The sequence below is a fragment of the Sphaeramia orbicularis genome, chromosome 17, assembly GCF_902148855.1.
Source record: "Sphaeramia orbicularis chromosome 17, fSphaOr1.1, whole genome shotgun sequence".
NCBI classification, from domain to species: domain Eukaryota; kingdom Metazoa; phylum Chordata; class Actinopteri; order Kurtiformes; family Apogonidae; genus Sphaeramia; species Sphaeramia orbicularis.
Genome location: NC_043973.1, coordinates 28,033,261 through 28,167,367, shown reverse-complemented (window position 1 = coordinate 28,167,367; position 134,107 = coordinate 28,033,261). Strand labels below are relative to the sequence as shown.

At 35.6% G+C, this 134,107-nt stretch overlaps 4 protein-coding genes across 4 annotated transcripts in view; 1 reads left to right on the top strand and 3 right to left on the bottom strand.

Moving 5' to 3' along the window:
- Positions 1–8,277: 8,277 nt before the first annotated feature.
- myl13 (myosin, light chain 13) lies at positions 8,278–10,955 on the bottom strand. Its single transcript, XM_030160682.1, has 5 exons — positions 10,781–10,955; positions 9,380–9,407; positions 9,022–9,171; positions 8,753–8,926; positions 8,278–8,669 (listed from the first exon to the last, which is right to left on the bottom strand). Exons 1-5 carry the CDS (start codon positions 10,883–10,885, stop codon positions 8,563–8,565), a joined length of 564 nt encoding a protein of 187 aa, XP_030016542.1. The 5' UTR covers positions 10,886–10,955; the 3' UTR covers positions 8,278–8,562.
- Positions 10,956–36,874: 25,919 nt separating this feature from the next.
- On the top strand, positions 36,875–97,735 carry pth1r (parathyroid hormone 1 receptor). The gene is made up of 13 exons (XM_030161072.1): positions 36,875–38,057; positions 59,855–59,957; positions 70,060–70,170; positions 72,693–72,817; positions 82,930–83,024; positions 87,288–87,474; positions 91,247–91,400; positions 92,794–92,854; positions 95,437–95,503; positions 95,658–95,752; positions 96,765–96,906; positions 97,164–97,205; positions 97,301–97,735. The coding sequence occupies exons 1-13, from the start codon at positions 37,992–37,994 to the stop codon at positions 97,661–97,663; spliced, it is 1,611 nt and encodes a 536-aa protein (XP_030016932.1). The 5' UTR covers positions 36,875–37,991; the 3' UTR covers positions 97,664–97,735.
- A 4,612-nt stretch (positions 97,736–102,347) lies between these two features.
- Positions 102,348–118,555, bottom strand: tmie (transmembrane inner ear). The gene is made up of 4 exons (XM_030160606.1): positions 118,409–118,555; positions 114,423–114,540; positions 112,451–112,600; positions 102,348–102,667 (listed from the first exon to the last, which is right to left on the bottom strand). The coding sequence occupies exons 1-4, from the start codon at positions 118,517–118,519 to the stop codon at positions 102,348–102,350; spliced, it is 699 nt and encodes a 232-aa protein (XP_030016466.1). The 5' UTR covers positions 118,520–118,555.
- A 15,462-nt stretch (positions 118,556–134,017) lies between these two features.
- The window catches only part of ccdc13 (coiled-coil domain containing 13), an 11,713-nt gene continuing 11,623 nt past the window's right edge, over positions 134,018–134,107 (bottom strand). The window contains exon 14 of the mRNA XM_030161000.1: positions 134,018–134,107. This exon is cut by the window's right edge and continues 110 nt beyond it. The gene's annotated coding sequence lies outside the window, so the exon portion shown is untranslated.

Genomic DNA, 134,107 nt, shown 5'->3' with positions numbered 1-134,107 from the left:
TTGACAGGAGTCAGGCATCAAACTACCACCCTTCCAGCTTGAGTATGACCAGTGGTGTAGTGTTCCTCGGAGAAGTGGGTATACTCTCAATTTTTGCCCTTTTTTTGCTTTTGTTTTGTTTTTAAAATAGTCCAGCAGTCATATGGTCAGTAGTTTAAAACAGTGACTCATTTGGAAACCGTTTAAAACTTATGTCAGAATTATGGACTCCATGAAAGTAGGTTCTCTCGATATGTGTCACTCATTTGAAAGACATTTATGTTAGAACTCCTTGACATATGAAATGGAGGACTCAAATGCACGACTCGCAAAAACTTAAGATTTCAACAAATGTATTTTCATTATAAAAAAGTGATTAACAAAAAGTGCTCACAAGGAGGATATAAATAACTGCAAACAAATCTCTATGAAAAACTATTTACAGAAAAACTTGAAACATAAGTCTTGACAAACATGGAAAAACCTGGTAGGCAGCTTGACGTGAAACACCATGACAGAATCAGACAAACTGGCACAAGACAAAGGGAGACAGGACTATTTATACATGAGGTAGGGGGAACACAGGTGACAACAATCAGGGGTGGGGCTAACAATCACACTGGCGGGAAAACACAGAAAGGGAGGAAGCCAGGGTCTGAAACGAGAGGGAAAAGATGTGCACAAACAGGAAGTGCAAGACAGGACCAAATGTGAAAGACTCTAACCTAAAGTGATAAACAAAGACAAAACACTGAAGACCAAAGACAAGACATGAAACACTAAACATTAACATAATTAACAAATCTGACTAGACATGACAATATATTCTGCCTTTCTTGTTCACATTTCCAATAATCGTGCATCTTTCAACGAGACTTGCAGTGACCTGTAAATCACCTGGGGTGGCATTGGTACCTGAGGTGGCCAGTCAGGTTCCAGAGGTGGCAATATTTCCAGAGGTATCAATATTTTCCTCGGCATGACCGGCCCTACTCTGCCTCTGATTGGCTCATTAGTCCACATGCCTAAAGTTAACCAATCTAATCAGTGATGGCACCGGGTTCTGGCCAATTAGAGGCAGAGTAGGGCGGGTCATGGCATCACCATCCTGGGGGAAAACATGAGCAATGTGGCTCAGATACTAGTGAATGGTGCGCATTAGGGGGATTCAGAAGTGGGTATACCCAATGCTGACTGAAAAATAAGTAGGTATTCTCCATACACTGCCATATACCCTTGACTACACCACTGAGTATGACCTGCTCAACCTACTAATGTGAGGTCTCATGGGGCACAGCAGAGGGGCCTGGGCTTCAACTCTGTTTCTATATTTCTAACTTTGCATCCATGGGAGTCTTTCTAAAATGATCTCTGACTTTTTCTTCTTTGAGTCAGCTATACTGTATGCTGATGACTTTATAGTCTGAAAATTAATCTAAGAAAAGCCTCAAAAACCTCCTCAGAGAAGGAGCGTACATGACCATGAAGATGTTTTTTTCATTATGTATATGAGCTCCTTGAAGCAGATAGATCAGTGCTAAATCAAAGCTATTGAATCAGTGTCGATAAGACTCAAATGCATTTTCTTATAGAGTTGGGAAACTCATTTTAAGACATATACATCTGTGTTTCCAAACTTGTTGTCGGGACCAAATTGGGTTATGGAGGTTTTGCCAGTTGTTAGAGCAATATGCATAACGTCTGTATCAAATGCAGGGACTAGCCTGGAAAATTAGCTTTTAAATGCTCCATACTGTTCCCTATACAAATACACACTAAATGAATCAATTAATTTTCTTAATTAGAACAGAATGATGAAGGAGAGAATATTGTAACGGCTCCAACAAAATGAGATGTAAAACAGATAGATCTGACAGCAGAGGTATCAGTCATGTGTTTTGTTAGTGTGTATTATTGGATCCAATGAGGATTCAAACTGATGATTTGGGAAAAAGTTTGGGAACCATCGACACACATAAAGTTTAAGTATGATGTTATAGATGAACCAACATGGATTCATTACACAGGCAGAGCTGAGGAAGATTAAAATCATTGTGCGTTGTGTAATCAGTACCCAAGCTAAGCTGCCGGTTCAGAGGAGATGAATCAAACACTTGTCCAGGTCAGGTCAACACGCTGGCTGCTTCTGACACCGAGGGGTACATCTGCTCCGATTGCTCACACAGTCACCATCTGCAACTGCAAATCACAGCTGCAATCTGCAGAACCATCCATATTGAACAGAAAAGGCTATTTTTAGAAAAGATTATTGTAAAAAGCAGGTTTACATTACTGTGCAAGATTCCAAAGTTGAATCTGTCAGGCTGGACGATTAAGAATGTTCAACAGTTAATCTTATTTTTTATTTTATTTTTTTGTATTTATATATTTATTTTCTAATCTGTAAAAAAATATTTTCACGAAGTTCCTTGATTTAAGACATAAACAGTATATAAATTCTAATAAGATGTATTTGTATAAATCTATAAAGGGACATTGATATATATACACAGAAAATATAGTGAAAAAAATATTGTTGTTAAAGTTGTCTTGACTGACAAACGGGCTTCAGATCCTGCTGGTGTGTAATACATGTTTAGATTCTGTTTGTAAATGCAAAAAAAGGGCGACTGCAAGTAAAGTGCGACCAAATTATTGAATTTTTGTATTCCCCAGAATCTAAATTGTGCAATTTAGCTGTTAGTTTAAAAAAGGAACAAAAATTATACAGATTTTTTTTTTTTTTCAAAGAAGATTGTAAATGTTCAATGGCTATTGTATAGAACATGATAATATTCCCCAACTGTTTGCTGTAAAGTGTTTTTTTTTTTTTTTTTTTTTTTAATTTGTGCTGCTTTGCTACTTGTTAACATTACATCAAATGTAAATCATCAGATATTTTCTATATTATTGAGCCCCAGAAGCTGTAAAACAACTGTAAAGCTGCTTCCAAGACCTCATCATGTGGAACACAAAATATATTAACAATTAATTATGAAAAATGTTGAGTATTTTCATACATATGTAAATTATTGTCAAAATTATTAATTTATTTTAATCCACCAAAGAGACAAAATGTTTACCAACATAAGGATTTGTATCGTCTACATACTTTTGTTGCCATACTTCATTTTGTAGAACATACATTGTTGACTTTGTTTTGTACATCAGTAACATGAGGAAATGTATTCAATGCAGTGCGTTGTCAGACTTGGTGACTTTTAACTGTACTTAGATTTATTTGACCAACTGCTTTTATGGAAAACTCTATGTTGAATCACCCATGTTGCCTTACAAATGGACGGGAATACTTTTTTTGTGGAAAAATGAAGCTCTCTGTAAATTGTATCTCAGTGTGTTATTGATATACATTTGTACATGCATTTGTGAAAGAAAAATGATTTAATTAAAACACAAATCTTATCTTTGCTCTTGTCTCTTCATATGTAACCCATAAAGACCCAAACATCCACTGGGGACCAAAATCATCTATTGATTTAAAATGTTTAATACCTGTTGATCCACTAGTCCTATCAATACATGTAAATAATTGGTGTAAAATGCAGTTTGTCATCTTTTTGTGGTCATCAGATATGACCCATTTGGACGTTCAATGGCTCCGTAGTGAACATGGAAACACCGTCATCTTCTACAATATTCATTCACCACTAAAACCCTTGGAGTTGGATCAATGACAGTGGATGGACACACTTGATTTATGTTCAGTTAATTATTGATTTGATTGAAAAAGTGACTTTTTCTTCAGTTTTCTCTCTTTCTGATATAATAACAATTAACTGTAATCTGAGCTTTTATGAACATCTACATGATCAGTAAATGAAATTTAAGAAAATACCTGATTTACTCCGAAAAAAACGCAAAATACAGAGGATAAGATTATAATGAATGGTGATAAATCACTTAGGAAAGGTTAAATAGAGAGCAACATTCATTGGAGAACTGCCACAAAAGTAGTACTGGATCTTTATGGGTTATGGGCAGACTTTAGATTTAACATGATCACATTACAGCGTGTCAGTTCGGTCCAGTGTGACATTAGCTGCAGATTGCACTAACACCATCAGTTTATTTCAATCATTTGTTATTAAAACCTTCTTTTTCCAAGCATGATATGAAGGTGGTAGCCTGGTAATAACTCAATCAAATCATTATTGTCAAATTTGATGGAGCCGAGTATTCCAAGTCTATGTGGACTATGTAATTATCTTACTTGTAAGTGTAGTTTTCACTGATGAAAACATGCCCTGAGAGCGTGGCTTCTCAGTTACGTAATGCAAATGTAGATGCAGCCTTGTATGTTTCAGACTGGGCTGGGGTGAAGTGGAGCAGAAATTACTCCCTGTGCCTAAAACCCCCAGGACTCAATGAGTTATACATCCTCAAACAATTAGCTACAACTCCGATGCAGTCCAATAAAGGCTTGTTGTGACAATTAATGCTTTTGATGGTTGACAGCGGGATGAAAGACGAGCTGTGGATGGTATCTCCTGCTGACCACTAATGCCAGAGGACAGCATCACATCTGCATTCTTACCGCTGTGAATTGTTTGCCCTGAGCTCCCCTGTGTCTATATTAAACTGCTTTTTACCAGTCATTACCTTGGCTAAAAATAAATGTTTGCCCCGACCGCCTGAGGCTGCCACTATACAGTCAGGTCATTTATAATCCAGCATTTTGCAGAGAGGTGTTTACAAAAACACAATGTATGAGGATCTTTTCAACATCCAAAGTGGCATCCGACAATAATAACACCCCTGCTGATTTTGCACAAAGGTCAGTTTTTTTGTCACTGGCAGTCAGCCTGTGGAAAAAGTTGTATAATAGTTGTTGTGTGTCCTTGAGGAGCTTTGGTTTAATAGTCAACAAACCAATAAAATGCATACAAACCATGTATAATCTTATCCTGAGGTTGTTTGTACTGTAACCACCACTTCAACCCGTAGATAATGTTCAGATATGTCTAATAATAAATAAATAAATACCGTCAAATTCAACTACTAATAGGTTTAACAAGTGATAGCTTAAAGTTTTGCCTCTTTAAATCTATCTTCATTTGTGTAGTAGCCATTAAAGTCTCCTTATAAAAATATAGGAATCAGTGTTAGTAATTGCCAGTAACCCTAAAGGGCTCATACTTTGCTAAACCCACTTTTATTAGTCTTTGGTACATTTATTTGTGTATTTGGACCCTAATAGTTCAAAAAGTTTGAATTTTGAACCCTCCAGATCCTGCAAAACTATCTTTATATAAATTTTGGCAAAAATCAAGTGGATTTCTACAACCTGTTTTAATTCCTTCTTAATTTGTTACGTCTATAACTAGCTACATCACGACATTTGCACATATAAGGTCAAGACTTCCGATGAACATTTCTCCAAGTACGCCGTAATTGTTTGCCAGCAGCATCGGTTGTAGTAAAAACTGAAAATATGTCCAAACTTTGAGCCAATTACCTAAAATGTTCAGTTGTTAGTTGAACCGGACAGAGCAGCACAGCCAACAACCTGGAGTGGATGGGGCATTTAGTGGCTCATTTACATTTAAAGGGCCAGCGCTCAAAACAACCTTTCTGGTGTCATTACTCTGAAATAGGGTTGAAGATGGACCTGTGGAGTTGAATTAATGAAGAATTCAGACCCAAACATAGCATTTACAGTTTATGTAGACCACAGGGAAATGTATTAAAATGCATAATTCCATTTAAAAACAGCAAAATAACACTCCTTTAAATTTTCAGTAGAGATATACATAGTAACTGTGGTGTAGTAATAACACAAAAGGTAGGCCGTCACATTTAGCTATTATTGGTAGGATTACTACAGATTTAGTAAAAAAAAAAAAAAAAAATTCAGCAGCAGATAAAAGACACATGCATATTTCCAGTTGCTAGATTAAATCCTGCCTGCTTCATATTGTTGCCCAAATTGTGAACTCAGTATAACTTTACTTTCTTAACACTGCTGCGTCATTTGATGCAGATATCCCAATTTGGCCCAAAATATGACTTAGGCAATTATGCTTTGAGGCTAATTTGTTTTCATCAAGCCATGTGTTAACAAAAATCATAGTTTTCTTCAAAGGAGTACAGTGGACTGTGTTTGTACAAATATGAGTCTATGTACATGTTAATAAATATGTATATAATCACTGTAGCTCAAACATTCAGCCTGTAAACATGCACAGTGGATACCCAACGTAGATGTCTCATTAATCACACTGACAAAGCCAACGTAAAGAAAATAGAATAATTCATGCCACTGTTTCTTTCCCCTGAAGATGAGCCCATGGGACTGGTGGTTTTCTGATTAAAGTGGACTTTGACAGAAACAACATTGCTCAGGTTTCACATTAAGAAAATTACTCCATAATGATACTGCTGCCTCACTGTATTACTGAAGCTGTGCAGTCGAGTCGAAATATCCCCGCAACCACAAACTGGTACTTCCTGGAGGTCCAGTGGAAAATTGGCTGTGCACAAATAATTACTAAATATATAGTCTGACGCGCAGGCTGGAAGTGGAGAGCTGACTGACAAAGATTAGGCAGAGTGATGAAGGTCAGCGAGCCAGGAAAGGAGAGTTACTTCAAATAAGTATTTGTGGTGCAAGGTTGAAGGCTGTAGTGATGTTAAAATCAAAATAGCTTGAGTGGATTTGTTTCCAAAGCAGTTAATCTTTTAACAAGCCCGTGGGTTATCCATTAAAAACTCATGCACGGATGCCAAACATACCATAGCTCAAACCCACAGAATGTACTTTAATTCAAATGTCAACCCTGTGAGTTTTCACAAATACCCTGCACATCAGGGACGTGTTAGAGTAAACACGCATGACATTAATTTTACAGGAGTGATATTTAGCTTTTTTAAAAAATGGAATTATACATTTAAAACATTTCTCTGAGGCCTACATAAACTGTAAATGCTATGCTTGGGTCTGAATTCTTCATTAATTAAACTCCACAGGTCCATCTTCAATAATATTTCTGAGTAATGACACCAGAAAGATTGTTTTGAGTGCTGGCCCTTTAAATGTAAATGAGCCACTTCACACCCCACCCCCTCCAGGTTGTTGACCATGCTTTCTGTCATTAATACAACCAACAACTGAACATTTTACGTAATCGGCTCGAAGTTTGGACAAACAATTATGGCGTACTTGGAGAAATGTTCGTCAGAAGTCTTTACCTTACATGTGCAAATGTCATGACGTAACTAGTTATAGACGTAACAAATTAAGCAGGAATTAAAACAGGTTGTAGAAATCCACTCGATTTTTGCCTAAATGAATATAAAGATAGCTTTGCAGTACCTGGAGGGTTCAAATTCAAACTTTATGAACTATTAAGGTCCAAATAGACAAATAAATGAACCAAAGACTAATAAAAGTTGGGGTGGCAAAATATGACCCCTTTAAGATTTTGCTTAGGCAGTGGAACACCATAGATCTACATGTGTGTGTTGGTGTTACAGCACCAGAGTTACAGTAATGAAAGTGATATTTCATTGTGAAAATCAAACAGGTGTTAATAACAGCAGCACCGTGAACTGAAAGAGCACTCAACACTAATTAAAGAGGGATTGAAAGAGAGAACCCAATTCAGAGGCCAGATGTTAATTTCAGTTTGTTTTTAAAGGTTTGAGGAATAAAAGCTTGCAGCTGGTATAATTTGCCTGATTACAAGTCTTTTTTTTTTTTAACTAAAAGATGCTCCTTCATCAAGATTTTCAGAGTAATTCAGCCAGTTACTGCATTAAACAGAAATATGAGGTTAAATGTCTTTCAGTTTGAGGTCCAGACTTTGCAGAAGGTATAAAAGACACAGGATTCAGAGTATTCATTTAGAAAAGGAATGAGATGTTTTTTCCCTCATGTGTTTTCTGTAGATGAAGAATGAGGGGTAAATTCTAAGAGCAACACCACCATCTGCTGGTCAAAGAAGGAACATCCAGGAGACAAAGAGACCATTGACTGATCTGTGTGTAGTTTTATGAGTCTAATCCTCTACATATATATTTTTGAAACACATTAATTCAGTTTAGGTGTTTCACTTTAGCTCAATTTCCATATTTTAATCTATTAAAGGGTCAAATTATGTCTATTTTATGTAGATATTAGATTTATAGTATTTATAGTATTGTAGTCTTTCTTTGACTTTTTCCAGTAAATTAAAGAAAACTATTATATGACATGTCTGTATATACATAGAAACACAAACTTTTCATTGAATCACATTTTTTTTTTTTTTTTGGAGCATATACACCAGGAAAGAGAACGCCATCAAAATATATTTATTTACCGTGATCTAAGCTATGAACAGGTACAATGTACAGTGTGTGCACAGCATTAGTAACATGGAATCTCAGAACAAAACATGGTGCATTATTGATCCATCTGAGTCTTAACGGTAATGAGAAATTTACACAGTGGGAGGCACAGAAGAAAGATTCAGGCTTTCAATTGTCTAGAGAAGGAGCAGCACACTCATTATCCACTCACATTGATTTCATATATTTCAGAGTAATGAAGCACCAGAATAAGAATGACTGAAATGTAACCTTTCAAGACGCCATAATATATTTTACAAATGCTTCATAATTTATGCATCCATTTGCATCCTCTTGGTTTTGCATAAGCTGCTCCACCTCATCCTCCTTCATCTTCTCACCTGAAAGAAAAGGAGTCTGTCAGTTAAATGCTTAGCAAGACAGATTGTGTAAATAATTCTACCACTGAGACTATTGAACTCACCCAGTGTTGCCAGAACATGCCTGAGCTCAGCCCCCATAACTGTGCCGTTCCCCTCCTTATCAAAAACCCTCAGACCCTCCACGAAGTCCTCAAATGTCCCACGGTCCTTGGCCTTGCATATGTGTTGGTGCATGGGCAGAAACTGGTCAAAATCCAGCATTTTGGATTGCATATCTGCGGAAAAGAATAAAAAATACTGCTTAATCCACCTTTTTCTGCATTTCTGTTTCTTCACTGTACTAAAAGAATCAGAATTTGCTAGATGGTACCTTCAGCTGTTGGTTTTCCAAGCACGTGCATAATCTCAGCATTGGTAGGATTCTGACCCAAAGCCCTTATCAGATCACCACACTGAGCATAAGTGATTTTCATCTCATTTGTCGGTGTCCTGTCAAACAGCTGGAAAGCATCTTTGAAATCTGTGAAAGAAAAGCACCAGGGATTCTCTTTGAGTCCTGCTCCATTTGTTCTAATTGAAGATGACTGCTGGACACTGCTTCTAATGAGACCCTACACCGTCATGATGTGTGGTGACAAACACCACAGATAAAAGGCAGATTCACTAAAGACGAAGACAGGATGCATCACACATAAGGGACTGAATACAAAACTCAAAACCAGTCTTACCCTCAATTTGGTCTGGGGTGAATTCCAGCTGAAATGAGACCAAGCAAAAAACAAAAAGGTTACACACTGCTGATTATTGTAGAATTTTGTCTCAAACTAAGTGTTGCTTTCAGTTAAACACAGGGAATCAGAAACCCTGCTCTTGAGCATCACTCCTGACCTTGACTCCACCTTCATCGTGACATAAAACTAGTGGTGTAAACATGTCGTCAGATTAAGTTACACAGCTTTGTGCATCTGTTCCAATATTAGTGCTGCATTTATCAGTGACCTTGTTATGCTGTCAACTACTGTCAGCTGCAAGATTTGGCAAAGAATCTTTGCTATGACAAACATTACTAGAATTTAAAAACCAATTAAAAACTGGTCTTCAAATATAAAAAGAGCCTTCTTCAAAATTCTTTTTACTTTTTTTTTTCTATTTTTACAAGTATCACTGTGTGAGAAAACTATATATAAAAAGGGTGGATATGAAAATGCAGTTGTGATTTTTTATAATGTAGCCGATATAAGAGATGAAGAATGGAAATAACTGTAACTGTGCACAGTATCATAGATTTCTTTCTGGTGTTGAATGAAAAATAATTTTTCAATATATCTAAAAATACTTTCTTTTTTTTTTCTGGATACCCATTACATATGGGTAGGACTAGGACTATTTATACTTCTTGTATATTTTGGACTCCTGTCAAACAAAGGCCCCAGCTTCTGTCTGATGTCTGGATATCAACAAATCCAGCCCCGCCACAAAGCTTTGTAAAAATATTATCCAAACACTTATCTAAGCATGTTTAAAGATGGATGGTGATGGATATAATTATCTATATTTTTCTTCCTTCTGGTTTTTCCATCCTTTTAGCCTCAGAGGAATGGCGCGGGTGGTCTGCTATTCACAGACATAATGAAAATCATATTTTGTGGCTTTAACCATGCTCCATTGTAACATGGCGGCTCACCCAAACCAGGAAAACATTCATCCATTGAGAAGGAGCCAAGTCAGCAGAAGATAATCTTTCCATGATGTCTGCTATCGGTTAGTTTGCCCCCAACTTTACCTTAACAAGTAGCAGCACCCTTTAGATGTAGTCTAGTACACAGCATTTGAAGAGATAGAAATGTTGCATGTTTTGCTTGCACTGCCAAATTAGGTCACATGGGGTCTCTGATGCACTTTAAACAACAACTATCCTTATTGTTCATAAAAATTAGTTTGTAGAATGACAACAAATTTTACATTCAGAATTTTTATTGATTCTCCCAATTTATAATGTATGAAAATGGCATTTAAATAGATTGCACTGACATTTTTACAATTCTGAAGTAAAAAAAAAAATAAGACCAAATTAATACATTTTAATTTAGATTTTTCTTAATCTTTCAGTTTGTGTTTTTTTTTATTACCGTAACTGATGCAGGGTCAAACTCCGGGGTCTTAGGGCGCTCAGGCTCTGGAGGTTTGGGTGCTGCTGGAGCAGGTTTAGGCTCTTCCTTCTTCTTCGGTGCCATCGTAAGAAGAGTTCTAGAGATGAAGAGGAGGACCGACGCTGCAAAAGGGTCCAAGCACACTGATCCATTAGAGTATGGTCCCTTTATTCACTGTCCACAGGTGTCATCTCCACCCCCCCTTTATCCCATCACGCTGCCAACAATAGGGGGAGGACTATAAAAGGATATGCCTTTGTGCTTCTATTTAAGACAATGGCTGTTGTGTGTGTACTTAATCAGAAGATGAATGATGGAAAACTATATTAGTTGACATCTCAGACTGAGAACTTTTTTTTATTATTCCATTAGCACAGGTGAGACTTAACTTTCGACTGGTTAAAAGTGTGGAAATTAGCACTAAGGAGGGAATGAACAAAATATGAATAATTACTGGACAAAAACTCTTCCAATTGTTTCATTCACAGAGTGACAATGTTCTCTGTTGGCTTGTTTTTAGCAGCAATTATCCTTAATTATAGTGTTCAAAAGTCCAATCATGGCAAAAAGCTCTGCATTATTTGATGTGTTGACAAGAACAAGCCCTTATGAAGATGGTGTTATTATTGTTATCATTGGGATTTGAAAAGCATTGAAGTTCAATCCATCCAAAAATAGGCTTCACAGAATGTTGCTTTTGTCTGATCACTAACATTAGAGTGCAGTCATATGTGATAACACCTCACATAAACCTTAAAACAAGTGTCAAGAAGGTTTCAGTACAAAATGTAATGTAAGATTACACTCAATGCCATGTTAAGTATCTGCTAGTCAGTCTTAATTGAAGACAGACGCTGTAGACGTGTATATGTTCATGGTTGTTGTTGGAAAAAGATCACTAAAGCCAAAAGCTGATCAATTTGCTCCGAGTTTTGGCTACTTTTAAAAGTCTGTTTGGCTCTCACAATATGTTTTTTATGGCTTTCTGACAAAGACTGTAAATATACTTTATGGCTGATTTTTTAAATTTGATTTATAGTGATGTTGTTTCCTTATTAGAGATCATAAAACAGTCTGTCTGTGGGTTTTTAATGTTTGATCACTCTGTAAAGTTGTGCTAACTAAATAACATCAATTTTGCTACAAAGAAGAAGCATTGTAACAGGTTTTACAAAAATATGTACTTATCTACCTATTGACTTACTATTGTTACAAGTTTGATTATAAAATAATTGAAAAGTTTCTCCCTTGAGTGTTGTTTTAGCTCATCTGAATGTTGTTGACATTACATAACTCCAGTTTTAAGCCAGTGACTCTCTTGTCGCCAAAATCTGATAAAAGCAACAATACTCTGATTTATATGTAATTAACTCCAATTGTTTATTCCTGCAGAAATTCAACACTTGCAGTTTTTTATCAGTTCTCTTGTGCAAAAGCACGCAACAGTAGCTGTAATTAGTTTAAAATGCAATGGGCTAAAATCAAAGTATACACAAATCTTACATGTTGAACTTTTTTTTTTTTTTTTTTAGTGAAATTCATTCTCAGTTCAATTTTTTTTTTTTTTTTTTTTTTTTTTTTTTTTTATATTTTACATTATTACAGAGGGATATTAATACAGAGGATATTTCCAACAAACATGAAAGGAAAACACCTTCAAAGGGGATCTGGGTGGGTGGTCATCTGTTTGGCCTCGAACAGTTTGACTGAGTGAGAGAGCAGAAGTTCTAAGTAATAATTTAACTTATAATAACTGTAATGACAGCGGGGCTTTTGTTTGACTCCCTACAGCGGTATGACTAAAATAGCTGAATTACTATAATACTGCTTACTGTAGGATTGTCCTCAAATTTTGGGTGGGTGGGGAACTATATGGGTTAAAAAAAAAGGTCTCTACAGCCAACTTAAAGACATTTTGACAAAAGAGAGGCTCAAAAGCAAGAAGAAAACTAAAAAAAAAAATACCAGATTGTTATTTGTTTAAGCTAAATTGTGAGCTTATCTTTTATAGAATTGTGCCTGATAAATGATCATTTCTTCATCTCCCCACATATTGATTATCTATAATTACACAGATTTTATTATATCCCTTTGCTCTGCTCTGAAGGCTCTTACCCTCCAGCTGCTGTGGGCATGCACTCAAACAATGAGCTCCCACCCATCTCATGTGACAAATGTGGCAGCCGATCAAGTCAATAGTGGTGAGTTTTGGCAAATCCATTGAAATACTCTGGCATCCAGTCGCAGCGGTCGGAGGGATGGCCTTTGTCATCAGTGGCAATGCAGCGTATATTATTCTTATGTCTGTCCTTTTCACCTTAATCCTTTAACCCTGAGAGGTGAATGAGTTTTGATATATATTATTTTTTTCTCCTGGCAAAAAGCAAAGACTGTTAATACGTATTTAATAATGAATAGACTGAGGGATCTCCTTTCATTGACTGAGAGTATCGGAACACCAGTAATAATAATAATCAATATGTCACAGCCTCATGTCAAGAGCAAACCTGATTATTACAGACAAACAGAAAATAGGGGCTTTAGTCTAACACGATAGCTCATTTTAGCATGAACTCACATAAAATTATAAAAATAAATAAATAAATGAATAAATAAAAAACTAATGCACTCTAATGTAATGTAGTCCAAAGGTTTTTTTTTTTTGATTCAGTTGTTTTATTTGGTATTGCTATATAGTTCTTATTTGTTGTTGTTTTTAATTGTATAGCTTTTTATGTTTTAACCTCCTAAGACCCAGGAAATGTCAGCAAAGTACAAGCTTTTTTTGTTTTTTTATTAAATAAGTGCCTGTATTGGAAACATCATGATGCAACAGTTTTTTCAGATGCAGTTTTTAAAATTGTTATGGAATGTCCTTTGAGGTGGACAGTTTTCTTTTCTTTTTTTTTGTGTAAAGTTGTGAAACTCTTGTACACAAATGTGGACAGAAAACCCATAGCTGGGTCATAGGAGGTTAATCTATTCTTGTATTTATTCTTTTATGTAGGCTTTATCTATTCTTCTGTATTTATTTTTTTATTTTTATTTTTACAGTTGTTCTATGTCTTTTAATCTAATCTTGTATTCTACTCTGTTATTTTGGTTTGTATTTATTTTTCTGTACAGCACTTTGGTCCACTGTTGTTATTTTAAAGTGCCTTACAAATAAAATTGGATTGGATTGGAAAGGTTTGGTGTTTATTATAGTTAATTAATAGTGTTTTTGTTTTTTTGTAGTAAGAGGAGCTCATCCTTTAACTGCCCTGAAGTGAAGAGCAGTCTTTTTTTCTTTGTTGAAGGATGTTTATTCTCTGAGTTTCCTGGTCTACTGTGTAAGAGCATAACACAATGTCCAGATATTCCATTATTTTCAAACAACCCTTGACACGAGCTACTAATGTCTGCCTAGAGCTGACCTACTCTGAGACGGACAGAAACAGTGTATGTCAGCCTGAGTATAAATGGATCTGTGTATAGCTCCTTGCCAACCCCTCTTCAGATCCTGCTAGGTGATTGCCATTGACGGGCTGAAGCAAACAATCCAGAACATGACCCACCGCATATAGTCAAGCTTTTAAACCATCCAAAACCTGCGCACTTTGCTATTTTGGAGTAAGTCTGTTGTCTAGCTGGTATGTACTTTGGAAGGGCTCCAATCTGTACACAATGCCAATTGTTGCTTGGACCCCCTCAGATGACCTTCAGTGCAGCTGTATGGTGGATACAAGGCTGTTATATAAGTACATCAGAAAGTGAGAGCGTGCATCTCACATCACTAAAACAAAACACTGTTATTTATCAAAAGGGAAGCTGCTTCTGTAAAATATCACACAAATTAATTATTCTAATTATGTTCTTATCTTGCATTTGTATCTGTATGGTGCATGTGTGAAAAACAGTATGAACATTAAACAGGAAGATATCCAGAGCCCTATGTTTGCCCAACAGGAAACATTACAGTAAAAAAGAAAAATCATAATAATATAATAAAAACAAAAATAAAAAGTTATAATATTATTTATCTTGTTGTTGTTGTTTTTTTGTTGTTGTTGTTGTTTTCTTCTCTTTTTTTGTATTTAATAGGTTTGTAGGTTTGTTGTATATATATACATATATATATATATATATATATATATATATATATATATATATATATATATATATTTTTTTTTTTTTTTTTTTTTTTTTTTTTTTCTTTTTTTTCTTTTTTTTCTGTATTGTGTCTGTGTGGTTCCTTATGTCTAAGTACATGTTTATGTAAATGTATAATTTAAACAATGAACAATTTAGCTTATACTGGCTTTTGTTATCCCATTCAAACTAATGCAAATATTTAGCAAAACTGATACTGTATGTTTCTCCATGTTTGGGCCTCTCACGAACACATCAATAGCATGTTAGGTCGTAAAAAGTAAAATAAAGAAATAAATAAAAAGTTTGTGTGTATCCGTGTAGACAGAAAAAAAAAAGAAAAATGTTTCATGCAATAGTTTTGAAAACATTAATGTAGAATATGAACTTTGATTCAACTTTAAGTGTTATATTATTCATTTGAAATATGCGCTTTTACGTTAGCAGATAATTACTTTTATGTTTGTTGGAACAACATGTTTGTCGTAAGCTGCTCATCAATGTTTAATCTAGGATACTTTACATTATGTTATTAACATTTTACAAGAAACATGTGTTTTACTAAAGGATAAGCTATATTTCAGCAGTGTTTACAAACTATCACTCCAGTTGGAGGCTTTTGACCTCAGTTTATTCAGTTCAACGCATCTGATTCTTATGTGAAAACAAATGAAAATATGATGTAATGAGCACATGGTGAACTTTAGAACTCATGCATGAAGTCAGTCCACATTTTAGGACACATTTAATAAATTATGTAGTTCATGTTGAGGTGGGTTTTACATCAAAAATACATAAAAGATTCTATTCTATTCTATTCTATTCTATTCTATTCTATTCTATTCTATTCTGTGTCTGTTTCTCCACTGTTCACTGATGTAAAAGGCAGTAAAACTATCAGTAATCATCTTCTTTGTCCTTAATTGTAGGCTGTCAAAGGTTGCTGTACTCTATCGAATGTCCTGTCAATCTGTCAGTGTGATGTGTGATTTCCTTTTCAGTTGTCTTAAACTGGAGCACAACATGGAGGAGGTGCTTACAGAGTGGCTCTGTGTGGTGCTGCTCCACTGCGATCATTTATCAGCGCATGATACATAAAGTATGCGTGTGCCAAAGATAATACTAACAGGGCAGCTAAAGCACCAGCTGGTTTCCTGGTACATGTGATGTGTTCATTATCAAATCCACGAGGCGGCCAGCACAGTGTCTGACTGTGTAATTAAACTGTCCCCTATCCAACCAGGGCCCAGGGTGGTATCCAGTTTAATGTGCAAAAGCGATGACAGTCCGTCTGTACAGACCTCACTCCCAAACCAAGTCAGTTGCCATGTTTTTTGGCAGTTTTAGTAAGTAAAGAGCTAAACTAGTGATGTTCGATACCACAGATTTTCTTTCCAATCCGATACTGAGTGAAATTCAGGCTGGTATCGGTGATACCAATCTGATACTGATACGTTGTACAAATACACGTGGGCTATGTTCAGACAACAGGCAAATAGGGCCCAAATGTGATTTTTTTTGCCCATATGTGACCTGTATCTGATCTGTTAAAGACAGTTTGAACAGCACAAATCCGATTTTTTTCAAATCCAACCCTGGCCACTTCTGTATGTGGTCCTAAATCTGATACGTATCTGATATTTTGCAATGCGACTTCAGTCTTAACGGCCAGGTCACATTTATCCCACCTTTTATCTCATTGAAATACAACAAATGTCACAATTCTGTGTCCCAGGAGTGTCACTTCTATAAACACAGTGTGTACCTGTGTGGTCATGTATCACATCTTTTGCGCATGCGGGTCACTTCAGGGTCACATTCAGTTCATACACAAAACTGATTGAAGTCACATTTAATGTGGAAGATGAACAAGTACACAAAAAATCGGATTTCACCAAAAAATCCCAATTGTGCATTAAGACCTGCTGTCTGAACGTAGCCTTAGTGTCTGGAAAATCTAAAAAAAAATAAATAAATAAATAGTGTATTTCAAATCATAACTTCACAAAGAATACAAGACATGAGAGTAATGATTGTTTAATCATTAAGAACTATTATAAAAAATTAAAACTTGCATATTAATTCATGTTACATGAATGTGTTAACATGAAACATGGAAATACTGAACATGTAACACTTCAACAAAAGCATCCAACATCAACACTCATTCATAGGTTTTTGTTAAGGAACAACAGCATATTTACTGTTTTCCCCTTTAGTCTGTTCTGTTTTTTGCTCAGAACCTTTCCTGCCTTTGAAAAAACTCTCTCTGCAGTTATTTCCAGGTATCTCAGTGCTAGTTTACTTAGGGCTGGGAAGGACTGACTGAGAAGTATGACGCAGTACACATTTACCCAGGCAGAAGAAGAAGTAGTTCCCACCAATCGCATGTCATTTGGACAAGATCCCAGTTGTATTGTTACTTTACACTGTGTTCCTGATGTACATTATCTCAAATGACTGAAGTATCAAAATTATAGATATTTTGATTTGTGAATCGATTCTAGAGTGTAAAGATCTAATATCAGTGATATCAATATTTCAGTATCGATCTGCACATCACTAATGTAAACATTTTAGATCATCTTAGTTATATCCATCATCCATCCATAACTGTGATTCTCTCCCTACATTCAAACCCAGACTCAAAACTCACCTTTTTAGAGTAGCCTACCCACCGTAAGTTCTACTCTCCAGTCTACATCTTAATTTCTATATACAGTAATTATTCTTTTATCGTTTTTTTCTTTTCTTTGTATTTTATGGACTGTTTGTTTTATCTTGTTGTACAGTGTCCTTGGGTGTCTTGAAAGGTGCTTACAAAAAAAATATTTATTATTATTATTATTATTATTATTATTATTATTATTATTATTATTATAGGGACCATAACACCAGGGATTCCTTTCACACATCTTTAATCCATTTGGACTCGGTATGAAATATTCCTGACTCTGCTGTTTCTGTTTCTGAGCCTCGTGCCTTTAGCAGAGAAACACAATTTAATAAACCTAAATTATTAAACTTCTCTTCATTGGATGCTTTCACAATCACTTAAACATCTCTAGCATCTAAAAGTTTAGAGGAAGCTGAAAGTTCACGCATCAGCTATTACACCCTGAAAATTAATAAGGAGGAAGTATTATTTATTCAGGTGCAGGATGTCAGTTTGCAGACTTTAGTTTGGAGCTGTCAAACACCAATAGTTGAGCTCCAGTCTGAGCAACAGCGCCCTCCTGTGGTCATAGGATCACAAGCAGTAGTGGAAGTGAAAACACAAATACAATGACCCATAAAAACTCCATTACAAGTACAAATCTTACATTATATTTCTGTTTTAAATGTATTTTAAATGCACATGAATGTAGTTGAAGTGTTGAAGAAATGGTGTCTCCTTAGACTGACATATTAATAAAAATGATATGTTTAATTATTCATCGTGAAGCATCAGTTCTTGCAGTGTGTTACTGAAACGGCTGCTGTATATATATGCTGCTATATACATTATATCATTAAAGTTCTGATATACAAATCTGTGTGGGTTTTTGAGCTTTTTCTCTAATCACTGATTTTTGGTGAAATATTGTATGGTTTTAACATTTATTGAAATTAAACATTTCAGACTCTATGTGAAGGTTTTAACAACTAAAGACATCTGAAATGTGACTATGACCTCAGAAGCCACAAAAACTGAAAATACTTAGAAGTTGTATGCAACAATCTTTTTCTACAAAAATATTCATCTGAAATGCAGCTAAAACTGTCCAAATAAAATAAAAAAAAAAAAAGTATAATATTTGTCCCTGAGCTGTGGTTACTGGACGTGCAGTTATAAAGCACCTTTCTACTTTCATGGTGCTCAAAGTTCTTTACATTGTGTCACATTCACTGGGGTTCAATGCTTTGCTCAAGGACACCATGGATCGAACTACCACTCTTTCAGTTTGGGAACAACCTGCTCTACCTAATGAGCCACAGGCAAGTACATGAAAAAAGTCGCATGAAATGAATGTAAAGCAAATGTACCTCAAAATAATGTAAGTGTAGGACTTAATTTAGAAAATTTATCCAAACAGCCACTGGCGACCAAAAGCATTTACTGATCTAAACTGTTTAATACCTGTTGATCCACTAATCCTATCAATACATGTAAATAATTGATTATAAAATACAGTTTGTCATCTTTTCATGGTCATCAGATCTCACCCATTTTGGACATTCAGAGGCTCCGTAGTTACCGTGGAAACACTATCATCTTCTACAACAGGGGTGTCAAACTCATTTTAGTTAATTTCATTTCATTTATTAAGATCCCCATTAGCAACTGATGATTCAGTTACTATTCTTCCTGGGGTCTCCTGTACATTACATTACAATTTTAAATTTTTACATTAATCTTACACCATTCACACCCACAACCACACACACACACACACACACACACACACACACACACACACACACACACACACACACACACACACACACACAAACAGGACATATACAACAGCCAAATGCAATTAAAATAAATAAACAAACAAAATAACTACTATACATTTGTACTCCTTCACCAAATAATAGCTTTCTGATACTAATCATGAAACATCTTTCAATATTAGCAATACTCATTCCATTTCATGCCTGTTGTGTAAACAAAAAAAAGTTTTAATTTCTTTTGAAAACATTTTCTATTATTTTCCAACAACAAAAACCCTGGCAATCCATTTCATGCAACCATGGCCCAATAAAAAACAGTTCTCAGTAACTGATGTGTTCTGCCTAAAGGCAGAGCACACCATGTTTCACTGGTTTGTCTTGTACGATAATTATGTTGATCAGCAAAAAATGACAGTTTTCTGTGAATAATTTCTGGAGTTTGTGTTGCGATAATGTTACGAATAAATGATAATAAAAAATATTTCAATCTAGATTTTACAGTTAACCATGTCAAATTGTTGTGTATTGTGGTTCTATTAGTTCTGTAAGGGCAACCCAAAACAATTTCTGCCGCTTTACAGGGGCCACATTCAGCTAAATTTGATCTGAAGTGGGCCAAAGCAGTAAAATAACATAATATATAAATAATGTCAACTCCAAAATTTTCTCTATGTTTTAGAATAAGCAAAATTAAACAATGAAAATATTTACATCCACAAACTATCCTTTCAAACAATGTGAATAACATGAACAAACTCAAAAAATAAGTTTAATTTTAACAACATTGTGCCTCAGTTTATCATTTTCATGGGTTCATTATAACTTATAGATCACAGTGGGTCTACAAATTCACGAAACATTTAATATCAGGCAGAATATTGTTAAAATTATACTCAACTCTCTTAAAACATTTCAGGTTGTTCATAATTGTTCAGGTTATTCACATTTTTTGTGAAATTATACTTTATTTTAGTGTAAATACATGAAAATATTCACATTTACAAAGAGAGAAATTTGGAGTTGTGAGTATTTATACATTATTATGATAGTATTTTACTGATCCGACCCACTTGAGATTGAATTGGTCTGAATGTGGAACCTGAACTAAAATGATTATTAATATCTTCAGTGTAATTTTTACATTTCACAACTTCATCCCAAGGGCCGGACTGGACCCACTGGCAGGTCGGATTTGATCCCCGGGCCGCGTGTTTGACACCTGTGTTCTACAACATTGATTCACCAGTAAAACCCATGGAGTTTGATAAGTGACAGTGGATGCACACACTTAGTTTTATGCTTGGTTGATGAAATATTTTGCTCAAAAAGTTCAGTCTTCGCTGTTTCTGATATAACAATCAACTGTAGTCTGAGCTTTAATGAACATCTACATGATCAGTAAATTAAACATAGGAAAATACTTGATTGTCACTGAAAAATGCAAAATAAAGAGGATAATAGCAGAATTAATGGTAACTTTAGACAGGTTGAATAGAGAGAAAAGTTTATCTGGGAACTGCCATAAGAGCAACACTGAGTCTTTATGTGTTAAGATACTATCCATCACTTGTGTAAATGTTAAAAAATTAGAATTCCCCTAATTTCTTCACTTTCTATTCTCAGCCTTTCACTTTCCATTTACTGTGACATATATAATAAGAGTAAACACACAAATGTAATGTAGATGTCTGGTTGCTCCACCCTGATGTGCAGCATCACTCGATCACTCTGACATGTTTACCCAGATAACCTTGACTAAATTCGCGATCACATTGAATAGGTGACACATTGATTTACACTGCACTCGCTCCATCCACACTCTTGTTCAGCTCTATCACTTTCATGATTTATTAAGATATATTATGGTTGTGGACTCTCATGTGGCCATCCAGTCTCAAGTGAATCTGTCTCAGCAGAGAAGAACACCTTTCTAATAGAAATGAAAGGGTTATCTGCCAAATCACAGCCACAAGTGGTTGGTTATTTTCTGGGGTATAATCTCTAAACGGAGCAGAGAGAAACAGGCCTCTTGTCCATAGCTGTTCTTTTCTGATCGCTGATAATGACATTTATTGATCAGTTTAATGACCTACTCTTTTTTTGTTCTCGTAATATCTGTTCACAGAATATCTGTCCAGGGCACTGAAAAAAAAAAATGGAGGGTCACTAAGATTTATGCTCTACCATGCTTTGTTTTTCATCAGAAATATAGTATGTTTTATATTTACTCTGATGAGTTAAGCTATATTTGTCTATTTATCAGCGTTTGTATTGAAATGACTTAATTTTGACATACAAGAGACAAATTTTTTAAAAAATTTAGTAAAATTCTATTACACTATTTACAACTAGAAGCACTCGGAGAGCGCAGACCTCCGCCAAGGCTGATCAGTGGCCCCCCCCGTGGGCCCCCCCACCTGCGATCACCACCAAAATTTAATCATTTCTTCCTTATCCCATTTCCAACAAACCCTGAAAATTTCATCCAAATCTGTCCATAACTTTTTGAGTTATGTTGCACACTAACGGACAGACAAACAAACAGACAAACAAACAAACAAACCCTGGCAAAAACATAACCTCCTTGGCGGAGGTAATAAAGAGCTTTGAAGTTATGGCAAAAACTCCAATGTAACGGATAGTAGACATACAATCGTGGAAAAAAAAATATTAGGCCACCCTTGTTTTCTTCAGTTTCTTGTTCATTTTAAAGCCTGATACAACTAAAGGTACATTTGTTTGGACAAATATAATGATAACAACAAAAGTAGCTCAGAAGAGTTTAATTTCAGAGCTGATATCTATCCATTTTCCATGATTTTCTTGATAAAAAGCAAAATCACTTATGTTCTTACATCAATAGCTATGGCATTGTACTGACAAAAACAGTGCTTTTAGGCATTCCTTGTTTTCTTTTCTGTCTGTTTTAGTCACATGATACACACAGGAGATAGTACTTGATTACATAACCATTGTTTTCGATGACTTTTGACGGTCTAATAATTTTTTCCGCAACTGTATGAACTGAATATATTTACAGTGATGGTCTGATGGAGGGAGTAGTGAATTACTCTGTCAGTTTTGAGGAAAACTGGACAGAACACCACTGGATCATTGACCAAAGCATCAGAAGGGACCACATGGGATTAGAACTGCTAAGAAACAACTCTAAGAGTCAAAGAAAGCTATTGTTTTCACCACTGGTCACAGCTCTAAGGCTACGTTCAGACAGCAGGTCTCAATGCACAATTCAGATTTTTTTTGGTGAAGTCCAATTTTTTTGTGTGCTCGTTCATATTATACATTAAATACGATTTCTATCAGTTCTGAGTATGAACTGAATGCGATCCTGAAGTGACCCGCATGCGCAAAAGAGGTCCTGATGTAATACATGACCACGCAGGCAGGCACTGTGTTTACGGAAGTAAATATATTTTTCCCACCGCTCCTCCTCCTGGGACACAGAATTGTGACATTTATCTCATTTCAGCAGCTTTTCTATTGGACATCTGTGCAAAACTTTATCGATATTTACTAAATGTCAAAAAAACAGAAATCCATAATGTTGGTTTTTCCATTAAATCACAAATGCAATGATTTGTTTATTTATTAGATGACACGAGAAGTCATTCCATAAACATGGTGATGAATATAAATATCACGTTGATTTACAGATATATTCATTATTATTATAAATTACCCCTCTATCTCATACTAAATTAAAAAACGAATCGGTTTCCTGGTGTGTCCACACATAGCACGCCATGCTTCTTATAAAACTCTTCTTGTTTGCTTGCTGTAACGGCCGTCAACATCAGGTTTTTTTTTATTCATGTGACTGTAGTTGCGGAAAAAGGTCTTTCCATTGCAGTTTTGCGCAATATAACAATTTCGCTATGCCCAAAAAATGACCTCTTGCCAGTGCGAAATCTTTTCATCGAAAAACAGGAATTTTGGTAAAATTGTTTGTCCATAAGGTAAATTCTTATGCGCAAGTTATATTTGTGCAATTTGAGGGTCAATGGAAAAGCCACTGGTGTAAAAGTCAAATAAATGTGACCTGGCCGTTCAGATTGAAGTCACATTGTAAAATATTGGATACATAACGAATTTAGGACCACATATGAAAGTGGCCTGGGTTGGATTTGATGAAATCAGATTGCTGCTGTTCAAACTGTCTTTATCAGATCGGATACAGGTCACATATGGGCAAAAAAATCGGATATGGCCCACATTTGCCTGCAGTCTGAACGTAGCCAAAGTGAAAAGAATGGATGTTTGATGAGGAAATCACAGCATTTCCTCTACACAGGTGAGTTTGATTATGAGGCTTATGACTGTTCTGTGTGATGTTATTATCTTTGCTGACTTTCCTGCTTATTGGTCCACAGTACAAGTGACAGTTCTGTTCATATTTGGACGATTCCAAACAGATCTTTAATGTAGCAACTGACAACACAAACTATAGAATATTAAGGTGATTTGTGGTTTTACGGTGTCTGTTTTCAGTCTAAAAAGCAAAGCTAAGCTAACAGAGCTATAATGTAAACTATCAGCTGATGCAGCAAGACACAGTGTTACTTTGACCAATTGTTGAAGTAACCAGCAAAGAGTTAGCATCTGAAGAAGAAAACTGGATGATTCCATTATACAGATGTGCGTAAACACTGAGCTTTATTTTTTATCCAGTGAGTGATACAGTCTGTGGATATATAGCATTGATTTGTTTGTGGTTTTGGATAGTCCTTGGTGTGCTCTGGTATGTGACTTCCCCCTGGTGTTGAGGGATTGGAAGATTACTTCTACATATAACCGCTTTAATACAATGTTTCTTTTGAATGTATTGCATTTGAGGGTGTCTCTGTCTCTCTACCCATAACTCATAAATTAAGGCAATTTGGACTTTTTCAGATTCAGATTCTGACAACTTTATTTATCTTCTAGGGGAAAATCCGTTCGCAGGCATGGGTCGCAGCAGGACAGGACATTAGAGACACATTCCACAATATAATACACTCAGATCTGTCAATGAAGAGGACAGCTGAAGGCTCCAGCCATAAAGTGTAACAGTGTCAAAGTGCAACAGTAGCAATAAATAGATCAAATACATTTAAAACCTGAAAAACAGCACATGTAAATGCACAGTGTACCCTACACTACGCATTAAACTCTGTCAATAGAATTTAAAAGCCTGTTGGCAGAAGGAATAAAAGAAGTGGTATAACAGTTAGTTTTCCTGCTGGGAGCAAGACAGCACCTCCCAGAGGGCATCAAGGCAAACCTGTTTCTAAGCACATGGTCAGGGTGAGCAATAATGCTCTTTGCTTTCTGGAGCACCTGCCTGTTCCATAGAGAGTGTAAGTCTGTAGTCTGACCACCCATGACCCTAGCACAAGTTTTAATGATTCTAGACATGCTGTTTTTGTTTTTCACTGACAACCCATGAAACCAAGATATAAAAGAAAAGGTTATAAGACTCTCAATAAAAGAATGATAAAAGACACATAAAATGGGTTTAGATACACTAAAAGAGTTCAATTTCCGCAGCAGGTAGATACGTTGTTGACCTGTTTTTAAAATAGCCTCCGTGTTTATGTCAAACTTGAGGTCGGAGTCAAACATTGTGCCCAAGTATTTGTACGCATCTACAATTTCCACCTTTTCTCTGTTGTCTTTTTTCCCCACAGGATAGTGTAGGTTTGCCCTGTATCTTGGTACTCCTGGAAGATGGTCCTGATATCTATGCGGATTCTATCAGTTTTTGAAAATCAATTTGTCACCTGTTGGAAATAGGGCACTTGAAGTCATTTATGTGATTGTCTGAATTGACTGGAACACACACATTTGACATAACACAACCTATCAACAGGATCAATATCTTGCCGACACAGATGACGATCCAGAACTGAAAGCATATTTTCATTTCACCTCTACATGCTGACATTACACTGACTTCTGACTTACTACTCAGACTTTTCCCTTTTCACCTCATTAATGTTTTATTTCACAGAATGCATATTTACTAGTGCATATTTATCCTCCGCATCATGATTATTGCATAATGTATGGGTGACTTAGGAATTTGTTGATGCTGTTGGGCAGTGTCAACTGTCAAACACTGCAAAACATTCAGTGCTTCTCATTATCAGTGTTATATGTTTGTGCTTGTATGTAAATGGGCATACAGCTGCAACATATTTTTGCATCTATGGGATTTATGTGTCTTTGTTATGTGCATGTGGCCATGAAATTCCATTGTGGTAGCTGAGTATTTGTGTATATATTGAAGGTTACCCATTCAAAGAAGTAATTGGCCCATTGTGTCAACTGTAGGTCATGGTACAATGTGCCAGTGTCATATGTCAGCAGTTCATTAGTTGTGTATATGGTCAGATGTGGCCTTTACCAACACCCCCTTATCTCTGCGTCACCTCACTATAGACTTTGGGGAAGCCTGAAAATGTAGGTTTTTAATCATACAGACTTCCAGGTCAGGTGTGTGTGTGTGTGTGTATGTGTGTGTGTGTGCATGCGTGCGTGCGTGCGTGTGTGTGTGTGTGTGTGTGTAAAACCCATGTCCAGGGTGTCAGGGATAAACTTTCTTAAGCTCGATTTGTTCTGTTACTCTATTTCTGGGTTATACCTTTGGGAGACCTGAGTGGGTGAGCTGTCAAGACAACACAGATGGCTGCAGAGATGAAGAGCTGACCTTGGTTGAAATTGCTTCCTCTTGGGAATCTCATCAACTGTTTTTAGGGGGAAAAGAGTAATATTGGTTGTATTGACCATGAAGTTTGTTGTCTTACAGATGAAAAATTGACTGAAGTCTTTTTTTAGAAAGATGTCATTTCAGTTGAAGTCAGTTGTGTTTGGGCAAAAGTTTTAGTTTCCCACGAAATAAGATGTTTCCCCCATTTAATTGTACTTTTGCATGTGAAAGCTTCACTTGTAAAGTCAAACATGGAATTGTACTTTTATTTATTTATTTATTTATTTATTTATTTATTTATTTATTTAAAACACGCAAAGAAACAAAATAAAACAAAACAAGGCAAATTAACACAAAAACAAAATAACATTTAAATGAACAGAATCTATCTTCAAGTACATGCAAGTCTGAATTTTGCATGGTCAAAAAGGAGTAGAAAGACGTATAAACTTATCTAATCCTACCCCTCAAGTGCTTTTACACTTTAATCACTAACTTAACCCTTTCATGCACAGTGGTCACTACAGTGGACAGCTGTTCAAAGGTGTTCTCTTGTATAATCATTGATTTTGTTGTTTTAGTTCCATATCATCCAACACAGTGGACGCTCATGCATCATCCCATTCACTGTAATTCATACCATTACTGTAACTTTGCGGTTCTAGATAATCCTGATCTACAATAATATGTTAGAGTGTAAAAAAAAAATGCTAATTGTTATTAAACTGTAATTAACAGGGTTTTTTTTTTTTTTTTGCTTTTTTTTTTTGCTTTTTTAGACAAAAGGCTTTTTTTTGTTTTTTTGCATATTATTTCAGTGAAGTGAGTAATAACTAGTATTAGAGTATGTTAAAATGTGAGAAAACATCAAATTAGCAGCATTAAAATGGTTTTATTTAATAGTTTTCACACAGTATATCAGTAAATGCATGTTTCTTTGCCTTTAAAATTAAGCACATGGTGTTCAGCTGAGTGGACATTTTTGTAACTCCATGAAAAATAGGTTGATAAAAAAAATCAATCACATTGTTGTTATTGTTGTTTTCATGCCTAAAGCGGAATAAAAACACTCAGTAAAACTGTTTTTATCAAGGTTCTCATAATTCATGCATGAAAGGGTTAATACAACAATCAAACAATACATTTTTCCTAATTTTAGCATTTAATCACAACAAATACATAATGCAGTAATTGAATTAAACACAACAATATGTTCATGGCAGTACAGTCATACAAACAGACTCAACAATTCAGCAATTTTCTTCAGTAATTACAGCATATTTTATTTAAGAGTAAGTGAAAAGCAGGAAATGTGCAGATGGAAAAGACAACACTGAAAGTATAAATAGAAATATTCGCATGTGAAGTCAAAACCTGCAACTTGACACCAGAAATTTCACACATGAAAACCATCATGTGTCTTAAACATACATGTGCTTTGAATTTACATGTGGGTTTTTACATGACTGTGGAGTACTGCGTCACACAGATATAGGGTTTCACTATCCTTACTCTCATGTTGTTGCAGATATTGAGGGTCTTTTTCTTTTTTTTTTCCCATTTAATGGGTCTTTTTCTTTATTGCTGTCAGGTAAAATGGCAGGCCAAAATGAAAAAGTAGAGTAAAGTAATCTAATTGGCCTGTATGGATCACAGCAATCAATAAACATTTGGTAATTGATTCAGGATCAATATGTTTAATCTATACATACACTCAGTTCAATAGGTGTATGTGGAGAGACACTCGCTTTGTAGGTTTGCCGACACCATCACAATGGGTTTGGAATGAAACAATCAAGATGTGGTTGAAGTGTGAATTTTCAAAAATATTACACTAACCATTGAGGAATGACAAGCATTTTAAAGGTAGTCCACTTTCTCAGGCCCTAAATTGATTGACTGGACAACTGACAGGCTGTTTCATGTCCAGATGTGGCCTATTCCCTGGTTATTCTGTGACAAACAAGAACGAATCCGCTGGTGAGCTCAGCAACAACAAGAAGCCCAGAAGACCACACAGACAACTGAAGTAGCTGACAGCAGAATCCATTTATTGGGTAAGAAAAACCCTTTCACAACATCCATTAGAGTAAAAAAAAAACACGTTTGAGGTGGTGGATGAGTATTTGTCGAACTCTACAACCAAGAGACACCTTCGTGAATGTAAACACAGAAGGTTAACAACAAGGGGCAAACCACTGAAGAACAGGAAGGACAGATTAGAAATTCACAGAAAACATGAAGAAAATCCGTCCAATTCTAGACTAACATTCGGTGGACAAATGAAACCAAGAAGAACCTGATGGAAACACTGTGGAAGGAATGGAATGGCATGTATGGCTGCCAACCAGGTCATTAGTGTTTATGTTGCTCCGCCCGGACGTTCGAGGGAGATGGCTGTGTTGTGTGAGTTTTTGAAAAGACCACAAACTAACTACATGTCCTCACTCGTCGGCAGTTTATTCAACAACAGCCATTACAGTAATGGCCCCAACGATGCACATGCGTACAACGACTTCCTCTGACACTGTATTAATCGATCAGACATGAAACATAGAACAAAGCAGTGCATCGCTTGTTTAAAATGAAACCTTTGTGAATGCATTAGCTTTTTAAACAAAATACGTAATGATTTTAATAACGATCATTTTAAATGTAATATCAAATCTGTATAACCCTGTATTTTCCCTCATTAACTAAATATAAATGTAATGATATTGTACCTGTGTACTTCAGTATTAATATATATATAATAATACCTGAGAACAAAAAGACTTCTTAATGACCCATGAAGAACATTTCCAAAAAAATAATGCACTTTTTATGCTGCATTCCAGGCCATTTTTTGAGCCTGTAAGTCACGACTTCAAACCACGACTCACGACTTTGTAACGTTCCAGGCAAGTCACGCCAAACTGTCTGAGCGCAAGGAGTTGTGGGAGCTAGATGTAAACAAACCAGCATGATGGACCGTACATTATGCTCATTTACAATCATTTCTATCGCCAAAGGTGTTTACTTGTTGCTTATTTGAGGGAAACAGGTGGAAAAACGGCACATAAGGCAAGAGAAGCTGTTAAACCTTTTATGTTTTGTTATTTGGATATTTGGATATGTATTTGGTATTAATTTATTGGTGCACTCAATGGACTGAAAACAGCTAATGCTAGAGTAGCTGCTGATTATACAGAACATCTGCAGATAAATAATGTCAGAGCAACACCTTGATTTAATAAACAATTTGCATAAACACTGCATCCATGAGGGCTGCCATTGCTACATGACGTCAGGGCTCGGAACTGGGAGTACATCGATCTAGTACAAGTTCAGGGGTGGGAAGTCACAGGTTTGCCTGCCATTCCAGTGCCTTTTCACCGGTAGAAGGTTGGAAAAACACGAGCCTGGAACGCAGCATTAACATACAAAAAATAAGGCATTTAAACCTGTTACATTTACAGCTGATGTGACTGATGATAGGAATAACATGGTGAAGTCTGAGCTACACGGGGCTATATCCCCTCTGTTCAGACTCAGACAAATACTGCAAAAGTGAAAGGATGACGTCTTACGTAATGACCCAAAACATACTGCAAAAGCAGCTCAAGAGCTTTTGAAGGTCAAAAAATGTCAGTCACCTGATCTCAACCCAACAGAGCAGCTTCTCAGTTACTGAAGACTAAACTGAGGGCAAAGGACTCACTAATCCAGGTTCCAGACTTCAGGCATTTATTGACTGCAAAGGATTTTCATTTAAGTCTTAAAACCAATCCTCATATTTATGTTAATCTTAAGTTGTGCTACCTATGAGCCTCTGAAAATGGAGGAACTGTTTTTAAAATGTGCGTAATTCCTAAACAGTTTGTGCAACATTTTTGCCATAACCCTTGAATTAAAGCTGAGTGTCCATATTTTAATCACATCCGGATTGTTTTATTTTAGATCCACTGTGGTGGTGTACAGAGGAAGATAAAACTGCCTGAAAGTAAGAGAAAATGCAAACGGAGACGACACTTTCTGTCTTCATGAACCAGAGTCATGGATGATTGAAGTATTGTCATCGCGCAGCTGACTCTTCGAACACAAGTGATATAAAAGCAAGAAAAGAAGCATCTACAAATTGACTTTCTACTGAATGACATTCAGGCTACAATGGCAGACTACAAAGGATCCTTCTATGCACTTGAACGCCACAAATGGCTGAATAAGTGAATGAACACCTTTCACAAAACTCCAAACAGATGTCGTATTTGTTCCATGTTAATAAGTGCCCATCTTTTATCTCAACAGCACTGGATGATATTTTCCAACCACTTGGGATCCATAGGAGAGATGGATATTAATTATTCCAGATGGATGCCAATGATAATAGGGACAGATATGAGGACCACGTTACAGCGTGAAAACTACAGCAATTTCTACAGCCAGACATCAATACCAGATACTAATAATGTGCCATTTTAATCAGGATGTTTCAGAGGAAAAAGTGACAGGGAAAAAAAGAAAGACTCAAACCGACTGAATGAAAATGAAGTGGAGATTATAGTATATATGTGAACACAGCCTCTGCTGTTAATCTTCTCTGGCTTCACAGTATTTTGGCTTTCCCTTGGAGACACAGTAGGGTGCAGTCGCCCTCATGGAAGATGAGTCAATGTGTGGTCACATGTCATGCTGCTGACTGTTTATTTATGACAGGTTTCATATTGTTCATTATCTCTCACCCTAGGTATAACCCATTTACAGTGGGAAGAAACCTAAGGCTGATTAAGACTCAGAGTGCTGTTATGATAATGATAATAATAATAATAATAATAATAATAATAATAATAATAATGCTATGACCCCGGAAAGATGGATACATACAGTTAAAGAAAGAAGCAGAGAAAAGGAAGTGGAAAAATGCTATACAGGTCATGTGTTTCATGACATATAGTCTAGGCTGTTAGTGTACAACTCAATAAAGCAGGTTGTGTGATCATATTATTAATAAATGTTTCTTCCCTTCTTCCTATTTTTGCTTCTGTCTTTGATTTCCACAACAAAAAGAGACACAGGGACAAATCACCAAGTTCAGAACAAGCATCTTTTTATCTTTTATGTACAGCAAGCCACAGAGGACATGTTTAGTGAGTCAACTTTTGTTCTTCTAGTCAGTCAGCCAGTCAGTCTGTAGCATAAAAATTACTTTGACTTGCAAATGATTTGCTGTAGCATCTGCTGTCTCCTACTTTGTGTCATCATGGAGTGAAACTTATCTACACTGACAAAATCAAGTCACAGTTCTTTGTATTTCGCTGAATCACTACCAAACAAATCCAGTAAAAAGTTATATTAAATCAAAAACACTACTGCTGTTGTGTGGTTCACTAACTCATTATGGTAACTCAGTTTCATTATGTAAATACCAAGAATTGCAGACATACTGTAGCGAAGTCTGGGTATCATTATTCATATGGATATTGCTTTTGAGCATTCTGAGCATGTGCAGTATGGCCCCTGAGATGTGCAGCTTCCAGTATAACAGTGCATGTAAAAAATTGAAGAAAATTTAAGATTGATGTATTGTCATATCATGTGATGGTAATTGCATGCAGCAAAAGCTTTCGCAGGAGAGTAAGCATCTCTTTGGTTGTAGCTTTTGAGCCACATTTCTACTCCCTGTGCAACAGTAACATATGGTTAGTGGCGTACACTGACACTTTACCGTTATGGATAATGGATAGGATGTGTCAGTCTGTACCAGCAGTCCATATCTGGATGTCAGCAGGGAAAGCTTTTCCAACAAAACTATTTTTGGTGAATCTTTCTCTAAACAAAGGAGTCAGATAAGTGATTTATGAATTACACAATGTGCGGAAGCCCAAGCAGAGTGATGAAGTATGAGGCCAAAAAAAAGGAAAAAAGAAAAAGAATCCAGAATAAAACACTTTTATTAACAAAAAAATGACACACGATCATGCAAAGTGATGTATGGGACAAAAAACACAATAAACAATTGACTTCCTGGAAGCTCAGCTCCTACTACAGTAAGTTAAATGAACATCATGTGCACTCGGCCACACACAGGGATCTCTGTCCTCAAAGTACAAATCATCTGCTTATATAGACTCAGAAGGAATCTCTCTGAAGTAAAATAAACCATGCCTTCAGGTTCATCTGCTGCCTCTCCTGACAGCAGACACTCTATCTTCATCTCTTCCAATTACAAAACAATCACTCACATAAGGTTTACAACACAACAAATTCTGAAGTGATACCAAAACAGACTGCAATAAAAATAAACTGATTAATATCAATTTAAACCCCAATACATGGTCTAACTGAAAGACACTGATGATGTGAACCAGTGTGTGAAGGCAGGGAGGGGTTAGGTGAGAAGTGTTTATTTAGCAGGTTTGTGGAGAACTACAGAAGAAGAAGAAGGAGGAGGAGGAGGAGGAGGAGAAGAAGAAGAAGAAGAAGATGGAGGAGAAGACGACGAAGAAGAAGAAGATGGAGGAGGAGGAGAAGAAGAAGAAGAAAGGGATGGAGGAGGAGGAGGAGATGGAGGAGAAGAAGTAGAAGGAGGAGGAGAAGGCGAAGAAGAAGACGGAGGAGAAGGAGGAGAAGAAGAAGATGGAGGAGAAGAAGAAGAAGTAGAAAGAGGAGGAGCAGAAGGAGGAAGAGGAGGTGGAGAAGAAGAAGAAGGAGGAGGAGAAGAAAGAGAAGGAGGACAAGAAGGAGGAGGAGAAGGAGAAGGAGAAGAAGGAGGAGGAGGAGGAGAAGGAGAAGAAGAAGAAGGAGGAGGAGGAGGTGGAGAAGAAGAAAAAGTAGGAGGAGGAGGAGAAAAAGAAGAAGAAGAAGGAGGAGGTGAAAGGAGGAGGAGAAAAAGCAGTAGAAGGAGGAGGAGGAGAAAAAGAAGAAGAAGGAGGAGGCGAAGGAGAAGAAGATGAAGAAGAAGAAGAAGAAGAAGAAGGAGGAGGAGGAGAAAAAGAAGAAGAAGGAGGAGGAGGAGAAGAAGGAGGAGGAGAAGGAGACGAAGAAGAAGAAGAAGAAGAAGAAGAAGAAGAAGAAGTGGAAGGAGGAGGAGAGACCTTATTTATCTCTGTGACTCATGGTTAATATGTTAAGCATCAGGAAAAGCTAATTTAACCATTAAACAATAACTAAACTTCTTGTCAAACTCATCTTTGATAATGTTTTCTGTGTAAACTTTTGACATGCACATGTGTTTTGGTGAAACTCATGTTGAATCAGGGTCGGTTGATACACAGTACACATCAAATTAATTAGATTATAAAGTTTCACTGTCTGAAAACTGTGCAAAATGTCTATATTTCTATATATCGCTCTTAGTTTCCTTAGTGCCTTTCTTGTGCTCCTCTACTGCAACAGTGTGCAGCCGTTGACTTGGAAAGGATGACATCCAGCTCCCAGAACAACAGACTCCAGCACAACCCTGACATGAGCATACAGACATACATGGAAAACCTTTTACCAGAATTTACCAAATGTGGGTTTGAACCAAACCACAGCCAAACCTGGGACATATTTGCAAATTACAGAATCAAGACAAATCTGTGGCTAAACAAACAAATACCAAATACTGTTACAACATGAGGATGAAACATGTGTTCTCATCCAGTCTGATGCACAATCATTGTGTTGTTGTAGGTCTATACTTCACAGTTTAACAGTGGAACATCTTACCAGTACAGCCACAGTTAAGTACTTGAATACTAACCCACATGCAAAAACAGTGTTGTTCGCTTTGTTGTCACTACATAATAGAACTGGGTTTGGGAACCGGCAGCTGAGTGCTACATGATGTATGCGCTGTAATTGTTGTGATAATTTATCCATATTTTCCTCCACATGGTTGTGTTTAGAATTTGAAAAAAGAGGAGTCATTCTCTTTTATAACACACTCAACTAAATTATATACACATCATACTGACCTCACAACCAGACAGCGAACGGAATAAAAAGCTTTGGGATCAAAATAGCTATGATCAGTTATTATTATTTGCTTCATTGAATGAACAAACCAACCATTTACTCTTGAATCTCTGCACATGATAATAGGACTCGCTTATTTTTTGTCATGAGATTGTAAGGTCCAATCACAGAATTTTCCATTTTCAAACACGTAGCTGTAAGTTTTTACTCATTTTATAGACTTTATTTAAATAAAACCTCTTAATGTTTCTTAGAAATTAGCCCACAGTAAAGCAGCAAAAGGTTCCTGAGATAAAAACGGACATCTTCTGCATAATATCTTGGTAATCCAACCCTACTAGATACAAGTTTTGTGAGACTGCAGGGGAAAATTTGCAGAAAAGGAGTCAGGGTCTTTTATAACACACTCAACTAAATTATATACACATCATATTGACCTCACAATCAGACAGCAAACTGAATAAAATGCATTGGGGTCAAAATTGCTATGATCAACTATTAATAATTGCTTTACTGAATAAACAAACCAACCATTTACTTTTGAATCTCTGCACATGATAATAGGATTTGCTTATTTATCATGAGACTGTAAGGTCCAATCACAGAATTTTCCATTTTCAAACACAGCTGTGAGTTTTTACATATTTTGTAGACTTTATTTGAATAAAATCTCCTACTGTTTCTTAGAAATTAGCCCACAGTAAAGCAGCAGACTGCAGGGGACAATTTGTAAAAAAAAAAAAAAAAAAAAAAATGAGTCATTCTCTTTTATAACACACTCAACTAAATTATATACACATCATACTGACCTCACAACCATAGAGCGAACTGAACCTCCAAATGTTTCTTAGAAATTAGCCCACAGTAAAGCAGCAAAAGGTTCCTGAGATAAAAACGGACATCTTCTGTATAATATCTCTGTAATCCAACTCTACTAGATGCAAGTTTTGAGAGACTGCAGGGGAAAATTTGTAAAAAATGAGTCATTATCTTTTATAACACACTCAACTAAAATATATACACATCATACTGACCTCACAATCAGACAGCAAACAGAATAAAATGCTTTGGAATCAAAATAGCTATGATCAGTTATTAATATTTGTTTTATTGAATAAACAAACCAACTATTTACTCTTGAATCTCTGCACATGATAATAGGACTTGCTTATTTTAAGGTCCAATTACAGAATTTTCCATTTTCAAACACATAGCTGTAAGTTTTTACAGATTTTATAGACTTTATTTGAATAAAACCTTGTAATGTTTCTCAGAAATTAGCCCACAGTAAAGCAGCAAAAGGTTCCTGAGATAAAAACGGACATCTTCTGCATAATATCTTGGTAATCCAACTCTACTAGATGCAAGTTTTGAGAGACTGCAGGGGAAAATTTGTACAAAAAAAAAAATAAAAAAAATGAGTCATTATCTTTTATAACACACTCAACTAAAATATATACACGTCATACTGACCTCACAATCAGACAGCGAACAGAATAAAATGCTTTGGAATCAAAATAGCTATGATCAGTTATTAATATTTGTTTTATTGATTAAACAAACCAACTATTTAATCTTGAATCTCTGCACACGATAATAGAACTTGCTTATTTTAAGGTCTAATCACAGAATTTTCCATCTTCAAACACGTAGCTGTAAGTTTTTACAGATTTTATAGACTTTATTTGAATAAAACCTCCTAATGTTTCTCAAAAATTAGCCCACAGTAAAGCAGCAAAAGGTTCCTGAGATAAAAACGGACATCTTCTGCATAATATCTTGGTAATCCAACTTTACTAGATGCAAGTTTTGAGAGACTGCAGGGGAAAATTTGTAAAAAATGAGTCATTATCTTTTATAACATACTCAACTAAAATATATACACATCATACTGAGCTCAAAACAAGAGAGCAAGCTGAATAAAATGCTTTGGAATAAAAATAGCTATGATCAGTTATTAATATTTGTTTTATTGAATAAACAAACCAACTATTTACTCTTGAATCTCTGCACATGATAATAGGACTTGCTTATTGTAAGGTCCAATCAGAATTTTCCATTTTCAAACACATAGCTGTAAGTTTTTACAGATTTTATAGACTTTATTTGAATAAAACCTCCTAATCTTTTTCAGAAATTAGCCCACAGTAAAGCAGCAAAAGGTTCCTGAGATAAAAACGGACATCTTCTGCATAATATCTTGGTAATCCAACTCTACTAGATGCAAGTTTTGAGAGACTGCAGGGGAAAATTTGCAGAAAAGGAGTCAGGCTCTTTTATAACACACTCAACTAAATTATATACATATCATACTGACCACAGCAAACAGAATAAAATGCTTTGGAATCAAAATAGCTATGATTAGTTATTAATATTTGTTTTATTGATTAAACAAACCAACCATTTACTCTTGAATCTCTGCACATGATAATAGGACTTACTTATTGTAAGGTCCAATTACAGAATTTTCCATTTTCAAACACATAGCTGTAAGTTGTTACAGATTTTATAGACTTTATTTGAATAAAACCTCCTAATGTTTCTTAGAAATTAGCCCACAGTAAAGCAGCAAAAGGTTCCTGAGATAAAAACGGACATCTTCTGCATAATATCTTGGTAATCCAACTCTACTAGATGCAAGTTTTGAGAGACTGCAGGGGAAAAAAGTGGTTTGGCAAAGGCCCTGCGATCTGTTGAATGTAGAGTTTGTTTGAGGGGTGAGAAAATATGTCATTTCGGAGTCGTGGTTTATTCCAACGTAAGAGAGTGCGCACCAATGAGAAGCTTTTACGCTCCACCCTACCTGCCTCCTTACCGCCCCCCCTTTTCCATCCACATACTCACACTAGTGAACACGACCTGCTGCCTGCCACATCTGGACACGCTTCCCAACACGAGAAACTTCAACTTTTTGCGTTTCCTCCGCGCAGAAAAGACTCAGACGTTTGCGAATAATCTATCCGTCCCGGTGAATTTGGCTTTCTGTCGATAGTAAGTAGAGATTCTTGAAGCCAAGTTGGCGTTTCTCTTTTCTCTCTGTGCGCTTTTACATCACCATTGGTAAACAGAGATCCTTTTGGGAGTTTCATACATTCAGTTGCGATGGAACTGCCACGTTAGATTTAGGTAAAAAATCAATAAATTCAATAGCGCACAAACGCGTAATGGATAACTACATATCCACGTTGTGATTTCTGTGCGTAAAGAAGTGTTAAGAAGGAAAAGACGGACAGAAGTGCAGAGTGGTTCCACGCAAATCAAATAGACAAATCTAACAGAAGTTTATAAATTCACATTTCCCTGTCACAGGTTAGTGGATTGTTTTGGATTTTTACGCAAATCCTGTTTTATAGACGCAGCTGGTTTTCAAGAGAGTATAATCCTGCGTGGATGGTGACATGAGTCAGAAGGAATCACATAGTGAAATTAAACAGCGACTAGTGATGGAGTGATACATTTCAGACTTTTTCTTTTCTTTTTTTATATATATACCCGGCACTGATCTAACATTTGGAAAGAAAAGGCTGGAATAAGACATAAGGCGCACAGCTCCATACTGAAGTGTTTAAGTTAGTCTGAGGGGAAATTTAAAAGACCTAAAAATACAGCGTTGGTTTCTTCCCTACAAAGAATCATTTGAACTTCCCACCGCAGAGCGAGAGCGACATAAATAGTTCTGACATGTGGATGTAATTTCAGAAGAGGAAAAAAGACAGATGCAGAGAAATAAAGAGAGCGGGCTGAGGCTGAGCATATAGTAGATTATAGGAAATTAAATCTCGGGCAGAGCGAGGCGATTACAGAGTTATGATTTCACAGGCTGCCGTAAGCTTCGACAGGCCAGATGGAGTGAAAAAATACAACTGGCCGCTTTCTGAAGAGAGTTAAGTAGATTAAATCATTTCATCTGAACATCATCAGCATCTGTTTGAGCCCTGCGAGGATCCTTGGATTTAGAGTTGCCTCAGGTCAGGGATGGGATCCACTCTGCTCCACAACCTGGACTTTCTTCTCATCTCACTCCTCAGCAGTTTGTGCTTGGTAAGTCTTTTACTCTGTAGGTAAAACCCACCTCAAAACATACATATTAGACTCATGCACTTCAGCGGTGTTATCTGTGAGCATCAAGTACTGACAGTACATCCATCAGAGGAGCAGAGAGAAGCAGATACTGATGGAATATTAAAGGAATGTCTGTTTACTTATTAAACAACCAGTGCAATGCAGTATTGGGCATATCTGCAAAATGTTCCCTCTGGAGTTGATATTTCCTTCGTATTTATGTCAGGAGATTCATTTTGGGGCCATATTTTGTCTAAATAGAGCAGAGTTTAGTCTAAAATAAACAAAATGATTAAATATTTAATATACTTGAGAAATCTGACTTTGAAAATAAATACTTACCAATGTTTTTAGCCAAAAGTAACAACCTCCATCTTCATCTTGTGCTGTGATGCTGTTCAATACTTTGACTGACTGATGAGTTGCATCTGAGCTTAATTTGCAAAGGCTAAGGTTTTTCATTGACCCCCGTATTGGCATATTGATGTTTTGATACTCCACAAAAGACTTTGACAGGGCTCCTTACAACAGGCTGCTGTGATTAGAGATTACCTTCTTGTTCCATTAAATGCATCTTCCCACAGTAACAACACAATAACACAGTGTTTGTGTAAAACAGCGCCTGGTAACCTAGTTCCTGTAATTGGCAGGGCATTGTGTTTACTACACATTTTTTAATAGGTCCACAGAGCTCTCACCTGCCTGAACTCAAACAACTCTTGTCGTCAGAGTGGGCGTAAATATTCCATCCTTGTTCCCTGAAAACATCCGTGGCACCTGAACACGTCTCAGCTGTAACAATTTACTTGTGCCGACAATGTGACTTCTAATTGCGCCCTCAAATATTGCTGTAAACTGTATCCAGAAGGCCTGCTGTACACATACGAGCTGTGCAGGGCAGAGCAGAGCAGCGAGAAAGTTTTGTGTGTTTTGGCTGAGGCTGTTGTGCATTCAACAGGCAGTTCGCCCAGGCTCTGAGGTACAGTACGTTTCCCAGTGATGTGGTCCATCACTGTACCGCAGTGGACCTCTAGGCTCATTGGTTTAGATGGCAGAGGAAAACAATTATAACATAGCTGTGTATTTATAGCTGATTCAACATTCAGTCGTTAAAAGGCTCTGTCTGTGAATGGTGTTTACCCATTTTTAAAGTCTGGTGTTTGCTTAGTCTTCCCCTCCACAAAAAAGTGTTTTTCCCCCCGACTGTGACCAGAAAGGACGTAAATTTCACTAAACACCAAACCTAAGAGTGGAAAGTTTGTGTCTGTGTTTACACAAAGAATACAAAGCTATTTCAGACATGCAGTTGTCAACTAAATGGCAGTGCTGCTTCCTAGAGCTTCAACACACAGATGTGTAGAGATTATTGAGTGATAAAGTCCAAATACATTTAGTGCCATATTGTGAATGGTCCTAACAGGTTATCATATGAAGGAAATTGGCTGAAGAACCGATAAGGGTTTTCTCCATTGTGTTTTACACCTCAGCAGACATGCTGCAGTGACAGCTCAGACAAAGCGCTACCTCATTGAGTCTTTCCTCACTATGGCCACTTCGCATACTCGGTTATTACATTTATTAGGCGGAAGCATGGCTTTCAGGAACCTCAGTGAACATTTAATTTCTACCTCATGACTGTGTTTTCCTCCGTGATGACTTGCATGTGTCTGGATCCTCACTGGAGGGACCCGCACTGTATCTGTTGTTGCCATCGCCAAACATTATGTCAACTCCAGACAAAAATATGGATTCAAGGACTGTCATGTTTTGTATTGCACAAGGCAGGTTTGACTAGCGTGAAATGTGGAAAATATCTGTTGTTGCCTACTGTGTCCCAGAGCTTTTCTTTTATAACAGAAATGTAATTTTTTTTTTCTCTCCAGAAGTCTAGTGAAGTATTAGAAATCAATATATATCAAAGGACAGGATATGAGCATTCACACAGGTAAAATAGTTCAAGTCACTATAAAATATACTTAGAAGCATGTTTTTCTTTTACATTAAGATTTTTATTTCAATGCATTTGCTAAATGGTCATATAAAGACCCAGAAAAGTGACCTTTTAGAGAACCTTTGTCATCTATCTCTGGTACATTATACCAGAAAGCCATCACACAGATTAGAGTAAAGGATAATCTCATCTCAACCTGTCTCTGGTAATTAGGGGCAGCAGATAACTTCTCACTAATATGAACCGCTGGTGCATTTGTGAAATAGGCTTTAATATTAATTTTCACTTTTACATGCCCATTTATTTGACAGTCACTGAGATACATGGTAATTTTTCTTATTCCTAGTCTGTGTGTCTGTGTTTGCATCTAAAGGAAATGTCAATTCTTCTTAAACATATTCGACAAGTTTGCTTTTGCTGAGTAATTTAAACAAAAATAGAGACCACAATCAGTTTGATTCCTTATTATTATTCAGGCAAAGACTTATTTAGCATCTTATCTAACTTCCCCTTCTCACGTAGCAAAAAACACAGTACTGCACAAACAATTCACTGCAAAAGGATAATGACACCTCTTCACAGTATCATGAATGACATAACATAATAGACAAATAATAGGCTCTAATCTCAGCCTGTGTCTCGCCCTTAAGCAGTGTAATGAAAAATCTGTTTCACATATATAATATACGACCAAAATACATCTTTGATGTTACCGTTTATTACTTTATTTGATAAGACAAGAGAGTACCACCTAGAGCACACATAGCTAGTTATAATGTTCTATTTACTCAGGGAGTTCAAACAGTGGGGATGTAACCTTGATCTTTATTCCTCCCTGTTATCGCACAACAAAGCTCTGTCAGGACCAATTTTCTCAATTCAGGCTGCATTTCATTCAACTGCTTTTTATTCATTAGCCTTTCAATTATAAAAAAGAAGAAAAAAACAACAAAGAAATCCAGCCCTCTCTGGTATTTCTACTAAACAGGTTCATCAATTTGTGATATTTCTGCATCATGTGGGTTATATGATTATGGTAATTCTGTATTAGTGTTGTAGGTTGTTTTTATATATATATATATATATATATATATAGTATGATAAAAAGCGAGGCTACTTCTTGACCTTTACTTCTCCCAAGAGAGAGGGGAGAGAAGCAGTAGGAGTTGTGTCAGCAATGATTAAGTAGGAAAGTGTGCGCTCCGTGTAAAAAATAACCAGATTTATTGTCAACTGCTGATTTTGTAGCTCTAAGTCACTGTGAAGGGATTTTGCTTGTATTAAAGCATTTTAACATGTAGTAGTTTTATGCACAATTTAATCAGTTAGATCTTTGAGATTCAGTCTTGATTTTTTTAATGATCACTCCCCTTTGCAGTGAGTTTCCTGCACCACCCACGAAAGCAATGAAACCCCTGTAAGGTTTAATTTTAACACTTTAATCTGTCTTGATGTCTTATTCCATCCAGTTGGTTCAGTTTTAGCAGGAGGCTATCTAGTACTGGATTGTTATTATAGCTTAGCTTAAGTTTTGGTAGAGAAGGAAACGGGCGATGCAGGCAAAAGGAGGACTGTTGGTAAAAGTAAACATATTCTATACAGACGGGTTTGTGTTTTGAGTGAAAAATGTGATCACAGTTGTTTAGTAGATGTGCAGTCACAGAAAAAATTATTAGACCAAAAAATCAAAAGTCATCCAAAATAATGGTTATGCAATCATGTACTAACTCCTGTGCGTACCATGTGACTAAAACAGACAGAAAAGAAAACATGAAATGCCTAAAAGTACTGTTTTTGTCAGTACAGTGCCATAGATATTGATGTAAGAACTGAAGTGATTTTGGTTATTATCAAGAAAACAATGGAAAATGGCTAGATATCAGCTCTGAAATTAAACTCTTATGAGCTATTTTTGTTGTTATCATTATATTTGTCCAAACAGATGTACCTTTAGTTGTACCAGGCACTAAAATGAAGAAGAAAATGAAGAAAACAACAGTGGTCTAATAATTTTTTCCGTGTCTGTAGATTCCCGGTTGCTCACAACAGGTTGCGAATGATTCATATTTGTTTGATGCGCTATCATAATTTGTTTGGGAAAATTGTCCCGAAACCTAAAGATTGTTTTTTTGTTGCCACATGCCAGATGTAAATTACAGTGATATGGGCTGACAATAGGTCAGGGAAGCTTTTACTGTCATATGTGAGGCTTGGCTATGCATACAGGGACCATGCAGCTTTGTGGCAACTGTCCACTGATGTCTGCTGTGTACATAATTTGACATTTCACTCCAGATATCTAGTAAGTGACACACACCAAAAATAACATGTATACACTCTCAGCTTTGAGTGTATCGTGAAATTGTGTGAGGTGGACTGTGAAGAACTCAGCAGTAGTTTTACTGAGTGAAACTCAAGGTTATGAGAGGGTATATCTTAGCACACAGATGTCATTTATACCCACCCTGGTTAAGAAGTAATTTCTACATCCAAATGAGATTTTGTGGTTTTTCAGATTTGAGAGAAACCTGTTCTGTAATTTAGTTTTACAGCGCGTAATGTGGATTTAAGCAGCACAGAGGTGTAAACACTGTACCAGCGGCTCTACGTGGCTTGTCACTGCAGATTGTGAGTCACTTGCTGTCGTCACCAGTCAGTTAACATGTTTGCGTGAATTTTCCTGGGATCAACTTGGGATTTAGGCCACAGAGGCAACCTGTATTAGAAAAATACTCTTTACACAGCAAATCATTATGTTCAGTGTTCCGTTGCATGAGCTTTACAGTATCTGAGAAGATTCCTGAGATACCTGCAGAGTAATCTAATTTCTCAAACCTTCTCGGAGACGTCCACACATCGCCATGGTTATCTTCACGCTTTGACTGACACTTTGCCCTGTTTTGCGTGGGTTTGTGAGTCAGACTCATAACGTGTGTGTTAATAGGAGAGTCTTCAGTTTCACCAGCATAGTAAGGTTATACCATGGCTGTGTTTGACTCAGGAAAGGGGTTTGTTTTCTTGACTTCCAGTGACCTCTACTTTTTTTTTTTTTTTTCAGACTTTTCCACTTGAAGAATGCTAGAGTATGTGTAACTCTACGCTACTTTTACACCTCACTGAAAAACTTGCGCTTCTAACAGATATTTTAATGATATAACCCTGCCCTTGGAACGTTAGAATTTATAACAATAAGCGGTTTCGCTGTTTAGTGTAGTGTACAAGTTTGAGCTCTTTCCCTGCTGATTTTGGTAACCTTGACAACTTAATGATGCCTTCAAATGGACTCATTTGTGTTCAGTCATCCTTTACATGTTGCATGCTCAAAAGCTAATGGGCAGCAGTCTGACAATGATGAGTGAGTGTGAAAGGGCATAGTATATAATGACACAGATGCTTTATCAAGCTCGACAAGCGTCATTCACAAACCTTGGTTGTTGCTGTTTCTTTATCAGTGTGTTCACAATGACAAGATGAAATGACTTTTCTGCGAACAGCCGGTTTCCATGTTCCAGCTGAATGCCTACGACATGCCTTATGCAGTGATGACTATCAGAGAAGTTAAAGTCTCCAAGGTGTGTGAGGCATATTTGACAGGTTTCTTCCATTCCCGTCTTCCATTTCTGACCATGTTTGATAAGATGCTCAGATTTGTGTCGACCACTTGTTCAGCGTTGACAGAATCAATAATGTTTGCACTTGTATTAAACAAAAAAATGACCCAGCAGAGGTATAGACCATAGTTTAGCTTAATTAAAGAATTCAGCAACTTAGTGATAATGTGGTTTTTCATCAGGTTCCTGCTGTATCAATATTGTTGTATAGGCCGGCTTCTGGGCAATATGCTTGGAATCCTAAAGCACCTCAGTAGAGTCGACATGTGAAAATTCTCAGCTATGTAGATGCCTTTGCAATGGACCAAAGGTTGAGCTGAGCCCTACCCCCACCATAGCTGTAGGGATTGAGTTTCAAATCTAGAGAAGCCCCCAGACACCTTGTTACTCTTCTAAATCTAACAAGAATAAAGCGTACAAACAGTTCAGAGTCAACTCCCTGAATTATCATGACCAGAGCTTCACACATATGATCCAACTGTTTACGTGATTTGGATGCTGCTCAAATCTGAGGCAGGAATACTCCCCTGGCATGTGGCTTATGGCTGAGAGGAGGCTGGATTTCTTGAAAGGACCTTTATTGGTTTCATTGCAAAACTCTGGGGCTTAAGTATGCCGTTCACAGTTTCAGATTTTCCAGCAATAAGTAAAAATCCTCTAAGTACAGTGGTAGTGAAGGGGAAATCTTAAGCCAACTCCAGTTCAGATAACAGTGCAAAGTTTGGCTGTACTTTCCTCTGTTAGCTCCATGACATTGAAAACATTGGCCAATGAGACCAGTCTCTGCATTTGTTTGCAAAGTTATGTTTCAAGGAAGTGTGGACGATACGGTCAAATACTTAATATCAAGGTATATTTGTTTTAGCTCCGGACCAGCTCTGGAGGAAGGTCTGCCTGAATATATTATCATGCTGGAACATGGCAAATTCTACCAGTTACAATTGTCCTGGGTGTTGTATTTGTGAAAAGTGTTCAAAGGTTAATTGTTTCCAGCAATAACAAAACACAAACCAAATCTTTTTTTTTTTTTTTTTTTTTTCTCGAAACTTGACATTTTCAGTGTGTTGCTAATAACTTGAACTGAAACCTGCAAGTTGTTTTGTGCAGTGAGGGGGACATCGGAAGGAACATGCCTGCTGAAATGTCAAGCGTATTTCAATAGAATACTTCCTATCAGTATGACTGTAGCATATGTACTGTATGCATCTATAAAGTAAATATAATTGGGTTCTAAATCCAAACCATGTGTCCACATTACGGTGATCATGCTGCTTTTAGTTCTTCTCCCTCGTGAAGTGAAACTGTACAGGCTGCATGTCACATGAGTGATATGGTTCGAAATGTTAGCGTAAAAATTGCTTAAATCATTTGACCATAGGCTTTTTAGGGTAAGAACATTTCTGAAATCTAGAGATAGAAGTTTCACAACAATGTACATAAAAAAAAACATGCACAAATAAAAGTAAAGAAGAAATTAAGAATAAAAATTGATTTGACAATTTCAACATAAAGAAAAACAACATGATGCTTATTGTGATAATCATTGATAATTAGAGTCTGATCTCTGTGGAAAATGATCACAATATGATTACATACAATTACATATTTCACAATAAGGACTGTTCATCATTTTATCATCTAGCTCTAGTTTCTCTCATCTCCTCTCATCTTTTTCTTTAGTGCTTTGCAGACCAGGTAAGAGGTGCATGACTGCAACTGAACATCACTATTTTATCACATGAGAACGTGTTCAGCGGTCCTGCTCCCCAAATCATGTTAACTTATGAGACAGCTGGATTTGCAAGGTCGCATGAGAATCACAAGATCACACAAGAATGCAGCTGTGATTTGCTGCTTACCCTGACCCAAACATATAGTAGATACACTAAGGAACAGCTGATAACTCACCTCTGTACTGGTGCACATGTTCCTGCTGCTGCCATTCAACTCTGAACAACGTCAAGTCATGGTTGATCTGTTATTAATGATCCATTTGAATGCATTTAACAGCCTGAGGATTTCATTTAAAGTGTAATGTGTGTAAAGTCAGTTTAATTTCAAATATCGGTGTGGAGTCACAGTTTAGTGTATCTTTAAACAAGGGCCATTTGTGTTGAGGCTCCAGCCAACAGTACAGCAACAAAAATATTCATCTGGGGGTGTTCTTTAGTTACTGTCCACATAGTCTGGTAAAGGTTCATACTGTCTTACATATATAATTATTGGAGGTAATTCCTTCATTAGACAGGGGTCTGATAAAGGAATTACCTATAATAACTTTCCACATAGGTTTACTTCCCTCACTTCCTTTGACAGGTGGAGAAGCCCTGTTGGTGGAATATTTGTATATATGATCACATGGCACATTTAAATGTTGTTTGTCCCCTTGATGAAGGCCAGCAGGATGAAACATGTTGGGGCTCAGTGAGGTCCATTGAGACATGTCATAATGAATAAAGTCTTTTGAAAATTATAAGAGGGTGCCTTGGGTTTGTATTTTTTGTGCAAGTTATCAAAGAGCACCTCTTTTATTATTTTTTAGTACTATTTTTCATTACTGCCAGGAGGTCCATGAAGTGTTCCTTTTTACTGTTTCTCCAAACACATTCATATGAATGAATTAATTTTGTGTGTGTTTGTGTGTGTGTGTGTGTGTTCATTCCCATGTGGGTTGTACTTCTTCTGCTTAATTGTTTGCTTCTATTTGTCACAAACTGCTGCATGATTTTTATGAAACTTAGAGGAAGGGTAGATCATGGGCCAAGGATGAACCTTAGGAATTTTACAGCAGATCTCTAAAATGTGTGGAGCCTAAAATAGTTTTTCACTTTTTTGTGTGAAATAGGGCCTTTGATTTAATTACTGGGCTTCAGGGCTTTCGTGAATGTGTGCCCTTCTAATTTATGTAGTAAAGGAATATTTTGCTATGTTTTTATTGTAAATTTTGAACTTTAACTATTTTTCAAAGTAATGAATAGATTTCTTTGCATGTCCAACAGATAATGTAATGAATACAATTTTCACCCAGTAAAATGTGGAAGTAAATGTAGCTGAAATGCAGGGCTGATCCACTGAGACTGTGTTGCCTTCTTGTGTTTACAGCAGGCTAAATGTCTGATATAGACATTCACCGTTTGCATTCGTGCACACTGTTGGCCTTTTGATACAGCCACTGCCTTTTACCCACGAGCTTAAGTCATTTTGAGTCATATAAAAGCATGCTTCAAAACCCCCCAGCTCTAGTGACCTTGTAATAAGTGGAAAGTGGAAAGCTCGTGCTGACAGGCCAGTTACAGGCCTCTCAGATGGAGGACTAGTGGACAGTGTAACCCATGTGTACCAGCATTTTCTTCCTTTCTTAGACAGTCTCAGCATGATTATCCCTAACATACACATTAATGCGTCTTCTGTGTGTATTAAATCTAGTAAATGCATCTATAAAGCAATGCATCTATATATATCGTTGTCGTTAATCCATTAATGGCTCTGCACATGATTTAAAGCCTTTCTTGCCTGATGTTTGTGGAAGAGCAGCAGGCAGAGTTGGATGACCCGTAGGCAAAGAAACAGAAAAAGGAAAATGCATATTGTTCATACAAGCTAAAAAAAGAAAAGTTTTTTACGTCTACCTGCTGGTGCCTTTTTGTGTAGCAGAATGCACGGTGCTCTTAAAATTGCAGCTTGTTTTGTACTTAATCATCGCTTAATCTTGAAGTTTGTAGTTGTTTGTCTGAATGGAGTTAACACAAACATGTCATGTGAAGGCTTTTTCCTGGAAGACATGCTGGAAATGGTAGTAGATGTTACTCACGGGATCCCTTGGGGAATGCTGACGGGAAGATGCAACATATGCAAATTTGATTTATAATATTAAAGGTCATAGTAATGTTATTATTATGTTGTTTCTCTTTAAATGCGGGAGGAGACCCTGTGTTTAAGTACGATGTGAAGATGTCTTTACAAATTAATTCAGGTACCGTTATAAGTTTTTGACTATATTTTGACATGCCTTGTAATTGCATTGTCAAAGCAGTGTATAACAGTGAATAAGGTCAATCATTTAGATGTAGGTTAGAGGGTGCTTTTAAAGAAAGGTACTTAAATCAAGGTCTGCACTAGGCTGACTCTCAGCTCCATCTCCAATAAGCAAATCAAAAGTGGAATATTAACAGGCAATGAGAGACTGGGTGATTAAGAAGCTCCTAATTAGTCTACAATTTAGAAGTGTTATTTGGCAGGAGGGTACAATTATGGGTCTTAGATAAACAGTGTCCTTGTCCTAATTGCAGCCCGCAGTCTGTCTGGTGCCCCTTTGGTAACCAGTGAAAAAGAAGGTGATTGCTCAGAGTGTGTCCATGTGTCACCTTTCTGTCCTCTTCAGTCAAATGTTAACCTACATACGGAGCATTGATTGCTGCACTGGGCTGAAGTGACATAAAATGATTTTATCAGGTTTGTACGATCCCAAGGATAAGCATCACAATGACCGCTGGCTTCACCGTGTGTCATTGCTCCATGAAACAAATGAAACCATTTAACACACGCTAGCTTCTGGGCACCCATTCAGTTTTCAGCTGTTGCTACACAGGCGTAGACATAATTTTGTGCCTTTTGTGCAACTTTTTTTTTAATGTTAAGGTTCATTGTCAGGTTTAAAATTTCATTTTAAAATTCAAGATAAACCAGGGTTGCTGTCAGATGCTTCCTTTGCCTTTTTGTTATTCTTAAAGTTATAGTTAAAATGCTAAAGTTGCAACTAATGACCGTTCCAGATGTACAAAATGTATGGTCGATACATGGTTTACAAATAAAGAGGCAGAAATGAAGAGAAATTAAAGGGCGGATCTCAGACTGTGGTTGCAGATACATACAGTTAGCTTCATAGCATAATTGCCTAAGTCATATTTTTGGCCAAATTGTGATAACTGCATATGCAGATATCACAATTTGGCCAAAAATATGACTTAGGCAATTATGCTATGAGGCTAATGATATATTTTCTTTTCCAGAATATTATAACATAATGTTAGTATAATGTTTATTTTTGTCATGTGAGTAGCTAATGTTAGGTTTCTACAGGTTGTGATTGCAAATAATCCATAAGAAATTTTCATGTGTAAACTAATAACTGTAGTACTGAACAATAGTAATTATCACAGATCGTGATTTGTAAATACAGAGTTTTTAGTATTACAGTTAATAATAATGATAATAATAATAATAATAATAAGAAGAAGAAGAAGAAGAAGAAGAAGAAGAAGAAGAAGAAGAATTGATTAGGTTTCTATAGCACTTTTCAAGGAACTCAAATTGCTTTACATTACTGATCCATTACTCATTCACTCTTACTATCACACTCTGGTTGTAGTTGATAGCAGTATTTTATTGTAAAATGCTTTTTTTTTTTTTTTTTGGTTCTCACCTTCTCTTCTAAGCATTGACTACATTCAGTGAATGCTGATGGTGGCTTTGTGGTGGTTGACAGATCCATTTAGACTTGTGATTGAACAATTGCACTGGTTTTAAGAGGTTAGATAAAGTGTCATATGAATTGAATAAAGTCACTGAAAGCGATTGTGGAGTGAGACTGAACACGACAATGCTGTAGCACAATGGTCAGTTTGCTCTTAACAAACTGAATCAATGAAGATGTTGAATGAACAAGGATGAGATGAGCCTCCAGCATCCTAGAAATTCTACCTCAACCTGTAAGATCACATGACCTGACAGTTAATTCACCATCATCATTCTTTTATGAAACCCTTTGTATAAAAAAATTACCCTCGGAAAGCTTTCAGACATTTTAAGCCTCACCTGTTTTTCTGCAAGCTGTATGTATTTTGGTGAAAGTCACATTGAAAAATGGATGAGTCCATTAGTCAGTACCTCCTGTCCATCTTAATAAATATTGTAGAGCCCTATTTTCTGTGAACTCACCTATTTCATTTTCACAGTAAGGTCGGCAGTGTAATTAGTGCGACCTAAAAATACGACACTTCATTTATTATGTAGAGATCAAGTAATCACTTTTCATTTATGGAAATCTTTTTCCTAATTGCATGATGTTTGAATATTTTATCTCTACGGAGGGAAAGTGTGTTAGCTGTTTTTTGTTTTCAGAAACAGTCCCCTTACTAATGAAGATAAACATGAATAAATAATTATCTTTATGTCAATTTCAGCACTGACATCATGCACAATAAAATTTTACTGCTTGAATTTAAAGGGATTTCTACTGATGCTGCCAAGCTGCAACAGAGAGGGTATCATGTGCTTTTAATGCCACAGCTGGGTTTAAATAAATAAATAAATAAATAAACTATTGGATCTGAAAGACACAGTGGTGGGTTTAAATCTGTATATTTTAACCTATAATCTGCATAATCCATGTATGAATAAGATAATCATCCACCCATGACTATATTTACATTTATGAACCAACAGTCTGGGATAAATGTGACACCTATGCTCCATCCATTAAGGTATTATGAAACGTGCTTTTCATTGTTATATAACCATCAATAAGCTTTTGATGAAAATTAATGCTCCCTTTGTATCGCCTTTTTGAAGACACGACTGGTACTTTGTATATTAATTCACTTATATAACACAAGAATAGGCATTTTTAATTTGACCAAATGCTAATGCAGTAACAACTACCGTATCTGGGGTCCGTGAGATGTTCACTGCCTCTCACAGCACACACAATGTTTCCATCAAGGACAAAAGTGCTGTTCTTCAAGCTTACGACCAGAGCAGGGTATAATTAGGAACTAAATGCTGCTTTAAGTCAGAATGTGGTCTGCAAGCATTTCCAAAGGACAACCAGTCTTGTGGTTTGTGGTTTTTATCATCAAATGCAAATTGCACAGTTGAAGAGGAGTGGCACTGACTCATAGAGTTTATAATATCCAGGAACCTCATCCGCTAAAACATTCATGCGGTGCAATATGTCAAAAGTAACATATTCATGTTTTTTCCAGATAGTGGACAGGCCATTAAAAACAAGATTCAGCAGAGTTATAATTTTCTAGACCCCCCCTATTTTGTGAAGAAAACGGGTACAGGAAAGTCCAATAGCCCTTGGGATCTAATGTTGAATATATGCCAACAACAAGGAAGTGAATGTTAGCTTATGGTGTAAAGAATGGCAAATGACCAAAACAAGTACATAAAACAAATATTCAACTGTACTCCCATAATAGAGGCGCTTTACTGTGACCAGAGTAAATATTATCTCTATTTATCATCCATGTGACGAAGTGTGATCTGGAAAGGAAAGTCTCACTTTATACGATCATTTACCTAAAAATCTCATCTTCGCTGACGGATCGACCAACACAGGGAGGCATTATGGGATGACTCTGAAGTGATATAGAAAATTAATATGTGTGTGTTTCCAGTCAAAATATACGACCAGACTTGTGGTTAGAGGTTTTATGGTGACAACTAAAACATGAACAAAAAAAAAAAAAAAAGGAGGAGAAACAGTATGTTTCCTCCCGACATATTATACATAAACGATTCACATAAAGGTTGATTTAATCCCGTGTTTATAAAATCATGTGAAGTTTGTTTGAAATGAAAACCTGATATCTTCTACAAAAACATTCATAAATACAGTACAATAAAGTTCACATTTATCCTCCTTGCAAATCTTTAAGAAAATACAGAAAATATCAAATTTCTCAAAATGATTAGTTTCTTAGTCTGGTTGGGATCTGGTCATTATTTCAACAGTGCTCTGGATTATGTGATTATATCCATAGTGTAGATATCAAATTCACTTATGTTCCAATGAGGTGAGCAGGGTTTTATTGTTTTAGTCAGAGAGGCTGAATGTCTATGATGCAAAACTGAACTGAATGGTTTGTTGTTGACATTTAGTTAAAAACTGCTTTGGATCAAGTGCTTGTTGAGCAAAAAGAAGGCTGGTTACATTTGCATTTGGCTGAAAAAAAAAAAAAAAAAACCTGTATGTTGTATTACATGCTCAGTCAATGTACATTGTTGTCCATAAACTTGGATTAAAATATTTTTACCCCTTATTAGGGGTGTGTGGTATGACAATATTAGATCGTGAAGGATTAGAACATAGAGAGATTGTGGAATCAGGGGGGTTTATACGGGGGTGTGCCTACAATGAGTATGCACATGCTATACAACCGTACAAAAAGTGAAAGTGAAACTTAAGACTTAACTCTCTGGCTGTTGGGTAGCTACCTAAGGAAACTTTAATTTGAGGGGGCAGGACGTTGAACTGGGCCTGAGCATATCCCCACCCCACCCCACCCCGGTCGCAAATGTGTTTTCAGGAGGTGGCAGACAAGGAAGGATGAGGTGAGTCCTCCATGCAGGTCTGTCGCGTTACTCTTCGAATAACGTATGACAACATTATGACATTATCTGAATAAGTGAATACCTAGTTAGAATATTAAATAATGTATAAAATATGATGTTATTCTGTAATGCCTATTTGTAATTAATTAACACAGACTATCACGATTAGGAGATATCACATTTATTAATAATTGTATTTTTTAGTGCATACAAATATTATAGTTGCTATTAAAAAAAGGTTGATAGTTTAAATCTGATGGTGTTTGAGGTGACTAAAAAAGTGTATGTGACTGGTCTGTATGGATGTTTTGTGTTATTGTAAAAAAATATCCATAAATGTAAAAAAAAAAAAAAGTAGGTTACCAAAACAAAGGCAACTGAATTGTTTTATTTATTAGTTTGTAAAAATGAGGTGGAAGTCTGTAAGTTATACTTCTTCCCACTCCTTTTCAAGCGCTGAAAATTTAGTTTGACATGTTGTATGGTTCTTTGTTATCTGATGATTTTATGTGCTCAAAATAAACTAAACTAACTAAAAACACTATAAACCTGTTCAGTCAGCTGAAGAGAGAGAAGAGCATCCAAACAGTATGAGAGACAAACTAGTAGAAGACCAGCCACACCACAGCCAGAGGCAACAGGTAGAATTAAACAAAAGCAAACAACTTTAACACAAGCAATTAATTAAAGCATTCTGTGAGAAGAGTAGTAAGTACATTCCACATTGATCCTTTTTTTTTTGAGTGCCTGAATTCTTCTTCTTCTCATTTTGGACTTCTCCCTCCATCCCAGACCACCGAATACACTGATTACCAGTTGAAAAACCAGAGCTACAGCCACCTGTTCTGTAAACCTGGAGGATAATTTGAAATGGACTTTTCTTCATTAATATTTTGTTCTGTATTTAATTTTTTTTTTTTTTTATACATTTCATGTTTATTAAAAGCTACCTCAAAAACCATGTGCAGTTTAATTTTTATGTTCAAGAGTGCCCTTAACCAGAGTGTTGTTTATATTTTAATAAGTTTATGTTCTTCTCGGCACATGTTGCAAAATTGCACAAACTATTTAATTAAAAGTGTTCTGGAAGGTTCTTTGGGCTAAATTGTTTTATTTTTTTTCTTTTAGGGCTATGTTTTACATAGGAAAATTGTTTGGCTACACTGTTCAGAAACTTGCAAATTAGTCCCAAAGATCAATGTAAAGAATCGTGATAAAATCGAGATCGTGATTTTATTTTTTAAAAATCATGATATGATATTTTTACCATATCGCCCACCCCTACCTCTTTTCATGAAGTAATTATGACAAGGTGATTACTGATGTGTATAAGTAGGAATAAAAGAAGATTTTTTTTATCCCTTGCTTGCATTAGTATGCATTAGTTGAATTATAATATTAACCTCCTGAGACCCAGGAAATGTCAGCAAAGTACAAGCTTTTTTTGTTTTTTATTAAATAAGTGCCGATATTGGAAACCTCATGATGCAACAGTTTTTTCAGATATAGTTTTTAAAATTTTTATGGAATGTCCTTTGTGATGGACAGTTTTCTTTTCTTTTCTTTTTTTTTTGTATAAAGTTGTGAAACTCTTGTCCACAAATGTGGACAGAAACCCATAGCTGGGTCTTAGGAGGTTAAAACATTTGCCAAACTGTGGAGCCTGACCACTGATATGAATTATAATGTAAGCATTTTCCAATAAAGCTTTTTCATATGATCCTAAAACTAAATCTTTTATTTTCCAGTGTTATGGATGATTTATGATTTCCAGTTGTTTTCTGGCAACATGACCTGAAGGCACAACTTGATTTCTTTTCTAAATCAATACACCATATATTACTGGAGAAACATTTTCACACTTAATACATTAAAAGAAGCAATTTTTGTTGAGCAAAAATGGATCACAGTGGAGTTCTTTACAATTTTAGACATTTTTCATGATTATCTGAAAACAAAATCTTTATTAGTCAAATCAGTTCAATATATTGCCCAGCCCAAATTTCAACTATACTACCAACGTAACTGTATGACACAATTATTTGTAAATAAACATTACAGTACCATTACAACAAAATATCATATGGCGATCTTTTATTATTTTTTTCACCTCTGTAAAAGGTAGTTACAACCAAGCTATATCAAGTTTTCCCTTTGTTTCCAATTTACGAAATGATTGTTCATTGTTGTTATTTTACTTAAAACTTCACCGTTTTGCATCATGTTGAAACAATATTATAATATCTTCAAGAAACAGACAACAAATTTCTCCTGCAAAGTTTCCCTTAAATTACACAGTGTGTCAGCCTTATTTCTTAAGTCAGAGTTTGATAATGAACCAAAAATGTGCTCATGCTAACATGTATTGCATCACTGCTCTGGTGTAATTCAGACCAGAGCTCACAGACTTCGTGTCATTTCATCAGTCAATAAAATGGTAATTTTCCACAAACTCCTACAGGTAAAATAGGATTAACCAAACACTTTTCGTTTGACCCATCCCTAAATATTCACTATAAATACACTTAAATAACAGTAGATTACATGTCACAGTACCTGTTAAAATGTGTTGTAAGTGTATCTGCAGAACTGCTTTAACTGTATATTGTGAAAAATGTTAATCCTAGTCATTAATTTTTCTTCTTTAAATCTGTTTGTTTGGGGAAGTTACACTGCACTAGAGTGTTATCCTCTTCCTCTGTTCACTGGAGCCTGGATCAGTTAATTGTGGATCATTTACGGGTTAGGCATGTGTTTACACAACTTTTTATTATGGCTTTGGGTACAACAAACAAGCTCATTTGGTCGTATCTTAAGTCCGATTTTTGAGTTGTTATTACAGATAATTACATTCCATTCAACTCCAGAGTGTTATTATGGTTCATTGAAACTTTTTGGACGGTCTGCGTCTTTGTTTTGGGCTTCCTAATGAAAATCGACCTTCCAAGTCTCAGCATTTGACTCTCAAATTCACTGTAGGGCATTTCAGGAAATGACTTTGGTCAACCACAACTTTCTTGAGAAAAAAACCTGTGCTACGCTGTCCACAATCAAGACGTTTGGTAATGTACCGGAAACCCAATGTCTCCACTCAATGTACACTGTGTTTGGTATATATGCGCAAGTCCATTTCTGATTGATGTTATTTTTCCTCGTTTTTTTTTTTACTCTTCAGCCACAAAAATCAACATTCACGAAGATATTCTTTTTTGGCTCTGGAAAAGATAAACTGTTACAGACTAATATAACCTGGATTTGCTTACCAAAATACGTTAGTAATTAAATGCTTAAATTAGAAAAGTCAAACTAACTTCTACCGTCCCTCCACAGTGCGTATAGTATGAATATTTCGTTGCTGTGGTTCAACACTGTCTTGACAGACCTGCCTAAATACAGTTCTCTCAATATTGGTCTTACAGTATATCCTTGCAGAGAGCTGCAGTTTAAGTCATCAAGCCGCAGTTTGCAAAGACAAATAGAAACTTGTGGTTTATTCAAGTGGAGTTTGTATTCTAGCGACTAGTGATGAAAACACACATATTTATATGGTGTGTATTTTTCTAATTTTCATTTTGGCTCACACTCAAAAGCATTTAACAAAAAGAATACTGTGTTTTGAATGAAATGCAGTAAATAAGAATGTCCATGTTTCTCCCTGTGAGAGTTGTGTTTACTTTAGAGGTTTGGACCCTGGCCAGTGGAGGAGGAATAGTTTTCAGAAATAATCAGGGGGCACACTTATTACCCAGGATTCTCTTCTTAAAATGGTAAATGATACTCCTCTAGGAGTCTGCACATGAAGGAGAAATTCCTTTAGTTTTAGGAAGATAAATAACCTCCTAAACTCCATACTTCATTTGAGATTAATATTTAACTGGTGGCTTCTAAGTTCATTTTTGTTCTAAAGGTATTTGATTGTCTGTTTTATGTAAATGTTTGATAGAAAAATATTTAAAAGGCCATAATGCTAATGTGTAGTCAAAGTGTTTAGTAAGTGTTTTCTGATATAAAATGATCCTAATGAATCTACAGTATTGCATAAAATATCCAGTGTATGATCTTTATCTAAAATCTGGACATATATGAGTAAAAAAATGCTAAATCTCTGTGTACTATCCAATAATATACAGCAGTACTAATGGCACTGAAAGAGCAGATGACTTCCAGATGCACTATTTGTGATTTTCTGTCATTTAAGCTCTCAGTGAAGTCTAAAGTAACACCAGGGAGTTATTTAGATGAAAATAGTGTTACCGTCTCAGGAGCTGTCAGTGGAATATTCTATATTGGCATAGTTAGTACAGTAAACAGGTAGTATCTATCCTTGTTCGCCTGCGGTCAAATGTTGTTCCATCTGTGGTTGTTTACTGTGCAAAGCCATAAACGTCTTCATTCTGTAACCTTATTCAGCTCTCAGACTGGACATCCTTATTTCAAGCCTGAAAGTAGTGAAAATATTGATGGATTGAGGTATTATGGTTTTGTGTGCAGCAAACCCATGACGGCTTGGTATTTACAGTTTAATTTTAAGCACCGAAATTACGCACTTGCTTTGGAGACAATGTATACACATCCTTGTTAAATGACTCCTTGTCAGATTTAGAAGCTCTTTAAATATCACATAGTCACATAAAAGGACGTAAAACTGCAATTTATCAAAAACTTTAGTTTCCTGCAGTATTTACAGTAGTTCTCATGGCCATGTGTAGTAGATTCCACTGTAGAAATGTATTTACTGTGTCTGCAGCAAAGACAGTGGTAGTTAATGAGTGACAAAAAGCAATAAATCACTGCTTTATTAACTGTCCTGATTACTGTCCCAATCAGTGGCATGCAATTGTTTTATGATTTACTGTTACTTTTCATTTCCAACTATTTTGTCTCTAGTAGGCGACTTATGATGGGAATATTTAACAATGACATTAACTTGGCTTAATTAAAATCTAATTTACAAGGGACGTCTCTCAAAACAGCAGCATTGAGTTGCATTAAATTACAGACGGGACAGGACCAAGTAATAAATATGGTAATAATATATGGGCACTGTGGAATGTCATTTATGTCTCCAACTGACAGATTCAATTGCATGTGGCGTCAGATGCTTTAAGTGAATTTCTTTCTGTTTACTCACCTCCAGGCACACAGTATGGCATACGTTGAGTTTAGTGCATGTTGTATTGTGTGTGGTACATATTGCATTTTGCTGCTCTATAGCTTCAAGCACCATGAAAACCCGACATGACAGCATAGATAATCCTTTTGATTTGTGCACCGGTCTTAAGCTGTAGTTTTTGCACTTGGCTTGAATTTCTGTTTTCATTTCCACTTTGCTGGTCACGCTCGGTTAAAAATAAATGCGGTCATTTTCAATATCGTCACATTTGTCATTGCCCAAAAGTGATCCACGGGCAAACAGCAAAGCAGTCAGTGAACGTATTAGAATGGAAAATGTTTCCTTTGAATGGAAAACCACACCTGAGGTGACATGTCACTCTCAAACACTGTGTTCAAAAACTGAGGAATTACAGGATGTGGTGTGAGACATGTTGTAAGTGAAAAAAAAAAGAGAGAGAAATGTCATGTTTGTGTTATAACTTTGTCATATACGATTAGTGACCATGACACAGCTTCAGACTTGGACAAAATGAAACTGATAGTGTCTAGTAAAGGAGAAAACAGTCTGGCCTGTTCCCTGGACAGTTGGCTTATATACTATTGTGGTTGAAGTGCAAACTCATCCGACCTCATTGTCACATCCAGGCCACACTGTCACAAAGTGAAGCTTTAATATGACAGAAACTGGGTTTTTAGGATTCTGCTGCTGTGACCATGGATGCAGACAGCAGTGGGTCACAAAGCATCAGTGCAAGGAAATCAGCCAACCGATGGCATTTCATGCATTTTGTAGCCAATGTCAGAATTCTTGTCTCAGAAACAGAAATGCACCTTAAGATTTTTATCATAATTTGTCACATTCTTGTAATGTTCAAATTTTTCAATAGTGTTTACTACTGGCATGCTTCTATTTATTTTATTTTATTTTATTTTTTTTTTAACTTTAATAATAAACTTTATTTGTATAGCACCTTTCATACAGAAATTGTAGCCCAAAGTGCAAACTTTAACTTTATGATCAAATAACCAGTTGTAATGCAGTAGTTTTTCTTTTGCATTGATGGATCCTGTTGTCAGTCACCTCATATGAACTTGTTTTACATTTTTACCCCGCCTCCTGAAGGGGAGGCAAGGGGTATTCTGTTTTGGTTTGGTTTGTTTCTTTGTTTGTTAACACTCTAGCAGCAAAACTCTTGGTTGAATTCATACCAAATTAAGTTTATAGATTGCCAGTGACCCAGAATAGATCTGATTACATTTTGGGAAAAGTAGGTCAAAGTTAACATTTTTAATACATTTTTTAAATCTCTTTTTTCCCATTTACTTATAATGGGCAAAATTTCAAATGTTTGTAGCAGCAAAACTATTGGTTGAATTCATTCCAAATTGGGTTTATAGATTGCCAGGGACCCGGAAAAGATGTAGCACAGAGCATTGTGAAGAACACGTCTCATCCTCCATATTCCAATTGCTGCCATCAGGCAGACGATACAGGACAATCAGATCATGAACAAACAGACTCAAAAACAGTTTTTATCCAACAGCAATAACCACCATCAATGCCATAAAAAGCAATCTGTAATACAACACATATATACAGTAATGGAGATTGTGCAATGATTGAATGAATGGCTGTGTGTGTTAGTTTTTATAATTATTTATTTACTATTGTGATGTTTGTGTCTGTGTTGTTGTTTTTATTATGCACTGACTGGTGGACACTTTTTAATTTCGTTGTACATGTTTCTTGTTACAATGACAATAAAGACTATTCTGATTACATTTTGCGAAAAGTAGGTCAAAGTTAATATTTTTAAGTAATTTTTTAAATCTTTTTTTTTTTCCCATTAACTTATAATGGGCGAAATTTTAAATGTCTGTAGCAGCAAAACTATTGATTGAATTCATACCAAATTGGGTTTATAGATTGCCAGGGACCCGGAATAGATGTCATTACATTTTGGGAAAAATAGGTCAAAGTTCACATTTTTTTATGAATTTTTGTTTAGCTTTTTTTTTTCTCCCATTCACTTATAATGGCTGAAATTTCAAATGTCTATAAAAACATCAATTTTGTTTCAGTTTATTTCAAACCTGGCACATATATAGAGGCAGTTAATATGTTGACATCAGCACATGCATAGGCATTATGACATCAGCTGGATCGATGCCAAAATAAGCTACAATACGTGCAAGGGGCGGGGTTTGTTGTCCCTCTTGTGTTTTTTTTTTTTTTTCACTTTTTTACCTTAACTTTCAGATCATATAACCTGTTATAATGCAGCAGTTTTTCTTTTACACTGATGGATCCTGTTGTCAGTCACCTCATATGAACTTGTTTTACTTTTTTTTTTCTTTATTCATGCTTTGACCTTATCAAAAAATCGGTAAAGGTCGTAGAACTACAAGACACTGCCACATGACTCCTGTTATATTTTCATAACACTGGCTGACACATGAGTTATGACAGGTTATTGATTGATTTGACTTCTGTGGCTTTTTCTCACCTACATGTATGAGTCTTTAGGTTTAATAGTTTCCACTGCTGTAATGATGCACAAGGTTGTCGCTCTGGCCTGAGTGAACCAGTTCATAACTTCACTTTTAAAAGAGCATTATAAATCAACTATGCAGGGAATGAATAAATTAAGGTTTTCAAGTATGCAACCCACAGACACATAATTATTATGCCTGCTTTTAAGTCTGTTTTCTTTACATTTGCATTAATTTGTCACCATCATTTTTTTTTTTTTACACAGGTTTATGCAGATGATGTGCTCACGAAAGAGGAACAGATACTCCTATTGTTAAAGGCCAAACGGAAGTGTGAGGGCTACATCAAGTCTAAACACAAGATTCCTGGTGAGTATGCCTGCAGCGTTTTTAACCCTCAGTGATCCAAACATCCGCCAGCAACTAAAAGCATCTACTGATCTGACATGTGAAATAACTTCTAAACCACAAATCAGATCAATATGGTTAAATAATTCAGGTAAAAAAAACACTTTCTCTGGTTTTCAGCAGCATCAGATATGACCCATTTGGACGTTCAGAACCTAGAAATAACATCATGTTCTCCAGCATTGATTCACCAGGAAAACCCATGTAGTTCAACAAATAGCAGTAGTTTTAGGTGGTCTTTTCGTTTTTGTCAAGCGTTTAAAAGCCTTAAATTCAAAGGTTATTTTATTTATTAACTGACATAAAGTTAATCATACATTTGCTGAAGAAGTCACTTTTTCTTTCAGTTTTTTTGTAACCTTTATTGAAATGACACCAAGTGACAGAGATGTATGTACAGTATTATACAATATTTATATTTACATTAACGTTACATCATCATAATGTGTGTATGTGTGTGTGTGTGTGTGTGTGTGGGGGGGGGGGGTTAAGATATATGGCATGTAATATACAAAAGAAACAAAATGTCAGTCAGTAATGAGAATAAGTGTCCTGTCTTGGTTGTGTAAATGTTCTGTGTGTGGTGGAGTGTGTAAGATGTGTATGAGGTGTGACTGTTGTGATGTGGGCTTCTAAAAAATAAATAATAAAATAAAATAAAATAAAATAATTAAACAAATACATACATACATACATGAATAAACACATAAATAAAATAAAACAAAGAATAAAAATCAGAAATATGATATGATTTTCTTCCACTTATGATAAAACACAGTTCGTACACATTTTTCAAGGTCAAATTCAAGCCCTTTAGGGGTCATTTTCCAATTTTTTCAGCACAGCACCTTATCACTGGGGTAAAATACATATCTACAGGAATACATATACACAGGATTTTTTTTTCTTCACTTTTTATCACATTGTGTTTTGCTATAAACATCTAAAATTATGTTTCATAATAGCAAAAGGTTCAGAAATTAAAGGGAAGCCACCTGGTGTTCTTCAGACACACTTGCACTCAGCCAAAGATTTAGATAAAAATGGACCTGGAGTCGACCTGAGAATACCTGGTAATTTTCTTTTTTGACACAAAGTTTTGTTTTTCAAAATGTATCACCTCTGTAAGTAGCTTTGGCTTATCATCTAACCTGGCAGAGTTAATACTAAAAATAAATAAACAAATAAATAACTCACATCACAGATTTATAATTGCAAGCACTTTCAAGCACTTAAAGACTTAAACATCCAATGTTTAATACCTGCTGATCCACTAATCCTATCAATGCATATAAATAACTGGTGTTAAATACAGTTTGTCATCTTTTCATGGTCATCAGATATGACCCATTTGGACATTCAGAGGCTCTGTAGTTACCATGGAAACACAGTCATCTTCTTCAACATTGATTTAACCAGTAAAACCCATGGAGTTGGATCAATGACAGTGGATGGAGACAATGGGTTCATGTCCAGATAATGCGATATTTTTCTGAAAAAGTCACTTTTTCTTTTCAGTTTTTTTCTGTTCTGATATAATAACTTTTGTCTTTACTCTGAGCTTTTATGAAGATCCTCATGATCAGTAAATTAAACATAGGAAAATAGATGATTTTCACTGGAAAAAAATGCTAAATTTAGAGAATAATATTATAGTAAATGGTGATAAATCACTCAGGAAAGGTTAAATAGAGAGAAAAATTCATTTGGGAACTGATACAAAAGTCACTCTGGGTCCTTATGGGTTAATCCACAACAACCCTATGATTACTCTGGTTAAAAATTTTATTGTTTTACAGCACTGAAAAACAAACTAATCATGAATTATTAAAATGCAATGTAATGTGTTACATGTGAGATTATTAAAAGGCTTCCTTTGTATAGTTTAAAAATGGAATACACTAGATCATTGTTACTGAATATATTATATTTCTCTTTTGATACAAAAACCTTTGAATACACTTGCTTTTATGAACACTTACATTACCAGTTAAGTAAAAATAGGAATATAGATGATTTTTATTGGAATAAATGCAAAATTCAGAGGATAATATTTAAATAAATGGTGATAAATCACTTAGGAAAGGTTAAATACAGAGGAAAATTTATTTGGGAACTGACACAAAAGTCACTCTGGGTCCTTTTGGGTGAAGGCCTTTAAATGCTTAACAAAAAAAAATCAACATGAAAGAAACATTCGTGGGTAAATATTTTGCATTAAAACTATTCACACTGGCAGCGATGTGAGTTTGCAACAATCACGACACTTGTTCAATAAAAGATTTGAATATTTTCATCTCAGGCTGTTTGATAGTAATGGATTCAACATCAAACTCATCACTATCCTATTGGTTGAGCTGTTTCAATGCTGCTCCACATGTTGTCCTTCACGTCACTGTCTTTTGTCTTTTTTGTCACTATCATTTTTTGTGTTTCATACTCAACTCAGTTGTTGCTGGAAATCCATCACTGTGGTTGTCACATGACATCCAGTTCTCACGAATGAGTTGTTGATCCCTGTGTGTGGTTGTGAACAACAAAAACTCCACTTTTTTGCAGCAAAGTATTTGAGACCTGTGTGAAAGTACTCATGAACTGAGTACTCATGTACAAATTAATCACATGGGGAAAAAAATGCACCCAGTGTGTAAAGGCCTTTACTCTGATCTGTTCTGAACATCTACATCAGGGGTGTCCAGTCCTGGTCCTTGAGGGCCTGCATGTTTTACATGTAACGCTCCTCCAACACACCTGATTCACATGATAAACCTATCATCCAGCGCAGCAGAAGCCTGATAACGACCGTCAGGTGTGCTGGGAGAGGGAAACATCTAAAACATGCAGGATACCAGCCCTCGAAGACCAGGACTGGACAACCCTGATCAACATGACCAGTAAATTAAATATAGGAAAACCTGATTCTCATTGAAAAATGCAAAATACATGCTCTTGTCCATAAATTTGGAATAATTTTGTTTTCAGACACATTCCTCTTTTTATTCCTATTTATACACATCAGTAATCACTTTTTGACCAGGTACAGTGATTTCATATTGAGTACCAATTATACTTTATCTACCAAAAATAAATTACATTATCACATTTCATGAGAAGGGGTAAAAATATTGTATCCCAACTTTATGGGCAACAACGTAATAAATGATGATAAATCACTAAGGAAATGTTAAAGGTAGTGAATAATAGTTAGAAGTCTTTAAGGGTTAATGGTGTTCAGTGGAAGGATATTTTTAACTGTTTATGAGCTGGAGTGAGTTGTTGCATCTTTTGCTTTTTTAACCACATTGTGACATTTGTTATGTCTTGCCAAAATGCAGAGCGGATCTTGTATTTTGTCAAAAGCCGAACCAATTAAACTGATGAGCTTTATAAATAACAGATAAACTCAAAGAGCCTGGTTTGGATATATTGAACTTGTTGATAGCTCTGAAAGAATCATGCAGGACATGTAAAATTAGGACTGGTTCATATAATTTTGTGTGATTTTTCAAGTTGTTTTTGAAAAGATGTCTGCCACAGTCACTTACGCTGGAGGAAACACAGCCATTTATTGCAGCAATATGGTTATATTTGTCAGAACAGACTGGAGCTTTTGAGAGGCACACCAATGAATTCCATCTGGAGCGAGAGATTCGATGCAGTGTGTAATAAATCCCCCAAGGGCTCCGCTGAGCAGAACCTCATGGACACACATTTGAAATACACATAATGCAAAAGGCAGGGGTTGCCATCAGAAGTAGGAGGGATGCCAGGAGGAGGCAGGATTGACAAAGGAAGAAATTAATAAACACACTAATGTTTACCAGGTATTGTATTGTAGGAGAAACCCAGCAGCAGTAGCAGCAGCAGCAGCAGCATGTTGATGGTGAGCGAACAGGAGAGTGGAAGGACCGCCTTTTCTTGATTGAACGTGATTGGTGACTTTTGATTGTTGATTATAAGTACTAATCAGCTGATGTTGGGCACCCTTAGCCCCAAACCATGTGCAAGAACCATCTCCAGGCTTGATTTTAAACATTTCATCATATACAAACACTGACTTGAGACTCATTTTGCTCACTCTTTTTTTTTTTTTCCTCTAAATTAGCTTCTGGGAAGTTTTACAGTTTTATATAAGACAGTTTATATAAGTGATGGTTACTTTTAAAAATGCTGGTCTGGTTCTTTTGTCTTCCTTGTGGCTTTCTACAGACTGGGATCGGAGGCAAAGCTAATCCTGGGGTGTATTTGTGTATTTATGGGTGTCTGAAAAGCACCATTTTCCAGCAGACCCCGGCATCTACTGTATCTCATTGTGGTTGCTGTCATTTTCCCAGTTGATTGTTCAGAGAAGTATTTTGGATTCCATCACCAAACCAATCGTATTATTTTCTCTTTAACCTCAGCGCATTGCGGTCACATTGAATTTTTTGACCCTATAAACAATATCCCCTTGTAAATGAAACACATAATTAAAAAATGTTTACTTCCAGGCTAAGCACACAAAGGCTTTTGTTGACCATCCTCTGGGGGGTTTCGTTGCCCCGTGTGGTATTTCCCAACTTTTTATGGTTTTGATAAATGTCCGCAGAGCTCAGATCAGATTTAAGAAATATGACAGAACTGCTACTATTGAGAACTGCAGGCGCCGAACGGCAGCTTGTGTGAAATGTCCTCGGCATTATATAACAATGTTGTGTTCTTTCTCAAAGCGTGTTCAAGAGGATGGACATAGATGCTAATGCGGTGCAGAGCAGTCAGTCAAACATTAGGTCACTGTCAGATGAGAGTCTGCGTTGCTCATCTGACCATCGTCACCCTTAATCCATCTTGACATGTTGTAGTGACTGGCACGACTGGTGTCACATCCCAAGCACATCTGAAGCTTTTTTTCCATTAATACAAAGAATCAGTTATTTAAAGAATGTCTTTTTTTATTTTATAGCATCACAGAAATACAGCTCTGCAAATATATGTATATATATATATATATATATATATATATATATATATATATATATATATATATATATATATATATATATATACACAGTAGGAAAAACAAAAGTTTCAGGGAAAAAACAGCTTCTATAAACCAAAGATGTTGTATTTAACCCTATAAACCCTGAACCATTAAATCAATGGCAGAAAATTCCAGTTCTTTGAAACTTTTTTCATGAATCTCAGTCTCATTCCAGGTTCCGTGTGTAACCTATTGTGTCCACTTGCGTTACATGTGGAACCTGCCCATTTAAACACATATAAATTGCGAGGGATTTTACAACAGCGGTCATTTTTGTGAGCCACTCTGCCTTGCATATTTACTTCGATTCCCTAAATGTACCTCTGAAAGAATAAAAAGATACTTGAAAAAATAGTAGCATGTAATTTTCATGTCCTTTTTACAGTGTTACATGCAGATTTTTGTATAAATGTTAGATAAAAATGTGTTTCATCTGAAAAATATTTTCTCTTTTATCTGAATTAATATTTATTTTTAAAACAGACCCAAAGTTGCTTCATAACTTAGTTTAGTCTACATCTTGTTTGAATTTTTAGCCCCTCTGTCCTGTTTTTTGGGACCAGTTTCATAGAAGAACCCATTAACAAATGTGGGGAAACATGACCAAAAATATTCATATCAGTCTATATATATTTATATGTCAAACTATTATTTGTGTTAAAGCTGATTTCTGGTCGTTAGTGAAACTTGAAGAAACCAGATGGTTAATTGTGGTTTAAAACTTTTTTTATTGGAAGATTTTTCAAAGCAATTAAAGTACTAAAATTACAGAAAAATGTTTATAGTGAGTGCTGGACTGGGTCAAAAGCACCAAATAATGATAAGTAAGTGTGTAAGAAAAATACTAACACATGTTGGAGTAAACTTGAGTAAAACAACACAACACTGAATATTCTGTGTAAATAAAATAAATGCTTATTGACACAATCTACATTATATCGTGATAATTGTAACAATGACTATAACATAATATCATTTTGTGGTATCGTATAAAATGATATATCACATCATTATATTTGTATTTTTAATCAATAGATTCTGGCAACGAATGAGGATTTTTTTTTTTCTTCATAAGAATTGTTTTGCTTTGTTTTTATACAAATGTCCATAGTTTATATTTTACTGGGTCTTGTGAAACAAAAGAGAAACAAAAAAATAATTATATTTCATGTATTTGTTGAATCCACTCATGTTTACAGTGCTACGTTTGTTGTGATGTGTGTTAATGTAATGCATGCAGTTCTATACATTTAGCAGGATGTTGCCTCATAAGGTTCGGTGGAGTCTGATACCCGAGTTTGTGGAAAATGTTTGCTCTTTTAGGGAAAGAGCGTATCAGAGCTGACATGCATACCTGATGAAGCTGCCGCGAAGTGGACGTGACTCATCCTGTATGTGGTGGCTGTTTGCTGACCCCTTTTGGAAGGTTGCACATGTCTGATCAATCACATAACAGTTGAAGAAATAAGAATAACACATTACCTTAATAAAGAAAAAAATAATAATTCCCCTGTTGTGGTCGTATGCCCTGATAAGCATATACTGTATGTGCATATTTTAAGTGCGTGGTTTGAGATTGTGACTTGATGTAACGTTAATTGCTTTGACTTCATTCAGCCGAACTTAAGTCGACCTTAAGAGTCACATCTGGTTGTTTGTTTGTAATTCTCTAATGTGGAAATCCTGTAGAATCTGGGTAGTGGTTTGTCTGTGATGCAGGATGAGATTTAAAAGGTGGTCGTGATTTGAGATAAAGTTCTTGGAAAGCCTTCGTTGTGCTTTCTCGTGAACCATGTAAGAGCTCTGTTTGAAGTGGCGATGAGGATTTGGATGGAGTTCCCTCCTATAGTTTCATCGGCTCTGACCAGGAATGTTTGTTCCTCTTCTGTTGTGGGATGACCTTGAATGTGTGGATGAGGGAAAATGCAGAGAATAGCAGCTAGAGTGCACTTTTTAGGACTTTGGCTTTTATCTGTGTTTGTCTTGCCTGACCACCCCCAGAGTTTTTTTTCCTTTTTTTTCTTTTTTTTTTTTTTTTTTTTTTTTTTCTGGCACTGTAAACGTGTGGTTTTCTGAACTATTATATGAGACGTGGAGTGATGACTATTTTAAAACATTACATAGAGGCTTTTTTTTTTTTACACTAATGAAGCTAACCCAAGCTCCATAGATAAGGATTACATCCCGTGTGAGGCTTTTTTGGTTGTGTTTCAACATTTTCTGTTTGTTTTTATTCCTCATTTGTGCTTTAAAAACACAAAAGTCTCCATGACGTGGCTGAGACAAGGGTTTCTTTGAGGGAAACACTGAGGTTTGCCTGGAGAGGACAGTGGAGGGATGTGGGTTCAATGCCCCAGACCTTGCAGTGTGAAAATAGCACAGCCTTCAAGCTTGTGGTCTGGGTGTAGAATAACATCAGCAATCATTATAAAAGGTTGCATGTATCAGGAGAAAGTGCAAGATGTGTTTTGACATCTGTAGGTCAGAATCAAATGAGTCGGGGGGAGAAAGAAAAGCTTAATAAAAACCCCATTTACATCACCGGGACCAAAGTCTCCCATAGTCACGTTTATATTTAAATCGTGGTCAAGAAATTTACGGGAAATTATATATCTGTGTGTGTTTGGCGTTTAATTTAAGCCTGTTAGTAGGTGGTCCTATGGTAATAAAACCTATGGCAAAAGTGAACAGCAATTCTGTTTTTACTCCCAGGATGTGTGGTCAGTGTGATTTTGCAAAACTAAACGCTGTTTTTCTCCCATCTGTAGGAATCAGTCAGCTCCACTCAGTCTGCTCTTTAATTTTGTGACAAGCAAATAAAAAAAAAAAAGCATGTCGTCATTCCTTCAGATGTTTCTTTGTAAGTTTGATTACAGGAATGAGAAAATAATGGATCTACTGCAGAGAGAGGATAGTTTTAGTTTTATCCTTAGCTACTTATTAGTGGTCAAAATGGGGCAGATGTTTTCAATAATACAACATAAATGCCAAACCATAAGAGTGGCTTTTGCCAGGAATCTGGGGAAAGGGACTTTGCTCCCACTATCAGACGGTTGAGGTCCACAGTTTTGCTGACAATTAAGAGGCTCTTGCTCTTCTCAAACAGGAATGTTCCCTTTGAACCTGCAGCTCCTTGTTTGACACATACAAAAGGTCGTGTTGTTTGTTCTTCGCTGATAATTAGAGGCAAAAAACAAAAAGAACTCAGTACAAATGCTTTTTTGCAGGATATACATATTTGAGTATGTACTTTTACTTTCTACTCCTTGCATTTTCAAAGCAGGGTTGTTACTTTAGATTTAATTAGTGCTGGTTGATAATCACACCATGATCATAATCCATTATTTGAATCCATTTTCTCTTTCTACCTTTTATAAAATACATGTTACAACCAAACTAAATTTTCCTCTAATTTTCTCTGGTTTCTGGAGGCTTAGTGTGTAAAGGATTTAGTTATATCTGACTAGAAACTCTGCATTTTTGCATCGTTTTCGACTAAGATCTTGGCAGATGAAGTAAACATATCCACATTTTCCTGTGCATAGAATTGCAGCATTTGCATTAATCAGTTGTGGCTGCCTGTCGTGCCATGTCTGAGCTTTATAATGACTCAAAAACATATTCACACAGAATCCTCAACTTCTGGTAATTCTCCATCATCATTTCTGTAACAGTGGCAGAACAACATCTTTTACATACTCAACAAGCTACTGCAGACTAAACCCAAACAGTTATTTGAGTTCAGATAGACTCATTTATAAAATCTATTTCCTATATATAAAAGTTTGCATCTCGTCAGAGTAAGCAGACTGATATGAACTCAGTAGCCTAGCAACCAGTGCAAGCAACATTAATGTTACAAGACACTCTTGAATAGAATAGAATAGAATACAAGATAAGATAATACAAGTAGTACAGTGCAACAAGCTCTGTAAAGTGCCCAATATAAAAAAATAATGATATAATGATAACTCAAAAAGTTATGGAAGGATGGGGATGAAAATTTCAGGAAATGTTGATACTGGCACAAGGAACAAATGATTAAATTTTGGTGGTGATGGGGGGTGGGGTGGCATGGGGGCTCACTGATCTGCCTTAGCAGAGGTCTGCGCTCTCCGAGTGCTTTTCTAGTTTTTAATATTTTTTACTTTATTGTCCTTATTTGTTAATATCACAAGGTGCAGTTCGCTTTATGAAAAAAGGGCTACTTTTATTTTTAAAGATTCAGAATAGATGTTAGAGTCTGTGCTCTTTTTTTACTTTTACTTCAGTAAAGAAGTTGACCACTTGAACGTTTTTATACTGCTGTTAGAGTAAAGAATGCAGTCCTCTGCTGTGTTTTTTATTTATTTTTTATTTTATTTTTTTATGAGATTCATTAAATTACATACTTAGTGATTTTGTGTATCGCAAAGAAACACAACAAACATGTTCCATCTTTAATTTTGGACAGTTTCCTTAAAAAAAAAAAAAAAGTCATTACTATCCGAAAGACTCCATGTCCAGTCCCTACAACACTTTTTGTTGATGTAGGGAGATGCTCCAGATACTACAATGCAGCCTGTGTTACATGTAATCTTATAAATGGGATCCACACTGAAACCAATTCCAAGCACTATAAAAACTACTATTAACAGTGTAGCGGTCATGGAAATCTGCAGCAGAAATCTCCAGCTTTAATGAGCATACTAAATTCAGTGCACAACTTATCAACTTGCTGGGAATTCCATGATTGCGAGTCTTAATCAAATAACAATAGATTTCAACCAGAGAAATATGTGTGTTCTCTGTGTGACCCGCGTTTTCCATGAATGAGTAAAACAAGAAAAACCACATTTATAATCAGACTTACCAGATATTACAGGCTTTCTTCCCAAGGCTGATTTACATATGTAAAGTTCAGCAATCTGCCCTAGTTTTAAAAGGACAACACAATCCTTGAAAACATACTGCCGCCTTAAATGCCTTTGGTCATTTAATGCTGGAGTCGTAATACGTTGGTGGTATTTTTTTTTTAAACTCAGCAATGTTTTATTCTTACAGATGGTTACTGCGCACCAGAATGGGATGGACTTGTTTGCTGGCCTGAAGGGCCTCCAGGAAAGCTCATTTCTATTTCATGTCCAGAGTACATTTATGACTTCAACCATCAAGGTAAGTCAGGCTCTGGATAAACTCAACAGCCCCTGAGGTTCATTTTAAGACAGGGTCGCCGCACAGATATGTGTGGGATTGGATTTAACTCATTTCCAGCTTTGAAAAAAAAAAAATATATATATATGTATAAAAAAAAAAAAACAGAAAAGAGGATGAAAAAATATTTGTGTTTCCAGACTATTGCCCATATTGCGTTTTCTAAAATATAAAAGTCTGCATATGTGAAAATAGACTGATCATAAAAGTGAAGTGTTTTTCATGGCGTTTAGAGCAGGAAACCGTCACAGCCAAGCTGGCCGATTCATCACGGCCAGTGGGACGTTTTCCAAACTATCTATATTGGTAGAACTTGGCTCCAGTTGTGGCCAGTTGCAAATATTAGACCACTCAACTGGAATGACTGGCTCTGGGGGAAAATAATAGCTTAAAAAATTTAAACCACCCCCACTTTTTATAGTTTATTTAATGTTCAGTTACAAATTTATTGATAAATTACAATCCATGATCCTGATTTATTTACTAATTTAGGTGTATACACTGTTGTCCACAAAGTTGGAATAAAATATATTTACTACTTCTCATGAAAGGATTGTGACAATGTAATTTATTCTTAATAGATAAAGTGTAAATTGGACTCAGTAAGTAATAATTGTGCCAGGTCAGAGGTGAGTACTGAATAAAAAGAGGAATGTGTCTGAAAATAGAATTATTCCAATTTTATGGACAACACTATATTATTTTGACTTTGATTTTATGTGTAATGGTTTTGCAGTTTCCAGTTTTGGAGTTAGTTTCAGGTGTTCATCTCTTCAACTGTGTTCTTTCTTTCTTTCTTTCTTTCTTTCTTTCTTTCTTTCTTTCTTTCTTTCTTTCTTTTCTCCTTACTGTTATTATATCTGCTATGAATAATCCACTGTAGATGAACCTCTACAGGGTAATATGAGAATATATATAATCATAATGAATCATACACTGTACATGTTACAGTTGGATTTTTTATGTCTAGATATTTGTGCTAAGCTGTTATATATGTACTGAAAAGCATACTGAGAAGTCTGTAAATTTCTGTGTGGAAAATTATGGAGTTGTTAAATGGATAATGCACAGGAATCCTGTTTGAAGCACTTTACCTCTTTTCTTTTTCTCGTTCTTTTTTTCACATCTTAATAAAGACTTCCTCAAATATATACTGTTACCCATAATGATGGAATTTTTTTTTCATTCCTATTTAGTTTTAAGAGAGGATTTAAAAACAAACACTGAGTGGGCTTGCCGGATGTGCAAATGTAGTTCATTGATAGAAGTATTCTCTCCTCTATAGTCAATAGTGGAGGACATTTCACTAAATAACAGACGGAACTATGGAGAGACATTTGTTTCTTTATTCATCAGTCAAAAACAAGGGAGTTTCAATCAAAAAGAATGGATTTGCAATCAAAAAAGAGATTGGAAAGCAAAAGACAGTAAGTGGCAATCAAAAAAAAAGATCATTTTGCTTATAAATCAGTCCTCTTTGCTTGTGAGTTAAAAACATTTGCTTGCAACTTCAAAAGTTTTGCTTGAAAATCATGAAGTAAGTTGACAGTCTTGCTCTTTGAAATTGAAATGTATCTTGTAAGTAATGAATAGCGTCCCACCCTTACCTCCCAGTAACATAACACAACAGAGAAGTGGGTTTAACGCAGAAGCTGGAGCCGGCGCTGGAGCCAGGTCAAACCCACCAATAGAAACTCTTCTATCATTCATCAGCATAGGCCACGCCCATTAAGTGCAGATTAGCAAGCAAAACTTTTAAGTTGCAACCAAAGAGGAGTGATTTTCAAGCAAAACTTTTGAAGTCTCAAGCAAATGTTTTTAACTCACAAGTACAGAGGACTGATTTATAAGCAAAATGATCTTTTTTTTTTGATTGCCACTTACTGTCTTTTGCTCTCAAATCTCTTTTATAATTGCAAGTCCATTCTTTTTGATTGATGAATAAAGAAACAAATTTCTCTCCATAAGCAACAAATAAAAAATTTGCATAGTTTAATGATAATTGTAATGGCTCATGAATGATAAATGACCCTAAAGCATTTTTTTCCCTGTATTTTCACATATTCACTTTTTTTTGCACCAATTATAAAACAACAATCCATTGTTATCATAAACAACAAAATAGATATAGATAGATAGATAGATAGATAGATAGATAGATAGATAGATAGATAGATAGATAGATAGATAGATAGATAGATAGATAGATAGATAGATAGATAGATAGATAGATAGATAGATAGATAGATAGATAGATAGATAGATAGATAGATAGATAGATAGATAGATAGATAGATAGATAGATAGATAGATGTACTTTATTTAAATGACAGTGTAGCAGCAGTATGACACATATGCAATAAAAGTACAGGACCATAGCAAACATGAGAAAAAAGGAAATATAACAGAAATGACATGAAATGTTACATAACAGCTGTCAAAATCTGTGACTTAACATCCATTTTTCTGCCTGATGTCTGTAGGACTAGCGTACCGTCGATGTGATACAAATGGGACGTGGGAAGCGGCCATAAGCAACAACAGAACATGGGCCAATTATAGTGAATGTGCAAAGTTCCTGTATCATTACAACCAGAGCCATGAAAAGGTGAGCTCCATCTCATTTCCATTTGCACGGTCTTTGACACAGTCAGAATAGATCAGAGCTAGATATTAATGCACTTAATAGGACCTTTTTGTGCTGTTTAACCCTGCTATTACTGAGTCAATTACAACACATTTGTTCCGTGTCTTTTCAGTAATGTACAGTGTGAATACGCTTGATGATAGTAGACATGGCAGCAGTAATGAAAAGAAAATCACGCCAAAGAGGAGATCACTTATGTCACGTCATCTTGTCATTACTGAAAATTAAAAGCGATTTCCTGAGGCTTCCTATGATTCTTTCTTTTGCAAAGTCACATTATTTACCTCCTATTCCATAAATTATAGGTCCAAAATACAACCTAAACTAATCTAGAATTCCGCTCACCTACAGTTTGTTTACAAAGCAAACCAGAAAGGGAAAAAAAAGAGACATAATACACAAAAAGATGCAGATTTTAAAGACCTGAGTTATCCTTCATCACAGCCTTCACTTGTCTGGGAATTCTTTGTACATTCTGTAACCTTGCTGCAGGGCTTCTCAGCATTCAGACTCTGAAGTCATAAGTGGGGTTGGTAGCAGATGGCAGGTTGGTTCAGGTCAATAGGTTCTTTGCTGTTGAACTCAACCACCATCAAATCATTTCTTTGTTCTTGAGCTAATTACAATATTGAAACTGGAGAGGATATAAAGCATCAATTTAATATGCAGCATTGAAACTGAGCCTTAGCAAATATCAAGCTACAAATCCAACCCTGTCTCCTAAAGATGATGTTCATAAATTACAACTCCAGTTTAGTTTGTTATAAACTGACTTGAACTGAACCGAACCGACAACTTGATTGACAATATCTGCTGGTTATGATGACAACATGGGAAAAGTTTTTATGGTTTGGTTTAGGCACTGACAGCGCTCGGTTAGGGAAACACGCCAGGGGCTCGGTTTAATACACAAAAAGTCAGCAAAGATATGATTAAACATTACTCACTGTACAGTATATCTATTAATTATTCAACCCTTTTCCCAACTCAGACCAAATGTTTTTTATTACCTAAACCTCAAAAAGCTACAGGAGTTGGGATGAAAACTACGGTCTCTGCTGTCAAAGTTATGGATTTCATACTTTTCTTTTCTTGATCTGGCTGTGGACATCTAACAAAGTAAGAGATCTTTCAAAGACAAATTAAGTCTCTGAACCACACAAACTAGGCACTATTACTGCAGTAGCGAAATAAGATGTGGGTAGCATTTAAAATAAAATGCACCTGGAGCTGCATCTCCATCAGTTCCAGTGATTTAGAGTTGGACGGCTTTGCAAAGACAGCAGACCAAGTATTGCTGTAGCATGCTAATGAATAGCTCAGATTTAAAGTTTGTTTTTATTGATTGCATGATTTTTACCACATCTAATATTGTCTGTGCATTACATGTTAGCACTGTTTATCACTTTGCAACTACCCTGAAAATCAGTGGTAGGTCATGCATTTCATACCTAGGTCTAGTGGTGTTCTACCTGTCTTAATCTACCTTTTAATATCAATAATATACACAAAACACAATATAACAGGCAGGTTTATAGTACAGGGTGGGGAAGCAAAATTTACAATGAACATTTAGTTGTTTTTTCTCAGCAGGCACTATGTCAATTGTTTTGAAACCAAACATATATTGATGTCATAATCATACCTAACACTATTATCCATACCTTTTCAGAAACTTTTGCCCATATGAGTAATCAGGAAAGCAAACGTCAAAGAGTGTGTGATTTGCTGAATGCACTCATCACACCAAAGGAGATTTCAAAAATAGTTGGAGTGTCCATGAAGACTGTTTATAATGTAAAGAAGAGAATGACTATGAGCAAAACTATTACGAGAAAGTCTGGAAGATACTATGAAAGAACAATGGGAGAAGTTGTCACCCGAATATTTGAAGAACACTTGCGCAAGTTTCAGGAAGCGTGTGAAGGCAGTTATTGAGAAAGAAGGAGGACACATAGAATAAAAACATTTTCTATTATGTAAATTTTATTGTGGCAAATAAATTCTCATGACTTTCAATAAACTAATTGGTCATACACTGTCTTTCAATCCCTGCCTCAAAATATTGTAAATTTTGCTTCCCCGCCCTGTATATATATTCATTTTTACAAAAAACAACAACACAAAACAGCCCCCCTCCACACACACATCAGTAAATTTATAGCAACACAGTCCTTACAACAATAAATTAATATGCCCCACATTAATAATCGTATATCAAATAAAAATAAATAAATAAAAGTGTATGTCAGGCATGTAAATGGAACTATTGTGCTGTTCTTCTGTCTAAGATTGCTATGATTGTTGATATTTGTATTATTATGTATGTTTTGCTTGTTTGCATGTATGTTAAATTTCATTGCATGTTTGGAATAAATCACTAAATCACCAAAAAAAAAAAAAAAAAATCACAAAAAAAAAGTAAACAGCCAGGTCAGTCACTCACACCAGTCACCTCATGGAAGAAATTTTAACACAGGCTCCCATATCTGGACAAACACTTTACCTTTATCACCATTATAATACCTTAGTCTTTCCAGATGCAGCGTATTTGCCAGTTCCCCAAACCAAAGGTGAAATGTGAGCACTGAGTTCTTCTTCCACACAGACAGGTATTCAAAGTAGGTAGAATGAATGTCATTACTAAAGCAAGAAACCCAATGAACACATCTCAGGTCTCCTTTCAATATAGCCACAGCTGCTCCAATCATCAATATTTACTTGATAAAATGACAAAAACATCAAAAATATTGAGGAAAAAAAAAGTGGGTTTTTTTTGTATGTCTGCAACCAAACCATTTCTTCTCCTCTGTCAGCCATTGTGTTTTGAAAACAGCTATAAATCTAAACCAATATATTTCAGCTTATACAAGTTTCTACACATGTGATTTTGTAGGTGAGCTTGTTCTGACTAGTCACTCTTCGACCGTCCAATCAAATGATGTGAAAATGCTGATGTTATTGTACACCTACTAGGTCGCCCCCATGTGGCCAACATAAAATCTGATTGGTTGAAGCAACAGGTTCATTGTATTGATTTGAAGCTCCAGATCCTGCATGGTTGATTATGAGCCTCAAGGCAATTTTTTTTTTACCTGGTAACACATGATGACTGAAATATGATTGGACAAACACCAACTAAAACAAATGGTGCCAGGCACAACAAACCCCACCCCTCACACGTATTGTAGTTATTTTGGCATCGATCCAACTGATGTCATTGTGTCTATGTGTGTGCTGATGTCAGCACATCAGTTGCCTCTATATATTTGCCAAGTTTGAAGTAAATTGAAACAAAATTGATGTTTTTATAGACATTTGAAATGTTGCCCATTATAAGTAAATTGGTGAAAAAAAATATTTAAAAAATTCATTAAAAATTTTAACTGACGTACTTTTCCCAAAATGTAACCACATCTATTCTGGGTCACTGGCAATCTATAAACCCAATTTGGTATGAATTCAACCAATATTTTTTCTGCTGGAGTGTTAACAAACAAACAACAAACAAACAAACCAAACCAAAAACAATACCCCTTGCCCCCTCCTTTGGGGGGCGGGGTAATAAAGACAATACATTATTGGGATTAGTTGAATACATCTTAGTGGATCAAAGTAAATGTAGCTGATTCAGATTCTTTAAGCCAACAGAAAAGGCTTTGCTGGCTTTGATGGACCACCACTGAATATACATAGCATCATGTTAATCATATCCTTCTCCTATAATGTTAAACTGCCCAGCAACAAAGATGTTGGCAAGCTACATAAGACGACTAAATAAGGGAATTTTGAGTTTATGTTTTTGATTTTATTGCACCAGATGGAGAAACCATTCATTTATAAAACCTCTCATTACGTTTTTATTATTTCTATGTAGTTTTTAAAGCATTTTTCATTGCGATATTTTGTGCACAATGGTAAAATATGATGAAACGCTGAGAAAATGAAGTCAGTAGAAAGTTAAAGCCAGATTGTCTTTCAAGAGTAAATAAAACTTTAAGCGAAATGCACAGTCTGTGTGGTTCCTGGCTTTTGATCAAGGAGTTATCTACAGTCTAACTTAGAATACATTTTAGGTTTAGTGGATTAGAATCTAAATTTCTCTTGAGGTTTATCACAGCTCACTCTGGCATAATAACGGTCACAGTGTTTTATCTTCAGAGGTTTTGTCTTTCCATAGAGGCTACGATTATGCATATTGACATGAGAGTTGTGAAGCTGTTCTTGTTTTATTTTGGATATGTCAGTTTAGATGAGCCACATCTCCTAGAGCCCTAGGGCTAAACAGGTTTTAAAGATAAAGCAACTACTAATGCAGTATGATGCAGATCGCATTGAGATATGGCAGGATTTGACACGATTCGATGCAACACAATGTGCTGTGATATGATCCGGTGTGATATGAAGCAGTGCAGAATGAATACGATGCTGCACAGTTGAATGGAAGATTTTATTTAATGTCTCTGTTTCTTTTAAAGAATATAGCCAATGAAAAAGCATCATTTTACTTCATTTTTTTCCCTCTAAAACTCCAACTTTGCACTTCATTGATGCCATTTTTGACTTCTTAAAACCTTTGGCGCTTTTATAAACTTTTTTGCTCTGAACGTATCTGACAGAAGTTGAAATAAAAGCAGATCTGGACCTCACCTTTAGCCACGCAGTCATTCATTCATGTTTATAACTCACATCTGCCTCAGTAACAGCCTTGAGCTTTGATTCCTTACATGAGACACAGATGCCAGACTTGCTAAGAATTGCTCATTCCTTGGTAGCGCAGATGACAGACACATTGGAGAAATAATTTTGAGAGGAAGCATCAGACTGCTAGTAAATATTAGCCCTTTATAGGGCACTCAGAGAAGTACTCTGAAATTCAAATTTTCAACCTTAGTGTGTTATTGCAGGACATAACAAGACTTTATTACTTTTTTGTCATGTAGAAAATCAATTTCAATGAAGCTACCATATTTGGTTCCTTCCCCATAAGTGTAAAAAAAAAAATCCAAGAAATATATGTAAATATACAAGAAAAACACAATATAACAACATTTTTATTGTTTTTGGTTTGGGTTCTTTGTCTCTTTGTTTGTAAACACTTTAGTAGCAAAACTATTGGTTGAATTCATACCAAATTGGGTTCATAGATTGCCAGTGACCCAGAATAGATGTGATTACATTTTGGGAAAAGTAAGTCAAAGTTCAAATTTTTAGTGAATTTTTAAAATCTTTTTTTTTCCCCATTTACTTATAATGGGCGAAATTTCAAATGTCCATAAAAACATCAGTTTTGTTTCAATTTGCTTCAAACTTGGCACATATATAGAGTCAAAATGGTATCCTGGAATGATGCCAAAATAAACTACAATACGTGTGAGGGGCAGGGTTTGTTGTGCCTGGCACCACTTGTTAGAACATTAGACCGGGTGTCAGCCACCCTGGTCCTAGAGAGCCACTATCCTGCATGTTTTAGATGTTTCCCTCTTCCAGCACACCTGACAGTCATTATCAGGCTTCTGCAGAGCTTGATGATAGGCTTATCATTTGAATCAGGTGTGTTGGAAGAGGGATACATCTAAAACATGCAGGATAGTGGCTCTCTAGGACCAGGGTGGCTGACCCCTGCATTAGACCAACATAAGTGCTGATCCAGACACCTGTCCACATCCACATTACCCCTTTGAACATCATTCTTTACATTAGTACCATTACTTCATGATACCAAACAAAGCAGGTACACTCACTGTTCACGCAGAGGTGGACCTTACAGACCCTGTAGACCAGGGGTGTCAAACTCATTTTAGTTCAGGGGCCACATACAGCCTAATATGATAGAAAGTGGGCCAGACCAGAAAAAAATAAATAAATAAAATACATAGTAGGATAAGAACCTTTGAGTCAAAAAAGTAAAATGCTGTAATGAAAATGTTTACATCTACGAATTGTACTTGAACATAACATGAACAAATATGAAAAACCTGAAAATTGTTAAGAAAAATAAGTGCAATGTTAACAATGTTATGCCTTAGTTTATTATTTATACATGTGAATCACAACTTACAGATCACAGTGGATCTACAAATACACAACACATTTAATAACAGGCAGAATATTGTTAAAATTCCACATACTTATCATAAGAGATTTCAGGTTATTCACAATTTTTTTTAAATAAAAGGCTAGTCTGTAAATGTAAATATTCTTGTGTAATGTAACTTTTTTACACTAAAACAAAGAGAAAAATTTGCAGTTTTCATAATTTATAGGTTATTATGATATTTTAGTGTGGTATTTTACTGGTCTGATCATTTTTAGATTGAATTGACTTAAAATGATTTTAACATCCTTGATTGTAATCCTTGATTATCTTCAGTGTAATTTTTGCATTTCACAAATTCATCCCAGGGGCCGGATTGAACCCTTTGGTGGGCTGGATTTGGCCCCCGGGCCACGTGTTTGACACCTGTGCTGTAGACCACATTAGACCTGAGATTGCTGTCTCACTGTATCTGTTGCTGTCACTGTCTTGTAATGTGTGTGGAAATTACCAAAAGCAGTCACTTACCCGATAAAGGGTTGAATTAGGTCACAAACTATTGATCCAAATTATTGATTCTAATTAATAGGCATCTACTAGTACTTATGCATCAGTATAAATCAGTGAATTTTACCATTCTTAATTTGAGTGTGATTTCTGGGGTTGAAAGACTGAACATGATTCCATACTTTCTATAAAAAACAATTACTTTTTTCAATCAATTGATGAAGACGAAGGGGTCACCAATTAGTGGAATTCCTAATAGTTACTGACCGTGAACCACAGCTTTTGCTCTTTTCCCTCCGTTATTTTTCCATCATGTCACCGCTGTCCTTATTCATTAAGACAGAGAAAGTCAGCAGCACTCGTCTTCACACTTTATGGAATTTATTCTTACAAATCAAACAGAATCTTACAAAGCAGTGTGATGAAGACAGATTGGACTTTTAACTGTGTTTGTCCTTCACTATGTGAGATGTCATCTATTGTAAGGAAAGCTGTCATAAATTCTGTGTAACTGGAAAAATGTATGAATAAAAATTATTATATATAGTGCTTGATATAATATAATTAGGTTTTATAAAAACTAATATTCATAATATATTCATATATTCAATATATTGCATTTTAATGATTCATGATCAGTATATTTTTTAGTGCTGTCAAACGGTGAATTTTTTTTTTTTATCAGATTAATCTTAGGGTTGCTGTGGATTAATCCTTAAGGACCCAGAGTGACTTTTGTATCAGTTCCCAAATTAATTTTTCTCTCTATTTAACCTTTCCTAATTGATTTATTACCATTTACTATATTATTATCCTCTAAATTTAGCATTTTTTCCAGTGAAAATCATCTATTTTCCTATATTTAATTTACTGATCATGAAGATGTTCATAAAAGCTCAGAGTAAAGTCAAAAGTTATTACATCGAAACAGCAAAAAACTGAAGGAAAAGTGACTTTTAGTAAAATATGGCATTAACTTAACATAAACCCAGTGTCTCCATCCACTGTCATTGATCCAACTCCATGGGTTTTACTGCTGAATCAATGTTGTAGAAGATGATGGTGTTTCTACGGTAACCACAGAGCCTCTGAACATCCAAATGAGTCATATTTGATGACCATGAAAAGATGACAAACTGTATTTCACACCAATTATTTAAATTGATTGATAGGATTAGTGGATCAACAGTTTAGATCAGTAGACGCTTTTGGTCAGTGGTGGATGTTTGTTTGGGTTAATTTTGATTGATCTCGATTAAATATCATTAATTTTTATTCTCTATTAATCGTGTAACGCGTTTCATTTTGCATGAGCAAACAGACTCAAGAAAGAATGGAATATATGTGCACTTAACATGTTTATTAAACACCTTCAACAGATTCAACAAAACAACTTGAAACAGCTGCTCCATCTTGGGGTTTGTTCTTTTTTTTTGTCCTCATATTTCCATCCAGAGGGCCGACGTGCTGTTTAGTGTCTTCCATCTTTATGGGTTGTTTCTGCTGCCTGTCACTACTGGATCAACTGCCCATTTGCACATGTGCGATGCTAATTCTACTTGGACAAACTGCCCCAAATGCATTGCCAGAAACATTCACTCATTATGCATTGCAGATGGGTTAACTGCATTAAAATTTTTAATCAGATCAATCATTATGATGGATTAATCTAATTTTAACAGCCCTAATTTCAGCTCCATGACTATTGTTCATAGTGTTGTGGTCACTGAAAGTCATGAGAATAAGGATTTCGGTGTAACAGAGCTATTGTACTCCATTGTTTCACAAAGCCCTCTTATGAAAGGCCGCAGAGGCTAAAATGGTTTGACTTACTCGCATTTTCACCATGAAATAATATGAAACATCAGTTTACCCACATACATTTTTCTCTTCCCTGCTTCTTGAATGTGGTATAAAGGATGTGGGCATAACCTCATCACGGCGCCCTTTAATTTCTTTCTGACTTCAGATGTTTATGTTGATGGGGTCCCAAGAGAGCAGTTACAGCAGTTAATGACAAATGCATATGCACCCATGAAAGCCCCTCTCCCCTCCACTGCCATACCACGGACACCCACCACAACTTAGACACCCATTTCTTTTGGCGCAGTGGGCTGATGCTAAATGATAACAGCAGTGGAGTATCTGGTTACATCACACAGGGCTCTTGGCCTCCCTCTGCATGTTGACGCACAGACGGTCTGGTTAGTGGCTCTCCTTACAGAGGCCTTTGGCTGCCAACTAGCTGCTGGTAGATCAAACTGCTCCGCCCAGTCTTTCTCAGCTCCGTCACCCATGTCAAATTCTGTTTCCATCTGGGACTTTTCATACTTGAGATGGTTCTGTCCCCAGGTGGCAAAACATTTTCTAATGCACTGAAACTAACTCTTTTTGAATTTTTAGTTGGACAACCTCCAACCTAATGCAGCATGACTGCCTGGATGCATTACTTTTATTTCGCCCTTGAGAAAACGTGACATGAACGTTCACTAGAATTTGTTGTTACAGGACTCCTGTTTCAGTGAGGAATTACAAATGTTTCAGTAATGCTGAAGGAAACACTGCCAGCATCATGTTTATGTAAAAGACAACCAAAAACGATCATACATTTGTATCGTTCTGTATCGCTCTGTAACTGTATCAGCTGCAGAACATACTAGTGAAGGCTGTAAGAAACTGTAAAAAAAAAAAAAAATGATGTGAAGAATATGCAGTTTCCATATGTTTCCAGATTTTCCATAGTTTGATGTTCAGGACTGTGTTATTAACCATACCTGTCATTTGTTAAAGGTTTAGTGTGAAAAAGAACGAAATAGAATCCAATATTCATAGTTATGTTTCCATGAGTACGTATATTATCACATGAATAAGAATAAGAACAATGATGTATTTGTTGCCTTAGAAATAAAATAAGCAGGAAGCCTTCACTGTGCTTATCATGTTGTTTTTTCCTACAGTAGCTCAGGATAAACTACTTTTTTTTTTTTCCATTTTATAGTCGATGGCATTCAGTGACAAGGTACATTAGGGTCACCCAGTGTGAAACAGAGTTACTATCCCTCTACCATACCATACCATACCATACCAACTTTATTTATAAAGCACTTTAAGAACTTTACAGCTGGCCAAAGTGCCGTACACCAAACATAAAACAAGGGATTAAATAAGTAAATAAAACTAGTGAAAACATAGAGTGTTAAGTGAGCTAAGAACAACAAAATACAAACATCATAAAAACAAAGACAAGTTAAAATCTGTTAAAAACAGCATAAAAAAAAAAAAAAACCTCTAACTGAAAAGCTCACAACAGACAAAACTAACACTGAAAGCTGAGGTGAGGGGTATATGACTTCACCAGTAGATGTCGCTAAATATCACACACTAAACCCTTTACCCTTCAGCAAATATGCCAAAAAAAATAGTTTAGTGAAATGTCTAGTTTTGAGTTTGTCACTTGCATTTATTTGTAACTGAAATGTATATGTGTGTTAAGTTTTTATTATTCATTTATAATTTTCTCTTCTAACAGGAGGTGTTTCACCGTCTATATCTCATCTATACAGTGGGATACTCCATCTCTCTGGGATCACTTTTGGTGGCCGTGCTCATTTTAGGATATTTCCGGTAAGTCACAGTAAAGCCGTTTTACACAACACTTCTGTTACGGGAATATTTCACCTTTTTCCGGAATTTATTTAGAACACAGGTGTCAAACATGCGCCCCGGGGGCCAAATCTGGCCGGCCAAAGGGTCCAGTCTGGCCCTTAGGATGAATTTGTGAAATGCAAAAATAGATATTAAGAAATTAACAATCATTTTAGTTCAGGTTCCACATGCAGACCAATTCAATCTCCAGTGGGTCAGACCAGTAAAATTCTATCATAATAATCTATAAATACTCACAACTCCACATTTTTTCTCTTTGTAAATGTAAATATTTTCATGTATTTACACTAAAACAAAGTATAATTTCATAAAAAATGTGAATAATCTGAACAAATGTGAAGAGCCTGAAATGTGTTAAGAAAAAATAAGTGCAATTTTAACAACATTCTGCCTGATACTAAATGTTGTGTGTGTTTGTAGATCCACTGTGATCTGTAAGTTATAATGAACATGTGGAAATGATAAACTGAGACAGAACATTGTTAAAATTACACTTATTCTTTCAGTTTGTTCAAGTAATTCACATTGTTTGAAAGGACAGTTTGTAGATGCAAACATTTTCATTGTTTAATTTTACTTTTTTCACTTTAAAATATAGAGAAAAGTTTGGAGTTGACATTATTTATATATTATTGTGTTATTATTTTACTGGTTCGGCCCACTTCAGATCAGATTTGGCTGAATGTGGCCCCTGAACTAAAATGAGTTTGACACCCCTGATTTAGAACATGCAAAGAAACAAAATAAAACAAAACAAAGCAAATTAAGACAAAAACCAAATAACATTTAAATGAACAAAATCTGTCTTCAAGTACGTGCAAGTCTGGCTTTTGCATGTTCGAAAAGGAGTAGGAAGAAGTATAAACTTATTTAATCCTACCCCTTAAATGCATTTACACCTTTATCACTAACTTAATACAACAGTCAAACAATACATTTTTCCTAATTTTAGCATTGAACCTCAACAAATACATTATGCAGTAATTGAATTATACACAGCAGTATGATCATGGAATGACGTCTGTAAACAAAATGCTGGGATCATTTATTTATTTTAGTGCAGTTTTAATATTTTATCATATACATGGGTTGTCTTTAGTTGATGTTTTTAAAATCTTTTCTGTGTTTTATTTCATGCTGTGTATTGTGTAATTTCGTTCTGTAACAGCATCTGGGATGTTTTTATTGAATGACAATTAACCCTTTCATGTATAGTGGTCACTACAGTGGACAGTTATTCTTCAGCTGTTCTCTCATATATTTATGAATTTTGTTGTGTTAGTTCCATATCAGCCAACACAGTGGACGCTTATGGATCATCTCATACTCTGCAATTCATATCATTTCTGTAACTTTGCTGTTCTTGATAAACCTGATCTGCACTAACATGTTTGAGTGTAAATCAGTTGCTAATTTTTAGACAGTAATTACCATTTTTTTGTTTGTTTTTTAAACAAAAATAGTTTTTTGTATGTTATCTCCATGAAGTCAGTAATAACTAGTATTAAAATATGTTAAAATGTGAGAAAACATCCAATTAGCAGCTTTAAAAATGTTTTTATTTCATTGTTTTAATATCCCTTTCTGATATTGGGTTTTAAATAAATGTTTTTTTGCTTCAAAAATTCAATGCACGGTGTAGCTGAGGGGACATTTTTGTAACTCCATGAAAAAAAAACCCTCAATCGCATTGTTTTTTTCATGCCTAAGGAAGAATAAAAACACTCAAGAAAAAATCTTGACTAAGGTTCACGTAATTCATCCACAAAAGGGTTAATAAATCGGAATTTCAGATTTCTGAAATCTGAAATTTGGTCCCAGCTTTATCGTAGCTTTATAACACCTCTGGAGGTAGTAACAGAGCTGTGATAATGGTGGGATCATGATTTCGGAACGCTATGTAAAAGGAACACTTCTCATTCCGTTTCAATGACGGCGACCCCCACGCCTGAGAGACAGTGGGTGCATATGAAGGCACTGGCATGGATTCTGCACCAGGGACGCCACAGGTGCCACTGGTGCTGTGGCTACATGCTATTTTCACCCGTGGCACAAAGGAGCGGGACTGGCTCCCGTTTATGACAGAATCCATGCTAGCGCCTCCATATGCGCACTATACGTAGCGTCCCCTCCCCTTTGATTCCGGAACGCAGGTCCGCTGTGTAAAAGTCCAGCCTGTCTCACCTCTGTTACTCCTTTGGCTTGGCTGTGGAAATCGGTCAATGGTGGAAAAAAGGCAGGATCACCATCTCGCCTTTTTTCCGGGATCTCTGTATAAAAGGCGCTGATGTTTCTTGATGCAAAAACTAAATTTAGAACAAGAGAGGAGACAAAACTAGAATCTAAACAGGCAGTTTCAAACTAGGGTTGGACTGATGAATGATTACATGCCTGTCACTGTGATGTCGAACCATCATGGGATTGCCATAAAGACAAAAAAAAAACATGTTTGTTGTCATCATACCGCCAACAGCCTTGTCCTTTCCTCATGTGCAATGTTAACATCTATCCCTGTATTCTTGTAAGACATCATTGCATGCCATTTCAGAAGACATCACCCAAAACTATTCCAAACCATGCTACTGAATTCAACTTTGCTAACGCACAACTGATAATCCATTAAATTCATGAAGATATAATAAATGACAGATGTTTCGTGCAAACCTCTCTCTCTCTCTGTGTGTAAGCATGCAACACAGAACATTTTGAGTCCTGGCTGTGACATGAAGCGTGCACAGTGCATCAGACCTCACCTTTGACTTTTTACTTTGACTTTTAACATGCTATGATATGTCTACCTTTGAAGAGGAATCTGCCTCTAGGCTTAGGTATTGCATGCTTCATGATGTGACATTTGGGCTCTGTGTTAGTTTCATGCTGGTTTCAGCTTTTGATGGAAAACAACCAATGTTCAGATATTGATTTTGTAATTCTACTAAAGATTACCAAGATTATAGCTCAGTCGTGAAATGTGTGAGAGTTGATTCTTTCCTGTGTTTTATCCAGTTAAAACACATACTTTAAAAATAAGCGCAACATGAAGGGTGTAAAAGGTAAATACTGGATGAATAAACACACCAATACATTTTACTTTTTTTTTTGCCTTATCTTGCTTTAGCAGCAACAGTGATTTCATGAAGAAAAAACCTTCACACAAGGTTGAATTCATTTTTTATCGTTAGCTAATTAATTCAGGGCAGATTTGTCATTATTTGCTTATTTTGTTGAGCATAGGGAGTATCAGGAATCGATGTGAAGGCGCTGTTTACCAATGTTCCCACCAGCGTGACTACTACAGGAAGGCAGTCAGAAGGCTTTAGGAACGCTCCCAACTGGCACCAGGAAATCTACAGACCAAATGAGTTTAATAAGTTATCCCAGGGGTCCATCTGACATTCTGGCTTCGTGCTCCGGGAGCACTCCAGCCATGTCTCCCCTTCAGCATGTCAGCTCTTAGACAGAACCCTTCATAAATGTTTTCCAGAGAGAGAAAAGGGATATTTCACATTAGCAGTTGTGTTCTTTTTTTTCCACTGGGGAAATGCATGCTAGATTCATTTTTGCCCATCAGTCCTAAATCAATAGTTCTCCTAGGAATACCTTGTCAAATATTGAGTTCATAATGAGGTTACAGCGAGAAGTCAGATATTAATGGACAGAACTGAGCTCAGTAAACACTAAAGATTTTTTTTACTCACTCATAACAACTTTTTGGCCTATTTAATAATCAGAAATATCATCATTAAGTTTTGTAACTGTGTAATGATGTAACCTTTATTAGTGACATTGCTATTAATCTAGCATTTTAGTTCCATCTCTGTAGCATGACCTCAAACAGCCACTTCACAGCAAACACTTACGACAGGATGTTTTGGCAGAATTTGTGACAGATAAACTTGTGCTCGTCTGGAAGGAAATTTACATGCTTTTGGAAATTCTCAACACATGCTTGCAATTTTGTTTTTACAGCTCACTTTGAGCCTAGCAATTCAATATTTGTGCTTTTCAAGCCCCTAAATCTCAAGAATGTGTTATAGTCAGCGTGGAATTCAGCTGGCTCTAATTAGGATGAGTATTGTTCGACTGTGTGTGAAAATACTTTACACGCTTGTATGAGGTGTATAAGGCTACATGCATGTACACATACAGAGAAAAAAAAAAAAAACAATTTTCAACAGATCTGACTTGTGACCTTGTTGCTCTTGTTTGTTTTCTCTCTAGGCGATTACACTGCACTAGAAACTACATCCACATGCACCTTTTTGTGTCTTACATGCTAAGAGCTGTAAGTATTTTTGTAAAAGACATTGTGCTGTACTCTGGATCGGCCTTAGAGGACATGGAGAGCGCCACCGTGGAAGACCTCAAGTCCATCACTGAGGCTCTGCCAGCCAACAAAACACACTTTGTGAGTACGATAAAACATCTCAAACTTATGTATAGACGGTGTCAAAAGCAAACAGGCAATACATTTTGTATTCCATAACACCAATTTTTCAATTATGTTTTATTTATTTTTTAATATGGATTTACATGCAAACAAAATCAGGTCAGGAATTACCCCTTTATCCTTGTTTTGATTACATTACATGCACAGAGAATTTGATTTGTAGTGGAACTGGGCGTTAAACATTTTCCTTCCTAAGAGGAAGTGGGCTTCAGCAAAGTCTCACCTGCTTTTCCAGCGCTGCACCAAATAAACTGTGCTGTTTGTCACTTTGCCAGGTTTTTACTAGACCAGTATTTGGCTTTGCCCTTCATATTCAAAGTTTAAATAAATGGGTAAAATGAACACTTTTCATGCATGCTTAAACAGTTTGTAATATTACTGTTACAAATTTAGTGGATGCCTTCATCCTTTTTTTAACTTAGCTTCCAAAATGAAGGTACACTACATAAAAAAAGCACATTGTTAGGGTTTCTATATTGTATGACAAAGTAAAGGATTGCATATTTTCCGTTCTGTAGTTTCTGGAGTAAAGGCTACTGTGATGTTGTTCTCTTTTGAAAAAATCTCAACACTGCTAAAGCTAGTTTCCAGTAGTAAAGTACAAGCTTAGTCTGAGATAATACGTGGTCAACACAAAACAAACAAGTGGTGCCAGGCACAACAAACCACGTATTGTAGCTTATTTTAAAGACAGACCTGGTACACTGTGAGAGAATTAAAGACCCTGGAAAGAAAATAAGGTAGATATAACAGATCAAATGTAGACTCTAAATCTAGGAATGACTTAGTATATTCATATTTGCTTTATAAATAAATAATGCAGGCAAAACTGAGGTCCTCACAGTTGTTTATGCATATTTTTCGGTGAATTGTCCAACATTTCTGATGCCAGATTGATTTAATTTCTATATTTTTAATTTCATGCACACCATAAAGTTTGCTATAAATATTCATCAGTGGAAAAACAACAAACCTAAACAGTAACTTTGTTATTCAGATGTCTTCCTGAATAATCCAGACTGGAGGAAATAATTCTTTTAAATCATATCTTGGCTGCACTAGTCCAGGGGTTCTCAAAGTGAGGTACATGTACCCACAGGGGTATTTAGAAGAAACCCAGGGGGTACTTGAATTCTTTTGGGAAAAATACATTAATGGATATATAATGAGAATTATTGCTGAAATGTAAAACACAATAAATATATTCATATAATAGTTTTATTGTCAGTTATCTTGTTTAAGCTTTGGTAACATTTTAAGAACATTTCTATTTTATATTATTCAAAATGAGTTTATTTGAGTAATTAAGTATTTGTTTTTTGTTGTTGAAAGGTTCATTTATTAATTAATGACCAATTTATTTATTTTTCTTATCAATGAAAGAGGGCACTTTTCAGTTTATATTTTGCAAACAAAATTTACTTAAAAAATGTATTTTTTTTTTATATATTACAGTTAAATATACGTTGTTTGTTTATAAAGTTTTGAAAGTATAAACAGACACTTTTGGCACAGGAACAAATTTTGCCTAATTTTTTTCAATCAAAAATGCTGAAGCGAGTTGGGGGTACTTGGCTAAAAAGTATATTTCACGGGGTGGTCCACTGTAAAAACTTTGAGAACTACTGCCCTACTCAAATTAAATGCCCTTTGGGGAGACTGCTGTTGTAGCACAATGATGTTTGTTGCAATATAAAATGGAGAGGTAACATGTGAAAGCAAGTAACTTTGACTTGAGCTGAACCTATGATGAAAAAAGGGAGCATTAGCTCCTGCTACCCCCACACATCAATATAACAGCATGCGATACAAACAGGATTATTATTAACCTCTGTAGAAATCACCTCCTGTTAGGTCACAGTGTCCCTTTTGACATTTACTGTTAAACATCTTTGAAGCTGACATTGAACACAGACTGATTTTTTTCCTTTTATTTTAATCAGTAACTTGTATGATGTTGAGTGTGTTTCTGAATGAATTTACACGGTCTAAAAAATACGTAAAAATTGAAAAACTTTAACCCATAAAGACATAAACATCCATTTCTGACCAAAAGTGTCTACTGATCTAAACTGTTTAATACCACTTCATCTACTAATCCTATCAATACATGTAAATAATTGGTGTAAAATACAGTTTGTCATCTTTTCATGGTCATCAGATATGACCCATTTGGACGTTCAGAGGCTCCGGAGTGAACATGGAAACACCGTCATCTTCCACAACACTGATTCACCAGTAAAACCCATGGAGTTGGATCAATGACAGTGGATGGACACACTGGGTTTATATTCAGATAATGATAGATTTTGCTGAAAAAGTCACTTTTTCTGCAGTTTTCTGTTTCTGATACAAAACATCAACTTTAATCTGAACTTTCAAGCATTTTCATGGTCAGTAAATGAAATACAGGAACATATCTGATTTGTACTGATAAAATGCAAAATACAGAGGATAATATTATAATAAATGGTGAAAAGTCACTTAAGAAAGGTTAGATATAGAGAAAATTTCATTTGGGAATGGACACAAAAGTAGCAGTGGGTCTTTATGGGTAAATAAATAAATAAATAAATGAGTGAATGAATGAATGAAATACCAGAACAGAAAAAATCTCCAGCTCACTGCTATTATACCAATACTACAATAATGCCTGCTACACTGAAACCTCAGTTGATTATGTCAAAGGATATATACAGTATATATATATAGTTTTTGAGAGTAATTTGACAGTTAACATTACATATTAAATGTTTAAAATGCAGCCAGATGGGACTTAACATCCATTTTAGCCTCCAGATGAAATAAGTCCTAGATTTCACAAAAAGGCCCAATATAGCGTCAGACAGAAATAACTGTACATAATGTACTGTGTGCGTTAGGAAATAGTGATTTATGTTCTTTTATATCATCTGTTATTAAGTTCTGGTGTTTTTGTTCTGTCCTATCTGACAGATTAATGAACTTGAATATAAAGGAAATCAATTTTGTAAAAATTAAACGAGAAAATAAGATGAAAAATGTAGACTCTAAATCTAAAATAACATGGAGCTTTTCAGTTTTTTTAACCACCTCATCAATGATTTGTTCTTTTACTAAAATATAATACAAATAATACTTTTTCAACAGCCTTTTATGTTGTCTATAGCCTTCAAGTTTTCTGGGATTTTTCCCTTCAGTATTGGTGGATGAAAATGGCTTTGAAAAAACATGAGAATCCTGGTCAACAGTGCAGTGCTTTTACATCCAAATACCTCAACTGTGCTTCTAATCAGTACTATACTATTAAATCAAGTCTTACAGTACTTATTTAGTCATTTATGTCAATCTATTCCAGTAAATATTGAATCCATGCTGCAGTTCCACATCCTCTGTCTGCTGAATGTTGTGCCACTGCAGTGTAAATGTTTTGAGGGTGTGTTTCATGTTGGAGCGTTTGAGTTTGCTTTGGCTTCATTGGACCGCGTACTCAACAGCTGTGTTCGCCTCAAGTTAAATCAGAACCAATCAACATGAAAATAAGAGCAAATAAACAAGCACCACTGGAAAATAATCCAATGTTCCTCTAGTTCGCATAAATTTTGTAAATATTGCCAGGTAATGAAATGAAAGCCCTTCATGAAAACACCTGACACTAGGCATAAAGATAGCAAGAATATTTTACTACGAATGTGAAAACTGCAACAGATATTGATCAGATGTGTTTTCCTTGTCTGCTGTTTGCCGATAGATTGGCTGCAAAGTGGCTGTGACCTTGTTCATGTACTTTTTGGCGACCAATTACTACTGGATCCTTGTGGAGGGTCTGTACCTCCACAGCCTCATCTTCATGACCTTCTTCTCGGACAGAAAGTATCTGTGGGGATTTACTCTTATTGGATGGGGTGAGTTCAGTTTCATTTATATTCAACATAATTATAATTAAATATTACAGGACTAGTTGATTCAATTCCGAGCACACAGTTCACTTACATGAGGCATTTCAATCAGATGGTCCAATACATAAGACGGCTAAAATTTGCTTAGAGGTCTTACTTCTGTCTCTGTGCATAAGAAATCAATATAAGTGAATCCCCAAAGGAACTTTGTGTTGGTAAATGCACGTTATGCAAATTTACAGGATTTCAGTTCTGTTGCAACATGTTGATGGTCATATGAACTATGTTTTCAGGTCAAAAATGCCCAATTTCTTCACAATTGATGCTATATTTTCATATCACAAATGGCCAAGTTATATTTTACCTGAATTTACCTGAAAAACAAATATTCTTTTCTTTTAGATTCCCCAATTTTTCTTACAAGATTTTATCCTACATATCACATGTTTTATTTTTACAGGTTGCAATATGGAGTATGGTGCTGATCCATCCTGCTTATGTTACGCCAGTACATACATTAAGAATGTCACACGTCACTTTTTAAATCAACAGTTTTTTAATAATAAGCATTTTTATAAAGAAATAACAATTCTATATTGTTATTTACTCTTTAGTCTGATGATAAACTATACAATAAATAATTCTGATCCTAGTTTTTGCACAGGGATCATTAGTGTAAACGGTGACATGGCTGCCGAGCATCAGTATGATGGGATCTGTAACAACCATGTCACATCCGTCCGCTGCCACATTTTGTGTTTTTGCGTCAGCTGTTATTGTTTTAGATCCACAATACTAACATTTATGAATAAGAGGAGAATTAGCAATAGTAAGTATATAAGTTTATTACTAATGAAGCACTAGTACCGACCAGATCATCATGGGTAATGTCACGTCCGTCCACCAGCCAAAGTTTTCACATACACGTGCTATTCAAAATCCAGTATTTCTGAAAATAGAGCTTCCACTGTCAAATAATATCAGTAGTCTGTGCACAAATGGATGAGCATTATTTCAACACAGTTCTATGCATTTCTTACAACTTTTTTTTTTTTTTTGACAAAAATGGCCACTCATTTGACCAACTAAGTAAATTTTAGCCGAAGAGTATTAAAAGACAGCAATGCAGTGTATTAAAAGCTGTTAAATATGTTGATATTTGTAAAAAATAAAATAAAATAAAATACTATGAAAAGAATGAAATATGGGCCTTACAGTTCCTGCATTGTACACACTGTGCGTAGTAGTTACATAAGCACAGCGCATACAATGTGGATGCTGTTCTACCCTGGTTCAACTCAAACAAGACGATCATAGCCTGATCAAGAGTCACAGAAATGGATGTTGAACCGTAATGATGATCCTCATTTCTTATGTAATTGTGTTATTTGTGTTTCAGGGGTACCAGCTATGTTTGTGACAGTTTGGGCTACTGTAAGGGCCACGTACGCAGACACAGAGTAAGTGACATTAAATACTTTCCGTTTATGACATTGTAAACAGTTATAATATCTAAAGTACAATTGGTTGATCATAGCACTGAAGCTACAGAGAAATACATCCTGACTGCACAGCTTCTATGAGCTCTATGTGATAAAGATGAGGGTAAAACATGCACTATGTATATCACCCTCCTGTTAAAGCTGCAGGGGGTAGAAATCAGTGAAAAAACCAACAGAATTAGAAATTACACATGTTCCCCGTGATGCTCTCTGTTTAAATCAGAAGACTAGGTATAAAGAATGATGATGTAGTGTTGTTGGGAGTTGCCTTGTTGATTCTGTAATGGGCAAAGAGTGTAGAGCTGAATATTAAAACCTGTGAGGAATTAAAACTGCAATATCCTGAGACAGATAGAAAAGCGACCCCATGGAAAAGTGATCCGCAGCTCCGTTTTCTATTATAGAATTCTGACCACCCCCAATGAATCACAAAATTTGTGGAAAAAAAAAAAAAAGTTTATTTAAAGTATATACTGGATAAACACAAAACATGTTATGAAAAGCACAGCAATTTATCAACAATCGTGCATTGCACAAATGTACAAGCGCATGATATTAAAAATATATACACTGGTAAAATGTTCAGTGCAACATAATTATGTATTTAGAGTATTTACAATATGATGATTATAACTGTATTACATTAAAAGAGTATTGTAAGATATTGTTATTTTGCACCTAGGTTACAATACATAACATCTTACAACTACTATACATAATAAAACATAGAAATAGGCAAAGGGTCAAAATTCTATAGCATGGAAACGTAACCTACACTATGTATTATAACTATATTACATAATAAAATATAAATATTTACAAGGAGTCAAAATTCTGCAGCATGGGAAATTAACAAAAAAAGTAATATATTTGTTTAAAAATATTGTATATGTGTGTGTGTGTGTGTGTGTGTGTGTATACATATATATATATATAAAAGAAAATAAATACATAAAACCAATTTTTTTCATAATTTAGGGTGGATGATGTCCAACAACTCTAAAATAAACACAGATTATTTACTTCAGTGGCTATATGAGAGAATTAATTTAGTAGTTTCTGGTGAAATTTTCAAATTATACACATATATTTAAGCTTATTATGATATAGAAATGTTTTAGAACATTTTTATTAACATACACTACAAATCCATATAAGGGGTCAAAATCTACGGAGTGGTTCAGTTTTCCATCCTAGAAAATTGACTGGTGAGTCATAATTCTATGTAGAAAAGTGACCCTGGGGTCAGATTTCCATGCGGTCAGAATTCTATATGACACTGGCATTACATTTTTGTTCTCTGTAGGGCTGTCCACCGCAAAAGACATTCCATTAAAATAAATAAACAAATAAAAATTGTCATGGAAAAAACTGTTGCATCATGCTTTTTCCAAATAAGACAATTATTTAATGTAAAAAAGCCAAAACTTTTACTTCCCTGGGTCTCTGGAGCATATGCATATTTAACCCCTGCACCTCTGTCATGCATCATCATGCACTGAAGCTTTAATATTTAAGAATTACTCTGTTATTTATTACTATATATGTATACATGTGAGCGAATCCAACCTGATATCGTCTTTACCATTGTTGTGTTTTTGACTTTCTATTAAGTAATTGCAGTTTTACTTTTGTAATTCTCTGACAGAAGTTGATATTTTCCTCCAGAGTTGGTGGTGACCAAACACTGAGCAACAAGAGCTTCAATACTTGAAATATGTCAACAGGATTGCACTTAGTATTAAATCTTTACATGTCATTTTGGTGGAAAAAACACCAACATTTTCTGTAGTTATGTAAGTGGAGTAAAAAGAATGAAGCTCAAACTTCTGTGACTGTACATCTCTACATTAATACTTGACAAAACATTGAAAAAAAGAGGTTTGGCTAAGCTGGTTCAGCAGCTCTCCACATATGTCAGTTCTCTATCAGAGGCGTAGCTTTTCTACCTTCCCATTTCATTCGTCATGGGCAGGAAAACAAGTCAACCATTATAATAAGTAGGGCTCAGACACAGCCCTTCAGAGTAAGTGGTATTAAGGATGTAAGAAGTTGTAGCAGGCATTTGGCTGAAAGTCAAATCTATCTGCTGCATGTGCATATTGTTCAGTTTCATCTGCCGTCGCTGAAAGCCCTACAGCAGCTGACAGCATGTGCCAGTTCAGGTTAACAGGGCTGTCAGATACCAGCTAAAAAAAGGCACAGTTTTTTTTTTTTTACCGCAATGACTTCACTGAAAATATCAACATTTCCAATTGCAGAATTTTTTTTTTTGGGGGGGGGGGGGGGGGGTGAACGCAGTGGTAATTAATGAGTTCAGGGTTGTTTAATTTTAAAATCATGAGCATTTATTATGACATGTTATTTATTTCACATAGATGTCTTACATCAATGTGGGAAATAGGTTGGTTAAAGTAAGCCAAGACCTCTATCATCTCTACAAAATGGTGGAAGTGATCATTAGAGACACCAGAGTGGGTCAGAAAGATCCTTATTTATCTCATGCTGATTCTTATTTTGGTGTCATTCATCTACTGCAGGTGCTGGGACTTAAGTGCAGGCAATTTGAAATGGATATATCAAGTGCCTATCCTGATGGCTGTAGTGGTGAGTGCATTCATTTTTCCCCTGCTGTTTGAGGAAAGCGTGTATTTCACAACACCTGTGACATTACAGCTGTTGGATATGACATCCAATTATTATGCAGTAACATTTAATTATCATCATCATCATCATTATGTATCTATTTTTTCCTTTCCAGGTTAATTTTTTGTTATTTCTCAACATCATCAGAGTCTTAGCGACAAAACTACGTGAAACAAATGCAGGAAGATGCGACACAAGACAACAGTACAGGTATATTGTTCACATTTATAAATCTCTCTAGACCAGATGCTCTGCCCATATTGTTAGTCATGTGATGTATTAGTAAACCGCAACACACATGATGTAACAGATTAATCTGTGCCTCAGGTGCATTGGAAGTAGGACACAGCCTTAACCTTTCACTGTGTAAAGCAAATATGCACTATTTTCTTTTAAGATTTATTTGTCAGTATAGTTATAGTTAAATGATAGAACATGTTGATGTATTTTCTCCAGGCATCTTTAAATTGCCACTTTTGTCTCACCAACAATCTAGATAAAAGGAGATTGTTTATATGTTCACAAAATTTAAAAAAGAAAAAGAAGAAAATACACTTTCTCACATAAAAATAGAAAATAAAAAAATATGTCTTACTGGGTGAAAAAGGATAGACTACTATTGTATCAAATGGGAAAATTTCTGTTATCATGGTTGGGGTCTCAGTGGCAGTTAGGATTATTCTGAAACACTAGAAAACCCCTCAAGCCCCACAGTTTAAAGAAAGGGTAAACATGATGATAAAGACTGCTTCATATGAGTGTATGCTTCATAAGTTTAACAATAGGGATAGGACCACAGCACCAGTTTGGGAGCCGTTCTGGTCTTACATAACTATGACTGCCAGTCAGCAGGATGACAGCTGAACTACTTCCTTCTAGTATTTATCATCTATCTATCTATCTATCTATCTATCTATCTATCTATCTATCTATCTATCTATCTATCTATCTATCTATCTATCTATCTATCTATCTATCTATTTTATTAATTTATTTTTTCTTTTTAAGAACTTCCATGTTTTGTAGCATTTTTGATACTTTTCATTTATGTATAAAAGACCTGTTTGTTAACATTAAGCCACATTGTGTGATTATCATGTACCAAGTGAAAACTCCAAAAAAACTTGAATGACAAGAAAAAAAAAATGTGTCCAATGTAAACAGAAAGAAGTAATTAACCAAGAGTGATTTATTTTCTTTTTTGTTTTGTTTTGTTTTACAGGAAACTATTGAAGTCCACATTGGTGTTGATGCCACTGTTTGGTGTCCACTACATTGTGTTTAATGCCATGCCATATACAGAGGTGGCGGGTATTCCCTGGCAAATTCAGATGCACTATGAGATGCTCTTTAACTCTTTCCAGGTGAAGACTTTGGTAAAATGTCAGGAATGCAAATGTCACACTCAGATCCATATACATATTCATGTGAGCTTTGAACTGACCTCTGGACTCGGATAATTCAACATTAAGATGTATCAGTGGTCTTCAGTTTCCAGTCCAGTAGTTATGTGTTGTTGATAGACTCAGACATTAGCTCATTAAATATTAAATTACACAAATTAAATTCCATATTAGATAAAAGTAAGGCAGCTAAAATCATCTCTCTACTTTCTTCCTAGGGATTCCTAGTGGCAATTATATATTGCTTTTGCAACGGGGAGGTAAGGGCTCTAAAGATTTAGCTTTTACATCATGAAATACTAAATACATTATTTATTCGGAGTTAAGTATTTTTTCATCTTGTGTTTCTACTCAGGTCCAAGCTGAGATCAAAAAGTCCTGGAGCAGGAGGACTCTGGCCCTGGACTTCAAGAGGAAAGCTCGGAGCGGCAGTAACACTTACAGTTATGGACCAATGGTATCACACACTAGTGTTACCAATGTGACTGCCAGAGGACCACTGGCCCTCCACCTCACCACCAGGCTGGGGCCGGTGCCTGTAAACGGGCACCGGAACCTTCCAGGGTACGTAAAAAACGGCTCCGTCTCAGAGAACTCTATTCCTTCATCTGGACAGGAGCTCCACATCCCTGAGGAGGAACACTCAGCTCCTACACGGCCCTGCGAGGAGGAGAAACCCTCACCAGTGGTAGAGGAGGAGAGGGAAACAGTCATGTGACCCCTAGGGCACTGTATACACACACACACACACACACACACATATATATATATATATACATATATATATATATATATATATATATATATATATATATATATATATATATATATATATATATATATATATATATATATATATATATATATATGTATAGGGATAAAAACTGGAAATCATGAAACAGTCTCAGGATGATGTCAAGGGGATGGCTGCATGCACCAACACTGCCAGTTGTTTTTGTCCTGTGAAACGAGCCAGAACATTGCCGGCTGATGAGGCTCAAGGCAAAAAGGGTGTATCACTTTTGTGAGCTGGGCCACCTTCATTTATAGATGATGACCCTCATTTTTGTGGCAAAAAAAGCATTAACTCTTTCACCAACCACATGCCACAGTGAATGTGTAAAAGGCTGAAGACAGACTGCCGTGTCTTATTACTCTTCCACTGCCTCAACTGCTTTTATCTTTTTAGTCCACCTTCTGGGCAATGTGTTGTGCTCAGATTTTGTGCATGAATTGGACTGGGGTATAGGTACCACGAAAAGGCCTTAATCCCACAGGTAATGCCAGGTGGATCTTGAGTGCACGGGGTAAAAGGTGGTGTGAGAAGACCGAGTACAGGCTTGGCTAAAAACAAATCATCAGCCCTAACTTTTTTGAGGAAACTTTTCATGCTTTCTGGTGTGGTATCGTACTTGTTCTGCATTGACTTAAATCCACTTCAGTATAAAAGGGAAGGTACTCAGGTAAAATGAAGTCCTCTGTTGTTGCACACCTACTTTGATACTTTAAAAGTGTTGTGGTGTTTTTAGTATGGCCAGCATTCTCTCCAGAGGGTATGTGTTTGTTTCATCAGGTTGTATTGATTAATGATATTACATGGCTTTGCTTAATGCTTCTGATTGGATAAGTTTTGTCTTTTGTTTCAGATCACTACCACAGTATGGGCTGAGTTCTGATCATAATTTATAAATCGATTCATAATTTTTAAGTCACATTTTGGAATTTTTAAGCAAGTACTATGGAAGTATATCTGTGCCATTAGATACTGAATAGTTGTATTTTGCAATATTTTTTTTGGAATAGTGGTATTTCATAAATTAAATTTCTTACAGTTTAATTTTTTTTTTTTTTGAATAGTACAATTTCAAATTTTTTTACACATAGAGTTTCATCATCGGAATTCAATTATTTAAAAAAAAAAAAAAAATTAATGCAATATTCTCAAATACAATGCTTTTCAAATTTTAAAAAAAATTCAATATAGCACGGACATCTTGACCAGGCAAAACCAATGGAGAATTGAGCTACTTGATCTAACTTTCACCCAATCATGCGTCACAATGAAGATCACATGGCGCTCAAGTAGACGTGCACATATGCATCAATCATGTGAATCAATACAGATTTCCTTTTCTTTTTTGAAAAGATGGAAAAACAGTTAATTTTTTTACCTTGGGTAATCATGTGAATCGCTGTACCTGCAATTCTCCTTTGGTTTTACCTGGACAAGATGTCTGCGCTATATTGCATTTGAAATGCACTATATTTGAGAATATTGAATTAAAAACTTTTTTTTTAAATAATTGAATTCAGATTATGAAACTCCATGTGTAAAAAAATTTGAAATGCAACTATTCGAGAAAAAAAAAAAAAAAAACAGTTTAAATTTCCGAAATACAACTATTCACAAAAAATTCTTCTGAAATACAACTATTCAATATCTGATGGCACAGATTTACTTCCATAGTAGCCACGTAATAAATGGGATAATCTACAGGACATGCATTACTGTGAAATAAACCCTGACAAGGTGATGAAGACCACGCTGGTTTGTACCACGATCCTGCATCAAGATTTAAGATTTACTTTATTGTCCCACAATGTAGGGAAATTTGCCTGTGGCTGCATCCACACAAACCCAATTAAAAAACATTCAGTATACTCAAAAGGAGGGTATTATGAGACAAATTGCAGCAAAAAAGTTGGACAACAAAGTTAATTTACCTAGAGAAAGCCCTAAGATTGAATAGTTAAAAAAAAACACAGAAAGATGAATTAATTTGCATTGTTGATGAAAAAAATCTTCCTGTCAGGGTTTAATTTCACTGTTGCATTTCTCTGTTCATGATCCTTTACTTATGAATATGTAATATGGTATCAGCTGTTTGGAATAACCCAGTATTCATGCCTTTGAACAGATTGTTCAGAGTTAAAATTAATGCTTCATACAGACATCATTTCAAACCCTGGTTCACACAGACCATCCAAGTAGGAATATGTCTTTGAGGGCTGTTACCTTCTTACAGTTACAGTTAAAATCAAGGTACTGGACAATTTAAGATCTTTTCAGTGAAAGAGAGCCCATACAAAAGCACAGTGTGCTGTAATATTTTCCAGTGGAATGTTAATTAAACAAGGAATCCAACAAATCTTAAATTCCCTTTGAATTACCCCAAATATATACCCCAAAAATGAGTAAGACACAGTATTTCTTTTTTTTTTTTTTTTTTTTTTTTTACAGATGATTCAGTGTTATGCTGCTTTTTGATGTATATACAGGTCATAATGTTTACAAAAATCAGAAATACATTCTAATTGTGAGCTGATAGTGTAAATGTGTAAGGATATGTTACAAAGCTATGTTTCAATGTATTTTTTCTTGTGTTTTGTTTACAGAAGGTTTGCAATATTTGATCATGTATATAGTCCAAAATAAAACTTGTGAACATATTTACAAGTAAGTAAAAGTAAAAGAGGGCATTCAGATGAGCATTTAAAGAAGCATTCCACCGGATATTTAACTCTGTAAATTAGAACTTGCCGCAGCTAACCTGTATAAGTCACATTATCTAGTATACCAAAGAGAAAAGACATGATATGCTGCCAGAAAAAAAAATATTGTTGTAGCATTTCACTGTATTTTCAACCACCATCTGGTTTACAGTTTCTAAAAACCCCTGAAGTCACAGTAACACCCATTCTTTCATAATTAAATACAGTACAAGCTATCTGCAGGTGAAGTAGTAAAGAAGTGTTGGAAATTAAAAGCACCCACACAGATTGAAGGTTCCTTTTCAATTCTGTTTCATATAAATAACAGGAAAACCATTCAATGTGCTCAGTGGTTTAGTAACAACAGACTGCGATCATTAATAGTAAATGCTGATCCGTTGTTACTAAAGCCTACAGTTTGGTTTTTAACCGAACTTGGAGTCGTCACATCTCTAGTCGGAACATAACAGCTCTGACGACGTGCGACTCAGATGAGATGGAGGTGCTTCGGCCGAATGAGATGGAGCAGTTTTACCTCACAGCTAATACGTGACCAAAGCTAATATTTGCTCTTAAAAGCAAAGTTATCTCTCCCCATGGCCCATATTTTACATCTGTTTACCACCATTTGCCTGGAAATCTCTTTTAAGCAAACGGTAGCCACTGACTGGATTATTATACTTTCCCAGAAGCATCCTGTTGACTTACTGTTAAAAGGTTAAAACCTGGTCCGCTACTCTTTGTACGGTCTAGAAGTCACTCTAGCAGCTACATGGAAAAGTAGCAGAGTGAATACATGTTTGCTTCACGTTGCTTTTTTTTATAATCCATGCACGTTTACCTAACCTCACCTTCATGTTAGAAATGTTTGTAACTTTCATTTGCGCCAGATAACTGCCAGCTGATGAACAGCCTTTGCATTTTAATTAGCAGTAGGATTCTGAGAAGTGCCTCTGCCCTTAAGGGATTTATTAGATTTTTACATTTCTGTGGGGATTGTTCATTGTAAAAGACACTAAGCTGAGTAAATTGTCTACAGCGCCAACTGTATTTAGCTGCAGGCCACGGTCATGAAAAGGAAAAAAGAAAGAGTATAACAGTACATATACCAACTCTGTTTTTTGACTTGGTTCAGGGGTGATGCAGCTCACTGATGTGGTGTGTCTTAAAACCCAATTTGGCGTTCCACTAACTGCCACAGGGTGATAAACATATTGTTAGAGTTTTGTAATCCAGTCGGTTCTGAAACATCCTGCATTAAAAATGTGGATGCTACAAGAGCATGAAAAATCCTTTAAAAGAACACTTGGAAAATTATGTTTGAGCACTTTAATATTCTATAATACAGTATTTTGTTCTGATTGTATCATGTAAAATGATTGTGTATTGGAATCAAGTGTATAATAAGGCCAATAAGCATAGAGCTAATGTTGTATTTCATTGTTTTCAAATACCTCTCATGGAAGTATAAAATGTGTTTCATGTCGTTATTTATCTCGTGCCGAAATGCAGTGGAGTCAACTTTGGTCTTCATGCTTCAGACGCAGTGTATGGACAGTGTTTGCTAAGATACATCTCACCTGCTTATCACTCCATTGTGATGTTGGCACGTTGTAGATATCTATGTAAACTTGGAGTAAAATAGGAAGGTGTCTTCTGGTGTCATCAGTGAATTATGAATAAGACAATAAATAAATAAAAATAAATAATTTACTGTACATTGGTGTCAGCTGCATTTCTAAAGGAAGCAAAATGTATTGACAGTGTGTTTACATTTTTATGAGATTTATTTTAAATATAGTTTCATATAAATATCATTTTAGAAAAAAAAAAAAAAAATAGCTCTGAAATTGCTTCTAATGAAAAATAGTAAAGTCTCTTTATCTGTGTTAGTCCATGGAAGGCAGAGGTCACTTCTGAGATTTTTTGGCTCCCCCTTTAGCCCCTCCTTTGCCTCCTTTTTCCCCTTTCTCCCCTTTGTCTCCTCCTCCTTTCTTCCCTTTTCCCTCGCCGCCTTCTTTCTTCGATGATCCCTTTTCACCTTTTTCACCTTTTTCGCCTTTTTCACCCTTTTCACCCTTCTTCTTTGTTGATGCTTCTTTTTCATCTCCTTTCCCTTCTTTGGCACCCTTCCCCTCTTTCTTGCCTTCCTTGGCTTTCTTCTCTCCTTTCTCACCATCCACTTTCCCAGACACTGTCGATACCTCCTCAGTCTCTTCTGCCTTTGCAGCTAAAGGAAAATGAGAAAAAGAAAAAGCAGGTTAAAGGTCACACAGAAGCATCAGGTAGCATCAGGGTCCTGCCTCTATACAGTAATTGGAGGCAGAATTTAATCCAACAGAATGCCACGCTAAGTAGGTTGCATGTAATGGAGGCACATCTGTTTCTATCTGTTATAATAACCACGGTCCACTTATTCTTTTAATGGGATTGTTTGAAGTGCTTTCTGAGCAGAAAAAATGAAGAGCAAAAGATTATAGTCCTGGAGACCACAGTCTTTGTGTGTTTTTAATTATTCATCAGGTTGTGTCACCATGAAGACGGACACAATCAAGCAAGTCACTGGCGAGGGGGCAGGGGTATTAGATTTTGAGAGATGCTGCATAGATAGCAAGCACAATTATACCATAAAATATTCATTATGTTTTCTTTGATGCAAAGTTATTAGCATTAACGAAAACTAACAAAATGATGAAAACTAGAATAGTAAAAAAATTTTCATCCACTGAAATAAATAAAAACTATACTTAAAAGAAAAAAGTGATAACTAACTGAAACTGTATTGTGTGCTTACAAAACTAACTAAAACAGATAAAAATTATGGATAAAATTCCCTTTGTTTTCATCTTTCTCAATGTCAGATTGATATAAAATCAATTTATTTCCCTCAAGTAATTTTAGCTGGTGGCACCATATGATATTTAACAGTCCACCACTTGTCATTTGTTGTTTCGAGTCGTCTTCTCGTCCCCTCTCTACCTGGAAACATGGAGACTAAAGTTGGGAGAAAGCAGCAGAGTCCTGTCTGGGATTTATTTGAGTACGACGGCGAAGAAGAGAAAAGATATAAAGAAACTAAAACTAAACTAAAATTAAACATTTAGAAAATAATGAAAACTAATAAAAACCAGCAAACCTGCTCTAAAAACTAATTAAAACTGAATTAGAGAAAAAAAGTCAAAACTAAATAAAACTAAACTATAATGAAAAAACCAAAACTATTATAACCTTGCTTTGATGCAGATATCACTAAATCTGCCTCAGAAAGCACAGTAAAAAGTCTTAAAATTTTGAATTTACAAATCTGCATTTATTACCTTAAAAAAGTCTTTAAAAGGGATTAAATTATATATGGTAGGTCTTAAGTTGTGTTGCCATAAATGTGTTTAAATGTGTCTGGGAAATGTTCAAGCCGCAAAGAAAGTAATGTTAGTCAAGTCAGTTCCACCTGTTCCAACCCGACAATTTATATTGAAATTAGGAACTAGTTGTCTCTACCTTTGCAGCCGCCAGTAAGAAATGACTTGGCAGAGAAATAGTTGTTAAATTCTGTTCCAAGTAGTCTTAAGATGTTTTAAATTGCACATGTAGAAACCTGTGGGAACCCTGAGGAAGCCAAATACTAATATCAGCCTTTTTTCTCTACTAAAACCCAAAAATCAAATTCTGCTTTTGTGTTTTTCTTCATTTCAAACTATTAAAACATGCAGTAAATTGTAAATGACAGCTAGATACTGAAAGTTCTAAGCGTTCTGAAAAAATGGGCAAAAGGAGTTTGCTCGCAGCATATTTTCTGACCTTTTTACAGTCAAAATAAGCAAAAAGAAACAGTCCAGACAGAGCATTTTAGGCTCAGGAGTAAAAGGGTTAAACATGTCTTTGTGTTAGAAGGAAATTAAACCTTCCAGAAGAATGTCATTGCTGCAATCATGGCATTACACTTTCACTGATTGAGAGCTTTCAAGAGTACAAAAAAGGGTCTACAGCACACTGCCACAACATGTACAGTAACAGCCTCTGGCAAGATTTAACTGATTACACCTGAAGTTCACATAGACAGCAGATTGATTTCACACTTCGCCAAGTATTGTTTAAAAACTGTGAAAATTGCTCAAAGGAAACTCTCGTTGAACCAAGAGGAGCCTTGTCACTATGAGTTTTTTTTATGTTTTTCCAGTAGCAAAGCAAACATTTCCCTGTGCTCCACAAACGCTTCAGAGACACAAGATACACAAACGAAGGCCAAGAAACCAAATGACAAACACAAACCAAATGTTGGTGCGTGCTTGTGTTTGTGCAGAAGTTGCCAAAGGGGGGGGGTCAGAGTGAAAGCCTGAGATTATTTTGGTCCTGTGTTTTACTGCGTTGGTTGAATCCAGTTGACTTAAAACAATCAACCAACCATCAGAATGTTTGTGAATAGGTTTCTTTGTGTTGTGGTTAAAGTCTAAAAATGGCTTTTGTTTGCTTACGCAGTTCTTCTTTTCCTTTATTTGGCTTTTTTCTTCTTGTTCCTTCTGCAGCTGGAGAAAATATGCATCAGTAGCATATACAGTTAGTTTGTTATTATTTTAGCTACAACAAAAACTCTATTTAACGCAATTGAGGCTCCTACTATTCCAGTTTTAGCACTGTAGGGTCCGATCAAGCTGTCACACGGGGACACATTCTGTGTTCGTCAGTCTCTGTCATGTAAGCAGAGTAACTTATATGCATGTATTATACATATTTGAGTAGGTATTTATAAGCACTTTGACCCATAAAGATCCAAACAGCCACCAGCGACCGATAGCATCTACTGATCTAAAATGTTGAATACTTATTGATCCACTAATCCTATCAATACATGTAAATATTGGTGTAAAATGCAGTTTATCATTTTTTCATGGTCCTCAGATATGATCCATTTGGGCGTTCAGAGGCTCCGTAGTTACCATGGAAACACTGTCATCTTCTACAACATTGATTCAGCAGTAACACCCATGGAGTTTGATCACTGACAGTGGATGGAGACACTTGTTTTTATGTTCAGTTAATGATGTGTTTACCAAAAAAGTCACTTTTTCTTCAGTTTTCTCTGTTTCTGATGTAATAACCCTCAACTTTAATCCGAACTTTTAGAGCATTTTCATGGTCAGTAAATGAAATACAGGAACATATCTGATTTATACTGATAAAATGCAAAATACAGAGGATAATATAATAAATGGTGAAAAATCACTTAAGAAAGGTTAGATATAGAGAAAATTTCATTTGGGAATGCACACAAAAGTAGCACTGGGTCTTTATGGGTTAAAAAATAAATAAATAAAATTTTATATATATATATATATATATATATATATATATATATATATATATATATATATGAACATCTACATGTTCAGTCAGTTAAATAGAGGAAAATGCCACATATTCACTGAAAAAAACACAAAATGCAGAGGATAATATTATAATAAATGATGATCAATCACATAAGAAAAGTTAAATATAGAGAAATAACTATTTTGGAACTGCCACATAAGTAGCACTGGGTCCTTATGGGTCCATTATGTACAACAAAATTTGGGGAGATAATATTTTCAGGTGATAAATATCTAATTACTGCTTGGTAACACGTGGACTTGAAACATACATACATTTTTTAAGTTTTACGCAAACATTCAAAACATGAAGTTCTCGACAGAAATTGATATCAAGTAGGACAAAACCTTTTAGATATTGTGTTCAACTATGCTGAAAATACATTTTGGAGTAAACTATTGAAAATTCTCAGTTTTATTGACATGAAAATGTGGTAACACGTGGACAAGTTGCCATAGTAACACGTGGATGACTCTTTACCATTGTATGCATCACACAAAATGTTGACTTATTTTTCAAAACAACAAGCCAGATAGAATCCCAATACTTTATTTAATGGATTTAATACTAACACAGTGTTATTTACAACTTGTGGTGGTCCATGCTTGTTAACCCCACAAACGTAATAAACCACAAATGTAATAAAAATTTGCAGATTTTAACATAATAATCCCACAAATGTAATAACTGTTCCAGAAACAATATCTGTATTTTCCCACAGCGTGCTCCTACCCTCTCCATTGTTATCATAATCTTATCCAGATATATTTTATTTACATGGTTCAAACATAGGCTTCTATTATACTTAATGAGAATAAATCATATCCAGTTCGTACTGAAGCTTTTATAATAAAACCTTTTCAACAGTTTTGCTCATTCTGTTTTGTTCTTCCACTTGTATTTGTAATTAAACACCTATTAATCTGCAATTAGTACCACGTGGTATAACTGCAACATTTGATCATCCTAAAAAGGCAAGTATCCAAAGGACAAGAATAAATGGGAAGAAAAAGAAAGATGAATGAATATTCATGCATGCATTATTTAAATGTATGTGATATACTATTTTGTGGGAAGTTATTACAATTTTGGAAACTGAAGATTTCTACCCTCCCACAAATGTAATAAATCCCCACAAAAGTAATAATTATTAGGTTTGGGGAAAATTATGTATTACGTTTGTAGTAGGCAACTGTTATTACATTTATGGGGATGTTTTTTTTGTTTTTTTAAATAAATCTTTTTATTGGATTTTTCATACACACATAGCGATATCTGACATGTACAATGTTTCCAGGTGTTTTAGTTGAAAGGTAATAGGAAGTTGTCTCATACAAGAAGCCAGAACGGCTTCTATGAATGAACCGTAATGTTCTCTATGCACACCCCCACTACTTCCTGAACTTCAGGTGGCTCCTTTATTTCCTGTCTTTCATGATTGGACACACTGATACTGATGGAAGCTACTTCTTGTTGTGACAAGTGATTAGTTAGGCACACCTGGATTAATCAGTGTGTCCAATAATGACAGACAGGAAATAAAGGACCCACCTGAAGTTCAGGAAGTAGTGAGGCTGTGCATACAGAACATTAACCATTATCCCCTCCCACCCACTATTAAGAGAAAAAAATAAAATAAAACAAAGCACAAATAAATCAATAAATAATTAAATAGTTTGTGGTTTATTACTTTTGTGGGAGTCATTACATTTGTGGGATTAACGCATACTGATGTAGGTAAATTACAAATAAAGAGTGATTTCTCAGTGACAGTTCACAGATAGTCTTTTTAAATGTGATAGATTGAATACATTTTCAAATTTTTTAGATATAATTTTTTGAGTCAAATTCCAGCTATATTTTTATGTCATGGCTATGGTGTAAAAAGTACAAACGATAAAATTAGTTGTAACTTTTTTCTACAAGTGGTATTTTAAAAAGGATAACAGTTCTATAAATAGAGATCTTTAGCTAAAAATGAGCCCATTTGATAAATGATGTGTGCAAATTAACTTTTTCATGTTGATATTCACTTTTGCTTGATCAGACCCTGTTGTATTTTGGTCATGTGTTTTGATATTGTGTGTGGTGGCATTAAAAAAATAAAATAAAACAAAATAAATAAAGGTGAACATTGTTGTCGAGAAAAGGTCTTGAACCTAACACCATCATTTAAAGTCGAAGGTCAACAAGTACTTTTTTTTTTTTTTTTTTTTATAAAACTTAAGGGCATGCTGTAGTTTGGCATTCTGACATTTAAGAAAAGAAAAAAAAGACAGCAGTTCAGGCAGACAATGTAATTCAGATTCCTGCAGCCAGAAACTGTCTAGCTGAGTCGAGGCTGTTTTGTTAAAATGAGCATATATCTTTCACTCAGGTTCAGAACGTGCCTTGTAACCAGACCAAATTCCTTCTCGCAAGCCCGTCACTCATCAGTCGGTGAGCTCTGAACCTTAGACGACCCTATCCTCACATACACTGGCCGGTCAGAGCTATAGGGGACAGATGTGTGATGTAAAAAACAACAGCTCTAACCCACCGGTGACACACAGAGGTCTGGAATTATGCAATCTGCGGTCGATGCAGCAGGTCTGAGCAATATCTTTTTCACTCCACCTGTGTTTTATTGAGTGTTTACCAGTGCTGATATGGGACAGAAGAGATGATATGACTGAATACAACAGCTTTTGTTCTTTCATGTGTGTTCTTTCAGTGTGTTTGCAGCAGATATTAGCTGTGAAACTAACAAAACTCTTGCTTACCATTGTGTATAACAAAACTCCCCCATGGCTTTTCTTTTGTTCTCATGTTCTCAATTACTCTTAAAAACGCCAAAAGTATGTGTAAATGGAGATGCAAAGGAAGTCAGATATGTTATTTTTTATGTTAAAATTTGTAGCAAAAACATCAAACTTCAATTGCTTAAACAACAACTTTACATTAGAGAACACATATGGGTGCGTCTATGAAACTGGTCCTTAAAAACAGGACAGAGGGGCTAAAAATTCAAACCAGATGTAGACTAATGTTATGAAGCAAGCTTAGAAGCACTTTGGGTCTATTTTAAAAATAAACATTTACTGAGATAAAAGAAAAACAATTTTTCAGGTAAAACATGTTTTTTCTGTAAATAATTTTGGATTATCATTATTAAAAAAAAAAAAAAATCAGCTTGTAACATGGTGAAAAAGACACAAAAATTAGTCTCTCACAGGTGCATTTTGGGAATCAAAGTAATTATGCAAGGCGGAGTGTTTCATAAAAATGGCCGCTGTTGCAAAATCACTTGTGAATTATTGTATTTAAATGGGCAGGTTCTGTATGTAATGCAAGGGGACACGATGGGTTACACACGAAACCTAGAATGAGACTGAGATTCATGAAAAACCCATATGTCTGGATTAGAAAAACCGCTAGGATCATCAAATTTAGCACAGTGTCTTTATTTATAGAGGTATATAAGACCATTTTAAGCCATGTTTTCTAAATCAAATGCACTGACACCTAGGTAGCTTTTCCTGTCCCAATTTTGGACCTATTTTTGGCCCCAATATGCCATTAAAAATTCATTAATTTTGGGATGGCTCAGAGCGAGAGTATAATTTTTTTTGCATTTATCTGAGGTCATCATTAGGTACATCCTGGGGGGAAATATGTCTAAATTTCTCTTCTATTATTGGGTCTAAAAAGCTGACAAAGTGCTAGATACCAAAATAAACCCAGTCTCATGGAAGCACTCATATATTTTCTTGTCACTGAATGTACATCCCATGTTTTTATGCAGGATAAGAGTAAGTACAGGAAAAAGTATGTGTTTAAACTATTCATTAGCTGCTACATTATGTAGAAAAATTTGCTATTGTCCGTGAAGTTGAAATAAAATATTTATACTTGGAAGAAAGTGATTTATTCTTGATAGATAAAGTGTAACTGGGATCATTGCCACAGGTTAAAGATGATTACTGATGTGTATAAATAGGAATGAAAGGAGGAATGTGTCTGAAAACAAGATTATTTCATCTTTATGAGCAACAGTATATATAGTTGCTCTGAAAATTAAACTCTAGTGTTGCATAACTAAACCATGGCCTATTTTGTATTATTTAAAATGTCCCTATTTTTATTTACATTTCATTTTAAACAACTCTCATTATTTAGCAGCAAGTGATATTAATTTATTAATCTGATATACAGTGAAATATGAATTAAGTGGAAATATATTTTGAGTAGTAGCCCATACATTCATGTCGTGCTGTCACATTTAATCCAAAGATCAAAATTAGATAACGGGATGTTTTTAGCAGATAAATATAAATATCTGTTCATACTCACAGTAAAGCACCCCGGTAAGCCCCACATCCAGCATGGTTAATTAGTTATATGGTCACGGAAGAGGATTTAGTTGAAAGCAGAGTGAAATTAACTCTCCATGATGACAATAGAGATTGCAGAGATATGGATGCCCTCCCCATAGGATTTTTCCTCTCTAATGCAGATCTTATTTGACACAATCATCAAGCAAGAAAAACTTATCGACAGCTCAGTGCTTTCCCTTCTGTAATTAATTCCACAAAAACCAATGAATATATTTGTGCACATGAACGCATAATGTATCAATGAGGGGAACAGGACAAGACATATGTCAGTTCCTATTTGTCACCGTTCTTAACCTGAAAAAGTCACCGCTAACAAGCTGTGAGGGCTTAGACTTAGCAAGGATGGTTTATTAAATTCCTGAGAGGAAGAAGATGTAAAAAGGATAATGTTTAATCACCTCTGAGACCACTCTCAGTATCACTCACAACAAGAATTTGCTTTATTCAGTGCTAATCTCAACTAATCTTTGCTGTGAGCAAACAGGCAGGTAGGGAAAAGACAAACAGAGCATAACCTGACATGAGGCATTCTGCATGCAACATCATTTCACTGCTTAAAGTAACAGCAACTTCTGTCATGTGCTATTGTCAGTATCATGCAAATGTGCGTGAGGCAATTATATAACTATTTATATAACTGTAGGACATGTAAGGCTAATTCCACATAATACAAAAGCAGATTTAAAAAACTATGGCTGTCTAAAAGAAATTCTAAAAACATGATTTATAATAATACGTCATCTGTTTTTTGTAGCTGTAATAAAAGTTTAGCTACTACAAGGCAAATACAACTGTGCTATATTTTATATTCATACGTCAGTAGTCGTGTTGCAGCACATGATATTTATGTTAAACCCCACTTATATCGTGTGCTTCAGAGGAAAACCAAACACATTATTCAGTGCAGAACAGGTGAATGGTAGAGGCATAAACTGGGAATCGATGAATAAACTCTAATTTTACAGAGATTCAGCCAAGAGGAGCATCTGATGGAAGATGAGAGTAGAGGGGAGAAAAAAGAGGAGCTGCAAAATCATCCGGTCTCTGGCAAAGTGAGGGAGCTGGGGTGGTCTTCGCTGACCCTAACTACTGAATTCTGGCTGGTGATGGAACTTTGTGTTTGAACCTGCTCAGAGACTGTCTGAACTGCAGAAGAAGAAGCATCTGGAGAGGCTGAAAAGGAAGGATAAAAAAGAGAGAGGAGAGGAGAGGAGAGGAGAGGAGAGGAGAGGAGAGGAGAGGAGAGGAGAGGAGAGGAGAGGAGAGGAGAGGAGAGGAGAGGAGAGGAGAGGAGAGGAGAGGAGAGGAGAGGAGAGGAGAGGAGAGGAGAGGAGAGGAGAGGAGAGGAGAGGAGAGGAGAGGAGAGGAGAGGAGAGGAAACAAGATCAGTCAGTTTTGTGAAGTTAAAAAAAGCTTGCATTCATTTCTTCCCACAGCCATCAGACTATTCAGCAGTCAATCCCCCATATCATATGAGTATCAACATCATGTACAACTTTGTGCCAATATAAATAATATGTATATACAGGGTGGGGAAGCAAAATTTACAATGAACATTTAGTTGTTTTTTCTCAGCAGGCACTATGTCAGTTGTTTTGAAACCAAACATATATTGATGTCATAATCATACCTAACACTATTATCCATACTTTTTCAGAAACTTTTGCCCATATGAGTAATCAGGAAAGCAAACGTCAAAGAGTGTGTGATTTGCTGAATGCACTCGACACACCAAAGGAGATTTCCAAAATAGTTGGAGTGTCCATAAAGACTGTTTATAATGTAAAGAAGAGAATGACTATGAGCAAAACTATTACGAGAAAGTCTGGAAGATACTATTAAAGAAGAATGGGAGAAGTTGTCACCCGAATATTTGAGGAACACTTGTGCAAGTTTCAGGAAGCGTGTGAAGGCAGTTATTGAGAAAGAAGGAGGACACATAGAATAAAAACATTTTCTATTATGTACATTTTCTTGTGGCAAATAAATTCTCATGACTTTCAATAAACTAATTGGTCATACACTGTCTTTCAATCCCTGCCTCAAAATATTGTAAATTTTGCTTCCCCACCCTGTATGTAGTTCTTGGTAGTTCTTCTCAGTTCAACTGGACTGGACTGGTTTAGTTCAGTTCTCCTTTTCAAAAGAGCTATACCACATGTGAAAATGTGAAAATGTGAAACAATTCAATAGTTCATCACCGTCAACACCAGTCATAGAGCTGGTTCAGTGAAGTAACATCAATACTGGAAGGTTAACACAGATGTACTTACAACCAGGGATCTCTGTCAGCTCATTGAGAGGTGGCACTGTCTCTAAAGTGTTGGCGTATTTCTTGGCAGCCTCTCTCTGCGCATGCCTTGCTTCAATTTCCTTTTTTGTTCTTGGGATTCGACATTTAAATATGCAACACAAGGTGATAACTGTGAAAGAAGGGGAGAAACAAGAAGTTTATTTGGCCTTCAGCTGCTGTGTTATGTGTCCCTATGACAGCAAAGTTATTGAAATACTGTACATTTTTGAGTAGACATGAAGTTTGAAATATTTTTCAAAATGTGTTTTTATGAGGTTGTTGGTAGCATTTATTTAGATTATACATTGTTGTCCATAACGTTGCATTAAAATACTTTTACCTCTTCTCATGAAATGATTGTGACAATGTGATTTATTCTTTACAGATAAAGCGGAACTAGGACTCAGTATGTAATCATTGTACTAATGTGTATAAAAGGAATAAAAAGAAGAATGTGTCTGAAAACAAAATTATTCCAACCTTATTATTTTGTTGCTAAGGTTTATTAACTCTCAAACACCCAGAGCAGTGTTTCAGACCCTTACTTTTCTTGTATTTTTTCTGTTTTTCTGTCGTTTTCTGTCTGTCTGCATCAGTTGTGCAGAGGTTTCAACAACTTCTTTCAGAAAAATAGATCATTGTCTGATATTAAAGCTAAAAATTAGGGTTTTACAGTGAATACTGAAGAATGTCACTGTTTTGCAGGTAACTTTTTTCTCTACATCTAATCTTTATCAATTTGAGGCACTTTAGTTTTATTATTGTTGAAGGTGTTTTTTTAGGGTATTTATTCATATTCAATTAACCAACTATGTACACGTCTGAAAAGAATTATATTACCAACTAAAGCAATGCAAACAGTCAAACATCTGTTTGCATAAATTATGGAGCCTCGTAATGTCCATGTGAGACAAAAACAAAGTAACTCCACATTAATATGATTAAAGGCGCAGGAGTTATTTTATTTTACATGTTCAGTCTCAGCTTTTTTTCATTTCAACTCTATTTGATTAAACCACTTTTTATAAGATTTATATACAGTACATTTAATACATTAGTAGGTAATAATAAATCTTTTTGTTTGGTTTTGTTTTCACAGAAACCTCAATTATTTTGTAATAAAATAACCATTAAACCAATGTAATAAACTATGTGTATGTATTTTTATTTTGTATGTACGTTTGTATTGAGTAGTTTTCTAATGCTACAACATACTTATACATAATTAATTATGTTCAAATAAGTAAAACTTATATATCTCTTTACTATTTAATAATTCAAGTTTATTCAATATTATATTTTTAGATTTCTTTCTTTTGAAATTTGCAAAAAATGTAATCAATAAGTGGTTGAAATATCTTTAAATTGACTTGAAATATATCAAAACTACCTTTATTCACATTTATTAAAGAAATGTTACATATATTCCGAAACTCAAGCATTAATTCACTCCAGATTTCCTTTTTACTGTGCAGTTTAATCAACACAGAAATAGAATATATAAAAGTATTCTTATTTTCTTAGTGTTTTTTTCAATAACTGATGACAAAAACCAAAAACAAAACTATAGCTTCTCATATTTAGGTTTATATTCTAGAAAGTGGAGGTGAAATTACATGGTAAACTTTAACCTTCAGTTTAATAATCTAATCGTAAATAAATAATGATGTCGTAAATATATAATGACTAAATTACAAAACAGATCGGAAAATGTTTGATGTTTGGAGTGAGAAAAAAAGCAATGATTTGGAGGAAAAGCAGATCATTGGAAACACAGAATCAATCCTTGTCTGTCCAAAGATCATATCTGTGTCATCTCCATTGATCGAATGGTGCTTGACTGACGGTCATGTTGTGCTAACATATATGGACACACATGTGTGACCTCAGGGGAGCTGCCACAGTCAGGTTTACATAATGACAACAAATGTGATTCCATTTTTTGTACTGACCAACTGCTAAAGCAAAGACTGCGAAGATACCAATGACCTGCCATAACCGCAGCCCCCAGAACACAACGGTCTCTGAGTTGACAGGGTCTGGCTTCTTTGGGGGATCTGTAGGTAAAAGCTGTGGGAGGAAAAAAAGAGGAGTCATTGATTTTCTGATTATCTCCACCACAAACAAACCTATAAAAAGAAAACAGCAGGGGGAAAAAAAGCTTAGAAAGGCTAAGAAGTCAACCTTTGTATTTCCAGTCTTCAAAAGAAAATGAGTTTAACCCATAAAGACCCAGTGTGACTTTGGTGTCAGTTCCCAAATGAAATTTTCTCTCTATTTAACCTTTTTTAAGTGATTTATCACCATTTATTTATAATATTATCCTCTGTGGTTTGAATTTTATCAGTATATTTTCCTGTATTTCATTTACTGATCATGTAGATGTTTACATAAGCTCAAATTGAAGTTGAGGGTTATTATATCAAAAACAGAAAAAACTGCAGAAAAAAAGACTTTTTCAGTAAAATATATCATTAACTGAACATAAACTAAGCATTTCCATCCACTGTCATTTATTAAAATCCACGGGTTTTCCTGGTGAATCAATGTTGTAGAAGATGATGGTGTTTCCACGGTAACTAGAGAGCTTCTTAATGTCCAAATGGGTCATATCTGATTATGAAAAGATGACAAACTGTATTTTACACCAGTTATTTGCATGTATTGATTGGATTAGTGGATCAGCAGGTTTTACACAGTTTAGATCAGTAGATGGTTTTGGTCGGTGATGGATGTTTGGGTCTTTATTGGTTCAATAAACGTATTAGAGATTAATTCAATCTGCTGTTTTTCTGAATCCTCATTATAAAGGCAGTACATATACAGACCAATCTACTGTAATAGGGACATGAAAATGTAGACATTTTCTTAAAGGAGTGATATTTTGCTTTTTAAGATGGAATTGTGTATTTTTAAACATTTCCCTGTGGTCTACATAAACTGTAAATGCTATGCTTGGGTCTGAATTCTTCATTAATTCAACTCCACAGGTCCATCTTCAACCCTATTTCTGAGTAATGACACCAGAAAGGTCATTTTGAGCGCTAGCCCTTTAAATGTAAATGACCCCACCCCTTCCAGGTTGTTGGCTGTGCTGTTCTGTCTCGTTGAACCAACAACTGAACATTTTAGGTAATTGGCTCGAAGTTTGGACATATTTTCAGTATGGGCTACAACCACTGCTGCTGACAAACAGTTATGTCGTACTTGGAGAAATGTTCGTCAGAAGTCTTGACCTTATATGTGCAAATGTCTTAATGTAACTAGTTATAGACGTAACAAATTAAGCAGGAATTAAAACAGGTTGTAGAAATCCACTTGATTTTTGCCAAAATGAATTTAAAGACAGTTTTGCAGCACCTGGAGGGTTCAAATTCAAACTTTTTGAACTATTTGGGTCCAAATACACAAATAAATTAACCAAAGACTAATAAAAGGGGGTTTAGCAAAATATGAAGCACAATACTGACAATGGCAATTAAAAAGTGCAAAATATAAATAAGTGTAATTTATCACCAGTTAAATAAAATCCCATTTTATTTGACATTTTAAAAGACCAAAGAGTGAAGTCCACAACCCTAATCAGCATGAAAAAATCAACTATCCATGTTTTGTTACTAATTTTCCTGCATTTTCTCTGCCTGCTCATGAGTGTTTTTAACCTTTCAGTGGAATCAATAGTGTCCAAATAAATACTCAATATTTCAACCTTTTGCAGCCTTGTCTAGAGTTGAGACTGGGAATTCATAAACATACCAAGAGTTTATTTTTGTGTTCAGTCAATGTCTTCAATCGGTATTTTGCCAGGTTCTGCTAAACCTCCGCTCCCTAATTGCCATATTTGGAGGATATTTCCCTGTTTGCTTGGTAATGATCACTCAAATAGATTATATAAAGTTGTTTCAGAAATTCTATATTTAATTCTACAGCAAGCAATGGATCGGAAAATGGAGACTTATTGCATTTTCACCTTTTACAGATAACACTGTTATGTAGTGAAATAGGAAACGCTTCTGTGAATAAGAGGATAGAGAAATATAAAGGCTGCGGAGGATAAGGGAAATGGAAAAAACTGAATAAAAAATGAAATGAAAATGTTAATTTTTCAAGCAGTAACCCTGGATTATTTTTGAACTGGTGACACCCTAAGAAACCAGTGAAGGTTTTCAGAAGATTCTTTGATCACTAATTGTTCATGTCGATGTTAATACTGTAGATTGTGTGTTTCTGCTGCTTGTCAGACCTGATTGACCTCAGCGAGACACTCTACAAAGTGTGACTGTATAAAATGTCTTCAGGGCCTTTATCCATGAAGGACACAAGTAGAGCTTGTATTTATGCAGCTCCCACTGAAGGATTAGCCTTAATGAGAATATTTAGCATCTCATCCAAATACTAGCCTTTTATTTTTCCTTTGAAGACTGATTAGCCAACATTAAGTCTTTCCCTCTTGAGGGACATGTCAAATAACCAGATCAGGATGTAAACTATAAGTCTCTCATTTTCTGAATAAAGTGACAAAAAAGGTAAACTCTGTAAAACGCATACTGGCCTCATATGCTTTCTGTTACTACTGCTACTAAATATTCTAATTTATTAGACATGTCGTGTTTTTTGTTTTGTTTTGTTTTGTTTTGTTTTGTTTTTATCTTCTGTTAGATGGTTCTTCAGCAACATGCTTTTTTTCTAGCAAAATCCTTTTGGGATGTTGTAGTTGTAGTTACAAAGAAGATTACGAAGAATTAACGTCTAAAATTAGAATGATCAGCAGTGGGATGCAGTTCATGGCTGTATTCTTGATAATAAGCCATTAAGACATGAAGTTATTGAATAAGTATTTGTAATTTGCTGCTCCTTTTTACTTGTATACTTAAATTTGTGTCAGGTCATCATTCTTTGGATAAAAAGGAATAGTTTGTGTTGTGGAATGTTGTATTTTTCTGATGTGCACTGGTTTGACCTGAGGATAAAGATACTGTGTAGCTCTGTTAAATTAATGTCACTTTAACTGCCTGACACCTGCAGAGTCTGCAGCTATTTATAAAAAACAAGTAATATTATATTATATTATATTATATTATATTATATTATATTATATTATATTATATTATATTATATTATATTATATTATATTATATTCCTGCCACCAACTCACATTTCTTGCCTTTAAAAGCACAGAATGCATCACACAAGCAGCTAAAGAAAGTGTCTCATGCTTTCTAAAATAACCCAACACTACACTGCTTTGTTTCCTGCAGAGCAAAGGTCAGTGTCGATGTCATGTGTCATAACACTACTACTCCTATTAAATGTAAAGATGCCCCTTTATCTTCTTCCTTATTCTGTGTATTAAGGTGCAAAATATAATATATAACGTAACTATAACTTAAGATAGTTCATGTATGTGAGTCATATTATATGTTCTAATGTCTGAATTTTTCCACATCTCATTTAATTGCTGCATTATTGCTAGTTTTGTGTAGCTATAACCAATCAAACACTTTAAGGTTATTAAAGCTTGTGTTTTCAGTGGGGTTATTATAGTATTTGTATATTTGGTCTTATTTCTTTACATTGCAGAAAGTATAGTGCCTATACTTCAGACATTCTATTGTAGTTTGACAGTAATTGAAGTGATTTCACTGGTTTTCAACAGTAACATCATCTTCTCCCTAACGTAAAAGCTACATTTCTTGTCACGCCAGCTGAGTCATGCTTGATCCTTCTTTTGGTCCTGTTTGTAACACATGTGGCTTTGCTGCTCTACACAAGACTACTATAGATCAGGTTTCAACAATTGTTCTCTTACTCCTCGTCAGTAAAAACGCAACAACTCCAAACAATAAATACAATCCACATAAAGCTGCCATATGAACAGCCGAACACCTGCACCCATCACCTCGCCCTGAGGATACGTGGATCTACAGTCGGATCTTACCTCAGGATCCGGGATCTGGGAGAACACGGTGGACAAACACAGAGACAGCAGCACTGCTCCCCAGCCCAGGAGCAGGAGCTGAGGAGGACATACAGGCAGATCCCCTACCATTCTCTCCCCCTCTTTCTCCCTGCAGCCACCCTGCCCCCTCTCTCCCTCTTCTTCTCCCTCTTCTTCTCCCTCTCCGTCTCTTCCTCCTCCTCCTCCTCTCTGTCTGCCTGCCTGGCTGCACTGGCGCCGTATACAGGACAGGACCACAATGGCCCTGGGTGATTAATGGTGACTATGGTGCTGGCTGCGTCCTCCCATCCACAGTTGTTTGCTCCCCAGCTCTTCTGCCTTTTCCCACTGCATGAACCCACAGACAAACAGGCGATCACCACTGAAAACAGCCCCAAACTGCTCCTCTACAATGGAGGGAGCCAAGCCTGCAGTTAGGGTGCATTAATTAATTAATAGACCTGGTGTAGTTTACAGTCAGCTCATCCTGTTGAGAACAAGCAGTGATGGGGGATGGGCAGTACAGATAACCACGAGAATGACCTGCGCAGGACAGCAAAGCATCATCATTTTTATTACCTCAGACTCGCAACCTAATCTGTTAAAAAAAAAAAAAAAGTGAGCAGACAAGCTGTTGTGGATTTCAGGGTTTCACTGCACCTGACTGAACTAAAAAAAAAAAAAAAAAAAAAAAAAAAAAGATAATTATTCCCATTGATTAATGTTTTTAACCAGTACAATGGTGAAAAGTAGCTGGTTTAAAGTAAAAGTCATTTTTTCAGGTTGAAATACGCAAAAATAAGATGTTTTTTGTACAAATCCTTGAAATCAAATGAGCCACGAGTACAGATCTGAAGCAGCTAGATCAAACTATCTCACCAAAATATAGCTATTACCCTATTTTTTTGTTAAAAACAAATTACACTGTTGCTCATAAAGCTGGAATAATTCAGTTTTCAGACACATTCCTTTTTTTATTCCTATTTGCACACGTTATTATCACCTTTGACCTGGTGCAGCGATCACGTACCGAGCCCCAGTTACGCTTCATTTATCAAGAATAAATCACATCATCACAATCATTTCATTAGAACAGGAAAACAATATTCCAACTTTATTCCAACATAATTTCCAACATAATTTAGCCACTAATGAATCATTTAAATACTTTTTCCTATACTTACGGTTAGCCTGCATAAAAACAGTGCATGTATGTACATTCAGTGACAAGAAAAAATATGTGTTCTCCATTGTAAAGTAGTTGTTTAAGCAACTGAAGTTTTTTGTTTGTTTGTTTGTTTGTTTTTTTTGCAACAAATTTTAACATAAACAGAAAAATATCTGAATTACTTTGTATCTCCATTTACACATACTTTTGGTGTTGTTAAGAGTCATTGAGAACATAAAGAAAAGAAAGTGAGGGGGAGTTTTAATAATTTCACAGCTGATGTCTGCTTGATCTGGATGCAACGATCATGTACCGAGCCATAGTTATGCTTTATTTATCAAGAATAAATCACAGTCACAATCATTTCATGAGAAGAGCTAAACATATTTTATTCCAACATTATGCGCAACAGTAGATTGTAGTAGTATTAATATATGTAGTCTCATGTCAAAGTTCATAAGATGTGCCTTTTAAATTGCCTATACATGATTTTTGCTGCTACCAATCTCTCAATAAACACAAAAACAATTGAGATTGTAGCAGTGTGTGAGTTATGGGAGTTGTTTCAGCACTGTAGCTTAACAGAAATCTTAATTAGAGACAAGGTAATGTATTAAAGATTTATTCAGGGAGTGTTTAGGGACATACATTCATGTGATGTAATTTCATTTTAATGTCATAACCTCATATAACATTAAAAAGTTGATGTAAGTAAAGGGTCCTTGATGCTACTACTTTAAATAAAATTACACATTTCTTTTGATTTGAACATAATTGTAAATGTTTAGATTGATTGAATTGAAAGACACATAAACTATAACAGATGCTGATTGATTTAGAAACCTTACATATACCTTTAAATTCACAAAATTGAAAAGCCAACAATCTAAACGTACAATATGAGGTTTTGAGGCTACATGGGGGTAATCAGTTGCTCATCTGAAACATAGGTTGTGGTTCATCTTTTATCCTCCATAGCTGACATCCACTTTACTACCAGCGATTGCAAAACCTTACTCCCATCTCAACCATGATGAATAATTCCACAATGCAATGAACACACTCGAGAAAAAGCATGTTATAAATCAATTCCTTGAGCCATTAAAAATACACCCAGGGATTGGATGCTTCTGTCTTTAATTGCTTGGTGTGGAGTGGATGAGGTTTTGTTGTCGATACTGTCAGTCTTATGATCACACTGAAAGTGAACTGGTCGCATACAAAAAAGGAATGTACAATGAATGTGAATCACAAGTTATACTCAGCACGAACAGGTCATTATCCCTTTATAGGGCAATCAATGAAATACTCTGAAATTACAATTTCAGCCTTTGTCTGGTATTGGCATCTACGTCCTCGTCCTTGGTGTGACAACAGTTTCCCTCCTCTTCCTATAAAACATTTGAGCAGACACTTGATAAAAAGCAAACACATACAATAAAACAACTGTTATAGGGTCAAAAACTGACAAAAATCACTCATATTCACTATTTACAGTTTCAAAATTTCTGTAAAATCTCTCTGAACTGCTATAGAGTGTTATAAAAACCAAGATGCTTCTTGACCTCACTGAGGCATGGGATTGGCCGCGTGGTCCAGCGGTTACGTAGGGTAAAAAAATTGTTCTGATCATAATGAGTTGGCCTACATTTACCTGGCATATATGTGTAATAAATGGATGGAAAGGGTATTTCTAGTACTTTGAGGCCATGCAAAGACATTTGTCAATTTCAGTCATTTTCACTGAAATCTTTGTGGAAAAACATCTGTTATGTAAGGTAAAAAAAATTAAAATAAATAATAAAACATTAAAAACCGGCAAATTTTTCAGCATATCAAAAGTTGCTGTTTTCTCTTGAAGTTGCCTAAATTAACATTACCATAGTGTCTAGTATATTGTTGACTGTCACTCCTGGAATTTAGGTGAAAAAAAAATTAATCAGTCTAGGATTGGGGGATATCAATATGAAGGGAGGTCTGGTTATGTAGGGCAGTGTTTTTCAACCTCAGGGTCGGGACCCCAGGTGGGGTTGCCTGGAATTAAAATGAGGTCACCTGAAATTTCTAGTAATTGATAAAAATTAAAAAAAAAAAAAAAAAAAAATTAGTAATAAAAAAATATATGGTGAGTTGAGAGAGACAATCATAATACATAAAAGACATGACAAACTGAAGCTGAAACTGAAGCTCTGTGGTTCTGTTTATCTGTCAAATGTTCATTGTAGTCGGTTTCAGATGCTGCAGCTCTTTCATAATTCATAGTTTGAGTTCTTGTTTGTTCAGTATTAATTGTCAGCCTTGTAAATCCAAGCTGGACTGACTGTACATATCCTGACCAAGGAAAATAAAATTCTCACTTTATGCAATAATCTACACCTGGCTTTTCTGCCTCCATCCATAATAATATACATTATATAGACTAAATGTTGTCTAAAATTAATGTTTATTTGCAACATAGTATAGCAAACTATTACATGATCAAAACCAAATTAATTTTAGCAAAAAAATGTGTGTTTTGAATGTCTGGGGTCGCACGAAATTTGTGATATTAAAATGGGGTCACGAGCCAAATAAGGTTGGGAACCACTGACGTAGGGTAAAGTGATTATGGTTATGCAGGGTAAATTCTCAAGTCCTCGAGGCTGGTAATCAAAATTATCTGTCAAACACAAGTGATTTCATATCATCCCGATATCATGCTCGGAGTGAATAAGTATAAGTAATGTTTAAAACCTATAATCATTAAGGTTGAGATATAAACCAGTACTCTCGTGGGCAAGTAAAGTATGAGACAAAAAATGTAATTGTGGACATCAAACATAGTCTCTTAAAACTATAAAAATCAACCACTCTCTTTTTTTGTTGACATCATTAAGAAATAGTAAAGTTGGTTTTAGGACTCCCAAACAGTTATGTATCAGCTACAAATGACAAAATAAGTCTATCTTTAAGTTTTTTTTTCACCCAACATGTTCATAGACCCCTGACTGTGCCTGTTTGAAATGACCAAAAATAGTCGCTTGCTTGATAAAGGGTTAATGTCCATCAAATATAGATGGATATGTTCTGGATCAGTAAGAAATGTATCATGTTGATATTGTTATGAAGCACATGTATGATAACCGCCTTCATTTCAGAGAAAGTCACAAAAATGTCAAAAAGTGACCCACCAAGAATTCTATACTCAGATCATCTTCAAGGAGGTTGAACAAAAAGACATATATACAAACACACCGGATGGCCACAAGGATAATAATAAGAGTTCCTCGCTGTGGCAGGGAGGAAGTCTCATTGCAAATCGATGGCCAAAAAACAAAACCTCCTATCTGCAAATTTTTTGATTTTGAGTTTTCACATTAAATGGACTGCACTTTGGGAGGCATAAATACCTAGTAAGTATGGTTAACACATAATATAGAAAGAGAGTCTGAGAACAGTAGAATATGCTTGGGTATCTTTAACAAAGACCATACTATAATAAAACTAAATGTTTTTTTTTTTTTGTTTCCTGAAAAAAGTGATTTTTTCAGATAGGAGGTTTTGTATTCTGGCCATCGATATGTGAATGGTTAAAGATGAGGACGCTACAAATTACATGCATATTTAACCCATAAAGACCCAAATAAACAAACAAGACACAAACCATTTACAGATATAAATTGTTTAATACCTGTTGATTCACTAATCCTATCAATACTTGTAAATAATTGGTGTAAAATGCAGTTTGTCATGGTTTCTTGGTCATTAGATATGACTCATTTGGACGTTCAGAGGCTCCGTAGTGAACATGGAAACACCGTCATCTTCTACAACATTGATTCACCAGTAAAACCCATGGAGTTGGATCAATGACAGTGGATGGAGACACTTGTTTTTACAGTTATCAATTTCTTTGCTGAAAAAGTAATTTTTTCTTCATTTTTTCATGAATATCTATGATCTGTGAATTAAATATAGGAAAATACATGATTCAGACTGAAAAATGTTAAATACAAAGGATAATATTACCAAAAAAAAAAAAAAAAATGGTGATAAATCAATTAAGAAAGGTAGAAATAGAGAATAATTCATTTGGGAATTGCCACAGAAATAGCACTGGGTCTTAATGGGTTAATATGAAACTGGGTAATAAAGACTATCCATTGTGTGCATTGGTCAAGAAACTACCAAGGCAAGGTACTAATACAAAATAAGGGATTACAAATACACAATAGTATGTAATGGTAATAGCGTTTCAAACATATTTGCACCACATTTTACTGAGAAAATAAGTGGGGAAACATCAAACAATATGGATTTGTGGTGATGATGGGAACCCTCATCCACAGCCTTTGTTATATAAGTCTACAATGATTGGCTTTTGTCAGAAGTGGTCACTGCAATCAACCACTTTTGTTCACTGTCGTAAATATATCATAGTACTGGAGTGTTTCTAATATTGATAGAATGATTCATTGTGGTCACAAATGCCATGAATGAACGTCAGTGTTCGCACAAACTCTGTCTTGTTTCTCAAATTGAGGACTTCACTAGTGTGATTGTTTCACATAGAACCACTCTAGTCTTTGATTTGAATAACTGACAATATTTTAAGATGAACAAATCAGAGACCATTCAAGACATGATTCGGTAATCTGATGTTAAACCATGGCTGAACTTTTGTTACTGAAAGAAACGAGGGGATAAAAACATATTTTACATTATCTTCAAGCATCGAATTCAGGAGATTAAAAAAAAGGACCTCTCTGATTATAATGACAGATTCAAACATTGTCTTCCTTTGAGACAAACTCTGACATTATGAAGAAATGTGGATGGAATGTCAGTGCTCGGTATCAGCGGGTAGAGGATGTTTAAGGTGGTGGAAACTCCAGTGAGGGTCTTCAAATATGCAGTGAATTCTTCTCATTCTTCAGTTAAGTAGAAGATGCTCCTGATTGAAATAAATAAAACATAAATTTTTAAGTGCATTTGTTTTAATAATTCATATCATTTGAGATGACTTGAAAAACTTTGTAACATCTTGGGATCTTAATTTAATTCTTTTCTTTATCAGGCATGAGGATATTTTATTTCCTTCAATACCAGATTACATTCTACAGTATATAAAGTAAAGTCAAGTATATAAACAAAATCAGGAGCTATTAATATTAACCTCACACATTTATATTCATAAAGCACAAAAACATGTGGTTTCTGTGAAGCTCCATGGGGGTTCATTTGGCATATCATCTCCTTTTGTTATTACCCCCCACCCCCCCGAAGAGGAGGCAAGGGGTATAGTTTTTGTTTCAGTTTGTTTGTTTCTTTGTCTCCTTGTTTGTAAACATTTTACCAGCAAATCTATTGGTGGAATTCATACCATATTGGGTTTATAGATTGCCAATGACCCAGAATAGATCTGATTAAATTTTGGGAAGAGTAGGTCAAAGTTCAAATTTTTTATGAACTTTTTTATATCTTTTTTTCCCCATCTAGTTATAATGGGTGAAATTTCACATGTCTGTAGCAGCAAAACTACTGTTTGAATTCATACCAAATTGAGTTTATAGATTGCCAGTGACCCAGAATAGATGTGACTGTATTTTGGGAAACATGAGTCAAAGTTAAAATTTCTTATGAATTTTTAATTCATTATTTTCTCCCATTTACTTATAATGGGGCAAAATTTCAAATGTCTATAAAACATCCATTTTGTTTCAATTTACCTCAGACTTGGCACATATACAGAGACAATTGATATGCTGACATCAGCACATGCATAGACATGATGACATCACCTGGATCAATGCCAAAATAAGCTACAATATGTGCGAGGGCGGGGTTTGTTGTGCCTGGCACCACTTGTTTATGATGTTTGTTTTTTTTTACTGTAAAGATAAACAATAATCATATAAAAATGAAACTAAAGATCTCCAACAGCAGTGTTTGAAGAGTTGTTCTCATGTATCTCTAGAATAAGACAAATCCCGTAGGAAAGTGAGCACATTTGTAGTAAAATGTCAATGCAATTGTATCAGCATGTGTCGAAGGACCTGGTTAAAGGGCTGTTAAATAATTTTGCAGGTTAAGGGACTTGCTCTTGCTCCCTGCGGCTGCACTCAGCTACAGTCACGTTTCTATGGTCTGTAAGCATCAGTTGACTGAAACAGTACGGATATGTGCGCCAGTGATGATGGACATACATGACACAGTCAATGATTTACACTTCCAGCTCTATAATTTCGTCACAGTTTGGCTGGAAATATCATATGCACAAATGTATTAATAGTATTCTGTGTTGGCGCCAAGAATGAATTAAAATAAAAGGTTAAAATGTTTCCTCTATCATTGTTACATATGGCTTTTGGATATGGTTTACTCTATTAATAAGAAAATATGACTTTCTGTTTGCTTCTTTAAATCCTTAAAGACATAATACTGCTTTTGTGAGGACTTGCAAATACTTTTTCTTTCCATTTAACCATTCTTTAGTGATTTATCACCATTTATTGTAATATTATCTTATGCATTTCCCATTTTTCAGTGAAAATCTACTGAATACTGAATAAAAGCTCAGGGTAAATTCAAAGGTCATTTTAATAAAACAGAAAAATCTGGAGAAAAAGTAATTTTTTTTCAGCAAAATATATAATTAACAGAATATTAAAGCAAGTGTCTACAACAACCACAACCAATGTTTTCTTGGTCAATCACTGTTCCAGAAGATGACAGTGTTTCCATAGTCACTACAGAGCTTCTGATCATCCACATGGGTCATATCAGATTATAATGAGAAGCTGAGAAATCACATGTTACCGGATTTATTCAAATGTATTGATAGGATTAGTGGTTAAAAGTTGTTAAACAGATCAGATTAGCATACTTTTGGTGTTTTCTAAGAGTTAAAATGGAAGCTGCATCCTTTAAATGGATTCAGTGTCCAGAGCATTTATTTCTTTGGAGATACTATAACAATAATATCAGCTGAAGTGTCTCTTGAGGAAATAAAATTGTTTCCAGTCTTGTCAGAATGTGAAAACTGCTTCAAAGTGGAGAAATTGATTTAGTGATGAAGAGATGAGATACATTTGAGGAAAGGGTGAGTCAAGAGAGGTTACACTGATGGGTGAGGAGAGTTTGTTTTAATTGCATAGCACAGATTGAAGGGATAAAGTTAGTCAGAAATTGCACTTTTACAAGAAATTCTGTCATGAGTAGTTTGTGTGTGTGTGTGTGTGTGTGTGTGTGTGTGTGTGTGTGTGTGTGTGTGTGTGTGTGTGTGTGTGTGTGTGTGTGTGTGTGTGTGTGTGTCTCTGTGTCTTTGTACTGTTCTCCTTTTAAATGTCAGTGACCAACTAAAGAAAAGGTGTGTGCAAAAATGCCATTATGTTAAAAACAAAAGCAGTGTTTCTCATCATCTTATGTAATGCTGTGGAATCATTATGTGAATTATGTTAAGTCAATCTTTAATTGAATCTATCCGTTTAAACTGGACTTCTATTACAAGCTATTGATTTAATCACCACTGGGTAATCAAAATGCCACACATAATTTTCATAATAGATAGTGCACAGCAGTGCTGAATGCACCAGATTAAGCATAAATCTCTAATTGGCTTTTGATTTTAGCCTGTGTTTTTATTTCAGGATAGTAAGTCATGGACAGAGGAGCAGTAAAGGTAAAACAGAATAGATAACTAGCCACAGTGCCATCTAGTGATACTTCCTGTGTGTGGATTAGGGGTCGGGATAGGGGAGAAAAATGATGGCACATAACAGGCAGGGCCCTAGAACAGATTTGTTTTTTTCTTTCTAATGAAAGATATTAACCTATCACCATAAAAGAACTGATGGTTCACAAGGCACTAACAATTGTATTTGTTATCCAGCCCCCCAAAGGGGAGACAAGAAGTGTTTGGTTTGGTTTGGTTTGGTTTGGTTTGGTTTTTTTTCTTTCTTTCTTTCTTTCTTTCTTTCTTTCTTTCTTTCTTTCTTTCTTTCTTTCCTTCTTTCTTTCTTTCTTTCTTTCTTTCTTTCTTTCTTTCTTTCTTGACACTCTAGCAGAAAACTATTGGTTGAATTCATACCAGATTGGGTTTATTACGGTGGCCCAGAGGTGCAACAGGCCAAAAAATTATCCACTAGACGAAAAAAATTATCTACTACAAGAATAAAAAAGAGAACAGCCTAAAAAAATTATCCACTACATGAAAAAAATTATCTACTACAAGAAAAAAAAGAGAACAGCCTAAAAAAATTATCCACGAGATGAAAAAAATTATCTACTACAAGAAAAAAAAAAGAACAGCCTAAAAAAATTATCCACGAGATGAAAAAAATTATCTACTACAAGAAAAAAAAAAGAGAAAAACAGCCCAAAAAATTATCCACTATAAGGAAAAAAAAAGAGAGAACAGCCTAAAAAAATTATCCACTAGACAAAAAATTATCTACTGCAAGAAAAAAAGAAAACAGCCTAAAAAATTATCCACTATAAGAAAAAAAAGAGAACAGCCCAAAAAAATTATCCACTAGATGAAAAAAAAATCCCCTATAAGAAAGAAAAGAGACCAGCCAAAAAAATTATCCACTAAAAGAAAAAAAAAGAGAACAGGCAAAAAAAATTATCTACTAGCCCAAAAAATTATTCACTATAAGAAAAAAAAAAGAACAGGTGGAAAAAATTATCTACTATGAGAAAAAAAAAGAGAGCAGCCCAAAAAAATATCCACTATAAGAAAAAAAAAAAAACATCATCCACCTTTTCAATTACGGGGGCGCTGTTTTCCCGAAAGGTGCCTTGCTTTAAAATTAAGGCCACCACAAAAAATAAAAGGATAGGCTGAAAAATTTTAAGGCTTTCGGCTAATGTGGCTAATGCTAAGGAAGTACCCCACCGGAAGTGGAGGTCGTGCGCTAAAAAATAAAGTTATTTTAAAATATAGATATTTCCATTAATATAGTTTGCAAAGCAGTTAAATGATTAAATACGGTTCCAGTGTCTGCTCAAGGTTAGGCATGGGCGTTAAATGGTTAAGGTTAGGGTATGGTTGGGGTTAGTTTTCAGTGGTAAATGGCCCTTGTGTGCACTGTGTGAAGGTTCGTTGCTAAGCTAATGCTAACGCGAAAAGTTGACGGCAACTTTGTGAACTACCTGTGCGAGTAAACAATTGTGTGATTACGGTGTTGAATTGTTCAACTGCCTGACATTCAATATCATTTTTGATGAATATTCGCTACAAGAAGTTCTAAAATTATTTTATTTTGAGAGGAGGAGAAGAGGAGCTTCCTGTGGAGCTCCACTATCATGGCATCGCCCATTTGTTGAGAGACAGCGAGTGCATATTGCGGCACCGACACCTGGTGCCGTGGCACCTCGGCTGGTGCCGCGAGGTACCGTGGCACCTCGGCTTGTGCGGCACCACGGTTGATGCCGCGAGGTGCCGTAGCACCTCGGCTGGTGCCGCGACGTACCGTGGTACCACGGCTCGGTGCCAGGTACCCCAGCACGGCACCGCGTACCATGGCTCGGTACATGGCTCGGCACCTGGCTCATTGCCAGGTGCCGAGGCACTGCGGTACCACGGCACACATCTTTATCTCCACAAAATGTCCTTCTTGATCTAGTGTTAGTGAAGACACTCCGTTTGAGTTGAGGAGAAGAGGTCTACCTGCAAACAAATGGGCGATGCCATGATAGTGGAGCTCCACAGGAAGCTCCTCTTCTCCTCCTCTCAAAATAAAATAACACAAAGTTGCCGTCAACTTTTCGCGTTAGCATTAGCTTAGCAACGAACCTTCACACAGTGCACACAAGGGCCATTTACCACTGAAAACTAACCACAACCATACCCTAACCTTAACCATTTAACGCCCATGCCTAACCTTGAGCAGACACTGGAACCGTATTTAATCATTTAACTGCTTTGCAAACTATATTAATGGAAATATCTATATTTTAAAATAACTTTATTTTTTAGCGCACGACCTCCACTTCCGGTGGGGTACTTCCTTAGCATTAGCCACATTAGCCGAAAGCCTTAAAATTTTTCAGCCTATCCTTTTATTTTTTGTCGTGGTCTTAATTTTAAAGCAAGACACCTTTCGGGTAAACAGCGCCCCCGTAATTGAAAAGGTGGATGATGTTTTTTTTTTTTTCTTATAGTGGATATTTTTTTGGGCTGCTCTCTTTTTTTTTCTCATAGTAGATAATTTTTTCCACCTGTTCTTTTTTTTTTTCTTATAGTGAATAATTTTTTGGGCTAGTAGATAATTTTTTTTGCCTGTTCTCTTTTTTTTTCTTTTAGTGGATAATTTTTTTGGCTGGTCTCTTTTTTTTCCTTATGGGGGATTTTTTTTTTTTTTTCATCTAGTGGATAATTTATTTTAGGCTGTTCTCTTTTTTTTCTTACAGTGGATAATTTTTTTTGGGCTGTTCTCTTTTTTTTCTTGTAGTAGATAATTTTTTTCATCTAGTGGATAATTTTTTTAGGCTGTTCTCTTTTTTTTTTCTTGTAGTAGATAATTTTTTTCATGTAGTGGATAATTTTTTTTAGGCTGTTCTCTTTTTTTCTTATAGTGGATAATTTTTTTAGGCTGTTCTCTTTTTTTTTCTTGAAGTAGATAATTTTTTTCATCTAGTGGATAATTTTTTTAGGCTGTTCTCTTTTTTTTCTTGTAGTAGATAATTTTTTTCATCTAGTGGATAATTTTTTTAGGCTGTTCTCTTTTTTTTCTTATACTGGATAATTTTTTTTGGGCTGTTCTCTTTTTTTTCTTGTAGTAGATAATTTTTTTCATCTAGTGGATAATTTTTTTAGGCTGTTCTCTTTTTTTTTTTTTTTTTTCTTATACTGGATAATTTTTTTGGGCTGTTCTCTTTTTTTCTTGTAGTAGATAATTTTTTTCATCTAGTGGATAATTTTTTTAGGCTGTTCTCTGTTTTTTTTCTTGTAGTAGATAATTTTTTTCGTCTAGTGGATAATTTTTTGGCCTGTTGCACCTCTGGGCCACCGTAGTTTATAGCTTGCCAGTGACGCAGAATAGATATGATTATACCTTGAGAACAGTAGGTCAAAGTTAAAAAAATTTTTTGGGAATTTTTACAATCTTTTTTCCCCCATTTACTTTTAATGGGGGAAATTTCACATGTCTGTAGCAGCAAAACTATTTTCATACCAAATTAGGTTTCTAGATTGCCAGTAACCCAGAATACATTTTGGGAAAAGTAGGTCAGAGTTAAAATTTTTATGAAATTTTTTAATCTTTTTCTTCTCCCATTTACTTAAAATGGGCAAAATTTCAAATGTCTATAAAAACATCCATTTTGTTTCAATTTACTTCAAACTTGGCACATATATAGAGGCTAGTGATATGCTGACATCAGCACGCACATAGACATGATGACATCAGCTGGATCAATGCCAAAATAAGCAACAATACATGCGAGGGGCGGGGCTTGTATTGCCTGTCACCACTTGTGGTGCTTGTTTTGTTTTGTTTTGTTTTTGGCAAACAGAATAAAATCCAGTCTGACCCCCCTCCTTATTTCAGATAAGGTTTGGTCTATTCTAGTAAATATGCTTCCACCCAAAGAGTAAAATTACATATAATTTTGTATTTGTACATCAATGGAAAAAAAAATCTAGAGACTGTAAGAATGTGAATGCTTGCACCTTTCTCATCAGTCTTGCATGAAATCCTAAAGTCACCTGTACCCAGAATATTGATCCATGCCTGCACAGTGTTATATTTTTAGGGTTTGCATGGTTTGTAGCATTAAAATGGTGGGGCCCAAAGTGATATTTTTGTCACAGGGCCTCAAATCCCTGGCAGCACACCTGGTCTGGATACATATTTTACAATGTTGCATGATGAAACATTCTGAAGTGAACAGAATTAAATTAGGAAATATAACATATCAAATGTACTGTATGTTCACACAGTGTTGTATTACACCAGACTGTGTGTGTTGGGTGGTTTCAAGCAGAAATCTAGTTGATGCAGTGTAAAATCAAAGGTTTAAAATATGCAAATTAAGAAGTGCAGGTTAAATCTAGAACAGATCATGTGATTTGATCCACACATCATTATAAACTGTGATGAGTCTAATGAATACATCCCTACTGTGATGATTTTGCATTGTCAGCAACAGTATTATCCTCCTTCAGTCTGTCAAAAGTACTTTGCTGCTGTCTCAGAAAAGATAACAGCTCATTACTTTACATCTACTTACTGTAAATGAGCAAATTAGGACCCAGCTGTTTATTTTCTTTCCATTACATGTAAATGAGAGGCACTAGGAGATGAATGGACTCATAGAGGCACAAACCGTTTTCTGGCCTGAGTAAAGTTCACAGATCCCTCATATACTGATGGCTAACTTTAACCTCTGCGTTCACAGCTGCACTATTTACTTTAGTTTCTGGATGCAGTCAATGGTCTGCAGGAAGCATTGGTCCAGAACGAGGGAATACCTCTGAGGAGAAGGATGGAGAAAGGAGTCATTCAAACCTGGAATGACAAATAGGTGAGGCTGTTTATGTATGCTGTGTTTACATAAGTTTGTGTTTGGTTTGGTGGGTTATTGGGCATTTTGGAATAAATCTACACCTTTCTGCGTAATACAGCTTCATAAAACAATATTAAATTTGTTTGGTCAAGTGTAATTTATTTGAAAGTGATGACACTCTTTAATGACTGTAGTCAACATGAGTAGATATATACATTTTGGACAACATCAATTTTTAAAAACAATCCCAGAAACATTTTAAGCTTTATTTCGTTTAAAAAAAAAAATCTGCTAATATTGGCTTTGTTCCTATCAAGTATGATATGTTCAAAATAAAATTACCCAGGTTCCTCATGGGAAAACATCCGAGATGCCCATGAACACTGACTTTGTTTTACTAGGAAGTTGTGTTATGGCAGATTTAAAAAACACCCAAACAAAAATTTATTAAGTTAAACATTTTCCCTGGACTCGGATGCAGTTAGGGACCATGACAAGTATTTGCTCCATCAACACCCTTTCTGACGCACATTGCTACATTTGATACATATTTGGGCATGTAGTCAGAAAGCTCATTGTATCTCTTTTTTTTTCTTCGTCCAATGACACATCTCAACAGTAACAGCGGTAACGTCTACATTAAAGGGTGCCTCACCTTCTATCCAGGAGGTATTCAACACAAGCTGTTTTTTGTTACTCTGAGCATAAAGGCTTTCTTCATCACGTCCAAACTCTGATATTTTTGTCTTGTGGCACTTTTTCGCTCAGTCCAATGGGGACCTGCCAATCTCCCACAGGGTCCTGGAAGAAATAGTGCGGTATTTGAAGCAGCACACTAACTCAGCCATGGTTTTAAATTAAGCGTGATGTGGAGGGCAGGGAGAAGGAAGGGGGGGTCTGCGCTGAAATCCTTTTGGCTACATAGGAAGAAAATAACTCGGATGTTAGTATGAATGTAGGGGCCACTCAACCTTTGGATTAAGTTAAGATCATGCTAACATCATACTGTACATGTGACAGGCTCAGGGGGACGTATACAGGATTACAGTGGGAGTTTGTGTAGCTAGAGTCCGCATTCATTTTCAACCACTATTCCCACACAGCTGGTTTCAAGTCAGAAATGATTACCAGTGACATTTAAAAGGAATATTGAAGTATTGGGAACTTAACTGGGGTGTTTACTATTAGTATTGGCCTGTCACACATTTACTTACAACCGAAAGGAGCCAAAAGAAACTCAAACCTCTAGGAAGGTCATGGCCATGAAGGTAAACAATATATTGAAAACATCTGATGAATTTTGGCTCCTTTATATTGTTTAAATTGGATGCCCGATTTGTTTAGATAAATACTTTAAAATAGACATCACTGCTCTCTGTATGTACCTGCACGCACTTATGACTGCCACAAGACAAGAATACATTAAAGTAATAAAATATGACATTTATAAGACACCAAACAAAGACGATACAGAACTGTGGCGAAGCATCGTATAAGTATCACACAATTCTTATTACACTGAAAGCTCTGCTACTGTAAGTTACAGGAAGGTTATTGAATGTACAAAAGAATCATCAAATGCTGCCTATCAGGGTTTAAATGGAGAAACAGACAGAGTTCTGCATGGTATTTATGGGGCAAACCAGGAGAACGAGTTTCCTGCAGGCTTGTATTTGTCACATGTGACAGGAGAAGGTAGGGCTCAGCTGGATGTGAGGTTGAACAGGGACCAGTCAGTTCCCCTGGTTAGTGTCTTGTCTGGACTGCCACAGAGCCTGCAGGAAAACATGCTTGACTTGTCTCATCACGTCACAGCGGTGCTGCAGGTCATAGTTGAGAGAGCTTTTTAGCGATGCTCTCAGCACCTCCATTTCCTCCAGCTGAATGACCAGCTAACAGACAACACACCAGAACAACAACAGCATCTCTGTGCCAGGCCTGTCATCATTTCTATCATCTGCTGTACAAAAACAACAACAACAACAAAAAAAAAAATCTAATGGGCCACAGCTTTTGGAATAGTTTCAAGGCTTCCGCTC

What these genes read in the sequence shown, in the direction of transcription:
- myl13 (XM_030160682.1), bottom strand. Translation starts at nt 10,885, where the DNA reads ATGGCACCGAAGAAGAAGGAAGAGCCTAAACCTGCTCCAGCAGCACCC. An exon ending in CACCCCAGACCAAATTGAGG is followed by an intron (nt 9,172 to 9,379) that starts GTAAGACTGGTT and finishes TTTCTTTCACAG; the next exon opens with ATTTCAAAGATGCTTTCCAG. An exon ending in TGGAAAACCAACAGCTGAAG is followed by an intron (nt 8,927 to 9,021) that starts GTACCATCTAGC and finishes TCTTTTCCGCAG; the next exon opens with ATATGCAATCCAAAATGCTG.
- pth1r (XM_030161072.1), top strand. Translation starts at nt 37,992, where the DNA reads ATGGGATCCACTCTGCTCCACAACCTGGACTTTCTTCTCATCTCACTC. An exon ending in TTATGACTTCAACCATCAAG is followed by an intron (nt 70,171 to 72,692) that starts GTAAGTCAGGCT and finishes TGATGTCTGTAG; the next exon opens with GACTAGCGTACCGTCGATGT. An exon ending in GACACAAGACAACAGTACAG is followed by an intron (nt 95,753 to 96,764) that starts GTATATTGTTCA and finishes TTTGTTTTACAG; the next exon opens with GAAACTATTGAAGTCCACAT.
- tmie (XM_030160606.1), bottom strand. Translation starts at nt 118,519, where the DNA reads ATGGTAGGGGATCTGCCTGTATGTCCTCCTCAGCTCCTGCTCCTGGGC. An exon ending in CCCAGATCCCGGATCCTGAG is followed by an intron (nt 114,541 to 118,408) that starts GTAAGATCCGAC and finishes TTCCTCCCACAG; the next exon opens with CTTTTACCTACAGATCCCCC. An exon ending in GCTGACAGAGATCCCTGGTT is followed by an intron (nt 102,668 to 112,450) that starts GTAAGTACATCT and finishes ATTTTCCTTTAG; the next exon opens with CTGCAAAGGCAGAAGAGACT.